We start from the raw sequence: 144,179 nt of genomic DNA, 5'->3' as shown, positions 1-144,179 counted from the left end.
TTTTAAAGTTACACAGGTTAGACTATTCATAATTATGAATCAATTATCTTTGATAATTGTGGAATTTGGATACATTTTTGGTTATTCTGTCTTACCTCTTTATCCGATTTTGCGCTTATTCAATCAGTTACCAATGTTGTTTCACTCCACACTGGCCATTGTGTGGGTTTCAAACACAAACTTGATCATACCAGAAGTTATGACTAAAGGAATTTAACAATGCCGCTCCCACAATCTATTGCTACAAGGTCCCCATGTTACCCCACGCCCACTATACAACTTAGTGCAAAGACCAGAATAATCAGGGTTTCAGGCCAATGACATCCGTCTGTACGAACACTAGTACACAGTAGTTTTAAAACTTACAGTAAATGGTATGAGTTAAGTTAACTTAACTTATCAGGTTTTACAAAGAGGGGGAGACAAGAAACCGATGTGAGTAATCTTGGTGAGGTGTGACTCTTCTGTTTCCAAACAGTGGGGTGGTCGTCTTGGAATTAAATGTTAACTCTTTGAGAAAGATTTCAGAGGATTTCAATGTTTTTAGAAAATGATTCCCTCTGAATTCAGCCATTTGATGCCAGTCTTAGTTATTCAACCTAAAATTCTAACATTTTAACAGGTTTAATGTTAGAATATTAGGTTGAATAATCAGTTTGGGTAAAGTTAAAATGTTAGAATATTAGGTTGAATAACCAGTTTGGGTAAAGTTAAAATGTTAGAATTTAAAGTTGAGTAACCAGTTTGGGTAAAGACACGATGATGCAGATTTCAAAGTCACTCAAAAACACTGATACCTGAATGTCATTACACATGGCTTCAAGCAACAAAATGAACCTCGAAACATGCAGCCTATACAGTAAGTTATACAACATACTTAAAAAACATTTGATAACATTTTAGGATGGAATTTAATAGAAAAATACACTTGATTTTTCAAAATGAATTTTATAGAACAATCTATTAGTTATTTTGCTGTCTTTTTTTGTATTTTCTTGAGATTTTATACGGTACATCAAAATATGTTAATTTTCGTATAGCATATTTAATGTCTCAGTCTTACCAATAGTTTTCATATCATTACTTTTCACGTTACTAATCAAAATGCTTGTCTTATTCTTGAAAAGTTGCGGATGTATTGTCATTGAATGTTTTCTTTATTATAACGTGTTTGTAATTCATTTGAAATATTGTAACACATCTAATTAATGAACACAATGTCAATGACAAATTTTCATTTCACAGTTTACATGACGAGGCGCTTAAAGTTGTTGTTTATTGGCCTGTGCCTTGGAATTACAGGATTCTTGGTAAGACTAGAAATAAGTAATTTGAATATCCGACTTTGGATATGAAAATCATGTCTGATCATGTACTGTAGGTGTATCTTTAATTCAGTCATTAGTTTCTATATATAACAAGCAATGCTCTGTAGCCTACTTTGCATCTTAATCACTGTATTCAGTTTATTCCCTTTTCATTTTTAAATTCGTTTTCATGATACTTTTAAGCAATATGATTATTAACCTTGTAGGTTGTATGGATTTACTTTGGAAGTAAAGAAGTGAAACAACCTCCAACCAGCATTTTGCTTCAGCACTTTGCCAAACTTTACAACTCCAGAAACTTCTCCACCCCTCCTGCTGATGTTCAGCTAGAAATCACTTCAGAAAACCCAGAGTCAAATTTAAGATCATTTTACTCTGGAATTGGAATCAGTTCAGAAAGTTACTCCAGTTTACAGCAGGAAATCTACTGGGCCGAACCGGACAGACCAATAACAGATGTGTCTATGAGTACAAGTGCAGCTCACTCCACTTTCATCATTCAGAACCTGAAAGACAGCTACCAAATAGGAGAGGAGCTTTTTGTTACTATCCATGCCAGGGACTTTAACAATGAATCTAAACGTTATGGAGGAGATTACTTTCAAGCAAAGCTTTTCTCATCCGAAAATCCCCCAAAGGTACTGTACCTCTTACATGTTTGCTGTATCAGTGATGTTTACTGAGTACTTATCTTTATCTGATTTAATGTTTTTCTGTCACAGGCCAGTGTGTTTGGGGAGGTGGAGGATTTGCTCAATGGCTCTTACTCTGTGCGTTTTCTTCTGCCGTGGGTTGGACAGGCACAGGTGGCTGTGCGTCTGATCCACTCCAGTGAAGGGGTGCAGGTCCTCAAGCATCACAGAGACACTGATTCTGACAGAATTTACTTTCTTGGATATTTTGAAGGTCCAGGACCAGATGGGAACAGGTATACAGAAACAGTGAAGTGTAATGTGAAGTGGGACAGGAATGGACTGGAGAGGATGGGGACTGGAGATTGCTGCTGTGATTATAAAGATCCTCGCAATGGAGAAGAATGGCGCTGTGAGAGACCCAATTCCTTGCCATGCAGCGCTCACATCTATCACTCTATGGGCGGGTATTACAATCGTGTGACAGACAAAGAAGCAATGTTTATGTAAGAATACATTTTCGCATTAAACATTTTTTAGTTTGAACACTGAAGGGAAAAACCAATCAGTTATGTTATTTTTGACAGGAGTGAAACCAACAAATACATCAATGGACAAACAACACCGATCAATATTCTTCCTTCCAATGAAACAGTGCGAATTGGTAAGGCAACCTTTTAGACCTGATGTGATAAATTTACACTGCCTGCAACATAAATCAGAAAGTCCACTTAAAGAATTGATCAATGGATTTCTATGCATTTGTGATTAGCTTTATTTAATAAATATTATTGTCTATATATGAAATTAAATATTGTGAAACTTAGCTAGCACTACAGTAAATAATTTTATTTTTCAAGGGTGGACATGTTTTTTTCATTCCTTCATACTGCATTTTCAGGTTTTAATTAACATAAAAACCCTGCAGCTAGAAAACAAGTTTTTTGTCAGCTTCAATAGCTTCACATTATCAGTTTCAACTGTGACTTGTAGAAATGCATTTCGTTTACTCAACCCATTTTTCAAACTTTAAGCTGGGCGTACACGGTGTGAATTCTGACGGTCGGAACGTCGTGAGCTCTCGCACACGACACGAGTGAGTTTATACGAAAATAATTCGGACGCAGTCACACACGACAAGATTTTACTGTACGACTTGACGAATTCTGACATAAGCATTTTCACACCTGTGAGGATGAAAGGGGTTCCTTTCGTTGTGGCAGAATGTACAAAAAAATAAAACAAAAAGAATAGGGTTAAGATATTGGCTTAGTATATAAAACAGCCTGGAATGTCTGTTCTTTTGTATTTCTATTTATGCATTCCGAAATTGCAATATAGGTCTAGTTCTGTGGCGGTGAAGGAATTTCTCTGGCAGTGATTGTTCGTGCTTGCGCATATGCGGTTTTACCGTCTTAATACATCATGTTTGTAATGCCTAGTAAATATATATATTGCTATTATTAATGTTACATATATTGTTGCTTTTTTATAAATATGACCGTTCAAAAAACACATTCAGTGGGCCTATTTATTTATTTGTAAATGCAGAATGAGGAGCAATGAGGTAAAACGCAAGCTAACGTTACACGTCTTTCCCTTTATAATTAAATTATTAAGACAACACATCTATAGCCAAATATTAATTTGTAAAACGAAAATAATTTAATTTAATATAAAGCACATTGTCTAGGCTTGTTATGTGCAAATGTTCGGTCAATGCGGTGTCTTGAAGTAAAAGTGAGACCGCAGCATTTATGCTGTAACTGCACAAAATAAATGCCATACAGAAGGCATTGCATATTAATATAGTGCATTTTCACAGTAGGCCTATATATGTAAATTAATACATAGCAATACAAATATAGTATGAAAACAAATTAATCATTATTTAAATAAAGTTTCAGAGATAGCCTACATTTTTAGTCATTTAAATGTTCTCATCATTTCAAAACAAGGCTACCATATAACTTACACTGGGCTATATCTTTTGTTCCTTTGGTCGAAAATATGTAGAAGAATATATATGTGGGTAAAAATACCGAACAAGCTCAGTTGTTAAAGCAGAAGCTCCATAATAAGATGGGAAACATCGTCTCCGCATATGATCATCATGTTTATGTACTCTCTCAATAAATGCACATCTTAGCCTATTAAACATGGACATTCCGTTGCTTTTTTCTGTCGCGACAGCCCTTTTAATATCCAATCATTTATGAAACTACAGCAACTTTGGCACAGCTTGGATTACACAAAAATTGCGACATTCTTTGTACATCCTGTACTATTTAAACCAGTGGTCTCTGCACGGAGTCTAATAATTTTTAAATGTATTTATTACATAATTTAGTTGGCTTATTTTATGTTTACATTGTAAATAATGATAAAACATTAACAAGTAAAGAAAAATCAACAAGTAAAACAAAAAACTTTTAATATCAAAAAGCCTCGTTTAATGCATTGTGGTAGCACTTATCAGAACAGCGGTATAGCCTAAAACAACTACACTCTCTCCTGTTTCCACACACATCCAAAGCTGTGACCCGACATCACAAAAACACATATGACAGGTTTTTTTCAGGCAAATAAGCTGATCAAGAGGTCGTCACTGAAAGGACCTGTACATATTTGTCATGATGTCCGGTCACCGGAGTGTGTATGTGCGCGAAACATAGCCAGCTATAGAGTAGTCATCAATATTTGAGGTAGCAGTGCTACATTTGTCTTTCTTCTTCTGCGTTTTGTACATTCTGATTGGTCAACTTCAAGTGCTTTGCCAGATCGTCTCGTACACCCGCAACACTACGAATTTATACCGACAGCTCCCAAACTTTTTTGACATGTTTAAAAATTATCGGGAGGTCGTAAGGTGCTCGTAACCTGCTCGGCTCGGCTCGTAATTCCTCTCATACGGTGCGAGCCGCGACCATACGAGCATGAACGATTTTCTCCCGAGGAAAAAAATCGCATGCGAGCCCCTACGACAGCAAAAATCGCACCGTGTTCGCCCGCCTTAAGTTAGTGTGTAATGTTGCTGTTAGAGCATAAATAATACCTGCAAAATTATAAAGCTCAAAGTTCATTACCAGGTGATATATATTCTCTTTAACAAAATTCCCCTTTCAAAGCCTACAGCAAACAGTAATATGAAGTCCCTCCTTCAGAAATACGTATAGAGTTCTGATTGTGTAGTTTGTTTAGTGTGTTGTGATTCGACAGCAGCTTAGCTTAGCAGAGCCGTTTGAGCTTAGCTGGCGACTGCTTCCTGTGGGCGGAGTTTAGTCAAAAACTCTTTTATTGAGGTCATTAAAGCAGGAAGTAAAGGGCTATAGAGATAAATAAATTGTGTAAAAAATTAAGCGTTTTTTTTTACACGTGAAACATGAACACATGTTATATTGCCCACTGTAAACACAATCAAAGACTCAAAAACACAGGAAGAAGAACGGGAGCTTTAATTTGGCATTGTGAAAGTACAATTTCAACTTTTGTCTGCAGATGTAACACAGAAATGTCGTCCTGGTTTGCGCTCACCAGTTCCAGCTGGGTTTTACCTGGATGATGTTTGGGAGTCCTTTGTGTGTAGCACCCGTCATTTTACTGCCGGAACAATAGCACAGTGCCTGAAAGACAAACACATCTACCTGATGGGAGACTCTTCTTTGAGACAGTGGTTTGACTTCTTGCTGGAAGCAGAACCAAGTGAGATTCTCTTAAATAACTATAAATTAAAAGCATTAAATGTTTACTGATTCAGTAAGATTTGAAGTTTTTTAGTGAATTTGGTCAGTGTAAGTTACTCAAAAAAAGTAATTAGTTACTAATTATATCTTCAATCATGTAATTAAATTACTTTACAAATTACTCTCTCCAAAAAGTATTTAATTACTTATTACTAATTACTTTCTAAATCCTATTTAATAAATCATACAAAGATAAGGTTTGAAATGACTCGAATAAATCATTTTAAAGTTGCCCAAAAGTATTTTTTGTGATTTTTTTCAAAAGTTTCACAAAATGCCTTCCAGGAAATCTTCTTTAAATATATAAACATTTAAATGTATCAAATTAAAGAAAAGACCCTCTGCTTTCAAACAAACAAACAAAATGGAAAAAAAATGTTTTAGCCTATATTCCAGGGCCGGGTAATTAAATAACTGGAAAAATAAGAGTAATCCCTTACTTTACTTTTTCTAGGGAAAAGTAATTACATTACATTAACTAATTTTTAGTAACTACATCCAACACTGTTCATGGTTTATATGTCGATACCAAATGACAAATACAAATTTGGGCATCATAATCATTCTTGGTGTTTTTCACTGCAGCTTTAAAGTGGATGAACAATCATGTTGAATATCAGGCAGGGCCTCTTATAGCAGTGGATGTGGAGAACAACATTGACTTACACTGGAGGTCTCACGGTCTTCCTCTACGCTTTGTTAAAACACAAGTGACTAATATCCACTACATCTGTAATCAGATTGATGATCTGACTGGAGGATCTCACACTTTTATTGTATTTAATCTGGGGCCACACTTCACAACATACCCTCTCGAGTACTTCACCCGAAGAGTGATGAGGGTCCGCAAAGCTGTGCTAGATATGTTACAACGGGCACCAGACACTACCTTTATAATCAAGACTGTCAACACCGGCTATAAGGTAAATTAGTTAATAATCAAACAAAATCTTTTACAGAGAAACTTGTATATGTGTATATTTAATCTAAGGTGTATTTCTGTCTTTGAATTAGGATGTGTTTGGCAGTGACTGGTATTCTCTGCAGTTGGACAGAATCATACGGTGGGCTTTTAAGGATGTTAATGTTTATATTTTGGATGTTTGGCAAATGACATCCTGTCACTACAATGAAGAGGACATTCATCCAGGTCCTGTCATTATCAAAAATGAGATAGACATTTTGCTTTCTTTCATTTGCCCTGAATGATTTTGTCAGTAGCAATGAGGAGGTAAAAGCAGCAGTCTTCAACTTTATTTTATATATATATATATAATGAATGTGTTAAACATGGTAATACACTATAAGTTTTTTTTACAATATAAGAAATAGTGGCAGAACATTAGTACTTGTTTATTGTCTTATTGCGCTTCTTTTTATAATTCTTTAACCTGTTTAAATCTTTTGAAATGGTCTCCTTGTTTGTTGCCATGGACATTCATTGATTCACCACTTCCTTCTTGTTTGTTGTCATGGTAATTTATTTCCTCTGCTCTGTCATTGGTTGTCATCATGTTTAAATACTCTGTCTGTTCATTGCCTGTTGGTCAGTCATTGGTAATGTGAATGTTTTATGTATGCTGTCATGTTCTTGACTGTGTTCCTGCCCATGTTTTGTACCGTGTTGGATTTGTTAATAAACTCTAAAAACTGCATTAGTATCCGCTACCATTGTCTTGCTTTCCTGTGATACTGGACAGCAAAGAAAGAATTTCATTTCAATTCAAAAGAGATATGTACATCCAAAACTTAATAGATGAACCATACCCCTGTAATGCCTTTTAACATGTATCAGCCCAGTTTTTTTCCACATTTTAAACTCTTTCATGTCGGGATGGTTACAATTTTGATACATTACTAATTGGGTGCACTGTAAATAAAATCTGTAGAAATTATAGTATTAGTGGTAGCTGTTTATTCAAAGTTAAATGAACATAAAACATTAATAAGTCTCTATCTTTACATAATAAATTGTATTTTATAGTTCTATTCTGTAAAGACAAAGATTTGTTATTGTTTATTTGTTCATTTAACTTTGAAAAAACTGTTGCCAGTAAATATCATACATTTAATATACACTCTAAAAAAGATTGGGTGGTTTTTAACCCCAGGCTGGGTAACTATAGGACAGAACACATTTCTGGGTCAAAGTGACCCAAATAATGGGTGGTTTTAACCCAGCTGCTGGGTTGTTTCAACATGGTTGATTAACAATAACCCAGCAGTTGGGTTAAAACCAACCATTATTTGGGTAATTTTAACCCAGAAATGTGTTCTGTCCTAGTTATCCAGCCCGGGGTTACATTTTTTTTAGAGTGTACAGTAAAAAAACTGTAATGTCCTTGAAGGTCACTAAAGGTCAATTTATAGACTATGCTCTGCTTTTAGTGGCGTCCCCTTTCACTAAAAATTTTTTTTGGGGGGGGGGGCAGTATGCAAGATGGCCGCTACTCCCGAACCAGTTCCCAAGGTGGGCGCCATGCCCGAACCAGTTCCTCAAGATGTCCGCCACGCCCGAAACAGTTTCTCAAGTTTTTCCTTTTTTTCAGCAGATAGACCTCAATTACTTTCTCAATTGTTCCTGAAGTTCTTTGGATCTCAACATGATGTGCAGCTTTTAAGGATTTTTGGTCTACTTCACTTTGTCAGGCAGGTCCTATTTAAGTGATTTCTTTATTGCTTTATCAGGTGTGATAAATCATAGTTATACTATGTTTAAAATGGGGGGATAAGGGGGTGGCGGGTTTAGAAAGAAATTTTTTTCAAAATTGGTAACAGCAAACCCTGCTCTGTTTTGGCATTGTTTGTGTCACGTTGTGCAGAGCCATTAACAAACAATGTCAAAATCATGGTGTATTGTTTGATCTTGAATTTTTGTAAGTCAAATGAAGTATCGTGATAGAGAACAAATCACCATGTGACTGTAAGTAGACAGATGTCATGAAACAATGATTTTCATGGACCATCTGTATGAAAAGCCGAAGCCGAATTTATACTAGGGCTGTACGCGCCCCATCCGCATAACGCCATTTTCATCTTCAGGAGGGTAGTCTGTGTACAACAGAGTATGCACGCGAAAATGTTAAGACAGGACACTGCACCATAACAATAACACAAAGGCAAGCATTGAAAGCTGCGCGGACGTGTGGGTGTGTCACAAGGTGACTTAGGGCGGAACCAAAAATAGAGAGGAGAGGTTCCGCCCTTCCTGGGTTTCCATGGCAGCGAAATCAAGCCAGATTCATTACAGGTGTGCAAAGGAGGCAGCGATTATTGACTGGGCGGGTGATATGATTAAGGCAGACTTAAAAGACGGGCTGAAGAAGCAGAAGGGGGTCGATTTCGGGCGAGTTAACTTCCGCCTTGGGCAACACAACAAAGACCAGCCTCCAAAGAGTCCGCAGGCTCCGCTGATCCGGCGACCGCTAGAAAGCGGGCGGAAAGAGTGCGGGGCTGGTCCGGGCGAAAGGACGGCGTGGTCGTGTGAAGGAAGTTGGCGTCTTGTGTTTGGGGTGATTGTTGGAGCTGCGGTGTTCGTGTGGTATATACTGTCAGGAATTCGGAATGAACAGAACCCAGATGCAGACAGGAAGTAACTCAAATGGATTTATTTAATAAAACAGAAAACAAAAACCCACAAGGGGGCAAAACAACATAAACAGGATGGGTAAAGTGAACACTAAACTAGACAAGATTATACTACAACACTAGACAGGATGACACTAAACAATAAACTTGACTAGACCCTAAATACACAATGAACTAGACTTGACCTGACTCAACTAAACTTTGCAGAATACTCACAGGAACAAACACCATGTAAACAGACGATCGAGCACAGGACAGCAAACAAAAGGGTATTAAATAAGGGAGCAAATCAAAGGGGAACAGGTGACATGAATCAAACAATAATGGGATGATTAACGAGGAAACAAGGGGGCAGGGTCAGGAGACAAGACAGAAAGCACATGGCAAGCCAGTGTTTTCACACAAAAGATGGGCATGTCATGATTCTGCCACAAGACTAGATTAAACAAGATAAGCTGGCAGAACCATGACATAACCCCCCCCCCTTAAGGAGCGTATACCAGACGCTCCCTAGGGGAACACTAAACACGAGACATGACAGACTGACTGATTGACAGACACCACGAAAACATGACAAACAAAATCAAGGGCAGACAAGAATACAATATATAGGGGTTTGGATGACATAATAAAAATAACAAACAAGGGAGGGGGGGTGGGGGAACAAAAAAGTTCATATGAGGAGGTCTAGGCAGTGTGGAAGAGGGCGGGGGAACAAAAAAGTTTGTAGGAGGTGGTCCAGGGCAAGGTTTGGGAGTCCAGACAGGGGGCACTGCACCCGGCAGCGGAGGCAAGACAGGGGTTGAAACAGAGGGCGCTGCAGCTGGCTGTGGCCGCGCAGACGGCAGGGGCTGCAGCGGCGGCTGCGCAGACGGCAGGGGCTGCAGCGGCGGCTGGGCTGGCTGCGTTGAAGGCAGCGGCGGCTGGGCTGGCTGCGTTGAGGGCAGCGGCGGCTGGGCTGGCTGCGTTGAGGGCAGCGGCGGCTTGGCTGGCTGCGTTGAGGGCAGCGGCAGCTGGGACTGTGGCTGAGGGTGCGCAGGCTGAGGCTGGGATGCCACAACCCCTTTCCTCCTCTTCTTTTTGCGCGGGCATGGCGCGGTGAGCGAGCCAGGTGGGATGAGCGCTGTGGTGGGAGTGGCAAGCTCAGTAGAGGACCCCTCGGATGCCGACTCCCAGGATGTTCTCCGCTCGCGCTTCCCTCGGATGTTGGCAGACTGCGCAGGGCTCTCCGGCGCTGGAGTGGTGACCACCGGGTCCTCAAACATCAGAACCCCTACTGCAAGACCCTCCAGAAAAGGAGGCAGGGGTGGAGGCGGTGCAGCCTTGGCCGAGACCCTGGACTTTGGCCGGTTTCCGACGAAGCGGATCATGTCCTCCAGTTCCAGGGGTTTCAGCATCCTCATCTCTCTCGGCTTAAGAGGCTCGTCGAGACATCGATTAAGGATGACCTTCAGCTCATCCTGGGTGAAGAGTGTGTCTTTCGCTGCCCGCCTGAAATCCTCCGCAAAGCTCAAGACATCGGCCTCCCTCTGGCGGAGACCGAATAAACGATGAGCCTGGCGGGCTCGCTCAGCTGGGTCCTTACTGTCTGCTGGGTTCTTAGTGGCTCGATCGTTCTGTCAGGAATTCGGAATGAACAGAACCCAGATGCAGACAGGAAGTAACTCAAATGGATTTATTTAATAAAACAGAAAACAAAAACCCACAAGGGGGCAAAACAACATAAACAGGATGGGTAAAGTGAACACTAAACTAGACAAGATTATATATATACAACACTAGACAGGATGACACTAAACAATAAACTTGACTAGACCCTAAATACACAATGAACTAGACTTGACCTGACTCAACTAAACTTTGCAGAATACTCACAGGAACAAACACCATGTAAACAGACGATCGAGCACAGGACAGCAAACAAAAGGGTATTAAATAAGGGAGCAAATCAAAGGGGAACAGGTGACATGAATCAAACAATAATGGGATGATTAACGAGGAAACAAGGGGGCGGGGTCAGGAGACAAGACAGAAAGCACATGGCAAGCCAGTGCTTTCACACAAAACATGGGGATGTCATGATTCTGCCACAAGACTAGATTAAACAAGATAAGCTGGCAGAACCATGACATATACAAGCCGATTCAGTGATAGAGAGAAAGGACCTGGGCACTGTCACGCTGGAAACAGTAAGAAGTCGTTTACTGGGAATAAAGCAGAGGAAGAACATAGAGCCAGCGGCTAAGTAAGTGATAACCCTGAAGAGTTGGATACGAATGGATTTATGTGCATTACTGTTGTGTTTTGAGCATTGAAGGGGAATGGCTTACCGCAAGTGTCGTTGATGAGGATCCGAGTGGTGTATTTACATACGGGAGAAGAGGATTCCATTGGTCTGTAGGAAAAAGAGACAAAGAAGGTCATCGTTAAACTATTGTGAGTACTCAGTGGTTGATACAGTGTGTACTGTGAAGCTGTTTTGCCCAACGTGTGTTGTGAGTTCGTAGTATTCAGGTTGACGGCCCTGCCACGGAGCAGAGTGGTGGGAGAGCCGGAGGATAACGGTCCTTAGAGAGAGATGGGGCGCCACAGCGACATCTATTTTGCTGGTCTTCACGTCCCACACCAACCAGTCTCAGGTGAAACCCGGGGAAGACGGGGTTGCGACCATCATGTGCACAAAGAATGCTGTGGGTGAGTTTGTGCTTTTGCTGTGAGAATACACTTTGAATTAGTGCAGTGGCGTGCTGTGTTTAAATTGTCTGTAGCCCCCCCTCTCTTCGTTGAATTCGCCGTGGGAGAACGGAAGGCTGTGGAGAAGGGTAAACCAACCCATTATATATGCTGTATGTGTGATCCTGTATTAAAGCTTCTGTTGTGTCGTCCATCCTGGTCATCTGTTGGATTCCGGCCTGGCTCAGTGAAACGGGGGTGAAGAACATCGACTTCTTGGACTGCTGTGAGTAAAATCCACAATAACAAGTGTTTGGGTGTATGAAGACATTCGTACTGTTATAGGAACGGTGGTGAAGATTAGACCTCACCTGTCACGGAGCCTCTTCAAAGGTGCGCCCCTGTCCAGTTCTCTGTAGTAGAAGTGGAAGAGAGGAGAGGGCAGCGTTCGGCTCGGCGTGACGGGGTTGGATTTCCCCTTGGCAGTACCAGAGGCCTGTGGGAAGGCGAGATCACGACGACTTACCTTCCTAAGGTTTGGAGTACAACTACACACCGTGAAGCACAGTCACCGTAAGTCCACTGTTCATGAGCCGTTTTCCAATGTTGCTAGTATCTGTTGAATGACCAGAGAGAGATACGAAGACTTTGAAGGAAGGGTGAAGAAATGCAGTAGCTAAAGCTAACTCGCCTCTGCTTACTATAAGGAGGTACCCGACTAACTAGTGTGAGCTCTTGGGTCTATAACCGAAATTCATTTTGTGCCGCAGCTGTGCGCTTGCAGAGAGAGAAAGAACCTGAATACCACACCTGTGAAGTACTTACCTGTACGTCGTCATAAGTCGACTAGGTGAGAGTTGAAGCCCCAGTGTCTGCTACCTAATACTTTGTGTTACAGCCACAAGCCTGCAGAAGAGAAAGAACCTGAATACCACACCTGTGAAATACTTACCTGCACGTCGTCATAAGTCGACTAGGTGAGAGTTGAAGCCCCAGTGTCTGCTACATAATTCCTCTGCGTTACAGCTACGAGCTCGCAGAAGAGAGAAAGAACCTGAATACCACACCTGTGAAGTACTTACCTGCACGTAGTCATAAGTCGACTAGGTGAGAGTTGGAACCCAGTGCCTGTTCCGAAATCCTCGGTGCTACAGCTTCAAACCTGCAGAGAGAGAGAGAGCCTGTATGTCATACCGGTGAGCTTAAGCCCGAAGGAGGAGAGAGCGCCTGAATACCATACCTGTGAGATACTTACCTGTATGTCGTTACAGTGAGAGTGAGAGCCCCAGTGTCTGTTACATAACCCTCTGTGTTTCAGCTATAAGTTCGCAGGAGGAGAGAAAATGCATATCATACCTGTGCGCTGAAGTCTGCAGGGGGAGAGAGAGTCTGGACACCATACCTGTGAGGTACTCACCTGCACGTCGTCACGGTGAGAGTGAAAGTCTCAGTGTGTGTTACGTATCCTCTGTGTTACAGTACAACTTGCAGAAGGAGGGAACCTGCACATTTTTACCTGTGGAGTACTTATTGAACACCCCCTTAGGAAAGCGTCAAGGGAATACCAGCCTGTCGCACACAAGACTCTCAGGGCACCGCACAATTGCACCATCACTTACCTTGTTTTAATCTGCCTCCAGGAGGAAAAGGAGGGCACCACGAGATCAAGGAGCCAAGGCGTGGGAGGCACGCCCTGCTGTCCCTCTTTGTCCCCCTTACTTCCCGGCTCACCTGGAGAGCAGAAGAAGAGACCCTTATTTTTAATTTACCCTTGCCCCTTTCCCTACTATTTTAATTAAATTAAATAAAGTGTCTTTTAAAATTATATTCACGCTTGTGTTGTCTGGTCATTGGGTTGACTTTGGGACCTCCTCGAGGTGGAAACTAGGAAGGGGCGCGGCTTTTTTAAATCTGTGGTCCGCCCGACCTGTGACACGTGCACAAGTCGGACGCAGAAAAAGTATACCCTTTAAATAGATTTGGAAGACCTAGAGTTGTGGACAAAAATATTGGTCCCCTTGGTAAATATGAGCAAAGAAAGCTGTGACAATAAATCTACATTTCTCCTTTTGAGCTTTAATTAAAAAAAATAATTTACAATGTTTTATTGAAGTAAAACAATTAAACGTAGGGGGATTACATTATGAGAATGTTTTTTTCTTTAATACACACTGGACACAATTATTCGTCCCCCTGGAGATTGCTGCTGTGATTATAAAGATTTTCGCAGTGGAGAAGAATGGCGCTGTGAAAGACCCAATTCCTTGCCATGCAGCGCTCGCGTGTATCATTCTATGGGCGGGTATTACAATTGTTTGACTGACAAAGAAGCAATGTTTATGTAAGAATACATTTTCGCATTAAAATTTTTTTTAGTTTGAACACTGAAGGGAAAAAACAATCAGTGATGTTATTTTTGGCAGGAGTGAAACCAATAAAGACATCAATGGACAAAGAACACCGATCAAGATTCTTCCTTCCAATGAAACAGTGCAAGTTGGTATGGCAACCTTTTAGACCTGATGTGATACATTTACACTGCCTGCAACATAAATCAGAAAGTCCACGTAAAGAATCGATCAATGGATTTCTATGCATATGTGATTAGCTTTATTTAATAAATATTATTGTCTATATATGAAATTAAATATTGTGAAACTTAGATAGCACTTCCATAAATAATTTGATTTTTCAAGGGTGGACATGTTTTTCATTCCTTCATACTGCATTTTCAGGTTTTAATTAACGTAAAAACCCTGCAGCTACAAAACAAGTTTTTTTTTGTCAGCTTCTATAGCTTTACATTATCAGTTTCAACTGTGACTTAACCCATTTATATAAAGGTCACCTTCTTCCTGATCCCATTTTTCAAACTTTAGTTAGTGTGTAATGTTGCTGTTGGAGCATAAATAATATCTGTACAATGATAAAGCTTGGGCTGAAGAAAAACGGAGCTAAGTGTTAAATCATTCCTTTTGAAGTATTTGTGCTGAGTTGTACTGTTTACCTTGAAGAGACCATGTACATTGAGAAGTCACCGGAAACGCATTGAGAAGAGGAAGGAATGGATAAATTGCTGTATTACTGGCCTTGGATACACCAAATATCTGGAAGAGTGAGGGAAGTATTAAAGCAACACTAAAGAGTTACAGTATTGCTCTTTGCTCCCCCTACAGCAGGGTTCCCCAAATCTTACCCTGGTGGGCCGGAGCAGTGCAGAGTTTAGATCCAACCCTGATCAAACACACCTGAGCAAGCTAATCAAGGTCTTCATGATCACTAGAAAATCACAGGTGGGTAAATTTGATTAGGGTTGGACCTAAACTCTTTAGTGCTCCGGCCCTCCAGGGTAAGATTTGGGGAACCCTTCCCTACAGGTTAGACGCGTAATTGTTCATTAGCACTGTCGTAAATACTGCAGCATAGCTGGCTCTGATTGGATTGTAGGTCTGCCGTAAAGCAAGTTTTTGTAGTTTTCACTCGAACTACAGGATCACTACCCGACGGTTGGAAACTTAGTGCGGTTTTGGCCGATAGAGGGCTGCAAAGCAAATGTGAAAGTGCCATTCACCCTGTTTTGAGTGGATGAACCACCGAAACTTTTTTGGAAACGTTATTTTAAGGTAAAAAAAAACTCTTTGGTGTTGCTTTAAGTGTCAAAGGAAACTGTGAGTTACTTGGAATTCGTCTTGTTGTTGTCTTGCCAGTGACACCCTTCCTAATACTGTTTCCCAGTGTATTCCCTGTGTGTCCGATCAGTGTGTGAGCGGCCCCACCCGCGTCAAGGATCGGTGGGTGAGCCGGAATCGGCCGAGAAGAGGAAGGAGTGGGCGTGAAGATCGTGGTCTCGACGTTCTCACATGGTCGTCCTCTACACCAGACTTTCGACTACCCAGGACAATAGCCCCGGCCCAACGTTGTGATTCTGAACTTAATTCACAGTGAGTGTGTGGAGTGCGGTGGGTGAGTCTTTAGACGTGTGTACACCTGAGAAATTGTAGTGTTGTGCTGTGTCAGTGTTGTCAGAGATCACTTCCTAGGCCGAAGAGAGAGCCCTGTCATAGAAGAGTGGAGTGGTGATGTTGGGCGGCTGCCATATATATTTACACCCGACTGCGAATCATTAACCTCCTTCCTCCGCCTGGTGGTGGCGTGGCAACTGTTGAAGTAAGGATTTGCTGTGATTATTGTGTGGAATATCGAAATAGGGAGAACGTGTAACTGCCTGCTGTGTGGAAGAAGTGTACTTGCTGTCTTTGTGTATCATTATATACCTGTTGAGTGCTTCCAGATGTCCACCCATGTCTAGAACCCTTGCCCTGCTGTTTGGAAGAGAGGAGAGTGGAATAGACTGGCCCCCCTCGGGCAGTACAGTACATGGTGTGGCGCCTTACCTCAACTTACCCACCTTTGTGGTACCATCCGTGGGCGTGCTAGGCCCAACATTGCAGCAGTCTCGACCTGTATCTCCATCTGTCCTTCTTCCCCGAAGCAAAGAGGTGTTGTATCTCCCCCTAAATGTTCACTGAATTATTATACTGTTAAAAGGAATCTGTGTGTTTGTCTGCTGCCAGTCTGCAGGTTCGAGCCAAGGGCTCTGTGTCGTCATGGGACTGTTCCACTACGTGTTGGGAAGTCAACGTGTTCTTTAGAAGTCTGTCCTAGTGAGGAAGGCTAGAAGTTTGCTGTGTTCATAAACGTCCTCTCCAGCTACCTGAGCCTCGAAGAGCTAAAGTCGACGTACGCCTATCCACATGCCTGTAAGTTGAATCCATTCCAGCAAAAAGCTTAGGATACTCACCTTTACGCCCAAAGCTCCAAGCCCAGTGTATTCCCCTGTATAATCACCCGTACGCCCAAAGCCAAGAGCCCAGTGTACCTACCTGTATACTCAACTGTACTCCCAAAGTCCCGAGCCCAGTGTACCTATCTGAACATTCACCTGTACGCCCAAAGCCAAGAGCCCAGTGTACCTACCTGTAAACTCAACTGTACGCCCAAAGTCCCGAGCCCAGTGTACCTATCTGAACATTCATCTGTACGCCCAAAGCCAAGAGCCCAGTGTATTCCCCTGTATATGCACCTGTACGCCTAAAGCCAAGAGCCCAGTGTACCTACCTCCACTTCTAAATTTGAAATATTAAATATATTTTTTTATAATGACCTTAATGCTGAGAAGTCAAGCAGCATAAGTTAAGTGACAATACTAGACCATTTTGGAGTGATCTAAGGCAAGACTCTTTACATGTCACTGTTTATTTTGAAGTTGGACTTAAATTCAAAGAAATACCATATAATTCTTTAAAAACGGTATTTATATATCATATCTACAAACAGCTGGCATCAATGATGCCATTGCCTAATGAACTGCCTCAGGTGACGCTGTGAAGCACTGTGGGTCCTCACAAAAACGTAGGCTCTTTTTGCGAGCGAACGCAAAAAGTTTCTCGGGGGAACACAAAAGTTTTGCGAGAGAACGCAAAGTTTCTCGGGGGAACGCAAAAGTTTTGCGAGAGAACGCAAAGTTTCTCGGGGAACCCAAAAGTTTTGCGAGGGAATGCAAAAAGTTCCTCGGGGGAACGCAAAAAGTTTCTCAGGGGAATGCAAAAGGTTTCTCGGGGGAACGCAAAAGTTTTGCTAGAGAACGCAAAGTTTCTCGGGGGAACGCAAAAGTTTTGCGAGAGGACGCAAAAAGCTTCTCGGGGGAACGCAAAAGCTGTTAATTTTTTTCTCTCATCCTAAATTTTGTCCACAATCATGTCCTCTAAAGGGCTCCATAGATTCCTGCTCTTTGTTATCTTGTCGTTTGTTCTAAACTTTGTTTGCAATGGTGGATCTGCTACTTTTCTTTATCTATCCAAAATTTTTAATGTACTGTAAATGTCGCGAATCAGTGCTGCCCTGATGGCCTGGTAGAGTAATAATTCAAACAAGAAATCATTGTATTGCATACATGTACGTGTTGAACACGGCCATCCACCTGTAGCCGTGGTGAAGCCCAAGTGAGTAGGCTATACTTTGAAAGCTGCACTGACATGTGTGTGCACAAGCCGGACGCAGAAAAAGTATTATACCCTTTAGATAGATTTGGAAGACCTAGAGTAGGTGTGGAAAAAAATATTGGTCCCCTTGGTAAATATGAGCAAAGAAAGCTGTGAAAATAAATCGTTTCTCCTTTTGAGCTTTAATAAAACAAAAACAAAATAAAAATGTTTTATTGAAGTAAAACAATTAAAAGTAGGTGGGAAGATTACATTATGAGAATGTATTTTTCTTTAATACACACTGGACACAATTATTGCCCCCCCCCCTTCATTTAATTCTCTTTGCTATCTCCATTTGCAAGGATAACAGTTCTGAGTCTTGTATTATAATGTCTGATGAGGTTAAATAATTGATCTTATATGAGTCATTTTGTTTTAAAGATGATTAAAATGATTGTGAATGACATTTGATCATGGTACAAAAGTGATACTTTGGGGATGCAGAATAAACATCTCTATTACATTTTATTTCAAATACACACTGCTTTTTTACAATGTGCATTGTTTTCTAGCAGCTTTGCAAAAATAAAAAAGTCACAGAAAACAAAAAACATTTTGTTTCTTACATGTGTGACTATTAGTGAGCTATAGTTAAACGTTAATAAAAAAATAATAACAATAAAACTTTATTTTTATTTGAAATAAATGCCACACAGTGACTTCTGGAAACTCATTTGATCTTGCTCCAAAGTTTGCAATAATTGTATTTTTTATTTCATTTTTCACAATAATGTTACATTTAAGCTTGCAAGGTCCAAGGTTACATTTCTTAATTATACATTAAACATTTTACAATACATAAATACAAATAATTTCTTTTAATTGAAAGTGAAAGTTACAATATTTTAAAATATTTTTTTAATATATTTTTTAATAATATTTTTTAGAGTGTACAAATACCCAATGATTTCCACAGTAGAAAAGACAAATAATATGGGAGTCAGTGTGCTTACAATCCTTTATCAAAATATTTGTGTGTTCAACAGAGTAAAGAAACTCATACGTGTTTAGAACAACATGAGCTTGAGTAAATTATGCAAAAATTTTAATTGTTGAGTAAACTATCGCTTTAAATTGGTCCAGGACAGCGGGGCTATCAAGAGCTGATCCCATTATAAACACCATTGTCACGCATCAGCTGTCTGAATGAATGACTCAATGCTTGAGACGGCCATATGTCGCCAGCTATAAATGTTATGTTTGAAAGAATCATTAAGTTACCACAAACAGTTCTTATTTGCATATTCAAAGTGTGTGTCAAGCTACTGGAGGAGGCACTTGGATAAAAAGAAATTGAAGCTTGACTGTGGTCTGACAGACTATTCAAACCTGTGTAGCTTTAACACTGACGTTGGCTGTTTATGTGAAATACAAATATTGTAGATTTCAAAAATGTAACAAAAATCCTTTGCCTCATAGGCCACCATCAGGGGGGGAAAGTTAGGACGATTCTAAGGGCCCATGAACTTTTAGGGCCCCAGCCAAGGACTGTGCCGCACAGGCAACCCCCTTAAGCAGAGCCCTATTAGCTCCGCCCCGTCTTTACTCTGCGTTTTAGTGCCTTCTTTAATCTAGTGATGGGCAGATTGAGGCTTTGTGAAGAAATGAAACAGTTGAACCAAATGGGCCATATTGTTTCATGTTGATGATGGGTCTGATGTTCACATTTCTGGCTCTGAATAAAAATGAAAACAGCAATTAGTCACAAATCCTAAACTGACGGCATATATGAAGTATATATTACATGATTCAGATTACCCAACATAACACAGACTTAAACTGCTCACCTGGATTTGTGTTTGAACGCATCAGCGAAGCACACTCCAGTGTGATGTGCTTTTCAGCTTCCTGGACGTTGGCAGCATTTCCAAATGCCACATTGGGTCCAGCAGTGTAGCCAGTGCCAAGGCTCTAAAACTCTCATAACCTCCACATCTTGAGTGAAGACCTTCTTGCAGATGTGAGCCTATGAGCCAAAACAGGAGAAAAACAGATTAATAATATGACAATAATATGACAGTTATGGCCAATTACATGGGTAGTATGGTCATTGTGGCCTACCTAATTGTATAGTTGATTCCTGCGTTGCATTTCCTTTTTCCTGTGCAAGCTTCAATTAGTGCACATCTATTAAAAGTATAGCCTTCTGGTTCATTATTTGGAGACCTTTCTAAACAAAGTTTATACTTATGAATGTTTATGCTCAGTGTGCAGAGAAAAATGTAATGGAATGTACAACTACAACAAATAGGACAACCAAAATGATGTTGTCACTGGCAGTATATTGGGTACTCATATGTAGACCTATAAAATGTATATTCTCACAATATTATAATATATTATATTCACATTGAAGCTATTTTTAACATGATTGGCAGTTGTGATTGGGACATTAGGTTGTAGGGCATAGGGCATAATTATATTTCAAACAATGCATACCTTGCTTAGATGGCCCAGCAGTGTCAATAGCAGGCCTAGGTACATTGGGAATGCCATCCTCTGCACCCTGCAAAATGGCAGGATGAGTACTCCTCAAATGCTGCATCATGGATGATGTATGTTGCAGTAGGTTAGATACCGATCACAATACACACATCTGACTTTATTTGGGGTTTCTAAATGGAAATGCTCCACCACAGATGTACGACATCTCTTCTGGGGAGCCTCCATTTTATCTATCTATCCAAATCCATCTATCTATCCATCTATCTATCTATCTATCTATCTATCTATCTATCTATCTATCTATCTATCTATCTATCTATACATCCATCCATCCATCCATCCATCCATCCATCTATCTATATGAATCTATCTATGTATCTATAATCTATGTATTTATATATGTATCTATAATCTATCTATATATGTATCTATCTATTAATCTATATATACTGTAGTCTATAGTCTATATATATTATATCTATGTATCTATTAATGTGTCACTATATGTATAATCTGTCTGTCTCTAGCCCATCAGTCAATGTGTTGTGTAAATTTAAATGTAAGCCTAAATTGCCTATAAATAATCAAATTGCAGTATATTAAACGGGAGCAGCCGATGGTTGTTGGTCAGACAAACTTTTTTGTTTTTATTAACTTAGAATGAGCAGTTTTTACCTACACCACTGGTCCTGGAAGTCGTTATCTAAACGGACAAGCTGTTGAGCACGTTTTCTCACTATGTTGGGAATGGCTCCAGCTAGCAAACTGCTCCCAATAAGTTACAAAATAACGCGAACATTTTCCTATTTATCTGTTGTGACTTGTATAGTCACACCGTGTACAAATAACAAGGTGATATAAGACACAGCGATCTTAACCATATACATACTGAGAACTATATGCTCAGAAGACGAAGCACTGCTACATGGGCGGAGTGATTTGCACAACTTTGACCGAACTCTCTGCTCCTCACCAGAGGCTTCTCGGGTGCTGCGAGCAAATCACTCCGCCCAAGTAGCAGTGCTTCGTCTTCTGAGAATATAGTTCCCAGTATGTATATTGTTAAAAGATCGCTGTGTCTCATATCACCTTGTTATTTGTACAGAAGTGATCTAGTACATCAGTAATGAGATTGATGATCTGTCTGGAGGACCTTAATCCACTTCACCTCACTCTTGATTACTTTACCAATAGAGTGCTGAAGATCCACAAAGTACAGTAATAATCAACACTGGCTATATGCTCCACCAGAGCACTATATGCACTTCCTCTTGGGCTTTCTGCCACATCAAACACTACCCATCTCCCACAACCATTTGCATGATCAATGTTAGCTAACAGTATATCCAGGAAACCATTGCCCAAATGCATAATAGAAATAGTTTTCTTTGCCTATGTATCACCCGTTCATTGCACAGTTGGGCAAAGAGTTCATGCAGGAAGCAATTATCCAAATGTAGGATCGTGTGGACGGCTGCTATCTGATTGTTTAAAAGGAGGCATATAAATCTACGTTTAATTTCAGTTCGCTTGGTGGACTTCGGCTGTGGCATCTCCGGGTTCAAGGTCAGATATTATATTTCATAAGGTCTAGTTTAAAAATAAGAATCGTGACACACCTACTGTTAAAGAAAATATACCACTTGGCATTGAACTTTGAGCTTTATCTTTTTGTAGTTATAACTTATGCTCTACCAGCAACATTACAAACTAACTAAAGTTTGAAAAATGCGATCACGAAGAATGTGACCTTTAAGTTTTAAAACACATGGTTTGAGGCAATTGGTTTCCTCAAATGGTTAACTTATCAGGTTTGACAGTGTAGGGAGAGGGGGAGACGAGAAACAGATGTGAGTAATCTTGGTGAGGTGTCTCCAAAAATTGGGGTGGTCATCTTGGAACACAAAGTTCCGTGGCATAGTCACAGAATTTTTTGCTCATTTTTCCGTAGCATTCTCACGGATCTCTGCATATTTCCGTGGCCCTGCCATGGACTTCCTTTTCCATGGCATCTTACGGATTAGTTACTCAACTGCTTTTTCCTATTTTCAAACCATTGTCGCTTCAGTTTAGGGTTAGATTTGGTGTTTGCATTAGTATGTCACTTTAACTATTGGTTTATATAATTTTTTCTGATTTATTCTTTTATATTTTCTAAACTTTAATCAATTGTCGCCTGGCATTGGGGTTAGTGTTGGGTTTGGGTAGGGATGTCATTTCATGTAAATCTAACTCTTAACTGAAGCGACAATTGTAAGAAAATAGGACAAAACAGTTGAGTAACCAATCCGTGAGAATGCAACGGAAAAGAAAGTCCGTGGCAGGGCCACGGAAATATGCGGAGATCCATGAGAATGCCATGGAAAAATTAGCAAAAAATTCCGTGACTATGCCACGGAAATTCGTGAGATCATGTTGAATTAGTTGTGAACTCTTTGACTCTGAAAAAAATTTCAGATGTTGATTCTCACAGGAATTTAATGTTTTTTAGATAATAGTTCCCTCTGGATTCAGCCATTTGGTGTCAGTCTTACAGCTTCAAGGGATGCTGTTAAAATGTTTCGATTGTTTGGATAAAGACACGATGACCCAGATTTCAATGTCACTTATAAACACTGATACATGAATGTCATTGAAGTTACACATGGCTTTAAGTAACAAAATGAACCTCAAAACATGCAGCCTACACAGTAAGTTATATAAAATACTTAAATAACATTAACTACATTTAATATGGAATTTAATAGAACAATCTATTAGCCTAAGTCATTTTAATGTCTTTTTTTATAAGATCACGAAGAACTAAGTTGTATAACTGCTAACCAGATGCAAATGATATTATTTTATTAACACATTTTATGTTGTACATTATATCTTTACATTATAAAGTATTGTCATCTGGTTTCATTTATGAAACAACTCGCTTTGGGGTCCTGTATGCATTTTTTTGTAATATTGAGATTTTAAAATATGTTAGTTTTCGTATAGCCTATTTAATCTCTTAATCTTACCAATAGTTTTCATAACATTACTTTTCAAACTCAAAATGCTATGGGCTTGTCTTATTCTTGAAAAGTTGCAGATTTATTACAGTATCATTGAATGTTTTTCTTTATTGTAACATATGTTATGATATTTCAAAAGAATTACAAACATCTAATTAATGAACACTATGTCAATGACAAATTTTTATTTCACAGTTCACAGGGAGAGATGTTTTAAGTTGTTGTTTACTGGCCTGTGCCTTGGAATTACAGGATTTTTGGTAAGACTAGAAATAAGTCTTTTGAATATTTGAAATTCATGTCTGATCATGTACTGTAGGTGTATCTTTAATTCAGTCATTAGTTTCTGTACATACCTTTGAGACCAAGCAAGGCTCTGTAGCCTTATTTGCATACATTTGTTTTCATGACACTTTTAAGAGCAGTATAGTATGAAGGTAATTTAGCGCCTAAAAGATTTGCATGCGCAGGATAAAATTTGTAATAATGTACTTAACATTGCAAGCGTAAAATAAATTTGTAAAGGTGTAAATCAAGTTGCAAGTGTAAGAAAACAAGTTTTGCAACATACTACTGTTAATCGTAAGTGTAATTCATGTCTTGTAAAACTGAAACTTCATATTAGCACTAAATAAGTATGAACTGTATGCATCTGACCTCAGTTTTTCCACGCTTACACTTCTGGCACGGTTTTTGCGCTGAAATACTGCCAAAAGCATTGCAAGTCTGCAAACAGTGGTGTGCAATGAAAAACACACGTTCATGAACGGCAAATATGAATTAATCGCACAGAATCTGTCTCTGTGTGTAAAATAAACCAGTTGTAAATGACTTGTTGCATACGGAGGAAAACTATTTCCTGAAATAACCCGACATCTACTGGTCCCTCTGCGCTTGCAGTTTTGTCACGATTCTCTCACTGATTTGAGTTTGCAGGCGCTGGTGGGAAGGCGGGGCTATGAAATGAGGCACCTGATGACTCATTGTTTTCTCTATTCTGATTGGTTCAATTTAACGCCAGTTTTCTTCTCAACCCTTGCTTTGCCTTGCTTACTAGGAGACTGCTGCTAGTTTTTACTTAGAACTTTATTTATACATTACAGTAAAACTGCTCACATTAATAAGGCTTCATTCATAACCGTAGCTATTTTGTTACTTCTGTTGTTGTTCCGTGAGAGTATCTTACAGTAACTTGTTTAGGAAATACGTTAACTAGAATATAGTTTGAATTTGGAATTATGCTACACTGTTCTACTAAAAATAATGAATACATCCACGTACTCCATCCTAGACCATAATAATATGGCCTCGTGGACGATACTGAGAGTACTCCTGGCGTTATATTGAACCAATCAGAATAGAGAAAACAATGAGTCATCAGGAGCCTAATTTCATAGCCCCGCCTTCCCACCAGCGCAGAGGGACCAGTAGATGTCGGGTTATTTCAGGAAATAGTTTTCCTCCGTATAGAAAAAGTCATTTAAAACTGGTTTATTTTACACACAGAGACAGATTCTGCGCGATTAATTCACATTTGCCGTTCATGAACGTGTGTTTTTCATTGCACACCACTGTTTGCAGACCTGCAATGCTTTTGGCAGTATTTCAGCGCAAAAACCGTGGCAAAAGTGTAAGCGTGGAAAAACTGAGGTCAGATGCATACAGTTCATACTTATTTAGTGTAAATATGAAGTTTCAGTTTTACAAGACATGAATTACACTTACTGTACGATTAACAGTACAATGATGCAAAACTTGTTTTTTTACGCTTGCAACTTGATCTACACCTTCACAAAATTGGTTTTGCGCATGCAAGTTTATTTTTTATGCTTGCAATGTCATGTACACTCTCACAAATATGATCCTGCGCATGCAAATCTTTTTGACGTTATTTTACCCTCATAAGTATAATTATTAACCTTGTAGGTTGTATGGACTTACGTTGGAAGTAAAGATGTAAAACAACCTCCAACAAGCATTTTTTTCAGCACTTTGCCAAACTTTACAACTCCAGAAACTTCTCCACCCCTCCTGCTGATGTTCTGATAGAAATCACTTCAGAAAACTCAGAGTCAAATTTAAGATCATTTTACTCTGAAATTGGAATCAGTTCAGAAAGTTACTCCAGTTTACAGCAGGAAATCTACTGGGCTGAACCGGACAGATCAATCACAGATGTGTCAATGAGTACAAGTGCGGCTCACTCCACTTTCATCATTCAGAACCTGAAAGACAGCTACCAAATAGGAGAGGAGCTTTTTGTTACTATCCATGCCAGAGACTTTAACAATGAATCTAAACGTTATGGAGGAGATTTCTTTCAAGCAAAGCTTTTCTCATCCGAAAATCCCCCAAAGGTACTGAAAATCCTCTTACATGTTTACTCTATCAGTGATGTTTACTGAGTACTTATCTTTATCTGATCTAATGTTTTTCTGTCACAGGCCAGTTTGTTTGGGGAGGTGGTGGATTTGCTCAATGGCTCTTACTCTGTGCGTTTTCTTCTGCCGTGGGTTGGACAGGCACAGGTGGCTGTGCGTCTGATCCACTCCAGTGAAGGGGTGCAGGTCCTCAAGCATCACAGAGACACAGATTCTGACAGAATTTACTTTCTTGGATATTTTGAAGGTCCAGGACCAGATGGGAACAGGTATACAGAAACAGTGAAGTGTAATGTGAAGTGGGACAGGAATGGACTGGAGAGGATGGGGACTGGAGATTGCTGCTGTGATTATAAAGATCCTCGCAATGGAGAAGAATGGCGCTGTGAGAGACCCAATTCCTTGCCATGCAGCGCTCACATCTATCACTCTATGGGCGGGTATTACAATCGTGTGACAGACAAAGAAACAATGTTTATGTAAGAATACATTTTCGCATTAAACATTTTTTAGTTTGAACACTGAAGGGAAAAACCAATCAGTTATGTTATTTTTGTCAGGAGTGAAACCAACAAAGAAATCAATGGACAAAGAACACCGATCAAGATTCTTCCTTCCGATGGAACAGTGGGAATTGGTAAGGCAACCTTTTAGACCTGATGTGATAAATTTACACTGCCTGCAACATAAATCAGAAAGTCAGAAAGTCCACGTAAAGAATTGATCAATGGATTTCTATGCATTTGTGATTAGCTTTATTTAATAAATATTATTGTCTTTATATGAAATTAAATATTGTGAAACTTAGCTAGCACTACAGAAAATAATTTTATTTTTCAAGGGTGGACATGTTTTTTCATTCCTTCATACTGCATTTTCAGGTTTTAATCAACGTAAAAACCCTGCAGCTAGAAAACAAGTTTTTTTGTCAGCTTCTATAGCTTCACATTATCAGTTTCAACTGTGACTTGTAGAAATGCATTTCGTTTACTTAACCCATTTATTTAAAGGTCACCTTCTTCCTGATCCCATTTTTCAAACTTTAGTTAGTGTGTAATGTTGCTGTTGGAGCTTAAATAACACCTGCAAAATGATAAAGCTCAAAGTTCACTGCCAGGCGATATATGTTTTCTTTAACAAAATTCCCCTTTCAAAATCTACAGCCTACAGTAATATGAAGTCCCTCCTTCAGAAATACGTATAGAGTTCTGATTGTGTAGTTTGTTTAGTGTGTTGTGATCAGGGGCGCCGCTAGCAATTTTGGGCCCTATGAAAAAATAGGGGGTCAGGCCCCCCCATACCCATTTCGTACCAAACATACAATCCAACCTACTGTAGCTATTCAAAATCTTTGTTTGTAATTTAATAATACAGAACTATTTATTTTGCTATTGTTTTGACCACAGTTATCAGTATTTATAGATACCTAAAATGTCTGCAGCTAAGATAATTTATTGTGCAATGCAAATTTAATTGAAAATACAGTACATGAAATCAAATATTCAGAGAAAATGCAACATTCTTAAAAATTAAAGATAAATGTGACCATGCCTGTGAAAACCCAGCTGAAGTATTTCTTTGTGATTTACTGTTTTCCACATAAAATCATCCCACATAATGTAAAGAACATTTGTGAAAATATAAACTTGATATCTTTAAAGAGTAACTAAACCCCAAACCAACTTTTTTTAGTTAATGATCTGTAAGAATGATGTTTTATTAGTGCTGTTTATTGATTTTAGAAATTTTTTGACATTTGGATATAAAGTGTTTCAATACTGCAATATATGGTGTAAAAACGTCTGAGTGCTGCCCTCTTCAGGTTGAACGGTGGCTACTGCAGTTGAATTTTCCCATTGGATGTTGGGTCCAAAAAATGACTCGTGACGTAAGCAGGTTCAAGCTCACCACGCCCTTGTTACGATCTCACCACACACTTGGTACGAGCTTAGTTCGTCCCCTCTATCTTCGTAGGGATTTGCCCACTTTTCTTGCATTTTTCAAATATTGCCAGTGGGTGGAGTCAGCCTCTGACCAGGGGTTTAGTTACTCTTTAATGTTGACTGAGTAATGTCATGTCAGCGATTGAAATCATAGTGAAATTAATGCTTGAAATTAAACTGTGATGCTTTTTATCTCACAATAAGATTTGAGGCTTTAGTCTGATTTTCAGAGACAGTCTTAGTGACATACACTTAGTTACACACACGACATTGTAACATTTAAAAATGGCGAACAACAACAATGCATCTTTTCTATGTACATTCTGCCTGAAAGCGGCGTGATGAGCTTGAACCTGCTTACATCACGAGGCATTTTTGGACCCAACATTCAATAGGAAAATTCAACTGCAGTAGCCACCGTTCAACCTGAAGAGGGCACCACTCAGACGTTTTTACACCATATATTGTAGTATTGAAACACTTTATATCCAAATGTCAAAAAACTTACTAAAATCAATGAACAGCACTAATAAAACCCCATTCTTACAGATCATTAACTAAAAAAAGTCGGTTTAGGGTTTAGTTACTCTTTAAGAAAACAGCTATACTGTTATTAAATGATTCTTCAGACTGTTTTTTAATCAACGGGGCTCTAAAATGAAATGAATGACAACTATAGCAGATTACGACATAGATTTCCATTGATTTCTTAACCCTGTTGCAAGTTGAGAAGCTTTAATATACATAATTTGACTAGTTTAGCCTTAGTTGCATTTCAGTTTGATCACAACCAACTCGATTTACGACTGCATAAAAATCCTTCCTTGGCATATTGCGTTACAAAACAAAACAGTGTGTAACCGATCGCATTTCTAGTTTATGTTAATTAGCTTATACGGGCTACGTTAATTAAAACAGCTTATAAGGGCTGACTTCGTGTTAGAATCATAACATAAAACAGGGAACGTAAATCCCCTTGTGTTTTTTTAAACTGGGGTGAACAGAGCGAAGACTTTACAGTGGAAAGAAAACTGCATTGTATTGCTCCAGCGTCACATTGTGTAAACTGAATTTATAGAAAGGAAGTGCACATATGCAGATATCATAGGAAATAGCAGTAAATACACACACCTTGTTCTCTTCTGAAGTTCACGCGCACTGTGAGACCGTGGATTGAAGACGGCGCTAAAACGCAGAGTAAAGACGGGGCGGAGCTAAGAGGGCTCAGCTTAAGGGGGTTGCGTGTGCGGCACAGTCCTTGGCTGGGGCCCTCAAAAGTTCATGGGCCCTTAGAATCGTCCTAACTTTGCCCCCCTTACGGCGCCCCTGGTTGTGATTCGACAGCAGCTTAGCTTAGCAGAGCCGTTTGAGCTTAGCTGGCGACTGACGTATTCCTGTGGGCGGAGTTTAATCAAAAACTCTTTTATTGAGGTCATTAAAGCAGGAAGTAAAGGGCTATAGAGATAAATAAATTGTGTAAAAAATTAAGCGTTTTTTTTACACGTGAAACATGAACACATGTTATATTGCGCACTGTAAACACAATCAAAGCTTCAAAAATACAGCAGAACGGGAGCTTTAATTTGGCATTGTGAAAGTACAATTTCAACTTTTGTCTGCAGATGTAACACAGAAATGTCGTCCTGGTTTGCACTCACCAGTTCCAGCTGGGTTTTATCTGGATGATGTTTGGGAGTCCTTTGTGTGTAGCACCCGTCATTTTACTGCCGGAACAATAGCACAGTGCCTGAAAGACAAACACATCTACCTGATGGGAGACTCTTCTTTGAGACAGTGGTTTGACTTCTTGCTGGAAGCAGAACCAAGTGAGATTCTCTTAAATAACTATAAATTAAAAGCATTAAATGTTTACTGATTCAGTAAGATTTGAAGTTTTTTAGTGAATTTGGTCAGTGTAAGTTACTCAAAAAAAGTAATTAGTTACTAATTATATCTTCAATCATGTAATTAAATTACTTTACAAATTACTCTCTCCAAAAAGTATTTAATTACTTATTACTTTCTAAATCCTATTTAATAAATCATACAACGATAAGGTTTGAAATGGCTCGAATAAATCATATTAACTCATTCCCCGCCAGCTTTTTTTTTTAAGTTTGCCCAACAGCATTTTTTTTTATTTTTTTCAAAAGTTTCACAAAATGCCTTCCAGGAAATCTTCTATAAATATATAAACATTTAAATATATCAAATGAAAAAAAGACCCTCTGCTTTCAAACAAACAAAACTGAAAAAAAATGTTTTAGCCTATATTCCAGGGCCGGGTAATTAAATAACTGGAAAAATAAGAGTAATCCCTTACTTTACTTTTTCAAGGGAAAAGTAATTAAATTACAGTAACTAATTATTTAGTAACTACATCCAACACTGTTCATGGTTTATATGTCGATACCATATGACAAATACAAATTTGGGCATCATAATCATTGTTGGTGTTTTTCACTGCAGCTTTAAAGCGGATGAACAATCATGTTGAATATCAGGCAGGGCCTCTTATAGCAGTGGATGTGGAGAACAACATTGACTTACACTGGAGGTCTCATGGTCTTCCTCTACGCTTTGTTAAAACACAAGTGACTAATATCCACTACATCTGTAATCAGATTGATGATCTGACTGGAGGACCTCACACTGTTATTGTATTTAATCTGGGGCCACACTTCACAACATACCCTCTCGAGTACTTCACCCGAAGAGTGATGAGGGTCCGCAAAGCTGTGCTAGATATGTTACAACGGGCACCAGACACTACCTTTATAATCAAGACTGTAAACACCGGCTATAAGGTAAGTTAGTTAATAATCAAACAAAATCGTTTACAGAGAAACTTGTATATATATGTATATTTAATCTAAGGTGTATTTCTGTCTTTGTAATAGGATGTGTTTGGCAGTGACTGGTATTCTCTGCAGTTGGACAGAATCATACGGTGGGCTTTTAAGGATGTTAATGTTTATATTTTGGATGTTTGGCAAATGACATCCTGTCACTACAGTGAAGAGGACATTCATCCAGGTCCTGTCATTATCAAAAATGAGATAGACATTTTGCTTTCTTTCATTTGCCCTGAATGATTTTGTCAGTAGCAATGAGGAGGTAAAAGCAGCAGTCTTTAACTTTATTTTATATATATATTGAATGTGTTAAACATGGTAATACACTATAAGTTTTTTTACAATATAAGAAATAGTGGCAGAACATTAGAACTTGTTTATTGTCTTATTGCGCTTCTTTTTATAATTCTTTAACCTGTTTAAATCTTTTGAAATGGTCTCCTTGTTTGTTGCCATGGACATTCATTGATTCACCACTTCCTTCTTGTTTGTTGTCATGGTAATTTATTGCCTCTGCTCTGTCATTGGTTGTCATCATGTTTAAATACTCTGTTCATTGCCTGTTGGTCGGTCATATCAAAAATGAGATAGACCTTTTGCTTTCTTTCATTTGCCCTGAATGATTTTTGTCAGGAGCAATGAGGAGGTAAAAGCAGCAGTCTTCAACTTTATTTTATATATATATATATATATATATATATATATATATATATTGAATGTGTTAAACATGGTAATACACTATAAGTTTCTTTTACAATATGGTCCCGTACACACTGCATAGTAATTCGGTTGTCACTTCACCTTTTAATGCTTAATCCTGTTCTGTACACACACACTTCAGTAATTTACGGGACATCATAAACATGACAGATCTCTCTTCTGAAAAAATAAATTCCTAGAAGGGGAAAAAAGTCTTCTGTAGGTGCGGTTCAGAAAATGACAGAGGCACGAGGTTTGGTGACTAGTGTTGCCAAATCTTGCACTAAAAAAACAGCGAACAAGTCCAATAATAAACCGAAATAAATCTAAATGCTTGACTTCAAAGATCAAAATATTGGGACCAGCACATTCACACTTTATTGACACCAAAACTTCATCGTTTCATGAGCCAAAAGCAGTAAACGGTTAAGCGCCAAAACGGTATTTACATACAAAAAAGCAGAGGACCTGGCAACACTGCAAGACCGCGCACTGTGAAGCAGCCTCACAAAAGAACCGTACAATACACAACGCCAGGACGGAGGTTTATTGCAAAACACAATCCTCCTGTTAGATTATTTTGGTCAAAGCTGTGATAAGCACGCGAGATGGCAGAACGTTGCAAATCATCACATTTTCGGGAGTGAGTCATTTAGGGGATTCACTCCTGCATTTAAATGCGGTTGTCACTCCCGAAAGTTTGCAGTGTGTACGAGACCTTTAAGAAATAGTGGCAAAAACTGCCGAGGGTGGCAGATAAATTACAAACTGTCAAACAAAATCTGGCACAAACAAACTAAAAAGGTGTTTCTTTTCACTTACATTGTTCCTACATTGCACATTGTTGTTACTTTGCAGGTTAATTTATGTAACCTAACTGTGTACATCACATAACAACCCTTAATTACTTGTTTATTGTCTTATTACTATTCTTTATATAATTCTTCTAATCTTTTGAAAATCCTTGTTTGTTGCCATGGACATTCATTGATTCACCACTTCCTTCTTGTTTGTTGTCATAGTAATGTATTGCCTCTGCTCTGTCATTGGTTGTCATCATGTTTAAATACTCTGTCTATTGCCTGTTGGTCAGTCATTGGTAATGTGAATGTTTAATGTTTGCTTTCATGTTCTTGACTGCATTCCTGCCTGTGTTGGATTTGTTAATAAACTCTAAAAACTGCATTAGTATCCGCTACCCTTGTCTTGCTTTCCTGTGACACTGGACAGCAAAGAAAGAATTTCATTTCAATTCAAAAGAGATATGTACATCCAAAACTTAATGGATAAACCATACAGATCCCTATAATGCCTTTTAACGTGTATCAGCCCAGTTATTTTCCACATTTAAACTCTTTCATGTCATTTCAGGGTTACTATTAAACATAAAACACTTACACAACATGTTGAAATAGTACGGTTTGTAAGGTATAAACAGTCTGGTTTAAAATGATATAACCTACAGAAAGTGTACCTTACATGGTTGTTATCTTTGAATTCTTTATCAAACTGATTTTAAAAAAACAAGTTTTGCAAAGGAATGCTATGCATACACAGTGAATTAGAGTAAAGTAGCTCACCATAAAAACACAGAGATCCATTTTAATAACACTGTTATTTAACCACCATTTTTACAACGTAGCTTCTCAAAGCAGGGTTAGGTACCAAGTTAAAGCTTTCATTTATGTGTGTTAATTATTTTCATCATAAAACGAATGAGGGGGTGCCAATACAAGCAGGTCTAAACTTTTCCACACATAAAATAGCAATGTTTGGGTTACCAGTATAAGCAAATGGAATGCCTATCAAAGTGTCAATTATTTATGTGATGTACTCTGTAATATTTACTAACCAAAAAGGAATTCAGCTTTGAAGAAAAAAAAAATTATAAACGAATGTGTGAAGATGCTTAACTAGATAAAAGTAGAGTAAAAATAACTAAACAGAGTAAATAACTATGGTTACAATTTTGATACATCATTGATTAAAATCTGTAGAAATTATAGTATTAGTGGTAGCTGTTTATTCCAAGTTAAATGACATTAAACATTAATAAGTCTCTCTCTTTACAGAATAAATTGTATTTTATAGTTTTATTTTGTAAAGACAAATATTTGTTATTTTTTAATGTTCATTTAACTTTGAACAAACTGTTGCCAGTAAATAACACAAATTTAAATACAGTAAAAAACCTGTAATGTCCTCCTTGAGGGTCACTAAAGGTAAATTTATGCTCTGCTTTTAGTGGCATCCCTTTCCACTGTGGGCGAGGCTGAGGAGGAGGGGGGCAGTATGCGAGATTGCCGCTACTCTTGAACCAGTTCCTCAAGATGGCCGCAACGCCCGAACCAGTTCCTCAAGTTTTTCCTTTTTTCCCAGCAGATAGACCTCAATTACTTCCTCAATTACAGTAACAGTAATAACGATAACACAAAGGCAAGCATTTGCACACACACCATCATCTATTTTATTTATTTTCAAAGAACAGAAAGCCGTGGAGCATTTTTGTCACTATTGTTTGATTCATGCTCTTTGTTTTCTTGTCGTTTGTTCTAAACTTTGTTTGCAATGGTGGATCTGTTACTTTTCTTCGTCTATCCAAAATTTTTTATGTACTGTAAATGTCGCGAATCAGTGCTGCCCTGATGCCTGGTAGAGTAATAATTCAAACAAGAAATCATTGTATTGCATACATGTACGTGTTGAACACGGCCATCCGCGTGTAAATGGAAAATGAATAAAACTTTATTTTTAATGTCAAATAAATGCCACACAGTGACTTCTAGAAACTCATTTGATCCTGAAATAATTGTATTTTTAATTTGCTGGGGCCTCATTATAAAGCGTGCGTACGCACAGATTTGATCATAAAGTTTGCGTACGCAAAAATCCACGGCAAAGTACATATTTATAAAAACTGTCTTTCACGTGGAAAAGTGCTTAGCGCCACGTCAGGGTCTGAGCAGACGTACGCACTTTTGCTTGTCTGATTGCTGCAGGTATTTGGAAATATAAGCCATTCTTGCTGTTTGAAATTGGGTTTAAACATTGACAAGCGCTTTTTATATGTCTATGACATTAATTACGCATCATTTAAAGGCGGAGATCTGAAACTGCTCGGCTGCGCACAAGTTCAAGTTCATTTGCGATTTATAGATTTGAAAGGGGTACGTGCGTTCTTTACGCGTACGTTCGGTTTATGAATCACACGTACGCATTTTTGATAAATGATCGTAAGATCAAATGTAGGATGGTTTTTACGCAGCATTTTATAAATGAGGCCCCAGATCCCATTATAAACACCATTGTCACGCATCAGCTGTCTGAATGAATGACTCAATGCTTGAGACGGCCATATGTCGCCACCTATTGGCGGTTTAATTTTATGTTTATGTACCACAAACATTTCTTGTTTGCATATTCAAAGTGTGTGTCAAACTACTGGAGGAGCCACTTGGATATAAAGAAATTGAAGCTTGACTGTGGTTATTTTTTTTCGGACCGATTTTAATTGTCTCTGACAGACTATTCAAACCTGTGTAGCTTTAACACTGCCGTTGGCTGTGTTTATATGAAATACAAATATTGTAGATTTCAAAAATGTAATAAAAAATCCTCATAGAACGCCATCAGGGGCGCCGTAAGGGGGGAAGTTAGGACGATTCTAAGGGCCCATGAACTTTAATCTAGTGATGGGCAGATTGAGGCTTTGTGAAGCAATGAAACAGTTGAACCGAATAGGCCATATTTTTTCAAGGCTTCGAATCAATCCGACCCGACACCCGTCTCAACGGTGACATCTAGTGGTCACTTGCAAGTGTTGATCTGAAACAACCTTGACGAGCCATAAAAAATTTGTTTTTCTTTTTTATTATTGTATTTTTCTATTATGTGAAGCTTGTAACCTATAGGCTCCTCACTGTGCATAATGTTATTTTGGTCATGAAAAATGAATATTAATAAAAGAAATCAAGCCACAATGTCTCACTTTTTTAGGGATTTTTATTATTTAAAAATATTAATTTCTCTGCTGTGGAAGGACTTAGCCTACTTTTTTTTTTTACAGATGATTTCTCCAGCCTTTAAAAAAAAAATTCTCACAATGGACACTTTTTGCTGGCATACAAAGATATTTTTTAGCAAGGACATACACATGAGGAAAGATTACTGCTCTCTCTTTCCAGTAAGTTAGTGGATCATGAGTTCTGGGCAAATTTCGCATCGTTGATGTATTTTTTCACTTCCACTGTGTGGCATCAGCTGTAGCATTGTGTATCATCTGGGTTTGATGGATACACTGTAAAAAGATTCTGTAGAATTTACAGTATTACTGGCAGCTGGATGCCAGTAACTTACTGTAGATTTAAATTTATGTTAATTACCTGCAACAGTTTGTTCAAAGTTAAATTAAAATTAAACATTAGCAAGTCTGTATCTTTACAGAATAAAACTAAAATAACAGCCTCAAGCAAAGCATTCTGGGAAACAAAATCTGAAGGAAAAACCCAGAAAAAGGTTGATGAGGATTTTTGGTTCCCAGAATGCTTTGCATGAGGCTGTTATTTTATATTTTTATTCTGTAAGACAAAGACTTGTTAATGTTTAATGTTCATTTAACTTTGACCAAACTGTTGTCAGTAAATAACATAAATTTAAATTTTTAAGCATCCAGCTGCCAGTAATACTGTAATTTCTACGGAATCTTTTTACAGTGTACGAGTATCAAAAAGTTCCCATAAACTGTCCTGTGTTTCTACTGGTGTTGATGTTGGGTCTGATGTTGACATTTCTGGCTCTGAATAAAAACAAAAACAGCAATTAGTCACAAATCCTAAACTGACGGCATATATGAAGTATATATTACATGTAATACTGGATGTTAAATAATCAACTTTAAGTTTATTTATGAAGAGACACTATAAAACAATTAAACCTCAGGTGGTGTTGCTAACCCAAATTTGACTGTTACAGACATGAAACTCTTGGTGCTCCTAATCTCTTCATCACAAAGGCTTTTGCACTGTTAGCCTTTAGGCTCATATCTGAGTTTCTGCTGAAATATATGATGTAACATGATTCAGATTACCCAACATAACACAGACTGAAACTGCTCACCTGGATTTGTGTTTGAACGCATCAGCGAAGCACACTCCAGTGTGATGTGCTTTTCAGCTTCCTGGACTTTGGCAGCATTTCCAAATGCCACATTTTTGACAGCCTGATCTCACTGTTAATACGTAGTATTTACACATACAGTAACTTTAAAAAAAAAAAAACGTATTTTTTGTACGTTTAAATAGATGCTAAAACGTACAATGTAGACGTATTTACAACATTTAAACGTAGCATTATTACGTGACAGCTAAACGTAATAGCATTTACGTATCTTTCATTCCATAAAGATTACTGTATAATTTGCTTTTAACCATTTTAGCGATATGTTCTTAACCCTACCCCAAACCTTACCCTAAACCCAAATCTTACCCTAAACCCAAACTCTTCTTATAGACCAGTTCAAATGATGTAAACAACACTGGTCCAGAAACACTTCCTGTTACAGTTTGTGACAGTTATTTTTTTATTTTACATATATTATTATCTTTAAGATGTTTGTTTAACTTCTGTTAATTCAGGTTAATATGTTTAATATTTTGATCTAGTGTTAAAAAACGGAAACAGGAAGTGCTTCTGGACCAGTGTTGTTTACATCTTTTGAACTGGTCTATACAAAATGTTTAAATACATAATGTATTATTTTTATATTATCCAGCGTAACGGACAGATATGTTTAGAAACATATTAGTAACAATATAGAATTCAATAGATATTTTAATGTGCTATACAGTCCTACGCAAAACAGTTTATTAAAATAATTTGTAATCACAACAACTTATTTATTGCGAATATTAAAATCAGTACCAAAAGTAGTTAAAATGACGATGTGCTGCAGCCGCGGTCCTCTCTGGAGTATATGAAGTAAAGTAAAGAGAAGAGAAGTATTAAAGTTAATAATCCAAGAGTTTGATCAGCATTGATCCCTCTGTCACGGCGCGCTTTTTTCTGCTGCGTCCGAAAACTCAAGGCAGTGACTTGTTGCCTCGCTGCCTCATGAGGAAATGACTTCGGAGGCATGAAGGTAGCTCAGAGAAAGACTTTCAGACACACTTCTAAGGCAGCGTGTTTGAAATTTAAACAGAGAGCGCCTTTGTGATAACTAATCACATATTTGAAAACTACAATACTAATTTCTCACTAGAAATGCAATTAAAAGGTGTGAAATGTGAAAATATACCTTTATTTACACTAAATTGGTGGTCCAGTCGCGTCCTTGGCCGCCATTTTATTTTTTCGAACTCGACCGGACTCGACCAATCACATTCTTAATGTACGTCCACGCATAGGTATCTCAGGAGACAGGAAGTAAACCAAACATTGAATTCGGACATGCCTTGATGCCTTGCTGCCTTGGAAAGCTGCCTCAGAAGGCAGCAATTTAGAGTTTTCGGACGCAGCCTTCATTTCAAACGTAAACCAACGGAAATGGAAATGACGCAAAAATGTCACGTGGCACTCAAAGAGCCAATGAGCTTTTGATATCACTGCCCTAAAGCAATAGGTGTGTCCGACTTCATGCTGCGCTGCGCAGACCGATCGGTGGCTGACTTGAAGCAGTGCATTCCGGTTAGTATTTTTGTCCGACTTCAGCTGGCACTGCAGGCACGTGACTGTGTCATATGGTTTTTAAGTACCGCGAGAGCGTTTCGAGAGTAGCCCGCTAGCTCAGCCGGTGCAGCCTCTCCAGAGCGGCTGCACGGAGTTGTGATGACGACACAGCTTTTCGTAATTGGTCGCCTCACTGATGACAACGATCACGTGCGTTTCAAGTTTAATCCACCTTTAGTTCCACTAATAAACATTATAAATTCATGTTTTAAAACAGGAAAAAACACTTTAATATGCATTAATATGTTAAGCTGAATATCATAATCATTTCATTAGGTAAATGGGTAAACTGTCTTAAATAAATAAGTCAGAAAATATGACTGAAAACATTTCATTGTTATGAGTAAGAAACGCCAATGCCCGCGATTTTAATATTTATATAGGGATAACTTACGTACAAATTTGTACGTTTGTAAAGCTGAAAATATGTAAATAATTTACGTATTAGTCCTGTCAAAAGGTCGATATACGTATTCTCGTGAGATCACGTTGTTTTTTAACCTTGGGTCCAGCAGTGAAGCCAGTGTCAAGGCTCTAAACCTCTCATAACCTCCACATCTGGATTGCAGACCTTATTGCAGACATGAGCCTATATGAGCCAAAACAGAGAAAAACAGATTAAAAATATGACAATAATATGACAGTTATGGCCAATTACATGGGTAGTATGGTCATTGTGGCCTACCTAATTGTATAGTTGATTCCTGCGTTGCATTTCCTTTTTCCCGTGCAAGCTTCAATTAGTGCACATCTATTAAAAGTATAGCCTTCTGGTTCATTATTTGGAGACCTTTCTAATCAAAGTTTATGCTTATGAATGTTTATGCTCAGTGTGCAGAGAAAAATGTAATGGAATGTACAACTACAACAAATAGGACAACCAAAATGATGTTGTCACTGGCAGTTATCTGTATTATAATCTGTAGGACATCAGTAATGAGATTGATGATCTGTCTGGAGGACCTCAATCCACTTCACCTCACTCTTGATAACTTCACCAATAGAGTGCTGAAGATCCACAAAGTACAGCAATAATCAACACTGGCTATATGCTCCACCAGAGGGCACTCCCTCTTGGGCTTTCTACCACATCATACACCCACAACCTTTTGCATGAACTCACTCCTGTGTCTCATTATCAATGTTAGCTCTGTCTATTTGTGACACCTGTTCATTGTATCCATCAGTGCTCAGTATTGAAGTTGTTTCCTGCAGTCAGTCTGCATGGTTTTTGTTCCTGTTTCTTCATTGTTTTCTTGTTTTGTCTATGGATTGAGTACCTGTGTATGACCTTCTGCCTGTGCATGGATTTTGATTGTGGATTACCCCTGCTAAGGTATTACTATTTATTTTTCAATAAAAAGTATGGCATTTGGATCTGCCACCTTGTCTTGCCTTGCTTCACCGTAACAACATACTGGCTAAGGTAAGAGGTTAAGTGTTAAAAAAAAGAGGCCACCCCCTGAAATTGATTTATGTTCCAGGTCGATATGATCCGACTCCTATATGTGTGTTTAATATGTTCCTCATAAAACAGTTGGTAAGAAATACTCAGATGGTTAACTGCTTGTGCTGAGATTTCAAAATGTGGATATAAGATTCATTTTCTGTCCATAAGACCATGGAGTGGTAAGGGTTTGCCAGATTTAAAATATACCAGAGTACTGTGAGCATTAATTTTCCCTTTTTCATTGTCATGAAAGCAAAGCTTATTGTTTTCTCAGTGCACGTATCACCCATTACCCCTGGGATTTAAGCAAACTGTATATCCAGGAAACCATTTTCCAAATGCATAATATAAATAGTTTTCTTTGCCTATGTATCACCCGTTCATTGCACAGTTGAGCAAACAGTTCATGCAGGAAGCAATTATCCAAATGTAGGATGGTTCATGTAGTAACTAATGTGCAATGAACCATGCATCACCTGTTCACTGAATGAAAACATACTGTGGATATGGTTTGTGATTACCAACAAAGGTTAATGTCTGAAGAAGTAGGCTATTTTGTCCACATTATAGAGTATCAGTAAACTAACCTTAAGAATAACACAAATTTTAATAATATTTTTATATTTTAACATTCTGATGCAAATGTCTAGCGTTGTTAGGTGCTTTTATTCTAATCAAACGATTGATGCCCTTTGTTTTTTTAGGGGTCATTTGTGACCCTGTCTGTGAAAACCCAGCATATTTATTTTAAAAATTACTGTTTTTTGACATGAAATCAGCCTAATCTAAAAACGTTTTGTGAAAATATAACCTTCATTTTTTAAATATTGAGTAGTGTCATGTCATAGATTGAAATTATAGTGAAATTAATGTCTGTGACAGGACCGGTTTTCATAACAAGTTTCATAACAACTTTTTTCAGTTTTGAAAACAGCATTTTTAAGGTGCAAAGTACTGACAGATGTTCATCTGACAGAAAGTTTCGTTTTATTAGGTAGGTGCGTGTACCATATTTTTCCACAGGCAGCACGACTAACATGGCAAGGCATCTCCAGGTTCAAGGTCAGATATTATATTTCATAAAAGTCTAGTCTAAAAATGGCATAGCAAAACTATGGGTGATCGGGCTTTTACTTGTGTGGCTCCTAAATTGTGGAATTCCTTGCCCTCAGAGATCAGGAATGCAGAATCCCTGGGTATTTTTAAATCCCACCTTAAAACATACTTTTTAGAGTAGCTTTTATGTGATTACTTTGTTTTTGTTAATTGGCTTTTACCTTTGTATGTTTAGTTTTAATACCTGTCATGTATGTGCTCTTTTTAATATCCTCTCTTTTTATGTGAAGCGCTTTGAGATGCTGCTTTTAAAGGCGCTATATAAAATAAAGTTATTATTATTATTATTATTATAGCAGCCTGTTCCTTAAAAAAAAGTAAAAATTGAGAATCAAATCGAACCGTGACCTTAGAATCGAAAATGTAACCGAATCGAGGATTTGGATAATCGTGACAACCCTACCGTTTAAGAAAATATACCGCTTGGCATTGAACTTTGAGTTTTATCATTTTGCAGTTATTACTTATGCTCTAACAGCAACATTACAAACTAACTAAAGTTTGAAAAATGCGATCATGAAAAACGTGACCTTTAAGTTTTAAAACACATGGTTTGAGGCAATTGGTTTTCTCAAATGGTTTGAGTTAAGTTAAAGGTGCAGTGTGTATATTTTAGCTGCATTTAGTGGTGAGGTTGCGACTTGCAACCCTCCCTTTCGAAGCATATAGAAAAGCTACAGTAGCCATCACAGGACTGTAAGGGATCTCAGGTTTCGGAAGGGGAACAAAACTGCAATCGTTCCCGGGTTTCTGACACAATATGTCTGCGTTGCTAGAGTACGAATATATTGTATTGCAATATGGAGCGTTTAAGTGTTAACACTAAATCAAAACTAAACAACAGATTTGTAAATGAAAAGGTTTAATTACAGTGAAATGGTTACACTATAAATGCATGAAATGTTAAATAATACAAAACAATTGACTGTTTCCAATGTATGTGAGATATTACCTGATAAGATAGAGAACAGAGAAAGAAAGAAAGTTTAGAAGAAGGAGATTCACACTTGAGAACTGGAACCCCGGAGCTCAGGGGAAGAAGAAAAGGGAAATGGCCAAGGCAAAATGCAAAAGCCCAGAGCTCATAAAAACCTTGACCTATATCCTCTATCACTTGACCATGTGACTATACCTAACTTGATACATTCAAATTGACCAATCAGAAGATCACCTTTAACCGCCAATGTACTTGACCAAACCCAACATAATACATTCAAACTGACCATCAGAAGACCACCTTTAACCCCCACTGTATTGGACAAACAGTTGTGACAATAGTCTTTGATCACTATCAGCACAGGGGGTTGTGACAAGTTGTGACCAAGTAATACATTCCTATATTTTTAATCTTACAGGACAAACATGTCATTGTCTGAGACAACGTAGTGACAAATGCTCTCTGAAGAGCAGTTTGTCCAATTAGGGCTACTGTGGAAATATGATGGCACAAAATGGTGGCTTCCATGTAAAGGGGACCCGTGGTGTATGTAGATAAAACGGCTCATTCTAATAAAAACAATACAGTTCATTTTATACAGTATTTTATACGGTCATCTTTACACACCACTCATAATATAGTTTTTGTATATAATTTTGCATTGATGTAAAAGGATCCTTCGAAAATTTGCACACTGCACCTTTAACTTTGACAGCTTTGACAGTGTAGGGCAGGGGTGTCAAACATACGTGGTGTCCAATCCGGCCCGCGTGATGATTTATACAGTTGTACTAAATATGAAATACATATTTTAAAAACCCTTTCAGGCGGGCGTCTAGTTCGTTTTTAATATGAGAGACTTGCGGAAAGCAGCAAAACGCGGAACATAGACTAAACACGGTCCCCCAAAAAATCTTGCTGTTTACTGCTCCGCTAAAGATCCACTGATTCCGGTAATCCACTTCGTGTTTTCCCGCCCGCTCCGAAGCATCTCTGTGTCCACTCTCTGCCTGGAGAGCGAGACAACAGTTTCCGAAGTTCGTTGCATTAACAGGTAGATTCATTACATTATATCAGTTGTTAAACAACAGAATTAGTAATTTGGAAGTTTGTTTATGTATTTCTTCCGGTAATGATTTACTATCGGTGTTCTAAAAGTGCTAACAACTTAGCAAGCAAACAACAACAAAATATCCACATTCTTAGTATTAAGGTTACAATGCTTGTCTAATCGATTTAATCTTCCCGATCAGATCTAAGTTAATAATAACACTAAACTTGCTGTTGTTGGCACACTTTGTAGACAAAAACACCAATGCCTTAACAAAATAAAGACAGAGAACGGAAAGGGAGGCTGCTAAAGGCAGTTCAACATTGCAAACATGGATTCAAAGCTCCATCAAGCCAGCAGGTAAATTATATTGAATATTTAGCAGATTGTCACACTTTAATTCTTGTTATATTTCCCATTATAATCACTTGTCTAAGTTGATGCTAGTAGTATAACACATTATATTTATAATACTTTATTAAAACCATAATAATAGTACCACCCCCCTTAGTGCCCTTTTTGGTTTGGGCCACTGCACCATCTAGCATTTTCATTTTCTAAATGACTGTTCTCATTACAAATATATTCCAAAGAAAAGTGAATGGTTTATAAATAATTTTGGCATTAAGGAAAAATGCAAAAGAAGTTAAATTAAGGCTTTTCAACCTAAGGCCAGTGGGTTTTGTTCAGATGTAAATTTGTGTAATAATATATACAGTATGAGTGTGACCTTATGAAATGGAGTTTTCACAGAGCTGTGTGTTTCTCTAGTTTTCTTGCTGAAAAACGAATTAATTGGTTTGTTTAGTTAATATTAACACAATTATCAGCACACTAAGGTTTAAAAAAATTATCCGGCCCTCACATCATGGCGTTATTTACAATCCGGCCCTCAGCCTAAAATGAGTTTGACACCCCTGGTGTAGGGAGAGGGGTGAGGTGTCTCCAAACAGTGGGGTGGTCATCTTGGAATTAGTTGTGAACTCTTTGAGAAAGATTTCAGATGTTGATTCTCACAGGAATTTAATTTTTTTTAGATAATAGTTCCCTCTGGATTCAGCCATTTGGTATCAGTCTTACAGCTTCAAGGGACGCTGTTAAAATGTTTCGATTGTTTGGATAAAGACACGATGACGCAGATTTCAATGTCACTTATAAACACTGATACATGAATGTCATTGAAGTTACACATGGCTTTAAGTAACAAAATGAACCTCAGCCTATACAGTAAGTTATATACAATACTTTAATAACGTTAAAGGGACTTTCCACTTTTTTTGAAAATATGCTCATTTTCCAGCTCCCATAGAGTTAAACATTTGGTTTAAACCGTTTTTTTGAAATCCATTCAGATGATCTCCAGGTTTGGCGCTATCACTTTTAGAATAGCTTAGCACAATCCATTGAATCTGGTAAAACCATTAGCATTGTGCTAAAAAATAACCAAAGAGTTTTGATATTTTTCCTATTTAAAACTTGACTCTTCTGTTGTGAACCAAGACTGACGGAAAATTAAAAGTTGTGACTTTCTAGGCAGATATGCTAGGAACTATACTCTCAAACTGGCATAATAATCAAGGACTTTGCTGCTGTAACATGGAAAGTACTATTGAAAGTAACCAAGGGGACTATTTTCGGGCAGTGCGTAATATCACTACGCCTCCTGCAGTCATGTTACAGCAGCAAAGTCCTTTATTATTACACCAGAATGAGAGTATAGTTCCTAGCCATATCTGACTAGAAAATCGCAACGTTTAATTTTCTGTCAGTCTTAGTACACGATGTAACTAAAGAAGAGTCAAGTTTTAAATAGTAAAAATATCAAAACTCTTTGGTTATTTTTTAGCGCGATGCTAATGGTCTAATCAGATTCAATGGATTGTGCTAAGCTATGCTAAAAGTGGTAGCGCCAGACCCGGAGATTAGCTGAATTGATTTCAAAATGGTAAGATTAAAATGTTTAACTCTAGGAGAGCTGGAAAATGGGCATTTTAGTACGATCTATTAGCCTAAGTCATTTTGCTGTCTTTTTTTTTAGATAAGCTCACAATGAAACAAGTCTAAATTGCTAACCAGATGCAAATTTATAAACATATTTTATTTTTGAAAGGCTACACAAAGTATTTTCTTAAATTCATCTGGTTTCATTCATGAAACAACTCGCTTTGGGATCCTTTATACGGTACATCAAAATTTGTTAATTTTCGTGTAGCCTATTTAATGTCTCAGTCTTACCAATAGTTTTCATAACATAACTTTTAAGAATCATATTTAAAATGCTATGGGCTTGTCTTATTCTTGAAAAGTTGCAGATTTATGATCATTGAATGTTTTCTTTATTTTAACATGTTTGTAATTCTTTTGAAATATTGTAACACATTTAATTAATGGACACTATGTCAATGACAAATTTTCATTTCACAGTTCACAGGGAGAGATGTTTAAAGTTGTTGTTTACTGGCCTGTGCCTTGGAATTACGGGATTTTTGGTAAGACTAGAAATAAGTCATTTGAATATTTGAAAATCATGTCTGATCATGTACTGTAGGTGTATCTTAAGGCTGTTTCACACGGTACGCGGCAAGCGGCAAAATCGCCGCGCGGCTTCAGCTTTTCTCTTGTATTGGAAGCGTTTTGTGCAGCATTTAGTGCAAATATGTTTATCTTCAACGGCGCCTGTCATGAAGTGCCATGTCCGGAGAAGGAATAGGATTTTGGGTGTACGAGCAAGGCGTGTGGACCAACTCCGCTTCACTTCTGTAACCGTCCCCGTTTTGCCGCTTTCCGCACGTCTCCTATTGAAAAAGAACTAAACACTCGCGGTTGCCGCGTACCGCGTGAAACGGCCTTTATTCAGTCATTAGTTTCTATATCTTTGGGACCAAGCAAGGCTCTGTAGCCTACTTTGCATACATTTAATAGCAGTATGATTATTAACCTTGTAGGTTGTATGGACTTATGTTGGAAGTAAAGATGCGAAAAAACCTCCAACCAGCATTTTGTTTCAGCACTTTGCCAAACTTTACAACTCCAGAAACTTCTCCACCCCTCCTGCTGATGTTCTGCTAGAAATCACTTCAGAAGACTCAGAGTCAAGTTCATTTTACTCTGAATTTGGAATCAGTTCAGAAAGTTACTCCAGTTTACAGCAGGAAGTCTACTGGGCTGGACCGGACAGATCAATCACAGATGTGTCTAGGAGTACAAGTGCAGCTCACTCCACTTTCATCATTCAGAACCTGAAAGACAGCTACCAAATAGGAGAGGAGCTTTTTGTTACTATCCATGCCAGAGACTTTAACAATGAATCTAAACGTTATGGAGGAGATTTCTTTCAAGCAAAGCTTTTCTCATCTGAAAATCCCCCAAAGGTACTGTACCTCTTACATGTTTGCTGTATCAGTGATGTTTACTGAGTACTTCTCTTTATCTGATCTAATGTTTTTCTGTCACAGGCCAGTGTGTTTGGGGAGGTGGTGGATTTGCTCAATGGCTCTTACTCGGTGCGTTTTCTTCTGCCGTGGGTTGGACAGGCACAGGTGGCTGTGCGTATGATCCACTCCAGTGAAGGGGTGCAGGTCCTCAAGCATCACAGAGACACGGATTCAGACAGAGTTTACTTTAGTGGATATTTTGAAGGACCAGGACCAAATGGGACCAGGTTGAGAGAAACAGTGAAGTGTAATGTGAAGTGGGACAGGAATGGACTGGAGAGGATGGGGACTGGAGATTGCTGCTGTGATTACAAAGATTCTGGCAGTGGAGAAGAATGGCGCTGTGAGAGACCCAAATCTCTGCCATGCAGCGCTCGCGTCTATCACTCTATGGGCGGGTATAACAAACGTGTGACTGACAAAGAAGCAATGTTTATGTAAGAATATTTTTTTGCATTAAAAGTACATCCTATTCAGTTTTTTTTTCATTTAGTTTGAACACTGAAGGGAAAAACCAATAAGTAATGTTATTTTTGACAGGAGTGAAACCAACAAAGACATCAATGGACAAAGAACACCAATCAAGATTCTCCCTTCTAGTGAAACAGTGGGAATTGGTAGCCTTTTAGACCTGATGTGATAAAAAAAGTCCACGTAAAGAATTGATCAATGGATTTCTATGCATTTGTGATTAGCTTTATTTAATAAATATTATTGTCTATATATAAAGTAAAATATTGTGAAACTTAGCTAGCACTACAGTAAATAATTTGATTTTTCAAGGGTGGACATGTTTTTCATTCCTTCATACTGCATTTTCAGGTTTTAATTAACATAAAAACCCTGCAGCTAGAAAACAAGTTTTATTGTTAGCTTCTATAGCTTCACATGATCAGTTTCAACTGTGACTTGTAGAAATGCATTTCGTTTACTTAACTGATTTAATTAAAGGTCACCTTCTTCCTGATCCCATTTTTCAAAATTTAGTTAATGTGTAATGTTGCTGTTAGAGAATAAATAATACCTGTAAAATGATAAAGCTCAAAGTTCACTGCCAGGCGATATATATTCTCTTTAACAAAATTCCCTTTTCAAAGCATAGTATGTACATAAGCCCTCTACTTCCTGGTTGAATGATGTCAATTTAAGAGTTTTTTACTAAACTCCACCCACAGGAATACGTCGGTCGCCAGCTTTGGCTCAAACGGCTCGGCTAAGCTAAGCTGCTGTCGAATCACAACACACTAAACAAACTACACAATCAGAACTCGTAACATATTTCTGGAGGAGGCACTTCATAGAACATGGAAGACATCAGACTGTTTTTAGGACAGTGAAAGCAGCTGTATAGAGATCAATAAATTGTGTGAAAAATGAACACATGTTATATTGCGCACTGTAAACACAATCAAAGATACAAAAATACAGGAAGAATTGGATCTTTAATTTGGCGTTGTGAAAATACAATTTCAACTTCTTTGTCTGCAGATGTAACACAGAAATGTCGTCCTGGTTTGCACTCACCAGTTCCAGCTGGGTTTTACCTGAATGATGTTTGGAAGTCCTCTGTGTGTAGCACCCGTCATTTTACTGCTGAAACAACAACACAATGCCTGAAAGACAAACACATCTACATGATGGGAGACTCTACTTTGAGACAGTGGTTTGACTTCTTGATAAAAGCAGTACCAAGTGAGATTCTCACTATAAATTAAGGGCATTGAATGTTATATACAGTACCAAATTTACCGTATTATAAATTGCACTTTTTTCAAAACTTGGCTGGTCCTGCGACTTATAGTCAGGTGCAACTTGTAAGTCAGTATGAATTAATTTTGACAAATATGAACCAAGAGACAACATTACCGTCTACAGACACGAGAGTCCGCTATATGCTGCTCTGGTATTTATGTAATTCAATGAATTCAGTGATGTGGATGACGAGCCTGCGAACTTGATGCGCATTGGCTCGGTGTGTTCATTTAGCCTATTCAGCCTTCCAGATATTTTCTGTATGCTATTGTGTATCATGTAAGTAACTGATAATGTTACGTTAACACACGGACATTCAGCCTTCTGTTCTGTGTGCCATTGTTAATTGAATAACTTGCCTTTCCAGATTAAATGTCTGTTCTTCGGCTTGAATTTTGGGAAATAATTTTCTAAATAAATGCATATAGTCCACTGCGACTTATATATGTTTTTTTTCATCTTCATGATGCATTTTTGATTGATGCGACTTATACTCTGAAGCGACTTATAGTCCGGAAAATGGGGTAATAGCATATACAGTATTTAATTTATTTACTTTAGAAGTACTGGAAAAATAAAAGCAGTCCCTTACTTAACTTTTTCAAGGAAAAAGTAATTAAGTTACAGTAAGTAATTACTTATAAACCATGACCAGTGTTGGGTGTAGTTACAATGTCGATACCAAATGACAAATAAAAATTTGTGTATCATCATTGTTGTTGTTTTTCACTACAGCTTTAAAGCGGATGAACCTGCATGTTGAATATGAGGCAGGGCCTCTTATAGCAGTGGATGTGGAGAACAACATTGACTTACACTGGAGGGCTCACGGTCTTCCTCTACGCTGTCTGAAAACAGAAGTTTCTAATCTGCACTACGTCAGTAATGAGATTGATGATCTGACTGGAGGACCTCACACTGTTATTGTATTTAATCTGGGGCCACACTTCACAACATACCCTCTCGAGTACTTCACCCACAGAGTGTTGAGGGTCCGCAAAGCTGTGCTAGATATGTTACAACGGGCACCAGACACTACCTTTATAATCAAGACTGTCAACACCGGCTATAAGGTAAGTTAGTTAATAATCAAACAAAATTGTTTACAGAGAAACTTGTATATGTGTATATTTAATCTAAGGTGTATTTCTGTCTTTGTAATAGGATGTGTTTGGCAGTGACTGGTATTCTCTGCAGTTGGACAGAATCATACGGTGGGCTTTTCATGATGTTGGTGTTTATATTTTGGATGTTTGGCAAATGACAGCCTGTCACTACAACGTAGAGAACATTCATCCAGGTCCTGTCATCATCAAAAATGAGATTGACATTTTACTTTCTTTCATTTGCCCTGAATGATTTTGTCAGTAGCAATGAGGAGATAAAAGCAGCAGTCTTTTTAAAGGCAGAGTGCACAATGTTTGAAAGCCAATGTTGACATTTGAAATCACCTAAACAATCACGGCCCTACCCCAATAGAATCTGGACCTTCTTTTGATAGACCCGTCCTACACATATGCAACCCAGGCAAGGATGTTGTTTAGTAGACAGGCACCTTACTGCTGATTGGCTACAAGTGTGTTTTGGTAGTCGACCAGACAAACATTGTGCACTTTGCCTTTAATTTAATTTTATATATATATTGAATGTGCTAAACATGGTAATACACTATCATGGCCGTAGCCAGGGTTTGAAAATTACTGAGGTCTAGGGTGGGGTGTTAAGAGTTAACAAATGCTATCCCAGATGAAAAAAGTGCACATGAATAAAAAACACTTTTTAAGTACACTTTTCGTGCACTCATTTTGTGGCTTATATATCACATTTGTTTTTGGTACTTCTTAAAATTAAGTTAAGAACATCTAAGTCTTATTTTGAGACATCTTAATAAGTTTATTTGTAGCATAACTTAACATAACTTACAAATGTACTTGCTAGTATTTAAGTGGTTTAAGTACATTGAAGCATACTTTATTTTTACCTAGGATCTAATATATTCTGTCTTAACCTTTTTACACTTTGGGTACACACTCTGTTTTGGGGATGGACTGGGACTGCTGGTTTATTTATTACTTTTTCATGCAACAATGTTTATTTTTGTAATCATTTTAATAAGCAATATAATATAACAAAAACGTTACAAGATTTTAAACAAGAAATTGTTTAGTGCTCTTATTGTTTTCAGCATGACTTTGTTGAAGGTTAACTTCTAAATTAAATGAAATTACAGAATTCTTAATGCTTATGTTTTGTTGAGATTAGCTTTACCGTTTTATGCTGCCGTGTTTTAATATATTTGGCATATTTTATTTAAACCCAGTTCTTCTACATCTTTGTACCAGAGTTATTTTCTGTTTTTCTTACAGACACAATTATGATGATTACTGCTTTTATCTAACGAATGTAGTATCAGCAATAACCTGCTCACGCTGAATGATGCATCTTATTTGATAACTTTCAGTTTTCATGTTGCCAGATATTAGTACGCAAAACAAGCAAAAATAATTGGCTTTAAAAAACAAATTTCGTCCAAACCTTGTATTTTAGAAATAAATCAGAGAAATCGCTAATAGTAACCTACACCTATCAATCACTTTATAGATAATGTCAAAGTGTCACATTAATTGCTAAAACACTACGTCTAAAGAGGATTTTTAACAATGGGATCTGGCAACACTGCAAATTCTGTACCCACGCCATCGCAGCTCTAGCCAATCTTCGTCATTTTACACTAAACTATACAGTAAACTGTCCAAACATAATTATATATGCGGATTCGTTTTGAACAACTAATTAGTCATTCAGAGAACTTCAAATTTTATTTTTTATATGAAAAATTTACAGAGGTCCGGACCTCGGTGACCTCATAGCTGGCTAACACTATCCTCCTGAGAAGCAGGAAAAAAGAGAAACAACCACATTTCAAAGAATATAAATAAATATTTTAAGTTTATGACATATCCACTCTAGCGGACAACGGGAATTTAATGTTCTAAATTACATCCATCTTGATTTATTGTTTTTGCAATTTCATTAAAAAGTTTTAAATTAGATATTTGATCCAAGATGATATAGCATTGTAGCATTTTTTTATTAAAAAAACATATATTAAATATATTTTCCTCATTTAAATACATTAAAAGTCATGAAACATTCAATGTAAATTTATTTTAAATAAAATTTCTCTTCTTCCCTTCATTGCCAAGACTCTTGAACGCGTGGTGTTTGACCAGCTTTCCTCTTTCTTTACACAAAATAACTTCCTGGATAGCAATCAGTCTGGTTTCAAGTGCTCACTTCCCTAAAACTGCGCTGCTCTCAGTCATTGAAGCCCTACGGCAGGCAAGCGCACTGTCGTCCCGTTTATGGGTGCATATTACTAATGAACCAGTGTTGTTTTTGTCAACGATGACGATAACGAAATGATTTTGTTGACGCACCTATTTGTTATGAGGCTAACGCAACGATGACTAGCTAAAAATGTCTCTAAGGTGAAGAAAACATGACGAGGCGCTTTCGAGTTTTCGTTGATGAGACGAGACGGAATGGGACGAAAATTATTATAAGTCTGACGTTGACAATGCATGTCATTTCTACCTATTTGCGTGAAATCTGTCTTTTTTTTTAGCTAAAAAGTATCAGCAATGCTGCCGCTTTCTATCCTCGTTTTGGGTCAACACAGTCTCACTCACACCCACCACCCGGCTGCTGCCATGCCGCGCACGTGCACCAGATTTCAAATAAAAGCAACAACACACCTGCGGCTGTGGCGAGTTCGAAGGACCGTAGCGGTGACGCCAATAAACGGAAACGAAAAGATGATTTATGGACATACTTTTCAGTATAATCCATCAGACAGAAAAACTGAATGGATATTGGGAGACGACAGTAAATGTGGCCACAAACTAGGTGGGAAGAATACCACCGACCTCAAGCGGCACCTGAAGGCTCATCACGCTGTTAACATACCATAAACATTCAATTTTACTCGACATTCGGATTGTGACACAATTTCATGGTAAGCTTAAGGTTTTACATGTATCTACTTGTCAAACCTAAGCCCATTTCCAATACTTTTTGTGGTGTATTTAAATAAGGCAAGGCACGCGTTTCTCAACTTTATAAGTGAAGTCTCAGCGTAACACACAAACTCAACAAGAGGGTATATCAGGCTCAACTTTTTTGTTATGACATGCGCAGAAGGTACACCGACTAAAACAACGGTAAGACCTCAGGGACAACCTTTTTACTAAAATTGACTTAAACTTGACTAAAACCTTTTTGCGTTTTCATCGACCAAAACTTGACTAAAACCTTTTTCTGTTTTTGTCGACTAAAACTTGACTAAAACTAACAATTTTATAAGTGACTAAAATGTGACTAAAACTAAAAGCATTTTCGTCCAAAAGACTAAGACTAAAACTAAAAGGGCTGCCAAAAACAACACTGGCCTGAACACACCTTGTTTTCAGACCAGAACGCCCATGGGCGCAAATGCATTTCAAACAACGTGGCGCAAAACGTGAAAATTATAACTGCGCGGGATTCGAACTGGAAATAACTAGCGGTCATTGCAAGCTCCTTTTCGGAAGCCTGTGGATGAATTTCATCTAACTTACAAATGGTAAGAGATTGTCCGACTGTATGACTGAGTAAATAACTAACTTAGGACAGATTATCTGAGCTCTTGCTCTCATTATATCCAAGCAAAGACAGCTTAAACGCACCACAACATTTTTTGCAGTCTATGCATTCAGACTTTAAAACAGTAAAAAGAGAAAACAATAAAAATCACGACTTAGTTTAGCATCCAGCTAGCCAACTCTGTGTGCCATAAGAAGTGGTGGAAGCACACAGACTGCAATCATTTGACTCTGTAATCCTTTATTTATTCTTCAACTAAACCCCTTGTAAAGGGGGGTTTGTAAGGATAAATCATCTCAAGATACATTTAACTTGCTTCTACTGATTAGCACTGTAGCTATCAGTTAAACGGCAATCTGGAATGCAGTTATGAGACTCATCAAATGATCCAATTACATGAGGTCAAAAACAAAAACAAACAATACTGATGCGCTTACAACATAATTAAGAGGGTTTGGGGCGCACAGTGCTGTGCCCCAAGGCGGATCTGAAGTAGCTTTCCCTTCTGGCCAACTTTAAGGTGGCGACAACAGCTAAGTAAAGTAAATTAATTATAATAAAATGTAACAATAATAAAAATCTCAATTGGACTTTCATCTTCATGTTATTTTACATTTTTAAAAACACCAAAAAATATTCATGTATGAAATAGTTCTAGGATAATATCACATGAATGCTCGTCTTTCAATTTGATCACACAAGTCAGTACTGGAAAATAAGTTGTTGCAAATGTCGGTTGAAATAGCAAAGCAATTACAGTCTAAAAATGTCACTTTGAACTCTGATTTACTCTGTATCTCTTTCTCTCTTTGTGGTGAGAGTTTGCAGCCTAGGTATAGAAAAAGAATGGAAAGTTAAGCCAGTTTCAGTCAGGAAACAGGAAACCAAGATGCTTCAGGGCAGCTGTGTCAGCCATGTAGTTTCTTGTGGAGATGAAATCAGGTTTGTTGGTGTGCACTGCACATTTGCAGCAATGGCTTTCGGTAAAAGTCCACTTAAAAAAATAATAATTGGTGCATTGCACTAAAAGCTCGTAATCATGGAGGAACCATTTTAGTGAAGAACCATAAGTGGGGATATACTTATGGTTCTACAGAGCACAATATGGTTCTACACAGGTGTGCACTTAAAACTTTTCCCCTTCTGAGCTTTTAGTGCAATGTACATGTAGCACCAGTTTTTTGTGTGTACTTTTACCCAAAGCCATTGCTGCACTGACTTTTTGTGTCGTTTTCAGTACAAATGTTAATCAATCAATTAATCAAGATACATTTTCTTGATGAGCAAAATTACCTAGAAAAATAAGTGTAGTTTTTAGACAAAAAAAAATCACATTTAAGTGTGCCTAAAAAAAGCAAACAAATCTGTCAGTGGGGTAGGAAAAATTTCCTTGAATTAAGTGTTTAAGAAAAAAGTTAACTTATTTCAAGATTTTTTTTCTTACCACATTGGAAGATTTTTTGCTTGTTTTAATCACAAATTCACTTAAATTTGATATTTGTGGTCTAAAAACTTATTTTCGTTGATTAAGCTCACCAAGAAAATGCTAAAAACTAGACAAAAATGCTAAATAAAATGTGTTTTTAAAAGCGCAGTGCACATTAACAAACTGAGGTAACACTTTATTTTACGACCCGCAAAGTACCGCATAATTAAACCGAATTTACAGCGTACCTATTTGTAACAACAGGGTACCTCTACAGCACGTACTTGTAGGTATAAGGGAATAATATTTTAAGTTTGGGGTAATACGGGGGTAAGAATATATGGAAAATTACTCTCTAAGTATTTCATAACTACAGGGTACCTATTGTAATATTACGTGGTAAGTATGACTTACGTCTATGTGTAATATGTTTTTTTTTTTCATATTTGCTTCTTACCTGATGAAGTGTTTTGTATAGCCTACAGTTGATGTCTACAAGCCACGTCGGCAAATCAAATAAAACAAGTGTGTGTTGCCATGCACACTTGCTGCATGCACGTGGGTTGGCACATTTCATGTTTTAATGGTTGTGTATGGTGTGGACTTTGATCGTTTCTGGAATGCCAGTGTGGAGGAGGATCTTTATTTATTTAACAAATAATTCAGTACATTGTAAGTGCATGTCATGTAAGAGTGTTAGCGTAAAACTGTTACTTTTAATCATGCTATTATTGTTAGTTAAAGTTTAAACAGTAACTTTAATCTAGAAGGCTATCACTGTTGGAAATAAGTCCGTCTATCATCTGCACAACCCTACTGATACCGCTCCTCAGTTTTTTTTTGGGGGGGGGGTGTCATAATTTACATTGTAAACAGATATTTTAAAACCATCTGTGTGTCATGGTGAAGCAGGCAAGATAAGGCAACGGATCCAAATGCAATGGTTTATTTTTTAAAAACCCAAAACAGGAACAAAGAACAAAGAACAGGAACGGAGACCAGACTACAGGACACAAAATACGTGATGGCAAACAATTCTTGAGAAAGGACAACTGTAACACAAGGACTAACGAGATATCAATAACGTGGCTTTATTTTCCGGCCTACGCGGCCTCTCACCTCTCAAGCCTAACGTGGCAGCCTTTCCCGGCTATCCTCTACTGTTGACATTGCGGTCGATAATGACGCACATGTTTATGACTATATCACTATGTTCTAGGAACTTCCAAGAAACATTCCAACTGGCGGGTATCCATCATTATCATCAATTCTTTGGGAATAGGCTCCACCCCTGCCTTCATCTTCAGGCAGGAACTGCATGAATCCAAAATCCCCGGATACAAATTACTGACGGAACACCAAATAACTATATGATTTCACCCTTAAGATTTTGCTGTTAATCACTGTTAAATAAATTGAAATTATCTCTTAATCTGTCTCTCGAGATTTTCTGGTAAAACAAAGAAATCTATCTATCTATCTATCTATCTATCTATCTATCTATCTATCTATCTATCTATCTATCTATCTATCTATCTATCTATCTATCTATCAGTTTACAATAAGGTTGTAGTTGTTAACTTTAGTAAATAGGCCTACATTAGCTAACATGAAGTAAGCAATAAAATTTTTCATCACTTATTAATCTTTGTTAATGCCAATACAGTTATTCATGTCAGTTCATGGTGCATTACCAAATGTTAACAAATACAACTTTTGATTTTAAAAATCTATTAGTAAATAATGAAATTAACATGATACATGAAATTAACAAGATGAACACACAAAGTAAAAAAATCCTGTAGTCTGTCGTGAAGACAACACGGAAGTAATTGCAATTCCCTTAGACCCAAATATTTTTAAAGCCGGTACAAAAAGTGTTTATAGCTAATTTTGCCCTTCATGACAACTGTGAGGGTTGAATTTTTTATTTACATTTATTTTATAATATTATTATTAATAAACCATCTTTTATATGTAAAATGCTTGTTCGGAGAGCACATGATAGTAGTAAAAAAACAATGCTAATGTCCAGCCCATTGCAAAGCTCAAGCTGACTCAATATGTAAAAAACCCAAAGCTGTAATGTAAAGTCACCGGGACAGCAAGTAGACTTTTGAATCTGAAATAATGAGTGTATTCAACTATTTTAATCTGCAAGAGAGGAACAGAAAAAGAGGCGCTTTTACTGCTTCTGCTCTATAAACAAAGCTACATTAACCATTATAACCACATTTATAATCTCTGACCCAGTGGCGGTTCTAGACAAATTTCACTGGGGGGCCAGCGTTTAACCAGTGGGGCACATTAAAAAAGGCCAACAAATGATATTTACAGACTATAGGGGTGGTTACAGGGATTAGTTTAGCCATAACTAGGCCTTAGTTTATTTAGGAAATATAACAAGTTTTAACAAACATGCCTTACTAAAAACATTACTTGTGTGCATTTTGAAGCAAAACAAAGAGCATTGATGTATTTTAAGATATGTCAGTGCAAGTTGTTTTCAGTTTGGACAGCTCTTACATTTATTTTAGTCTAGAATTAGAGTGAGTTTAGGTGCAAAAGAGGTAGGGCCATAAAAAATAAAAATACAGTACAGGGTACAACAATGTGCCATTTCCTATTTATGGAAGCCCAACTACTGTTGACAGTTGAGTCCACACTTAAGTATTTGAATTGGAACAACAATGCTGGATTAATTGCATTTGAATAACCGCAGGAAGGTTTTTATCAGTTTCAGTTTGGAGAAACTGCACTGTAAACCCCAATGTTGTCCTTACTAATTAAATCAAGTTATCACAACTTGATATTACATAAAATATCAAGTTTTAGCATCAAAACTTAAACAGATGTGTTAATTGTACTCATTTAGCAGCAAAATTCATTTGAATTAAAATGTTAAGTGCTATGAACTTAAAATATCAAGATATTAAAATTATTCACTGTTGCTGTGTAATATAATTGGTGGTGAAAATCCGCATTCAGCTGACGCGGCTGACGCAGCAGCAAGCCTGAATGAGGCACTGGCAGTGAGAACCAAAAGAAGATCCTGGAGTGACAGAGAATAAAACACATATATAAACTTTTCTTAACTTCTTTTACATGGTTTATTTTGATGTTATTTGCAATGTATAAACACCTTTACCGTTTTACGTCGGCAGCAGCACTAAAGGCAAGTCGTCGTAACGCAGTCAGTCAAGAGATTTGTTAAGAGACACAGTAATGTTACTGATACTGTAAATTATACTTGTGTAAATTATTCTTAGTTTTATTTTATAGTGCCACGTTATAAACAAGTTTAAGTTCTTACTTTCCGTTAGAACATTTGTATTTGCCGCTCAAGTTTAACTTTACGTTAAACGTTTCTTCCACAGCAGCACAAGCAGCCAGATTGGGATTCGGTGGAGAGACAGAGGAACGCTGGTAGGTTACTAAATAATACTCGTTTTAATGCTTTCACAGTGATTGGTAGGTTATAAACACACATAACTAATCTGAATTTCCCGCTCAAGTTCACGTTTTCCTCACACAGCGGCTCGAGCACGCAGGGATCTGGTGGAGAGGCATATTGGACAAACGCTGGTAGGTTACTATTAGTAAATAATACTCATGTAAATTCAGAGGTGTAAAGTACTTGAGTAATTTTACTTGATTACTGTACTTAAGTATTATTTTTGGGGATTTTTACATTACTTGAGTACAATTTAAAATCAGTACTTTTACTTTTACTTAATTACATTTTTTAAGAAAAAAAATGTACTTTTTACTCCATACAATTTTATTTACAGTCAAAAAGTACTTATTTTTTAGAGATCACTTTATTCTATTTTCCCTTACTCTTACCAAACCAATTGAATTGTGTTAACCGCCAGTTTAATTTAAATCTTATTTATTTTCCTTGGCCGAGATACAGCGTGCCACTCCCTGAAATTCATACGGTCGTAGCTCAGGCATCTTAAGTCCGGGGTGTTCGCCCTTTGGGTCCCTTATCCTACCCGAGAGGGCCTTTTCAACGAGCCAACCCCCGACTCTCTAACCCTTTTCTGTGGCCGACGGTCTCCTGAATTTCAAACGTCCGTGGCTCGGGCGCTTTAAGTCCTAGGCATTCGCCCTTGGCGTCCCTTATCCTACCTGAGAGGGCCTTTCCAACGAGCCAACCCTGACGCTCTAACCCTTTCCCCGGCTGAGATACAGCGGTCATTCCCCTGATTTTCCCACGACCGTAGCTTGGATGCCTTTGGGTCGCTTATACCCGAGGGGACTTAAGGTGCCCGAGCCACAGTCGTGGAAAATATCGCGGAAACGACCACCGTATCTCGGCCGGGGAAAGGGCTAGAGACTCGTGGGTGGCTTGTTGGAAAGGCCCTCTTGGGTAGGATAAGGGACCCGAAGGGCGAACGCCCTGGACTTAAGGTGCCTGAGCTAAGGCCGAGGAAAATTCCGGGAAGGGTTGACCATATCCTGTCCCGAGAAAGGTCTAGAAACTCGCGAGTGGGCTCGTCGGATGAAGATTTTTTCGCTTCTTTGAAACCGACAACACATTAAGCCAGCAAAGAGTTGGATGGATATCTGGCCTGAGTTTCAGACACCAGGAAGTCTCTGCTCACGTTCCCTGCTATTTGAAGCCTTTCTATCAAGACTAAGACCTTGTTCACGCTGTCAGTCCAAATCTGATTTTGTTGCATGTCTGACTGGACAGACTCACTGTCCACATTGTGTATCACAACTGTTTAGATCCGATTTGTGCGTCCTGTAGGGTTTTGCAATTTTCTGGATTATCTGCACTGTTTCTATGGCAATGAAGTCACACTGGCACAACAATCGTGTTTAGATTGTACATGACGCGACAGCATGACGTAACTGAAAAGCTACAAAAATACGATCAGAGCGGTCAGACTTAAATGTATTTCTGGAAATGTGATTTGAAAAGTATTTCAAACCACCTCTGGATATAGCTTGAAACAGTAATCAGATTTGGACTGACAGTGTGAACAAGAACTAATACAACCCTTTCTGCACTGGCTGTCTGTGAGATGCTTGATACTCAATTTTGAAAATCAGCTTCTGCTTTAGTTAAATTCGAGGTTTCACAACTTTGAGTAGCATGTTGCATACTGAAATTAGGTTGTTTTATAGTTTGATAATGAAATACAATTAAATACAAACAGTTGTAAAGCAGGATAAAACCCTGTATGTGGTGCATTCACTTCATGTTTTTAGAGATTAAAAGCTTAAACAAGAATCTCTAGTTTAAAATTTTCCTGTTACTTTTACTTTTTTAATACTCAAGTACAATTTTAATGTGATACTTTTTACTTTTACTCAAGTATGATTCTGGACAGATACTTTTACTTTTAATTGAGTAAAATTTACACTAAGTACTTGTACTTTCACTTGAGTAACATTTTTGAGTACTTTTTACACCTCTGTGTAAATTATACTCAACGTTAGTTGTCTTTTAAGGTGATAGGCAAGTTATAAACCCGCTTAAGTTCCCGCTCAAGTTCACGTTTTTTCCTCGCAGCCAGCTGTCAGGTGGGCTTGTAACAACATAAGAGCAAGTAAATGATGACAGAACTTTAATGTTTGGGTGAACTATCCCTTTTAATTCAGATAAGAAATGTCTTGTTGTTCATGTGTCTTTTGAAAATTTAACAAATATGAGCTTAACATTAAGAGCATTTTTTGTTATTGTAGACGACAAACATGTTTGTGTTGAATTCCAACATGTACAGCATTTCTATTCTCCATACAGATTCACATTTATGATGAGTGTATCTGTTGAAAATGTGACAAATATATGACTTTACTGTTATAGTGGCGGTTTTCCGGACAGTGCTTATCCTAGTCCCGGACTAAAATGCATGTTTGAGTGACTTCAATTTCAAAACATCTTGTACTGACATATTTTAACATCAGTGACATTGTTTTGTGTCAAGATGCACACCAGTGTAGTTCTTTGTAAGGTTTGTTAGTAAAAACATCTTAAATGTCCTAAAATTACAAAGACCTAGTCCTGGATTTATCTAAACCTTGTACGGGAAACCGCCTCATAGAGGCCTAAGCTACGTTGGATGACAAACATGTCTGTTGTTCCTTATGGAGTTCTTCTGTAATTCTTATAGAATTGTTATTAGGTTGTTTAATAAAAGTTATATTCTTGCATTTTATAATTGAATAATGTTAATATATGTTAATATACACAAATAAAATGTTAATATACACAAATAAAGCTGCTGAAGTGAAAACATCTTGTTTAAATGATTTTTTAAGTGTTAACTTTTAATATTGAAAAGTAATGAACGCAAAAAAAGGAAATTGTAACAAAAGTAACAGATATTATGACCAGTTACATGAGCTCAAATTTATTATACATTTTAAACCTGTATATATTCCTGTACAGTAATTTGATATTTTAAGTTTTAAAAAATGTTTATTTTTTTCCAGTACTGTATTTACTGTATGTTATATATGGGTCTTGAAGTGTACTAAACAGACTATCCTGCTTTGTTGCTACATAACTTTGCACTTTCTCTTTCTTAAGTGAATTAGTGGTGATAATTTTGAACTTGTGCGGCACTGTAAAGAAGTTCAATGAAAGTTTTTTTAACCTGGAAAACAAAGGTGAGTAAACGCATCAAATGGCACGTTTTTTCTCACCCCACTGAACTGTTGTTTATAAAGTTTTTGTTTTTAACACTATGTTCACATCTTACAATGACTGATGGTGCTTGTTTATTATGTTATGTACATTCACAGCTTCCAGGTAATGAAGAAATAAATTTTCCGGATGACTTACTGGGCCTGCTACATTTTATGCGCAACAAACTGGTGCATGAGTATAAGTGGCGGTTCTATACAAATTTCACTAGGGGTCCAAATATAACTAGTTTTAACAAACATGCCTTACTAAAAACATTACTTGTGTGCATTTTGAGGCAAAACAAAGGCCACTGATGTATTTTAAGATATGTTAGTGCAAGTTGTTTTCAGTTTGGACAGCTCTTACATTTATTTTAGTCTAGGAATAGTCTAATCCCTGTCCGGGAAACCACCCCTTAAACTTAATTTTACTTTACAGTCATATAAACATTTATTTTGTTCAAGAGTGAGTTCAGGTGCAAAAGAGGAAGGGCCATAAAAAATAAAAATACAGTACAGGGAACAGCAATGTGCCATTTCCTATTTATGGAAGCCCAACTACTGTTGACAGTTGAGTCCACACTTAAGTATTTGAATTGGCAAAACAATGCTGGATTAATTGTATTTGAATAACCAAAGGAAGGTTTTTACTGTATCAGTTTCAGTTTGGAGAAACTTAGTTATTCTGTAATTCTTATAGAATTGTTATTCTATGGCCAATTTCACATGTAAATGCCAAATTTCTAAAGAAATGTATTTGGTTGTTTAATGGAAGTAATATTCTTGCATTTTATAATTGAATGAAATGTTAATATATGGTTAAATGTTAATATACACAAATAAAGCTGCTAAAGTGAAAAACATCTTGTTTAAATGATTTTTAAGTGTTAACTTCTAAGAAAATGACTATACAAATGGGAAATGTAATTTAGCTGTACTCTAATGTTTAAGTTTATTAAATGAAAAAGAAAACACATTAGGGCAACTCAGTTAAAATGAGTTATTTTCCTCATTACTCAATAAACTGAGAGAATCACTTTCCTCAAATCATTTAAGTAGTCTTAACTTGTCGGGGTTTACAGTTTTACAGGGGTTTACAATCGGGGCATTTTCGCATTAATTATCGGGGACGATATGTATGCGATATGGCCCAGCTTGTCAGGGAACTACGGCTCTGTGCATTTAACGTCGCGCCATCTGAAAGCAGCTGTTGACTATTTAATACTAATCAAGGAACCGGCGTTACTGACGTGATGCGCGTTGTATCGCATGCGATTTATCATGCAGCCTTATATGATAATATAATTATTTATATTACTTCCTACCTTACCAAAATAACTTTTTTTGTTTTATATTAACTTAGAATGAGCCGTTTTACCTACATTCTATTGGTTTTATTGGGAATTTTATTGGTTCTAATGGAATATGGCCCAAAACATGCTACAGTGTACTGGTTTTAATGATAAAAGCTAATGGTTCCTATTGGTATTTTAATGGAAACCATTAGAATTGTCTGTAATGGTTTTATTGTTTTTTTTTTCATTACTCCATTACAACTTTCCATTAATTCAGTACTGTGAATGAGAATCATATATCTCCCATTTCCATACATAATTTAACATTGTGATTAATTTACAAAAAAAATCAAGAAAAACATATGTGTCTTTGTGCATAAAACATGTTTTTTGTCGTACATTTCATAGTGAAATTAGGTGAGCTCCGTGCCCACTCGTTTCCTACCAATGTTTGGCTTATATTTTAGAATAAAATTGGATAACGAAAGTGCCATTTTGATTCTCGCAATGTTTTTTGAATATTTGCAAAGGATTGTGGGTGATTTGAGGGCACAAAGGATCCAGTTCATACATCCTTTAAAAGTGTGGCATCAAACAGAGTCTTCGAAGCATCTTTCGGATTGAGATGCCCTTCGATAATGAGTGATGACGTGGCAGACGAGATATGTAGCCTTTCTAGGATGCACCCTCGCGTTTGAGAAACACTCATCGTCTCAGACAACGACATGTTTGTCCTGTGGCAGCTAAAGTAGCTTCACTATGCGGTTCGAAAGGAAGGGGTGATCCAAATCACATACTAAATGCCGTCCTGCCTAAACACAATTGGCTGGCTCCCACTACGTTATTTGCAGTGTTGGGCACTCGCGTCGCTACATTCGACCTTTCGCCGGCCCATCCCCCAAAACGGCCATTGCCCAATCACACATCACAGCAACCGTTACTAAGCGAGCACGTCCGACAAACATTCACGACTGCGGCATTTGTGAGCGGTGCATACAATGGATAAAACAGTGTGGACTGCCCCATACAATCGATAAAACAATGTGAACTGCCCCATCCAGTTAAATGTGTCGAACATTTATGAAGCATAAATACGTCTGCACAAAGGTAAGGCTTACAGCTAACTAGTTACAGTGTGGTCTAGATCTACTAACTAGAGGCAAGAACACAAATTGGACCAAAGTTATGATTACCATGAATATAATTGCCAAAATGTTAACCTACTCTCTAAGCTAAGTTTAATGAGTTATTTTGCCAACATTAGTTAACATGTTAGCTAACGCTAGCTACATTAGCTGCTGTTGTGTTGGGACTTTCAGCTCCCCAACTTTATTTTTCGTCAGTTTACGACAAAGTCGAACATAGCGACCTAACAATCAACTTTAAATAATTTGTTTTTATCTTTCATGTAGCATTTTATGAACGGAAAACCTACCCCTGAGTTTCTCAATCCCGTAAATGCTGTGCAATTTTATTATATTATGCATTTTATTTATTATATTATCTGTCCTGCAACTTTTAAGCCAAAGCAATTTCCTATTTGTGAATTCTGGTTATCAACAAAGAAAATAAAACATTATGATTCTCAAAATGGCTATCCTCAATACAACAGAAAAATGTTAGTTAGCTTTGAATGGCTTTGAAACACATGTAGGTTTAGCTAGCTAACATACCCTTGTATTTGCAATAGACATTAATAGACCATACCATATGAAAGAGAACTTACCCGGCAGTGCAAGAGCATGACTGGTCCACAAGGCTGTGCTGGTTGCATTTGAGTTACAGGTCATGTGGTTTCTCATTTTTTTGCTTGAGACCGGTAAGCATTAGCCTCGATAGTAGTCGTGTCTCCTTCATTGCGAATTGCGATGTAGCCTATATATTCATGTGATAATCTCAAGAGCGTATGCGCGTTTGTTCTAGGGGTTTCCCCACACATCAGGTTTCTGATCGTAAATATTAAACATGTTTAATTTATATGATTCGCGACCGGGGCGACTCTGACGTTCTTTTGTTCAGCTTCAAACACTCTTAACACACCTCACACCAAGGGAAAATCTGATAAAATAATCTGTAGAACCATCAAGATAATCCGGACATAGCTAGGATTGTCGGAAGGGGGGAAATGGGCCCAAAATCAGCCCGATTATCTTTGGTGTGTACCCAACATAACTGGTAGATTAGCTCAATACATTTTTTCAAGTAGTTTGCCCAACACTCTCATGTTAATCTAAACACTAAGGGGTGGTTTACCGGACAAGGATTAGACTAGTCCCAGACTAAAATGTAGTCATTCTGAAAACAACTTGCACTGACATATCTAAAAATACATCAATGATCTTTGTTTTGCCTCAAAAAGCACACAAGTAATGTTTTTATTAAGGCATGTTTGTTAAATCAAGTTAATTTAACTAAGGCCTAGTCCTGGTTTAAAATAATCCCTGTCCGGGAAACCCCCCTAAAACTTATTTTTTATACAATGAAAGTACAGTAATGTAAAGTGACATCCATTCAAAGGTGTGCAAATGATACCAGAGGGCACTCCCTCTTGGGCTTCTTACCACATCATACACCACCACATCTCCCACAACCTTTTGCATGAAGTCATTACCCATCATTGTTAACGCCTGTGTCTCATTATCAATGTTAGCTCTGTCTATTTGTGACACCTGTTCATTGTATCCATCAGTGCTCAGTATTGAAGTTGTTTCCTGCAGTCAGCCTGCATGGTTTTTGTTCCTGTTTCTTCGTTGTTTTCTTGTTTTGTCTATGGATTGAGTACCTGTGTATGACCTTCTGCCTGTTTATGGATTTTGATTGTGGATTACCCCTGTTAAGGTATTACTTTCAATAAAAAGGATTGCATTTGGATCCGCCACCTTGTCTTGCCTCACCGTAACAACATACTGGCTAAGGTAAGAGGTTAAGTGTTAAAAAAGGGGCCACCCCCTGCTATTGAATTACAGTATGTTAAAGGTTTATATCTTGCCTAAGGTGTATTTCTGTTTTGAAATAGGATGCGTTCTGAACTGAATGAAATTCTCAGCTGTTGGACAGAACTCTACGGTGGGTTTTTTTTAGGATGTTGGTGTTTATTTAATAAAAGATTGCTTGTTTCCCTATATTTCCATTTAGCAGACACTTTTATCCATAGCGACTTACAAAGATGAGGAAACAATCAAGCGATTTGTCATAAGGAAGTAATAACACAAGATTTGTTTATACACCAAGTTACAAAGTTTTAACAATTACGAAACAATACCTGTTGAGAGAGAAAGCGAGTTAGTTTTTTTATATATATATAAAAGATGTGTGTCCACAGTCAGTATCCTTTTAAGTATATTTGGATTTTTTATTTGTTTTTTGAATGTAGCAAGAGATGTGGCTGATCGGACTCTTATGTGTTAAATTCCTCATAAAACAGTTGGTAAGATCCATTTTCTGTCCCAAAAGACAGAAAAAGCACTGCTTCATGAGGCTTCGAAACATTAACAAATCTTTTGTTTCGAATCAGTGGTTCGGAGCGTGTTTCAAACTGGCTCAAGTCACGTGATTTTAGCTAACGAGGCTTCATTACGTCATAACTGTTTCGAAAATCCGATGGTTCACCACTAGGGAGAGTTGATCACAAATGACCAGTGTCTAATATGTTTAGGTGAACTCTGGTCAGTTTTATTATGCAAGTTCATAAAACATTTATCCGATCTGACTAATAACACTACCAGTTTGTCTACTTTTTGTTTATAGACAGATTTAATGGCAAAAATTTGCATAATTAAAAGGGTAGTTAGTTTTAATGATTTGTTTGCCCAAAATAAAACTAAAAACACATAATACACTTTTAACTATGTCTTAATTAAGTTACATTTTTTTTAACATTTTAATAAAAATCTTGCTATTATTTTGTAAAAAAAAAATTGTAAAATGTTTGGACATATCTGATTTAACACTCTTTTGACCAGCAGGGGTCACCAGCGTGTGTGGTGTTTCGAACTGCTTTGAAAAACTGAATCAATTTTCGAAGCAATTCGTTCAATTGATTTGAAGCTTCGAAAAGCTTAGTTTCTCCCATCACTATGCATACACGGACATCAAACGAAATATTATAAAGCTTTCAGTCTTTTCCATGGCACTATTTTGAGCCTTCCTGCCTTCATGCCTAAAGCCTCCAAAATAAAAGTGTTGACTAACTTTTATATCAAATATTATTCAATCGGAATAATGACATATTGGCATCATATTTACATCTGGAACGACATGTTTAGTTTATTTACGTTTTGTTTAATGACTTGTTTAATTGTGTCAATGCATTTTGCACAACAACTGCATAATCCTATACAATTAATGTAATTTAAAATCCATAAAGTTTATAAACAACAAAAAGTACATAAGCTATAGCCACGTGATTGAGTTTAATGTTCAATAATGATTCAAAAAATGTTCAGATAAAAATTATTAGGGGAACGGATTTTTGCATAACTTTACCTCATATGTGAGCATGTGTGATTCCGCGTCCCCGTGAACTCTGGCGAACTTTGGCGTTGTATCAAGAAGATGAATCTAGAAATCTCTACTAATATAACGTTGAGACGGTCACATTTTAAACAATAAATTTTCTACACAGAGGAGGTTAACTGCACATTACCGTACTGGGGTTTGGAAATGTTGTGAGCATTTCTTACACATTTTAATTCCTCAGATAGCCAAATGCAGCAGCAACAGCAAAGAGCTCGTGAGCGCGCTAAGACGTTGATGACGTCAGCGACTGCGCTGAATGCAGCGCCTGCTGCCAGAAGTAATGTAACACGATCAAAACACTATCAAAATGGCGAAAATATCCGAAAAGTGATGCATCACAGAATTAATAATATTGTGCATAGTAAACAGATTAAAAGACAAATAACAGATTAATGGGTGCTTCTTTGATTTTGAGGCTCAAAAAACCAAGGGGGCAACTGCCCCCTCAGCTTGAATGGGCATGACGCCTCTGCAAAAGACTATGGAGTGCTGGGGATTCTCCAGATTTTAAATATACCACAGTACTGTGAGCATATTGGCTCTTTTCCATTGTCATGGAAGCAAAGCTTATGGTTTTATTGGTTGCATTTATCACTTATTACCCCTGTTAATGATTACTTTAAATAAAAAGGATTTAAGCAAACAGTATATCCAGGAAACAATTTTCCAAAAGCATGACATAAATAGTTTTCTTTGTTCATTGAACAGTTGAGCAAACAATATATCTTCTTACTGTAGGTTCACACCAGCCGCGGAAGAGGCGGCAAAAACGCGTGAACCGCGTCCAGTTTGCCGCTTGAACATTTTGAGTTTACTCGCTTAATCCGCGCGTGAAATTCTAGTCATTCGAGAAATTCACGCGGAAATCCGCGTCATGGGAGGGGCTTCTGCGACTCCGCGGAGACTACACCACTCCGCTCGCTTCCTGTAATCACGTCACTACTACAGCAAGCTCCTGATTGGTTAACGCGGCGCGGAATTTCGCCAAAGTTCAGATTTTTGAACTCGCGCGTTTCCCGCGGCAACGCTCAATTCGCGCGGAACGCCCCACGCGTTCCGCGACATCCGCGCCGCGGCTACCGCGTGTACCGCACCACAGGATGCCTAATCGCGTGTTTGCATTGACTTAACATGTAAATCATCCGCGCTTGCCGCCTCTTCCGCGGCTGGTGTGAATCCAAGGTTACACTCTGAGGCTATTTTGGGCATTTTCGCCTGGATTTGGCCTACCCAATTTAAAAAGCTTCCCATTCCCACATGCAGAGGTGTACATACAAAAGTTTGGTATCATTTTACAGGAAAGCTTTTGAAATTTAAAAGTGCTAAACATGGTTGTATGTGTTGTCAGTCCTCTAATAAACACAAAAATAAATATGCACTTTTTAATGTTTTTTTTCTAAAGTCTGTATTTAAAAGTGTATAACTCTGGCCCTGAGTGGTAAAGAAACCTGCAGATAGTTTTGTTTGATTCCAGCTATTGCCAGATTACAGAGGAAAAATGATTTTTTTCTCTATCATAATAAATGCAAAAGTTATTTTACTCCAACTGAAGGGAGGAATAATACCCTTTTTGTATTTAATTTCCACCTAAAAATATTTGAAGTATCCCCATAACCACATACAGTGGAATAAATGCAATATCTTTATATGATTTTAAAGAAAACCCTTTGAAGTTACATAAAAAGCTGCTGTTTGTGACAAATATTGTTATTTATGTTGTTTTTCATATGATGAAACACCAAATTGTCTTTTTTTATGTTGTAAATACTGTCTTTGATAGTGTATAACTCTGGTTCTGGGTGCTCTAGCAGACTGCAGACAGTTCTGGTTGTTAGCAGCAGCAGACAGTAAACACCCAAAAAAAGAATGAACTCTTTATCAGGTCACATTCAAAAGATATTCTTATTTTACTGAAGCGTGTGAAAATAAATGTTTCATATAAATATTATTTTTTTGTTTTGCACATATAATAAATAGCAAGGGATTATATATGCACACAACCAAAGAAAATGCTGTGAATGGACTCATTGTTTAGAGTAGGACCTAAAATAAAAGATGGTGTATCATTTGTGGTTATCTGTGCTATCTGAGGCAGTTCACACTCAAGTTTCACATACGTTTACAAAAGTAAATTTTTTACATCATTATTCATTCGATGATTGTTAGATAGGTGATGATAATAAGACAAAAATAACGATGTAGCCTTATTCCTGAGAGTGAGAGCTTTCATTTGATATAAGGCTTGCCCATGTTTGTCATATTTGAAAAATATGAAATATGTGAATATTAAATGATATTAAAAAATATGTGGGGGGGTGATAGTGTAAATTAAGTGTAAATAACTTTCTTACAGTAAAACATATCTCAAAGTGATGCACATCTGCAGAAAGTAGAGAGTCTAAGCTTTCAAACAGTATCTCATATGTGGTACTGGGTCCATGACAGACCATTATAAAGAAAGATTTTATATTAAGTAATAATAAATAATTCTGGACCTGGTACAGGGTCCCAGAGTTAAAGAAGATATACAGGAAGCAATTTTCCAAATGCAATGGGAAAAAATGATTTATTCGATTTACTTAATTTTTAAGGAAAGTGGTCGCAATACCTTTAAACAAAAAAAATAATAAAAATTCAAAACAAAAAACTTTTGTTTAAATGTAGCTTAAATAAATTGATTGCAACCGCTTACCTTAAAAAATTTGAGTAAATTGAATGAATCATTTTTTCAGTGTGTACAATGGTGCGGACAGCTGCTACCTGATTGTTTAAAAGGAGGCATTTAAACCACTGTTTCGTTTCAGTTCGCTTGGTGGACTTTGGCTGTTGCATCTATCGAAAATTGAAATTGATCCAGCCATTTATTAACTAATGTGCAATGAACAGCTAATTTATGAACTATGCATCACCTGTTCACCCGAACGAAAACATACAGTACTGTGTAAACAGTTTGTGATTAGAAAAAAGGTCAATGTCTGAAGAAGTGCAAGTAGGTTATTTTATCCACATTATAGAGAAACAGTAAACTAACCTTAAGAATAACACACATGCAAACTTAAATCATAAAAATATTAAACTATAATTTCTACATTTTGACACAATTTTATAGTGTTAGGTGCTTTTATTCTAATAAAACGATTGATCCCCTTTGTTTTTAGGGATCAATTGTGATTTGATTGTCACAAACACATTTTACTATTTTATTTAGTTATTCATTTAGCTGATACTTTTATCCAAAGCGACTTACAATAGCTATATATGTCAGAGGTCTAGGGGAGGTCTAGAGCAACTAGGGGTTAAGTGTCTTGCTCAGGGACACAATTGTGTGTCACAGTGGATTCGAACCCGGATCTCTCACACCAAAGGCGTGTGTCTTATTCACTGCGCCATCACCACTATGAATTTGGAATTAGTTTAAAAAGTTACTCCAATTTACAGCAGACTCTTTACTGGACTGGGTCATATATATTATGTATTCTCTTCTGTGGTTTTTTGTAAGTATTATACAGTACATTAAATAAACAAAAAGTGTTGGATTAGTGCCAGTGTTCGAATTGAAGGGGGTCTGGGGGGGTCCCGGACCTCCTATAAGCCTTAAGGGACCCCCCATAAAGCACAAAAATATAAATTAGGGGGGTCCCCTGGTTTTTATTAAAATTAAAATAATACATGAATTTAAAATTCTCATGTTGCGTGTCACAAAGCGAAACTGTCTTTATTTGTCCCAATTTCGCAATAAACTAATTTAAATGACTTCTGTCTGAAATAAATAAACTCGCAAGTGCGCCTCATGCTGTTTTCTGGAGGAATTGACAGACAAACAGTGGCAAATCTATCCTCTCAGTCTGACGGCTGGTCCACCCAGTCACACAAAATATTTTATTGGGGAAGCAGAAGAAATCACGCTTAAATGATAATAAATGATAGTCTCAACTGCGTTTGTGAGCGGCATTGACAAGTACATAAACCCTGTGCATGTTTGCTGTGATTGTTTTTAATGATAGAGAACACGAACCATTTGATATTTCAGATGAAATAAAACTTATCACTAAGTTAAGCAGATCTTACTTGTGATTGTCATCTATGTGACGCAACAGTCGGCACTCAGCAGCACATCATCATTTCAAATCCGTTTACAAGATGAATTCTCTTGTTGTGTTAAATATGAAGTTTACATTGCGTTGTAAAAATGATGAAATTATCTTCATACATGCTTAATTCATAATGAGAACGTATTAATACAAGCTTTTTTATGCTGCTATATTATATAACAAAATAAACAATACATGTCATTTTATATACAAACTATAATTCTATCTTGACAAGAACATTATCTGCTTCATGTTGGTCCGGTTTAATTGCTTTGGTGTATTCATTTTCATTTTAAGCCTTTAAAAAGTAATTATTTTAGATGCAATTTTGTAATATTTATAGCTTAAATTATCTAATATAATTTTTAAAACATTTAAAATCATTTTGCAGAATTCCGCAGATTTTTCCAAAACATTTCCAGAGATAAAGTAAAAAAAGTCTGCATATTTCGTCTGGCCCGATTTATCGCTCAAATACGCATCATTCAGAAATAAATAACTATATTTATAGAAAGTATCTTTTGCATGTTTTTTTTAAACCTTGCAAATGTTAACATGCAAGCGATTTTAAACAATTTGAGCGGAAGATGTTAAAGTGGGCTGTTTTATGTGCGCAAAGACAAGGACGCGTCGCGCACACATACTTAAATGGACGCAACACTCATAAGCGGACGCACGGAGACGCGCGATTCCTAAAGCATGCAAACACAAAATTATTTGGAAATACCACAGTCTTGGCACCTATTCTCATAAAAACATTCAGTTATGTTTTAAAGTAAGTGCAATCAGTTCAGAAAGAAATCAGATGTTTGTGTTGGTCTGAAAGTAGCAGTTCTTATCTGCTTGTGTTTCTGTCATTTATATTAATTAAACAACAAAAAACACTTCTAAAAATTTCTATTAAAAAGGAAAATCACTTTTGTATCTAAAAACAGATTAATTATTCGATGAAGAAGACAGTGTTATTATTCATTTGATTCTATTTATGTACCTAAATATATCTTACTTTATTTGTAACTTTGTTCTTTTCTATTTTTTATGCTCATAATTTCTTAATTTGTTCTTATGTTATTTTCCCACCCCCAGTTTTGCTGATCTGAAAAGTATTCGATCTATGACTCAAAAAACGTAATGTAATCCATTTAACCACTACTATACTGTATAGTAAAATTATGTAATTTAAAAATAAGGTCCACCCTATTTCACCCCTATTCTGTGTAAAATTTCTGCCCTTGCCAGTGTTTCACACTAATTTGAGGGGTAAAAAATGTTTTAGAGTTTGAGTTAAGGGTAATTTGGGGTTTCTTTGATTAAAACCAGGATCAGATGATTACTGATCAAGGACGATCACATCTTACTTTGTGAAATCACAGCGACCCTATGATAAGGGGGTGGGGCTTGGCCAGGGGGTGGGGCTTGGCCAGGGGGTGGGGCTTAGCTAGGGGACCCCCCATAAGCTTTGACATAATTCGAACACTGATTAGTGCTGTAAGGAAAAAACATCTGTCGGCCCGATAATGGAAACCAATCGGCATGGCGAAGGATCCTTGCGGGTCCTATCTTTTTTTGGCACTTACTGATGACATTTTAAAGTTACACAGTTTAGATTATTTTATATGACTCGAAAGAGAATCTCATTAATCACAATTAGAAATCAATTATCGTTGATAATTGTGGAATTTGGATACATTTTTGGTTATTCTGCCTTAACTCTTTATACGATTTTGCGCTTATTTACTGTAATCAGTTACCAATGTTGTTTCACTCCACACTGGTCATTGTGCAGCTTTCGAACACAAACTTGATCATACCAGGGGTTATGGCTAAAGCAATTTAACAATGCCGCTCCCGCGATCCCTCTGCTAAAAGGTCCCCATGTAACCCCATGCAAACCCCATATACAACTTAGTGCAAAGCCCAGAATAATCAGGGGTTCAGGTCAGCGCCATCTGGCCGAATATAGCAAACAATATAACTACCTGTATATAACAATTTCATTAACAGTGCAGTGTTCGAATTATGTCAAAGCTTATGGGGGGGTACCCTAGCTAAGCCCCACCCCCCCAGACGATAATTTTGTGTTTGCATGCTTTAGAAACGCGCGTCTACGTGCGTCCGCTTATGAGTGTGCGTCCATTTGAGTATGTGTGCGTCTCATTGCCTGTGCGCACACGCAACAGCTCACTTTAACATCTTGCGCTCAAATTGTTTAAAATCGCTTGCATGTTAACATTTGCAAGGTTTAACAAACACATGCAAAAGATAAACTTCTATAAATAGTTAGGCTATTTATTTCTGAATGATACGTTTTTGAGCGATTAGTATTAAAGAGACTATCATTTATTATCATTAATGCATGATTTCTTCTGCTTTCCCAATAAGATACTTTGTGTTTCTTTTGACTTGGTGGACCAGCTGTCAATTTGAGTTTGTAGCCTCGCCACTGTTATGAAATAATAGTTTGAGAAAAAAACTAACCCTAAAGATTACTAAACATTCTTACCGTCACTGAGATGAAAATAATCCACACGCAGACAGAGACATTTACTCGTCTGTCAATTTGTCCAGAAAACAGCGGAAGGCGCAATTGCGAGTTTATATTTATTTCAGACAGAAATCATTTGAATTAGTTTGTTGCGAAATTGGGACAAATAACGGACAATAGTGACAGAGAAACATGAGAATTTTTAATTCATGTAGTATTTTAATTTTTCATAAAAACCAGGGGACCCCCCTAATTTATATTTTTGTGCTTTACGGGGGTCCCTCAAGGCTTATAGCAAGTCCGGGACCCCCTTCAATTTGAACACTGAGGGTATGCAGGAATCATAGAGATGAATTTACTACCATTAAATACCTTCTTACCACCTCCACAATATTTTTACTACCAACACAACATCAAGCAGCAGCCCTTTTTTCGTGGGTGTGGGAGGGATATGCAAAGCACTTACTATATAAAGTAAAAGTGTGACACTGTCACACCCATCATACATATTAGGTACACTAATGTATTTTATTTATTTATTTATTTTAAATCTCAGGGGCTGCCGCCACAGCAGCAAGCAGGCTCCTGATTAGTTATTGCGGCATGAAAAACCCGCCAAAGTTCTAATTTTTCAACTCAGGCGTCAGCCGCAAATTTGTGTCAAATGCAAAATGCACAAAAAGCACCATTCGTGACGCGCAAATGAGGCGGAAACGCGTCTTCCGCACTGTGCTAAACGCCTCATCCGCGCCGCGGGACCTCCAGACGCGCGACAACGCGTCTTCACATTGACTTAACATTGAAATCACTCGCGCTTGCCGCCTCTACTGCAGTTGGTGTAAACGCAGCATTACACATGCGTTTTCTCTGTTAGCTGTTTACTTTCTCTTAAGACCTAAATAGTCGTGTTTATGAGGATACTTGCAAAAGCCGGAAATTTTGACGCATGTGTATATTTAAGGCTAATACAGCAGCAAAAAATACTCACAAGGTCAATGAGAAGCAAATGCGCGGCTTGCACGCTCCTCTCAGACAGAAAGAGCGTGCACATGATATAGCACTGTTGTTTGTGTTTCAACGGCTTAAAATCACTTAATTTAAAACTGCTTTGCTTAAAGGGATAGTTTACCCAAGAATGAAAATAATCTCATTAATGACTCACCTTCATGTCGTTCCAAACTCGTAAGACATCCGTTCATCTTCAGAACACAGTTGAAGATGTTTTAGATTTAGTTTGAGAGCTTGTTGACCCTTCATTGAAAATCTACAACCCCAAATCAGAAAAAGTTGGGACACTGTAGAAATTGTGAGTAAAAAAGGAATGGAATAATTTACTAATCTCATAAACTTATATTTTACTCACAATAGAATATAAATAACATATCAAATGTAGAAAGTGATACATTTTGAAATGTCATGCGAAATATTGGCTCATTTTGGATTTCATGAGAGCTACACATTCCAAAAAAAGTTGGGACAGGTAGCAATAAGAGGCCAGAAAATGTTACAGGCTCATACCACCACCCACAGACCAATGTATTGCCAACTCAGGAAAAGATGTCAATTCTTTGAAAAATATTCCCAGATAGATTGTCTTCTTCGTCGGTTTTATTGGCGGTTGGCAAACCAGCATTACCGCCACCTACTGGACTGGAGTGTGAGCAGCAGATAAAAAAATAAATAAATAAATAAATAACTAATATAGTCTGTCAATTAATCCAGTACTTTTTAGGAATGTAATTACATAGTCTAGACTTTTATAAGTTGATTTCCCCAATAAGTACTCTATTGTCATGTTTTATTGTCCAACTTGATTTTCCAACTTCCTTCTAGCCTCCTCATATTTCTTACAGTGTATCAGAATGTGTTCTGCAGTCTCTTGAGCTTTACAATAGTCACAGAATCCAGTAGGATGCTTCCCTATTCTGTGCAATGACTGATTTAATCCAGTATGTCCAATTCTTAGTCTTGTAATTGCCATCTGTTCTTTTGGATTCCTGCCATGTCTCATAATAACACCTACTTGTTTTTGTATTTTGTAAAAGTGTCGCCCTGTGTCTGATATGTCCCAATACTCCTGCCATAGATTTAGTGTGTGACCTTTTATAATGGTTTTCAGATAGATTGTCACAGTCTTCTTCTTTATAGTTTATTGGCGGTTGGCAAACCAGCTTATTGGTGCATTTCCGCCACCTACTGGGATGGAGTGTGAATACCTAGGATGATGGAATGGATAAACTACTATATGTATATATATATATATAAAAAAAATAATAATAAAAAAAAATAAAAAAAAAAATAAAATAAAATAATAATACTGATAACACTTATATAAATGAAACAAATAATATTAAATAATACTAAACACTTCTTTTTGTAACACATTAAATCCTGTGCATTAACCGTGTATCTCTCAAATATTTAAATAATATAGGGTACACTTTTGACTGTACCTGTGCACTCTGAAATAAATCTTTTATTGTTAACTTTACTTTCAGTTTCTTTAGTCCATCTACAAGTTGAACTCGTTCATTATTATACCCTTGACAGTGAACAAGCACATGCTCCACTGTTTCTGCCACTCCACAGTGGATGCACCCATCTGTCTCACTTTTCCCTAACATGTGTAAATAATAATTTAACCTGGTGTGCCCAATGCGTAACCTCGAGATAATTGTATCCTCTCTTCTGGATCCATATTTTCTCCTATCATTCCCAACTGTATCCTGAATATTATATAAGTGTCTCCCTTTTAACTCCTTATTCCAGTTTTCTTGCCAGATATTTATAACAGATTTTCTTATAATACACTTAGCTTCAGCTTTACTTAAAGGGACACCATGAAACTTTTGGCCACTAGGGGGTGCTAGATACGTATTTTTCACTTCTAGCGCCCCTAGAGCCCACAAGCGCCGCAGCACTGTCGCAAAGGAAAGGAACTGGCCAACCTTAAAACTAAACTAAAAACTAAACATTTAAAATGCTAAACGATCAACATTTTGAGACAACAGGGAGAAACGCAGTCATGTTACAACTTTCTGATGAGGAACTCGTCGTGGCAGAAGCCATTTCTCAATCTGAAGGTTGCAGCCTCCGGATGTCGTATTTCTAATACGTCATCAAGACTGTCTTATTTCACAATATTAACAATTACAAAGTTGACTATTATACTTAGTTAATCGTAAATTGTTGCAGTATGCTTATGACTTGCGAATGTAATGCTCAGTTTACCTTAATAACCCAGGCTTGATGACGTGTGCAGCCTGCATATTTGACCTCCGGAGGCTGCAGCCTTCCAATTCAGAAACGACCAGACGTATTTCCTTGCCTTTTTCCAAACAAATATTGTTGCATCCTCTCTCTCTCCCTCGCCACCAGGATTTTCCGCAATGGCGCTCGTTATTCCTCTTTTTTTGTGTGAAAATCGCTCCAAATCCAAGTAAACCGATGCGTTTAGGTCTGCCGCTTTGTAATACGTCACGCGAGTGACAGCGGAACGCAGCAAATGAGGAAGAGAGAAGAGAGAAACGCTCGGATCTGATTGGTGAATGAATAGGGTTTGGTTTTACACTGTGAGCAAGTTTGAGTGCTATAGCATCCTGGATTGTAATGTAAATATCATAGACACAGTAAAAAGAAAGGTAAATACGTGAACACAGCATCTGAATACAGGGAACTATATGCAATATAATCGCCGTAATTTATAAAGAACATCGCATTTATGTATGAATCAACAGTTTATATAAAAGATGCCTTAAAGGGGAATCGAACCCGGGTCGCCCGTGTCATAGGTCCGTGACACCAAAGACTGTACCACAGAGTCACATATTAGAAACCGCTCTCTACACTCCTTAAGTAGCCTCCAGCAAAATTCACGTTAAAACAAATTGTGTGGAGGAAGTGACGTATGCCGTAAAGCAGTCGAATTTTGTAGTTTTTTTTTTGTGCTCTGGTTACTACCACAAACCCTAAGTTTTAAAATACGAGTAAAAGTGATACAGACCCCGTCAGGCTATGGTAGACATGTCATTCAACCTATTTAAAGTCGATGTACTATCACAAGGGTCTTGAAAATGTATTATGAAGGTTGAAAAATTACATGGTGTCACTTTAATGGAATCTTTATGTCAACTTCATCCTTATTTAATCCAGTCTTTGCCAGTTTATCCACGATCTCATTTCCCTCAACTCCAACATGAGCTGGTACCCATAGAAAAGTAATATTTTTGTCTATTTGATTTATCCTGTACAAAATTTGTAATATGTCATGTAAGATATCTTGTCTTGTATCTGACTTTCCACTTTTCAAGCTACACAAAGCTGAGAATGAATCAGAGCATATAACTGTATCCTTAACATTAGAGTCTTCCACCCATAAAATTGCTATGAATATTGCCATGAGTTCTGTTGTAAATACTGATATGTCATTCGACAGCCTCTTAACAGTACTCAGATCAATATGAGGTACATATATTGCTGCTGCTGTATACCCAGATTGAGGATTTTTAGACCCATCAGTGAATATCTGAACACTATTATTATAGTTTTGATTCAAATAATTTGCCACTGTTATATCCATAGGTACATACCTATCCTTTTCATTCTTTATAATGTTTAATTATAGATCCACTAATGGCATTCCATACAGCCAAGGGGGTAAAATTGGTAGACTTACTGTATGGCTCATAACTATACCCTCTATTCCAATATCTTTGGCAACTTGATCAGCCCTCCATCCAAAACTATTTAAACTTGAATACTCATGCTCCCAACATTCTTTTAATACATCTTTTACTGGATGAGCATCTGTATGTCCCTTTACGGAGCACCAATATGCCATTTCCAGCTTAATTTTCCTAATTTCTAATGGCATTTCTGCCATTTCAACCTGCAGAGCAGAAATTGGAGATGTTCTAAATGCCCCACATGCTATTCTCAGTGCCTGGGATTGTACTCCATTTATTTTCTTTAGCATGGAAGGCGCTGCTGAACTGTATACTATGCCACCATAATCAATAATTGGCCTTATCACTGCACAGTAAATTCTCTTTAAAGAATACCGAGTTGCCCCCCAGTCTACTCCTGCAAGACACCTGAGAACATTAACTCCCTTTTTACATTTTTCCACTACTTTCTTGATGTGTAATGCAAAAGTAAGTCTAGAATCCATCCATATCCCAAGGAACCTAATTTCTAAGACCTGTTCTAATGCCTTATCATACAACTTAAGTTTAGTGCTTGGTAATTTCTTTTTCTTAGAAAAACATATTACTTTTGTTTTTTCCACAGACATTCTAAAGCTCCAGCTATTAGCCCATTTTTCCACTTCTATGATGGCTTTCTGCATACATCTTTCCACATATGCCACATTTCTACCCCGTTTCCACAATGCACCGTCATCTGCATACAGAGATTTTCCAATACCCTGTCCAACTTTGGAAAAGATATCATTAATCATGATATTGAACAATACTGGACTACACACACTTCCTTGTGGTGTGCCATTATCAATTGACACAATCCTAGAGTAACTTGTCCCAACCCTTACTTGAATGGTCCTATTTAGCAGAAAATCCATTATCCAATTATATATTTTTCCTTTAATGCCCATCTTTTCTAATTTAATTAAAAGTCCCTCTCTCCATAACATGTCGTAAGCCTTTTCAACATCAAAAAATACTCCAATTAATACTTCTTTATTTACCATTGCCTTTCTGATTTCAGATTCTAAACATATGACTGAATCCATAGTACTACGTCCTTTTCTAAATCCGCTCTGATGTGGGCACAAAAGATTTCCCTTTTCTATAACATGATTTAATCTGCCTATTACCATTCTTTCCATTAACTTACACATATTTGATGTCAAAGCAATGGGTCTATAACTAGATGCTAACGAATGATTCTTCCCAGGTTTTGCAATTGGAATTATTACACCATGTTTCCATGAAGAGGGAAGTTTACCCATTTCCCATATCTTATTGAACAGTAGTAAAATAAAATTCAGGGACACATCTGAAAGATGTTTTATCATTTCATAACATACATCGTCCTTCCCTGGGGATGTATGCCTGACCCCTTGTAGTACCTGTTTTAACTCATATAAGGTAAACCCTTCGTCCATTACATCACCATCAGGCACTCTTTGAACCATTGTATTGGGATTTTCACTCATGATTTGCTCTCTATATATTCTCATATCATCTGATATGTTACTATCACTGTGAACCTTGACAAAAGCTTCTACTAATTCCTCTGCCTTTTCTTCATTAGATATAATATATTTATCATCTTTGATTAACACTGGGACACCTTTATGCATTTGGATCCCTCCCATCTTTCTTATCATATTCCACATTTCACTGATATCTGTACTCTCACCTATTTCATCACAAAAAGTCCTCCAATACCTCTTTTTATTCACCCTTATTACTCTTCTTACATCTGCCTGTGCTCTCTTATATGCTATTAAGTCATCAAATAAATATGTTTTTTTCACTTTTCTTAACGCTTTGTTACGAATTTTAATTACTTCACTACATTCATCTGTCCACCAAGGTACTGCCTTTTTAACCCTAATACCTTTATTTTTTCCTATAACCTCGTTAGCTGTATCACACAGAATATTATTTATTTTATTATTCATTTCCTCTATATCTCCTAAATTTACTTTCATAACTGCCATTTTACTTTCACATATTTCTTTGAACTCTTCCCAGTTAGCTTTTTTAAATCTCCACCTTTGAATATACTCCTCATGACACTCATCTACTTCCATCCCAATACTACATTTAATAGGATAATGATCACTACCCATACTATTCTGATCACATACTTCCCACTTACATTTCCTTGCTAAACCACTAGATACAATTGTTAAGTCTAATACCGAATGCCTTCCTCTGACTACATCCATCCTTGTAACGCTGCCATCATTCAGACATACAAGATCATTTTCATCTAAAATTTCTTCTACCACATTCCCGTTTGGATCATTATTTGTGCTTCCCCATAAGGTACTATGTGCATTAAAATCACCGCACCATACTATCTTACAATTCCCATCACCTCCTACATCTTTATACAACTCTTTATTTAGACTCTTACATGGATTATAAAAATTAATTATCCTAATATTTTGATTTTCAGCTTTCACTTCTACCACCACTGCCTCCAGTTCTTCAATAACATTTACCTCCCTAAAGACCACACCTTGCTTTATAAAAGTTATCACACCTCCACCAGTTCCTTTATTTCTATCTTTACGCACTATTGAATATCCCTGAACCACAAAAATCAAGTTAGGCTTTAACCATGTCTCCTGTACACATATTATATGAGGTTTCACATTAAAATCATCAACATGTTTTTTAAACTCCTGTCCATTAGATATAAGACTTCTTGCATTCCACTGCAAGACAGTCACTACCATTAAGACCCTCCACGCTCTGTCTGTGTATTAGTAGCACGCACACTTAATTTCTCATTTACCTGTTCTACCGTTACCCCATCAATACTTAGATACTTGTCTGCTGCTCTAATTATTATTTTAATTCTTTCAGTCCTACTTACTGTCTGAGCTGAACAATTTACCACTTCAGCAATGAAAGTTAGAAATGCCAGCCTGTCTTCAATTAACACACATTCCTTTTGCTTTTCCATTTTTGAACTCTCTTTCCTTATCTTTGGCAGAACTGCTATCTTTTCTGTTGCTTTTTCTGTATCCTTAACTCGTTTAATAGCCTCTGCATATGATACTCCTTCCGATACCTTGACATTCTGAATCATAGCAGCACTTTTTCTCACTTGACATCTTCCATATCCTGCACTGTGATCTCCCCCGCAGTTACAGCATTTAGGTTCTACACCGTCTTCACATTCCCCATATTCATGTTCCCCCCCACATCTCGCACAACGTTGCTTACCTCGACACACCGCTGCTACATGCCCATACTTTTGGCACTTAAAACATCTCAACGGAGGAGGAATATACGGTCTTACCACATAACTCATTGCTCCAAGGAATACTCTACTTGGCATTTTCTCCTCATCGAATCTTAGCATTACCGAAAGGCTATCCAGTCTCTCTTTATTCCGAGTGTATTTCAACCTCCTAGCTTCTAATACCGTTGCTCCTGAGATGTTTCTCTTTATTACATCCACTGAAATATCAGTGGGAATACCCGATATTACTCCTCGGGTCCATTTTTTCCCTTCCATAACACTGCACGTCACTTTTTGCCCATCAAGGGTTTTAATCCCTGCAGCAGCTTTCTGTTGTTTACTATCTTTACAAAACACTATCATTTTTCCATCTCGCAAAATTTTAGCACCTTCAATTACACCGATCGTTTCTTTCAGTGCCTTAGTAATTTTCAATGGATTAATTTGATTTACTGCCTCAGACATAAACTTCACCATAACCTTGTATTCCTCCTTACCTCTTTTACTTTGATTATCTCCTCCCTCGCTTTCAGTACCTGACGTTTGGCTCCAATCTTTCCTCCTTTTCCTCTTTTCCACTACTTTCCACTTACTATTTTTGCTTACTTCATTTCTCCCGCCATCAACCTCTTCCTCCATATCTAGATCACTTCCTGACACTCCACTTCCTTCCATCCTAGCTTCAGTCACAACCCAGTGTTGCCAACCGCCCCGATGAAGAGAACTGACTGCAGTCTCGTGCCCGATCCCTCTTCCGCCTTCTGTTACTTTTCTCAGCGGCAGCCCATGTCAATGATTGTATTTGTCGTCTGCCCTTGTAGTAAACGACTCATGCCGCGCTACAACCATGACTTATACAAAAACATCGATTGTCACAGTCTTGTGTGTGTATGTAAGTTGTGTCAGTCACTGATCATCGTCACCTGGACTCATTAGTTGATTACTTGCCTCGTGTCACCAGCTGTTACTCATCACACCCAATGTATAAATGCTTTGTCTTGGTTTTTGTCATTGGGTGATTGTTGTTTCATGTCACAGGTTGTTTGCTCTTGTTTTGCCATTTGTAGCACCCTCTGGATTGTTTGCTGTTTGTACCTGTGTGAGTTTTATATCATTTACATTAAACTGATTAATGTGCAACTCCTTCTCTTCATTTGTACCGTGACACTGATATCCCACATATAAATAGTTTAATAACAACTTAGTTAAAGGGTAGAACCTAATTAGCATGAACCTAACCTCGATCATAGATTTGTAGTAACAAAGGATACACCGCAATTTACAAAAAACAATAATTCAGAATAATGCAGAATAAATCAAAACATAACAAATTAGGCAGGTAAGGAAATCTTAAGATTAATATTGTAATAATAATAGGAACTTGGTAGTGATTGGGTCTTGTGGACCCAGGGGCTGCACCTCATGGGTGATTTGTTTACATGCCTGAGGTCTGGTGGGAGGTTTCTCTCAACATTGAATGAATTGACCGTAATTCTTTTGTTACACTTGATCATTGAATTCTGTTGTTATATCAGTGAGACCACTGTATCACTTTCACAGAGACTATTCTTAGCACTTTCATATAACACAATTCATGGGTGAGACTCTAACCCTATTCACACAGACCTTTGGTCCCAGAAAATACCCGTAACATTGCCAGACAAGCATCTGTAACCCTTTTCACACAGAAATTCCATAAAATACACGTAAAATGCATCCTGGATTTTTCCGGAATAGTTAGAGTTTTTGTTCGTTCACACTGCCAAGATTACAGGGCATCTGATGGTCCCGGAAAGGCACGTGACATGTTGAAAGTCCCGCCCTCTCTTCTACGCAGCGTCTGAAGTTTGCATATTATTTATTATTTCTCTCTCCAGAAACAACTCGCGTGCATTTTTGTTTATGATAAGACTACAAAGGAGCGCGTGAATGCACAGTTCTATTCTGGTGTGAATGATCTCAGCTTCAGAGTGGATATTTAACAAGCTCCCTGATTTCTGCTTTGATACAGTTTTCAGACATTTCTCATTGTGATTGTTTATATGCATTTAAAACCCGCATTTTGAGGAGCTGAACAATATATCTCGTTGGGATGACATGCGGGTATTTTCGTTTATTATAGCTCAAATGAGCACGTGACGCGATATTCTTTTATGCTGCTGAATGATCTCCGTTTCAACGCAGTAAGTAACGAGCTAACTTACCTGATATCCGCTTCAGTCTAGTATGCTGACATTTCTCGTAGTGAATGTTGTAAATCCCTGATTTTAAAGAGTTGAACCAACTTCATGTTGCCATGACACGCGCGTCCTCACTACGGCACGTGCGTCATTGTTTATGCGTCTCATATATCATTTCCTGATAACTGCTTCAATCTAGTTTGCAACATTTCTCGTGGTGAATGTTTATATACATGTTATCTCTCGTTGTAAGGAGCTGAACCATAACTTGTGTTGTGATGATGACGCGCGCGTCCTCACTTCGACACGCCCTTTATGGCATTCTTGTTCACACAGAGGGTTACCCGCGTATCTTACTAGGTCCTCTTTCCGGCAACGATCCCAGAAGATTAACGGAACGAGTTTTTGTTCACACAGACGCTTGTCTGGCAATTTTACGGGTATTTTCTGGGACCAGAGGTCTGTGTGAATGAGGTTTGTGTGAACACAAACTCGTCCCGTTAATCTGGGATCGTTGCCGGAAAGAGGACCTAGTCAGATACACGGAAAACCCTCTGTGTGAACAAGAAGCCGAAACAATTCCATAATGGGCGTGTCGTAGTGAGAACAAAAGAGCGCGTCATCACAACAAAAGTTATGGTTCAGCTCCTTAAAACGAGAGATAACATGCAAATAAACATTCACCACGAGAAATGTTGCAAACTAGATTGAAGCAGTTATCAGGAAATTATAAATGAGATGCATTAACTTGCCGTAGTGAGGACGCGCGTGTCATGGCAACATCTTTAAAATGAGGGATTTACAAGATTCACGATGAGAATTGTCAGCAAACTGGACTGAAGCAGATATCAGGTAAGTTAGCTCGTCATGTACTGCATTGAAACGGAGATCATTCAGCAGCATAAAAGAATATCACATCACGTGCTCATTTGAGCTATAAACAACGAAGATGCCCGCGCGTCATCCCAACAAGATATATCGTTCAGCTCCTCAAAATGCGGGTTTTAAATGCATATAAACAATCACGATGAGTAATGTCTGAAAACTGGATTAAAGCAGAGATCAGGGAGCTTGTCAAATATCCACTCTGAAGCTGAGATCATTCACCAGCATTAGAACAACGCGTCACACGCTCCTTTATAATCTTATCATAAACAAAAATGCATGGGAGTGGCTTCTGGAGAGAGAAATAATAAGTAATATGCAAACTTCAGATGCTGCGGGACTTTCAACAGGTCACGTGTCTTTCAAGGACCATCAGATGCCGGCTAATCATGGCAGTGTGAATGAACAAAAAATCTAACGATTCCGGACTTTTCCGTGTATTTTTAGGAATGTCTGTGTGAAAAGGGCTTTGGGGTAATACAATAGGGAGAGGGGAAGATGAAAAAACAGATCTTAATGAGGTGTGACTCTTCTGTCTCCAAACAGTGGGGTGGTCGTCTTGGAATTAGATATGAACTCTTTGAGGAAGATTTCAGATGTTGATGGAATTGAATGTTTTTAGAAAATGATTCCCTCTGAATTCAGCCATTTGGTGTCAGTCTTACATCTCCAAGGGACGCTGTTAAAAGTTTGAATTGCAGGTTGAATAACCAGTTTTGATAAAGACACGATGACGCAGATTTTAATGTCACTCATAAACACTGATACCTGAATGTCATTGTAGTTACACATGGCTTCAAGTAACAAAATGAACCTCGAAACATGCAGACTATACAGTAAGTTATACAAAATACTTATATAACATAACATTTTAGTATGGAATTTAATAGAAAAATACACTTGATTATTCAAAATACTTAAATAACATTAGTAGTGAAATAAATAAAACAATTTATTAGTATTTTAAAGAATTTTCTTAAATCCATCTGGTTTCCTTCATGAAACAACTCGCTTTGGGATCCTGTATGCATTTTTGGTAATATTAAGATTTCATACGGTACATCAAAATATGTTAATTTACGTAGCCTATTTAGTCTCTTAATCTTACCAATAGCTTTCATAACATTACTTTTCAAACATATAATCAAAATGCTATTGGGCTTGTCATATTCTTGAAAAGTTGCAGATTTATTATAATTGAATGTTTTCTTGATTTTAACCTGTTTGAAATTATTTTGAAATATTGTAACACATCTTATTAATGGACACTATGTCAATGACAAATTTTCATTTCACAGTTCACAGAGAGAGATGCCTAAAGTTGTTGTTTACTGGCCTGTGCCTTGGAATTACAGGATTCTTGGTAAGACTAGAAATCAGTCATTTGAATATTTGAAAATCATGTCTGATCATGTACTGTAGGTGTATCTTTAATTCAGTCATTAGTTTCTATAAATACCTTTGGGACCAAGCACGGCTCTGTAGCCTACTTTGCATCTCAATCAGTGCATTCAGTTCATTTCCTTTAAATTTTTACATTTGTTTTCATGACACTTTTAAGCAGTATGATTATTAACCTTGTAGGTTGTATGGACTTACGTTGGAAGTAAAGATGTGAAAAAACCTCCAACCAGCATTTTGTTTCAGCACTTTGCCAAACTTTACAACTCCAGAAACTTCTCCACCCCTCCTGCTGATGTTCTGCTCGAAATCACTTCAGAAGACTCAGAGTCAAGTTCATTTTACTCTGAATTTGGAATCAGTTCAGAAAGTTACTCCAGTTTACAGCAGGAAGTCTACTGGGCTGGACCGGACAGATCAATCACAGATGTGTCTATGAGTACAAGTGCAGCTCACTCCACTTTCATCATTCAGAACCTGAAAGACAGCTACCAAATAGGAGATGAGCTTTTTGTTACTATCCATGCCAGAGACTTTAACAATGAATCTAAACGTTACGGAGGAGATTTCTTTCAAGCAAAGCTTTTCTCATCTGAAAATCCCCCAAAGGTACTGTACCTCTTACATGTTTGCTGTATCAGTGATGTTTACTGAGTACTTATCTTTATCTGATCTAATGTTTTTCTGTCACAGGCCAGTGTGTTTGGGGAGGTGGTGGATTTGCTCAATGGCTCTTACTCTGTGCGTTTTCTTCTGCCGTGGGTTGGACAGGCACAGGTGGCTGTGCGTCTGATCCACTCCAGTGAAGGGGTGCAGGTCCTCAAGCATCACAGAGACACAGATTCTGACAGAATTTACTTTAACGGATATTTTGAAGGTCCAGGACCAAATGGGACCAGGTTGAGAGAAACAGTGAAGTGTAATGTGAAGTGGGACAGGAATGGACTGGAGAGGATGGGGACTGGAGATTGCTGCTGTGATTACAAAGATTCTGACAGTGGGGAAGAATGGCGCTGTGAGAGACCCAAATCTCTGCCATGCAGCGCTCGCGTCTATCACTCTATGGGCGGGTATAAAAAACGCGTGACCGCCAAAGAAGCAATGTTTATGTAAGAATACATTTTTGCATTCAAAGTGCATCCTATTTAGTATTTTTCAGTTATTAAGTAGTTTATTGTTTGAACACTGAAGGAAAAAAAAACAATCAGTAATGTTACTTTTGACAGGCGTGAAACCAACAAATACATAAATGGCCAAAGAACACCAATCAAGATTCTTCCTTCCAATGGAACAGTGGGAATTGGTATGGTAGCCTTTTAGACCTGATGTGATACTTTCCACTGCCTGCAACATAACTTAGGTGTTCCAAAATTTAATATGACATAAAATATTGTGAAACTTAGCTAGCACTACAGTAAATAACTCTTCCAGTATGTAAATATTTTTGATTCCTTCATACTGCATTTTCAGGTTTTAATTAACGTAAAAACACTGCACCTAAAAAACAAGTTTTATTGTTGGTTTCACATTATCAGTTTCGGTTGTGACTTGTAGAACTGCTTTTCATTTTTTTAACCCACTTATTGTTTTTGGCATTGTAAAAATACAATTTCAACTTAAAGTTTCACTTTTGCCTGCAGATGTAACACAGAAATGTCGTCCTGGTGTGCATTCACCAGTTCCAGCTGGGTTTTACCTAAATAATGTTTGGGAGTCCTTTGTGTGTAGCACCCGTCCTTTTACTACTGAAACCGCAACACAATGCCTGAAAGACAAACACATCTTCATGATGGGAGACTCTACTTTGAGACAGTGGTTTGACTTCTTGCTGAAAGCAGTACCAAGTGAGATTCTCACTATAAATTAAAAGTTCTGAATGTTTACTGGTTCAGTAAGATTTTAGTGTTGGGTAAGTTACTCAAAAAAGTAATTAGTTACGAATTACATCTTCAATCATGCAATTCGATTACTTTACAAATTACTCTCTACAAAAAGTATTTAATCACTTATTATCAGTGCTGGGGGTAGCGCAGGGACGGAGTGGGACCAAAAAATCTACCGGGAAATTTCGTAGACCAGCGGCCCTCCGTGGTCAAAAAATAATAATACTAAGGTCTCGTATTTGTAGTAAAACTAGGGTAATACAAATCGTAATCACTCTGCCAAAATGGCAAATTTTCCTAAATGAGTAACTATACAAAATGATACCTGCTTGAAAGATGGGGATGCGCACCTGTCAATCTATTACATAACAGAGCGAGGCCAGAGACGAACGTGCTCTTAAACAGGAAATAATAACAATATGTGCATCTTTGAATAACTGTAAGAATATTTCCTTTAAATATAATTTTTGTCAAAGTTTTGAGAGATAATAATGTTTTTCCACTTTTTTGCCTTGTTAGTGCAGTTAACAGCGTGTTTGACGCATTTACCTCAGAGTTTATTTCAGTAATATTGCTGTTTTTTTCCGGTAATAATATTACAATTTACATGTCAATCCTGCTTCCTTGTCTATTTATTAATTTCATTATGCTGTTATGTTAAGTTATCTGTGGATATTTATTGCTATATGAGACGTTCATTGCCGTTATATGAATACTTTCGTCTAATATTCAAATCATATGTGGAATAATGTGTGAATCTTTGAATTACTGTAAGAATACAGTTCCTTTGAAAATATTTTTTGTCAAAGTTTTAAGAAAAAATAATCTTGTGAGGATATTTATGCCATATTGCCGTTGAAAACTCTTGTCTATAATATGGAAATCACATATTAGGAAATATATAATGTGATACTACAAAGTTACCCTTCTAATTTTTATTAATGATATAGCCTATGTGGAGATAAATAAACCATCCATTCATGCCCTGACCACCAGGCTAGAGATTTTAAACATCCTTAATCCACACTTACTATCGCATAGTCTATCCGTGTGACGGATCCGACAGCATATGTTTTGCAATAAACAGGCGTTCAGCTGCTTTTTACATCAAATGCCGACAGGCTATGCCATTTGGGGTGGGTGCGCTCACTGTTCATTCCCCTATATAAAAAAAAAACCTAGACATGGTTGGACATGTCGAACGGGTTAAGCACTTTTATATACTGTACTGTGTTGAGAAGAGAGGATGCACAGTTTGACTAGCGGGAGGTAGCGGCCGCACATCAGGCCCCCAGACGGGGTTGCTATATAACTCGCAATGTATAACTATTATCAGACCATCCCTCGCGGCCTCAAAACACTACCGGCCCACCGGGAAAAGTCCCAACTCTCCCGATTGCCACTCCGCAACTGGGGTTATGCATTACAAGTAACGTGCATTACGTAATAATATTATTTTTCTGAAGTAATGAGTAAAGCAACGCATTACTTTATAAATGTACATATTAATATTTGAGTTACTTTAAAAAAAAAAAGTAATGCAGGTGACTTTTCAGTTTAATTATTTTATTTAAAAAAAAAAAAAGTAACGTATGTATTACTTTTCATGAAAAGTAACTAAGTAGCGGAATTAGTTACTTTTTTGGGGAGTAATTAAATACTGTAATGCACTACTTTATTATTTTGACATTTATGAGTCAAGAAACAACATTAGGGTCTACAGCTGCGAGAGTCCGCTATATGCTGCTCCTGTATTTATTAGGGCTGTGTATCATCAATAATTTCCCGATACAATACGTATCCCGATGCAAGGACATGCACTTTTCACATGCCGCTCTTTGTCGTGTTTCTCCTCAAATGCGTTAGTACTGTTTTATAAGAGAGTGGCCATTGCAGTGGTAAAGGTTAAGATATCTGCTTTTATACTGAACTCATTATTTGTAAAAACGTACGTGTGTGTGTGTGTGTGTGTGTGTGTGTGTGTGTGTGTGTGTGTGTGTGTGTGTGTGTGATTGAGAATACGTGGCATCCAAATCGATACAGAAGGTGCTGTATCATGACGTCGTATTGATATTTTGAACACAGCACAAGTATTTATGTAATTCAATGAATTCAGTGATGTGGAATGACGAGCCTGCGAACTCCTTGGCTTATGTTAATTCAGCCTATTCAGCTTTCCAGGTATGTTCTGTATGCTATTGTGTATCGTGTAATTAACTGTTTGTATTACGTACAGGCATCTATTCAGCCTGTTGTTCTGTGTGCTATTGTTTAGTTAAATAACTTGCCTTTCCAGATTAAATGTCTGTTCTTCGGCTTGGACTTTGTGAAATCATTTTCTAAATAAATGAGACGTATAGACCACTGTGACTTATAAATGTTTTTTCAACTTCATGATGACTTATACTCCGGAGCGACTTATAGTCTGGAAAATATGGTAATTGTTATAAAGTCCATACACAATATTTTGTTTATTTGCTGTAGAAGTACTGGAAAAATAAAAGCAGTCCCTTACTTTACTTTTTCAAGGAAAAAGTAATTAAAGGACAAGTTCGGTATTTTAGACTTAAAGCCCTGTTTTCAGATTGTTTATGGTGAAATAGAATGGTTTTGACTGAAATTTTGACATTTGCGGGAGCCCTGAGAATTTTCGCGTGTTTGTGTTTCAGCTCAGACCTCTACAATGGGTCTATAGGTGCACAGGAACAATCCTTCCTAAAATGCATTAAACTTTCGTTTACAAAGACGTGAAACTCACCGAGTGGTCAGGGGTGTTCACTGGTATGCTCACACAAAAATCGCTGCAAAAGATGCTTTCCAACAGCTGTTTTAGCATTCGTTGTTAACTTGTGGACCTATTTTTCCAAACGCCTCACACCCGTATATTCTTCCGCTTAGAGCTTGAATAATAGACACTCCAGCCCAGGTGGTGGCGCTAATCCGCCTTTGCCAATTGCAACCATGGAGCTGGTAAAAACTACGATAAAACCTGTTGGAATGCGTCTTTTGGAGCGATTTTTGTGTGAGCATACCAGTGAACACCCCTGACCACTCGGTGAGTTTCACGTTTTTGTAAACGAAAGTTTAATGCATTTTAGGAAGGATTGTTCCAGTGCACCATTAAACCCATTGTAGAGGTCTGAGCTGAAACACAAACACCCGCAAATGTCGAAATTTCAGTCAAAACCATTCTATTTCACCATAAACAATCTGAAAACAGGGCTTTAAGTCTAAAATACCGAACTTGTCCTTTAAGTTACAGTAACTAATTAGGCTACTTAGTAACTACACCCAACACTGTTCATGGTTTATATGTCGATATCAAATGACAAATAGAAATGTTGGCATCATAATCATTGTTGGTGTTTTTCACTGCAGCTTTAAAGCGGATGAACCTGCATGTTCAATATCAGGCAGGGCCTCTTATAGCAGTGGATGTGGAGAACAACATTGACTTACACTGGAGGGCTCACGGTCTTCCTCTACGCTGTCGGATAACAGAAGTTTCTAATCTGCACTACATCAGTAATGAGATTGACTATATGACTGGAGGACCTCACACTGTTATTGTATTTAATCTGGGGCCACACTTCACAACATACCCTCTCGAGTACTTCACACACAGAGTGTTGAGGGTCCGCAAAGCTGTGCTAGATATGTTACAACGGGCACCAGACACTACCGTTATAATCAAGACTGTAAACACCGGCTATAAGGTAAGTTAGTTAATAATATCAAACGAAATCGTTTACAGAGAAACTTGTATATGTGTATATTTAGCCTAAGGTGTATTTCTGTCTTTGTAATAGGATGTGTTTGGCAGTGACTGGTATTCTCTGCAGTTGGACAGAATCCTACGGTGGGCTTTTCAGGATGTTAATGTTTATATTTTGGATGTTTGGCAAATGACAGCCTGTCACTACAACAAAGAGAACATTCATCCAGGTCCTGTCATCATCAAAAATGAGATGGACATTTTCCTTTCTTTCATTTGCCCTGAATGATTTTATCAGGAGCTATCAGGAGATAAAAGCAACTGTCTTTTTTATATTATTTAATATATATTGAATGTGTTAAATAATAGATGTATAAGAGCTGTCCAAATTGAAAACAGCTTGCACTGACATATCTTAACCCTCAAAAGTTCCTCATTTTCTGTTTACACTTCTGGCCCTTGGGGTCTATATGGCCCCAAAATTGAAAGCATAATAGTAAGAAATACATTTTCAATAATACAAATAATACAGCATTTTTTTTAACTTCTCATACAATAAAGCTGTGTTTTGAGAGATTTGAAGTAATTTTGTACCTGCTTTGTACCTTTGTACTACACCATTGGCTTGCCTGAACAATATCAAATTTTTATGAAAATTCACATTAATTATTATCTAAATTTGATTTACATTGTTTTTTAGATATTGATATAGGTGTTAGGTGTTGAATTCAGCCATCGTTTTTTGGAAAAAAACCACAAAATAATTGCTGTTTGTTTAGTAATTAAATCATTTCGACGAGCAGATGCCCATAGAGACCCATTCATTTTACTGGATATGGACAACTGCTCAAATCACTACTTTAGTGATACATTTTGTGAATTTATGTTAATATAAGCATTAGATAGGACATTGAACATAAATTTTATTTCAAATAGTAATTCTTTTTTGTTTTTGATGCATTTTGAAATGTCTGTTTTTACAAAATGCTACAGAAATTTGAATGAATATAAGTGTGTGCATCTGTGCGTGTGTGTTTGTGAGTGTACATGTGCGTGCATTAGGTCACACCCCTTTATGTGTTATTTTCTGCATTTGTGACTGATTTTATTTGCCAAATTCCATACAAATGCTCTCTGTGGCAGTCATACCTGTGTGTGCTTGCGTGCGTGTGTGTGTGTGTTTGTATGTATGTATGTGTGCAAGCATGTGCTTTTTGCATTGCATTTGTGCACAAGTACAAGGCCTTCATTTCTGTGTCAAAATTTTCAGATTAATGCTGGATTTATTAATATTTATTTTTTGACAAATGGAATTTTATTTTTTTCCCATTCACTTTTATTTGGGGTCATATTGACCCCAAGGGACAGATTAATAAAAAAATTTTACATACCTTTAAAACAACCGAATCAAGCCCAGTTTTATTTGTGTGTATGTAAAGATAGATTATTTAGGAAAAGTTACAAAGTTTTTTATCTCTGAGATGAAGGGAACCTTTTTTTAGCTAATGTAATGTCGTTTGGGGTCATATAGACCCCAAGGACCGTTTAAGGGGTTAAAATACATCAGTGCCCTCAAAATGCACACAACTAATGTTTTTAGTTAGGCTTGTTTGTTAAAACCAAGTTAAATTTCCTAATCAAACTAAGGCCTAGTCCTGGTTTAAGCTATTCCATGTCTGGGAAACCACTCCTATAAGTTTTTTTTACAATATAATAAATAGTGGCAAAAACTGCTGAGGGTGGCAGATCTGTTGAACAAAATCGGCACAAACAAACTAAAAAGGTGTTTCTTTTCACTAGATGGACACTTACATTGTCCCTACATTGCACATACTTGGCAGGTTAATTTATATAACCTAACTGTGTAGATCACAAAGCTACCCTTAATTGTTGTCTTTTATCATTTATTACTTGTTTATTGTCTTATTACTATTTTTTATATAATAATCTAACTTATGCCATTCTAGTGTGGATGTCACAAGTCCTGTCCGTGTCTGACCTGTTTTAGTCTGTCTTGTTCCCTCTTGTTGCTCCGCCCATAGACATTATATACGTAGACCCTCATGACGTGCTGAAAAGTAATCCAGCTTCACCGCAATATTGGTTGGGTTTCCTCACTATACACTAGCACCAGAGTCAATCGAACTCAACGGAGAGCAAACAACTATGCCCGTTAGAGTAAAATAGCTCACCATAAAAACACAGAGATCCATTTTGGTAACACTGTTATTTAACCACCATTTTTACACTGTAGCTTCTCAAAGAAGGGTTAGGTACCTCTAAGTTAAAGCTTTCTTTTATGTGTGTTAATACTTGTCATTACAAAACAAATGAGGGAGTGCCAATAAAAGCAGGTCTAAACTTTTTTCACTATAGAATAAAATCGCAAGGTGTGAGTTACCAGTATAAGCAAATGGAATGCATGGGAAGGTGTCAATTATTAACGTGGCATACTCGTATATTTAAGGAATTCAGCTATGAACAAAAGAAAAAAAACGTATAAACAAATGTGTTAAGAGCTACACCCGAACACCGCTATGCCCGAACCAGTTCACAAGATGATCGCCACGCCCCGAGTCAGTTCCCAAGATGCCCACAGCATCCGAGTCAGTTCCCAAGATGCCCACTATGCCCGAACCAGTTCCCAAGATAGCTGCCGCACTCCGAGCCTGTTCCTATGATGGCCGCCACACCGAGCCTGTTCACAAGATAGTCACTTCACAAGCGTTAATGAACAAGATGGCAACATAAAGGCACAGGACTTTGGTCTCTAGCCTGGTGAATACTCCTCTGGCATCTGTAGGGTTGGCGTCCCTAGTCTGATGGTCTCTAAATATCGCGTTATTTACTCACAATTCCCACGTGTAGATCCAGTAAGGTGTTTTCTATGGAACTCCAAAGCTGACAAAATTATAAAAAGTATATGTGGGAATGTAAAAATAAAATAAAATACATAAATAAAAAATATACACAAAGAAATGTAAAAAACTAAAATGTATACCTGTATTTTCTTATTTATGTATAATTGTATTTTTCCACATTTATTTATTTATGGAGTTATGCACTATTAATCACATTTAATATAAATGCACTGGGTGGGGCTGATCAGCGTAGAGGTCTTCACGAGTCCACTTAGATCCGAAAACCCGAGGTCCGACCCGAGACCCGATCGGGTCTAAAAGTTTCACATGTGCCTCGGACACGGGTCGGGTACAATAATAGCGGCATCGGGTCTCGGGTAATTTAAAAATGAATGTGTTTTTTCTGAACGGACCCGAGAAGACCCGAACTCTCTCGCCTGTGTGCGTCAATGTCCTTTTCAAACCTCTCATCTGTTTGCCAAGAGCGCTTGCGACATTGTGTGGTTGTCGAAAGGTTCATTTTCGTTGAGACAAACATGTCAGTCAATTATAAATGTACATTTTATCGGTTACGTTAGTCGTTGGTGTCGTCATCAGATAACAAAGTAAAACGAATGGAGCAGCTCGCCAAATTGGTTGCAAGGCCACCGGAGTTTCTTTCTGTCTGACTGCTGCGCGTGGGTCTGCAGAATGCACACACGTCAGTGCCGTTTACATTCGGTTCCAGACGGGTTCGGGTCGGACTCGGGTCTAATTTTCTCGGGTTTGTCTCGGGTCGGGTCTTTCTTTAATTTTTTTTTATTTATGCACGTCGGGGTTCGGGTATGAATGGATTCGGGTCGGGTATATTTCTTTGGACCCGAGAAGACCTCTAGATCAGCGCTTGAGGTTTGCCCACCAGCAGCCCAGAACACCGAGAGAAACCAGCGCACGCAGGCATATTGATCAGTGCCTTGTTTGAAACGTAACATACCCATATAGTAAAACATAAATAAATGTGAAAATAAGTAGAAGTATAAATAATTTAATCCATTAATAAAAGAATGGAAAATATACAATTATACACAAAGAAGGAAATACAGGTATCAATTTTTTTTACATTTCTTTTTGTGTATATTTATTTATGTATTTTTTATTTATAATTTTGTGTTGCTTTTGAAACATTTGATAAAACTGAAATTTAAAATGAAAATGTAATTTCATTATTTTTAACAAAGATAAATTACAAAATATGTTTGCAGTTACATTTTAACAAGGTCATAGTCATGAATACTTAATAAAAACAAATGTAACACAAAAATCTATCTTGTTTAGTGTTACTTTTTGTTCACCTGTGTGTTACTTTCTTCCCTGCAGGTGGGGTCAAAAGTAACAATTCACTAATTATGTTAAAAGTGAAATGAAACTGAAGTAATTTTACATTTTTACAAATTACCACCTGGTATTAATAGACCACACTTGTGAGTTATTGACTACAGCAAAAATATATCTCAGTCTGTAACATTATCTTTTAAAATGATGTTTTTCTGAAAAATGGTACTTTCACCCCTGCTCTCACTTAATTCGAAAATAAAATGGGTTTACATGTTGTTTTAATATGCAATATAGGAATAAATGTTTCTACTATTTGTTAAATGATGTTTTCCACCTACACATGATTAAAGTGTCTTCCACTGCAACTTTTCTTTCTGCTTTCTTGCTCAGATTCGTTCTTTTCTGTCCATTTCTGTGCATGGCTTTTTTCCAAACATGAGATAAAGCACAGGGTCTATGTGCAGAAGGATGATTTGATACAAATAAACATGAACAAGAATCCGTGGCATGGCATGACAAAACAAGAAACAAGACATGGCTACTACACTTAACAACGACCTCATTACATTCAAAAACCGACCCCAGACAATAGAGAAAAGAGGACTTATAAAGGGGAAGTGGACCAATGGGAACATGACATACAGTATATAAGGGAACCAATGAGAACTAACAAGATACAAACATGGCAATGACTGATATCATCAAGACATGAACTTAAAACTTCTAAATAAAAGACATGAGCATAACAATACAGAAACACATGACAAAAATCCTGACACCTAACTAATACTTAGTTACACATATAGAAAAAGCAGACATACATACCGTTTACATCTCACATTTGACTTGCAAAATTTGGGGTTTATATACCCACATGCAGGGTTGGGCAAAGATACATCAAAATGTATTTTAAAATAAAATACCAAATACCTTAGTTTTAAGTGTATGAAAATAAACTACTTTTGTATTTTTATAATACTAAAAATACTTTTACAAGGGAGCATGAAATTTCTTTCAAACCTTCAATTCGTTGGACTATTTGATCTATTGCTATACCATTACATTGACTCTGATTGAGTCATGCAAAAATCTGACATATGCAACCGGTAACAAAAGGCCTACTTTGCATATTAGCAACATTGACAAACAAGTCATTCATAAGATGACAACTGATGGCACGTGTATTTATAGCAACTAGTTTCTAACTAATTAAAGGTCCCCTTCCTCTGTCATTTTTATTGTTTTAAATTGTTGTCTGAGGTCTACTCATGACGTCCGCGTGGTTTTTACATCCAAAACCATCAAAAGCAATAAGTAATAGGCCATTTTGTACCCTGGTTTTGAGGCTGGCTTGAGAAATGATGCGTTTTGGTGGGCCAGCCGCATTGACGACTTGGATGTAGACGCCCACTGCTATGATTGGATAACAGTTTTTCTTAGGCAAACTAACCAGCCTGATCTAACAAAATATGTGAAATAGTCACGCATTATTTTGTTCAGTTTTGCGTGACATGGTCACGTATTTCCACCATTTTACGTGCCCCCGCCACGACTTTCTTTTCCGTCACGTATTGGTTACTCAACTGTTTTTCCTATTTTCTTACAATTGTCGCTTTAGTTTGGGGTTAGAACAACTTTGTTACATAAAATGACATCCTTCCCCAAACCTAACTCTAACACTTACTGTACGTCAGGCGACAATGGTTTAAAAAGCACATGAAAAATAGTATAAACCAATACTTTAAGTGACATCCTAACGCAAACAGCAAACCCCAAACCGAAGCAACAATTGTTTAAAAACAAGAAAAACAGTTGAGTTACCAATACGTGAAACTGACGCGGAAAAGAAAGTCGTGGCAGGGGCACGTAAAATGGTGGAAATACGTGACAATGTCACGCAAAACTGAGCAAATCAATGCGTGACTATTTCACAGAAATATGTGAGATCAGGGGCCTCATTTATAAAATGCTGCGTAAAAACCATCCTAAATTTGATCTTACGATCATTTAACAAAAATGCGTACGTGTGATTCATAAACCGAACGTACGCGCAGAAAACGCGCGTACCCCTTTCAAATCTATAAATCAGAAATGAACTTGAACTTGTGCGCGCAGCCGAGCAGTTTCAGATCTCCGCCTTTAAACGATGCGTAATTAATGTCAGACATATAAAAAGCGCTTGTCAATGTTTAAACCCAGTTTCAAACAGCAAGAATGGCTTATATTTCCAAAAACCTGCAGCAATCAGACAAGCAAAAGTGCGAACGTCTGCTCAGACCCTGACGTGGCGCTAAGCAGTTTTCCACGTCAAAGACGGTTTTTATAAATATGGACTTTGCCGTGGATTTTCGCCTACGCACACTTTACGATCAAATCTGTGCGTACGCACGCTTTATAAATGAGGCCCCAGGTTGCATCAATACTCATTTAATCTCATGTGTAATCAGTTTACTGTTAAGTGAGTGTCTTAAGACACAGTGTCTTTCTTACACACATACATTTTATCATAAACCCTTTCGACGTGCACACACACGTCTTTTATCGTACACCCTTTCGACACGTGTGCAGCATGAATTCGCGTCCCTCGGAAGAGAAGTCACCGGTGTAGAAGCTGATCATGTTCCCCTGGGAATGTCTGTTCCCCTTCTCGCTTTTTGTACACCTAGTGTTTTTTTATTATTATTTATTTTATAGTTTTAATTGTTGTAAGGTGTTTTAGTTTGTACAAACTCTGTACATATGTTATAACTAAAACATTAAATTAAATAAAAATCACGCAGATATTCTTAGGTGCCTGCGCATTCGCGGTTTGCAGAACAGACATTCTGTGGGGAACGAAATCGGCTGCCACACCGGTCGCCACTGATAGTGACACATAATACTATAGTGTTTTACTCACATAAGCCGTGCCATTCTGTCCAGATCCAATATTGATGGAGTAGCATTGCTTTTTAATCGCAGTCTCTCTTCAAATCCAGCGTTCTTCTGAACATCCAAACACAGAGCAAATGTTACGCTTCCCTCATTTGATAGGAATGATGTCTCGATGAAAAAATGGCGCGAGTACGGTATGGTTGACGTTCAGCCATCCTCGCTGTAACTTGTTAGGAAAACTCACTACACTACACGTATTATGTGGTCTCAAGTTGGAGAGCTCATGAATATTAATGAGCTTGATCAATTCCACATCACACTGATCAGCTTTTCTAACTGACCTGATTTCTCCGCTTATTTCTTTTCAGTGGCTACAGCTGACAGAGAAGGTAGAAGTTAATTTTCACATTCACGACAAGCATAACGCAAACATAAACCCCATTCACACAGACCTACGAAAGTTCGAAGCCGAAGGTATATTAGGGCCGTCCGTGTACGCGCTCCATCCGCATAACGCCATTTTTGCCAGTAATACTGTCATTTCTACAGTAGGGCTAAAGAGATGGCAAAAATGAAATGTGGTGAGTATGAGTTTTTTGTTTTCTATTCTGATGAACACACAAAAAAGATATTTTGATAAATGGTAAGCACACAACTGCCCACAGCCATTTACTTTAATAAATTAGAGTATTGTGATAAATTATAAAGATATTTTTTTAAAATGATGGTAGGAACACATTTGACGGTACCCAATTTCCACAGTAGAAAAGACAAATACGATGGCAGTCAATAAGTAGGCTACTGTCAACTGTGTGATTACAATCATTTATCAAAATATTTGTGTGTTCAACAGAGTAAAGAAACTCATACGTGTTTAGAACAACATGAGCGTGAGTAAATTATGCTAAAATTTTCATTTTTGAGTAAACGATCCCTTTAAATTGGTCCAGGGTAGCGGAGCTATCAAGAGCTGATCCCATTAAAAACGCATCAGCTGTTTGAATGAATGACTCAATGCTTAAGACAGCCATGTGTCGCCACCTATTGGCGGTTTAATTTCATGTTTGAAAGAATCATTAAGTTACCACAAACATTTCTTATTTGCATATTCAACGTGTGTCAAGCTAATTATTTAAACTAGAGGAGCTCCTTGAAAATAAAGAAATTGAAGCTTGACTGTGGTTATTTTCGTTTCTGACAGATTTTATTTGTTTCTGACAGACTATTCAAACCTGTGTAGCTTTAAAACTGACGATGGCTGTGTTTATGTCAAATAAAAATATTGTAGATTTCAAAAATGTAATAAAAATCCTTTGCCTCATAGGCCGCCACTATTGTCACTGTCAACATGACCCTGAGAGGAATCATCCATGCCTTGTTTTACTAAGAGTTATAGGGGGACCACCCCTTGGCCAAAATGTGGGCAAACCAATCGGCATGATGTAGAATACTTGCACGTTTGGTCACTTACTGATGACGTTTTGGCTTTATGTAATTTAGGTACAGTAGTTTTATCTAACTTTATTACACGGCTCTCTGGAATGCTTGATTCTGATTGGTCAGTTGAGACATTTGCAGGTTCGTTCTTTTCGAATAATAACCGCTCCAAATTAATAACGCATAGCCGGTACTACTTTTACAGTAAGATCGCTCCGCGCCAATTAAGATCAATAAAGATTACTGTCTGTTTGGCGCCATCTTGTGACAAACACTGGACAACCACGAAAAGACACAGAGAGCTTACTGAGACTGAACTTGACAAAATAGAGCATGACAGCTACGAAGCCAACACACAAAAAAATACACAAATGGGCATTAAAACTTCTCAAAGACTGGCTAAAAGAGAAAAAATGGAGACAGACAAGTATGAAGCAGAGGATCTTAATAAGGTATTACGATCATTTTATGCATCTGTGCAAAGTTTCGCGGAAGGATAAAAATGTTAATTTAAAACAAATATGCCAATAAAATGTTTCAAATTCATATTCATGTCCGGTTTTTTTCTTATGTGACAAGTAGCCGTGTAATAAGCGGGATAATGTAGAGGCAGCCGGTAGTTATCGGGAAATAAGCCCCTTCAGTGTGATACAAGACCCTCCGCTTCGCGTCGGGTCCTGATCACACTGTCGGGGCTTATTTCCCAATAACTACCGGCTGCCTCTACATTATCCCTTACTTAACAGATAAAATGTCACTGTTTTTAGAAAATGGTTCCCTCTGGATTCAGCCATTTGGAAGCTGTTTAAATGCTACCTTTAGTTAGGATTTGACACCATCCTTACACTTCCAGTGGATGAATTGCAGTTTAAGTCACATCCGTGGTGGCTTCACGATAGAGACCAGAAGGTTGTTTAGCACCTTTGAATGACTGAGGTTTTGTGTTTCTTAACAGCTTTCAAAGATAAAGAAAGACATTAACAAAAAAGCTATGAAGCATGCGTAAGTTAACAATGGAGGTTGGTACCTGAATTTGATCTCATATCTGTTATTTAGTCATTTCTGTCGTTAAAGGTCATTTAAAGCTTGCAAATATTAATTTATTTAGAATTGTGAGAAATGTATAATGTTGTGATATAAAATGTATATGCAACTATGAAGCATACACACATCCCTCAGTATATTACATATTAATTTTTAGAGATATGATCACTGTAATACTTCAGTTTTAAGGTGCCATTAATTTTTCCCCTATGTTTGCCTCACAGACGAGATGAATTTAATGGGAAGAACATGCTCATTCATTTTTTTGATTTCTTCATAAGTTTGTATGGGCGGGCAAAAGACTTTAATTCTAGGATATTTTAATAGTCATGCTTCAGTAAAGTGAAATACAGAATCATAAACTTGTTTAGGATGAGCTCCAGCAGATGGTGCTCTTGACTTACAGCGTATGTGACATCACACAAAAAGAGGAGGAGCATCTTTTCTGAGCATTGAACTAGAGAATAAAGCTGTTTGTCATTTTAGCAGAACCAGAAAGACAGACTGCACTGAAACTTAACAGGTACTCTGATAATTACTCATTTATAGACAAAGATTTAAATATTTACTGTATTTTTTTTATATTTGCTCTCTTAAAAAGAGAAATTTGAAAATGTGACTACAGTTTTTAAAGCTATCAAAATATAATAATGTTTTTTTACTTTTACCTTTTTCAGCTAAGAGCTACAATGGAAGAATTGAGAATTGTTCTGTTGGGTAAGCAAGGAGCAGGAAAGAGTGCATCAGGAAACACTCTTCTAGGTCGTAACCAATTTCGAACGGGAGCCCACACAATTTGTGTAACCAAGATCTGTTCAGCCCAAACATCCACTATAGGCAGGCAAAGGATCACAGTGGTTGATACACCTGGATGGCCTGATTCTTCATCTGAGACTGAAATCAAGCAGGAGATCATGAAATGCATTGACATGTGCAGTCCTGGACCTCATGTGTTTCTCCTGGTGTTGCCCCTCGGAAGATTTACTTACGAAGAGATAAAAACATTAATCGATATTATGACTGAATTTGGTCCTGAAGCTTACAAACACATGCTACTGCTGTTCACCAGAGGAGATGATCTGGAGGGGAAGACCATTGAAGACTACCTTAAAAATACACAAGAAGACCTAAAGAAAATACTTGAGATGTGTTCTGGATATCATGTGTTCAACAACAGAGACAAAAGCAAAAACATTCAAAGTCAAGTTTCTTCTATTTTACAGAAGATCAATCGTATGGTTGAAAACAATGCTAAAAATTGTTACACAAAGACTATGTATCAAAATAAAGATCAACAAAGAAAACAAGAGGCATGGCAGACACATGAAGAGAATTTGGCAGCAAGCAAATATACTACTAAACATAAAAATACAGAAACAAAGATGGGGAAATACAGTGAAATGAATGAGAAAAGAGAAAAACAAAGCCAAATAAGAGAAGTGAGGAAACAGATTGGTAAAGAAGAGAAAGACACAGAAATAGTGATGCCCATGAATAAAATATCTAGCAATGATAGTAGGGGAGCACAGAGACAAGATTATAATAGAATGGAGCGAACATCTGTTGATAGAAGGGACATTGAGTTGATGTTAGAATTACAGAGAACCAATACAGAAAAACTTGAAAAAATGACAGGCCGTCTAGACCAAGTGGAAAGAACTCTACAAGAAATAAAAACTATGCTTGATGAAAGATTGAATCAAGAGAATACAAAAAAACTGAACCGAGGACCTACTGCTCAAGGCAATTCAGGTTTTATATCTAAGCTGTTTAGAAGCCGTTAGTTGTAAACGGATTTGTATGATGCTTAGTTTATATCAGGAAAATGCTCCTCAGTGCATGCATGATGTTCAGGGAGGGCACAACATGATCAATGGGCCCACTAAACCTAAACCATCTGCAATCTATGATCTTTACTTCTTTCAGCTTATCACACAATTTATTTTTCCACTTTTACCCTTTACTTATTAAAATCAACCCCTTCTTCAAATTCTGATTATATTGCAATTTACCGTATACTGTAATAATATTCATAGTTATATTCATTTAGCAATACTGGACTCTGATTGACCAGTTGTTACATTCTGTAAACAAATATTTTGTAAAATGAATGCTAAAAATAAATACATACGTTTGTACACGTATACCTGTTTTTCTATGACTGCAAGTGCCTGCAATAAAAACAACTTGTTTACATGCCAATGTTTTGATCACACATTTTTCCAAACACCTTTTTACAATTTCAAATTTTTTTCATATAAGTAATATATTATTGTTGTTAATGATGGCTGGAGGTGTGCAAAATAATTAGGCACGCTTCTTTTATGAGTAAAAGGGGCCAAAAAAGGTTTAACACACACCATGAGAAAAACACAATACTATATAAATTGCAAAATTGAGGTGTGACCAATAGACTAGAAATGTTAACTGGGGCAGCAGGGTCACAGGATGAAATGATATATACAAAATGAATGGTAGTTATTAAGAGTTCTGTGGTTTTTAATTGGTAAAGATGTGCAGAAAAAATTGTGATCAAAATATTAACATACCTAATAATAATTCTGCACACAATGTAATCCAAAGGAAATGCACCTGTTTATAAATGTATAATATTTAAATGAATCTGAAATAGATTATTTATGTTCATTAAATGAATGCCAATTGGGTTCAGGACACCAGCATAAATTTCACTTTTTAATCCAAGTTACTTTATTTTTATTATATGCAAAAGATGGAAAATATAAATTTCTCCGAAGAAAAAAAATGTGTCTATTTATAAATATATCTAATATTTTAATTGACTAGAAACGGACAATTTAAAGTCATCAAATCGGGTTTAGGCGCAAACTCAAATTTTACTTATTCATCCAAGTTCCTTCACAATCATTACAGTGAACAATGTGGAAACTTTACATTTTTTAAAAATAAATGTTTATAAATGTATACAAGTATATAAATTAAACTTGGCATAAAATTAAGTAGAAATCTATTAATGTAGCAGAACTTAAATATACCTTACCATCTAATTGAATTTATCTGTCTTTAATTTATTTGTCTTTCCAATACAGCTACCAGGTTAAGGTCAATTACACATTTTACAGACCAATATAAAAATGTGCGCCCCAGTGAATAAACCAAATATGTAAATAATTTCGTGAATCCATGAGAATGATGCTCACCAGTTTTGCCACCCCCTTACCACCTCATAAATAATTTTCTAGATCTGCCCCTGTTTGAATGTTTCTTCTATTGTGTTTAATTGTGCTTTGTTAAAAAAAACCTGGCTTGCGTACAGTGTTAAATTTGATGAGACTAGTTCTAATGCACTTATGTATTGCAGTTCTTGTTTTGCTCTAATTGCTCCTATTGTTTACCTCATTTGTAAGTCACTTTGGACAAAAAGCGTCTGCTAAATGACTAAATGTAAATGTAATTTGTTTACTTTAAATTACTGTTAATATATATTTTTTAACAATATTTGACATTTATATAGTTAGGCTAATAGTTATTGTCATTTCTTTTTTAGTGCTGGGCAAAGATTAATTGCGATTAATCGCATACAAAATAAAAGTGATTTTTAGCATAATATATGAGTGTGTGCTGTGTGTAATTATGTATATATAAATACACACACATTTATGTATGTATTTAAAAAACATTTACATGTGTATATATTTTTATATATTCTATATTACATATATAAATTTTAAACATTAATTTATAAATAAAAAATCTGAAATGAATCTATGTATGTGTGTGTGTGTGTGTGTGTGGTTAAACATACATAATAATTACACACAGTACACAAACAAATTATGCAAAAAAATATTATTTTGTATGTGATTAATCGCGATTAATCTTTGCCCAGCACTCATTTTTATTTTAAGAATACATGGTTCAAAAACTATTAAAATAACTATGCCTATTATTTATTACATTGAAAGTTTTTTTTTATCTTATAAGGACACAAAGAGAAGTTGTAAAACCTGTTTAGGGAAAGATGCAGTTCAGTGTTATGCTCTAATGGGGGCCATATGTCAGTGTGATGTGCTTGCAGTATCTTAGTTTTCTGTTTTAGATCGCAAGGAACAAGCCCAGCCTTTATAAACTCACTCCTCTCTGGTTCTTTGTCATACGGAGTGAACATGGATCCACAATCTGAAGGTTTGTAGCAGAAATAAATGAACAATAAGAATACATTATTAAAAACTATATGTTAATGTTAATTTTTGTTCCCTAGGAAATAAGGTGCGTATTATCCTGGTTGGGAAAACGGGGAGTGGGAAGAGTGCCACAGGAAATACCATCCTTGGAAAAGATGCTTTTCACAAAGAATCAAGCTCCAAGTCAGTGACCAGGGAGTGCACGAAGGTTACTGAAGTTGTTGGTGATAAAGAAATCACAGTGGTGGACACTCCTGGATGGTGTGATACGGAGCTATCTGACAAAAAGTTGACAGCGGAAACAGTCAAGTGCATTGACCTGTCCTACCCTGGACCTCACGTCTTTCTACTTGTGTTAAGAATTGGTCGTTTCACAGATGAAGAGAAAAAAACAGTCCAGAAAATAAGGGATGTCTTTGGTGAAGATTCCATTAAATACACAATGATTCTGTTCACGAGAGGAGACGATCTGGAGGAGGACAAATGTATCATTGACTATGTAAGAGAGGCTGCAAAAGATCTTAAAGCTTTAGTTGATGAGTGTGGGGGCAGATATCATGTTTTCAACAATAGAGATGAAAACCGTAACCAAGTAACAACACTCCTAAAGAAGATCCAAGATATGGTGAAAAGCAACAATGGCCAGTGCTTTTCTAACACGACATACCAACTATTACAAAAATACAAAACAAGAGAAGCTGAGTTAAAGGAGCAAATCCAAGCTGCTGAGAGGGAGAAGCGAGCCAAAAAAGCAGAGTTCAAAAAACTGGTGGAGGAGAATAAACACTACAAGAAGAGAGAGGAAGAGCTAGAGCAACAAGTAAAACAACAACAACAAGAAATACAAAAACAACAACATGAACAAAAAGTCAAAAAATTGATTGATCAGTTTTCAGTGATAACTGCAAATAAGCAAAAGGACGAAGAAAGCAGAAAAGTAGCTGAACTAAAACAGCAGCTGGAAAAAGAAATGGCTGACAAGGAAGCAATGTTAAAACGTCTACAAGAAAAGTCGAAATGCTGTATTTCATGAAAGCCTTGTTAATCTAGAGGTTTTCAGAATTACTCATTGATGTATCTCAATGGTAAAATGATTTTGGATTTGAAAAACAGACACTTACTATCAAATCAATTTATGCTTTTAAAAACACATCATTTATATTGTCTCTTAATTTCTGCTTGCTGCATGATTTAAAACATTCAAAAAAATCTGTATAACGGTTTAGTAAATCAGACAAAATTGTGTTTCTAAAATTGCATCATAAATTCAGTGTAATTTTTTGTATTAAAGAAACAAAATTGTTTGTTGTAGCGACTTTCATCATTGCTCATTCTCACTTAAGTGCGAAGGACTCAGCTTTTCAAACTTTTTAAATGTGAAAAATATATATTTATATTTTCTTGATACAATCACATGTGCAAGCCAATGATTTGTGACATCAAACCTAATGCAAAACTTGACCTATTTTTTATGGTTTAGTGATAATGAATATATATTTGGTGGAGGAAAATAATAATAATTGATTACAATGATTGTGGATAATTTTTAAATACAACACAAGAGTGAAATGTAAGTGGTGCAGAATAAAATTCAATATATTAAAAGTTATTTACATGGGTGGTTCATTTATTGATTCTTTGTTCATGTAATCCAGAAAATATATTCAAGTATATAAAAAGTGTATTTGCTGTAATTGATAGTAAATCTTTTTAATATTTGACTGTTAGTGAACTACTGTATGTGAACTACCTAAACTATAAATGAACAAGCTGAATAAATAAGCACTATAGTATTTATATATTTTAATGAAAAACTATAAAAACGACTTCTGAAAACCCAAGTGAGTGGTGACTAATGCACTGATAGTATTATAAAACAAACCACTAAAAAGTTAGATTTAGTCATTTTTAGGCAACATTTTTATTCAAACAATGAGATCTACTGTAGTAAGGATTTTTATACTATATTTATACTACAATTTTGAAATAACAGCTGTATTAATCCCTATTATCCATAAAGTGGATAGCACAGCCCTGTTGTCCACCACGTATAAAATATATAAATAAAAATAAGTGTGCAAATTCAGATAACATATACGTTCTGCATCGAAAAGAGGTTTGATCATACATAATTGTATTTTTATTGGTCATAAGTCAATCATCCTATTCTTTGATACTAATAGACCGAAATTAGGCTGGTGAAATTTAGACAGATGTATACATGTGGTGGTTATATAATTAGAATATCATCAAAAAGTTGATTTATTTCACGAATTCCATTCAAAAAGTGAAACTTGTATATTATATTTATTCATTACACGAATACTGATATATTTCAATTGTTTATTTCTTTTAACTTGGATGATATAACCAGGGGTTAAAGCAAAAAAAAAAAAAATCAACAGACACGTTGTTAAAAACATTGTTGAAACTTAAAAATCTTTGGTTGCATACATGTATGGTAATAATATGGCACACAAATGAGATTCACCACTGGTCAAAACATGTTTAATGTTTATAGAATAATTAGTGGTTTTAGCATTTAATACAGATTTATTATTGCAACCTTTGCACCCTAAATTTGAAGTGGATACTGTAAAGTTTTTCATTTTTTCATTTCATTCATTTCTCTTTTATTCTTTTCATGAAAATGCATTATTTATACAAAGCACATACAATTCATTTGAATTTTCCTTTACATTTCCACGATCAGAAAGGAGCAGATGGAAGAATAATATTCTTATATTTTTCTGCCCCCTTTATAAACATTAATAGTAGATGGCTTAAACATTGTTCCCTCCACCATCACCCATAATTTATTAACATAAATAGTAGATGACATAAATATCACCAGAAATATATTAACTTAAATAGTAGATGTCACAGCTGTATTCCCTCCACCATCACCCAAACTAGCCTGGCTCCGCCCTCCTACGTGCTTCCGCTTATTTTTCATTTCGCTTCAGCAGTACGTCTGGGATTTCTCTATAGAGTTTCGTTTTCTCCTGCAAAAATCTGCAGGACCAAATTGAGCGAACAGATGGGGGTGGCTAAGAACGATGACGTTGAGGTCGTGCGTCAGTTTGAGTTGTAGTTCAGTAATGGCAGCGGAGAAAGACGTGAGAAAATCTATTCGGTCCGTTGTTGCAAAACTGCCGAATATACAGAAGTTAAAGCCGGAGCAAGAACCAGGTTTGCTAACTTTTGTTTGTCTGATTATTCTGACTTGTTGTTTCCGGCCGGTTTCGGTGCATGATATACGTCACGACCACACGTTAGCGATTGGCTTTGGCAGATCCTGAGTAACTCTGGGCAGATCCAATAGTTTTAAACTTCAACAATGGACCCTCCTTAACGGAAGTAACGCTTTGCTATGGAGCGTGGCCAGACTCTCTGTACAAATGAAATGAATGTACGAGAGTCTGGTTATACCAGGCTACACCCAAACTGCAACATATCTAATATTTATTTAAACGTTTTCAATAATCACATACAGTCCTATTCAAATTTCAATTTGATATAATTCAAGTTGTTTCTTTCTGTAGCTCCTTTTAAATTCTAAAAATATTTTTACAACTTTTTAAATCTTTCCTTAGAAATTTCCACGCTTTTACTCCAGCAACAGACCAACACATTTGTTTCAGGGTTGTTCGTGCTGTTAGATGTTTAAAGTCATACGGCCGTCTATGATTTCCATCTTCAGAAGTGAGAACAAATAACTTTTGTAAATCATATGGAAGAGCTTTGCTTCTAGCTTTAAACATCACTAATAAAATGTGTAATTCTACAATGTCTTTAAATTTTAATAATCCTGATCTAATAAAGAGTGGATTTGTATGATCTCTATATCCTGCTTGGAAAATAATACGAATAGCTCTTTTCTGTAAAATAAATAAAGGCATAGGGTTACTATAATATGTATTTCCCCATATTTCTACACAATAGTTTAAATAAGGCAAAATCATTGAACAATATAACATTTTCATTGTATTATACGTTAAACTGTATTTAACCTTATTCAAAATAGGCTTTTTGCCATCTTATTTTTTACATGCATTATATGACTTTTCCACGTCAATTTCTCATCTAAGGTAACTCCTAAAAATCTAATTTCAGACACCTTCTCAATATTTACATTGTTTATAGATAAGCTGACTTCCTCCTTTCTTTTATTGCTAAATATCATAAACTTTGTCTTATTCAAATTTAAAGATAATTTATTTACATCAAACCACAATTTTAGTTTAACCATTTCATCTTCAATATTATTAGCTAAAGTTTTCAAATCATTTCCTGAACTATATAAATTTGTGTCATCTGCAAATAATACATAGTGTAATTTTTTTGAAACCTCACAAATCTCATTTATATACAAAATAAAAAGTTTGGGTCCTAATATTGAACCTTGTGGAAGTCCACATTCAATATTCAGACATTCTGACCTATAACCGTCAAACTCAACATATTGTTGTCGTTGTTGTAAATAGCTAGTTAACCAGTTCAGTACAACTCCTCTAATTCCATAAGTATATAATTTAGAAATAAGAATATGATGATCTATAGTGTCAAATGCCTTCTTTAAATCAATGAACACCCCTATTGTATATTTATTTCTGTCTATTGCAGTTGTAATATCTTCAATAATTTTCATAATAGCCAAGCTTGTAGACCTATTTGACCTAAATCCATATTGATTTTCGTTTAATAACTCATGTTTTTCAATAAAGTTGTCTAATTTATTAACAAAGAGTTTTTCAAACACTTTGGAAAATTGAGGTAGGAGAGATACTGGTCTATAGTTATTGAAAATATGTTTATCTCCAGTTTTAAAAAAAGGTATTACCTTAGCTATTTTCATACTATCTGGAAAAAACTCCTTCTGCAAAAGAACAATTAATTATATAATGTAATGGTTTAATAATGCAGTCAATTGTGTTTTTTATTATTTTCATGTCAATACCATCACTATCCGTTGAAGTCTTATTTTTTAACTTATAAACCACAGATAATATTTCATTTTCAGTCACCTCACCAGATACATTGACTGCATGATACTTTTTTCCCTTTTCCGGACTCCCCCTAGCTGATTACTAGATATTGGTATTTCTTTTGCTAAGCTAGGTCCTACATTTACAAAGAATTGATTTAATTCATGGACCATTTCTTCTTTATTTTCAATCAACTTATTGTCCTTTTTAAAATATTTAGGTAATTCTGTTCGTCCAGTCTTATTCCCAATTACATTGTTCAGAATATTCCATGTAGCCTTTATATTATTTTTATTTTCGTGCAACATTCTATTATAATAGTCCTTTTTTGCTTGTCTCAATATGCCAGTCAACTTATTTTTGTATTTCCTATAGCGTTTTTCTGCATTCTCTGTCCTTGATTTAATAAACTCCTTATGAAGTCTATTTTTCTTCTTAGAGGCATTTTTTAATCCGTTTGTTATCCAAGGTTTACTATTTTTTTAAAGTTACATCATTCAAATTATGTTGTTACTTTGCTTTTCAGACACCTAGGAATTTATTCAAGTGCAATTGTCTTTTGCATTGTTCTTTTGGCAAAGCGTAACAGTCAAGAGGCTCCGTCTTTCACACACACATGCAGGCAAACCAGATCTACGTGCGTGTCTGTGTGTGTGTGTGTCTGTGTGTGTCTGTGTGTGTCTGTGTCTGTGTGTGTCTGTGTCTGTGTGTGTCTGTCTGTGTGTGTGTGTGTGTGTGTGTGTGTGTGTACCTGGTATTTATCACATTGTGGGGACCAAATGTCAGCTGTGTGCATGAGTATGTGAGAGAGAGTGAATAATAAAGTAAAATATTATCCATATATTGTGGCCAATAGCAACACATTGTACTGCAATGTGTGTGGACCATAGATGGACACAGTATATGTGTATAAAACACAGCTACACAGTAAAAATGTGCTTATTATGTGTTGTGTTGGCTGGCAAGAACAGGTTATGTGTTCAGTGTAATTTCTTATGATACGGCATATGTTCAGTTGGGGCCTGTGCTGTGTAGACTGACACAAATGTGTACAATTTCAAAAAGTTCAAAGAATTAAACATCAACAGTGATAAAAAACTTTGTTTCATTTATACTTATTTAAGATAAACATGTTTTCCCCCCAATATCTGGATCAGAATAGAATTGTCTTCTTTTGTTTCATATTACCACAAAAAACGAATGGCACTTTAGTTTATAAATAGTCCTCTACCAGTGGTAAATGACAAATATTAACCATAAATTCTGTCTATGTTACTTGCAATGAGGCTAAAGTAAACATCTGTAAACAATTATTACATAAATTTGTATGACTGCATTGATTTAAGATACTAATAATGCTCTGGGTCCACTAGACCCACAAACATTGTCTAAGTAACAAAAATATGAACACCACACAAGGGTTAAGTTATTTTTAGGTTATTTTAAAAATAACCACCCTGCAACGTTATGGGAACGTTATTTTATGGTTGCAAAAAATAAAACCTAAAAAGAACGTTCCCAGAACGTTATTATTTGGTTCCCAAAAAATAACCAAAATATAACCAAAAACTAACGTTAGGGGAACGTTCTGTGTTTGCTGGGTTTTCATATTAACAAAAGATAAATGTCTACATAATGCTTGGAATGTCAGCTTTTAAATGATGTAAGTGAAATCGAAAACATATATTGTCATTCGGTGTAAACTGTATGAGAAGTAGGAGAGGGACCGTCTCTCTAATGTTACCTGATTATCTGTAATGAGAAGAGATGGCCACACCCCCGCGCCATTGAAGTGAATGAGCAGAGATATCCATATGCATAGCTTGAGCCTCCTGCAGTCAATGGATACGCAATCCACAACCCAGTCTCTCTATTCCTTGTTGTTTCATCCGATTGCACCAAAGCATGACATCTAAATCCTTATTTACTTGCGTATGTGTGTCTGTATCTCCAGACGCGAGTGTTTCTTTGTTCTTCCATCAAACATTTAACGCGAGGGGAACGCACATACACAAACACACGAGTCAGGAATCTCGACGCGCTTTTTGGTATTCTTATAAAATACGCGATTGCAAACAGTACAATCCTTATTTACTTGCGTATGTGTGTCACTATCTCCAGACGCGAGTGTTTTCTTTGTCTTCCGTCAAACAGTTCACGCGATGGGAAACGCACATACACAAACACACGAGTCAGGAAATCGACGCAGTTTTTGATATTCTTATAAAATACGCGACTGCAAACAGTACAATCCTTATTTAGTTGCGTCTAAGCGCATATCTCCGCACAGCAAGTTTATTAAACACAGGATCACTCGCATGTGCACACATTTACGTTATGATCAACACGTGAGGTAATGGCGGCGGCTGTAAACAAACATTGATAAGTTTATCACGCGTGTCCCTTGTTGTGTTTCTACTATAATGATTACAAAAACACAAATAAAAGTCCAAACAACGATAGGCATTTGTTCTTTTGAGCTTTTTACTGCACAAAAGTAAACCTCTCGCTGGCCAACCAAACACAAACCCTGGGTTCACTTTACAATGGCCAAACAGTACCTTTACCATGATTAGGCTACTATGGTTTTTAAAAGGTAACTTATACTTGTGAAATTAATATATCAATAGAAATATATATATAATGTGTGTGTATTTACATTATATTGAAAAGTAAACCTTATCATGGTTTTACTACAGAGAAAGTTACATTCCTGTTGAACATCCCCACAAGGCTCATTATGTGGCTCATTATGCAACCCTTTTGTCTCTCAGCTGTCAATCACTGTCTATTCAGGAGCTTTCCCGCCTCCACGCATACAGCCTTTCCCAAGCAAAAGTGTCTTAGAAATTGTAAATCAATATCTTGCTTTATGTGAATGAGTAGGCCGAATGATTTTCACATCATTTTGAAGAAAAAACTCTAGACTACTAGATCCTGTTTTGAAAAGTCTTGGGAAAACATGTTTAGAATGAGTTTTGTGGACTTATATCAGTGAATAAAAATGTTTGCTTTTTCAAAAACCACGCATAAACATTTTTCTCTCAAAAATACACACATGTACATACATGTTGATTATATGATATTGTAGCCCAGTTTGTGATGAACGCAGTGTTATGAGACTTTTGCCATTAATATGTTTTTAAGCAACTGAAAAAGCACAAATGTCAGTGCATGTCAAAACTTCCCCAGGGCCCTTAAACCCCTTAGACCCCAGAGGGTTAAGAGCAATGTCTTTGTGCTATGATGCTGACGGAAACCAGATTGAAAATTGTCCAGATTTTTTTTTAGGCATTTGAGTAAGGTTGCTAGTGACTCGGCTGATCTTGTGGCAAGAGGCAGAACAGTCCAGAAGAAGATGTGCGACCATTTGCTTGCAGAGCGCAGACATCTGAAGGGCACGTTTGACCGAATTAGGGAGTGTAGGTATAGAGGTGCGGAGTCAGTGGGCGTCTTGTAGGCTAGCATCAATGGTTTGAACTTGATGCGGGCAGCTACAGGGAGCCAATGTAAATTGATAAGGAGGGGTGTGACATGTGGTCTCTTCGGTTCATTAAAGACCACTTTGCCTGCCACATTCTGGATAATCTGTAGAGGTCTGACTGTGGAGGCTAAAAGGCCAGCCAGGAGAGCATTACAGTAGTCCAGTCTGCTCAAGGATTTGTATGCTCGGACAGAAATTATCTGATTTTCCTGATGTTGTAAAGGAAAAATTCACAGGATTGTGCAGTGGTAGCAATGTAATCAGTGAAGCTCAGCTGGTCGTCAATGATCACTCCAAGATTACTGGCTGTCTGGACATGGATATGGTAGGTGAGCCCAACTGAATAAGGTTGTGTTGTATTGTCGGGTCTGCCGAGGTCACAAGCAGTTCTGTCTTTGTACTGTAAGGTTCAGCTGCAATATCACTCAGGGAGGCAGAAATCTGAGTGGAAACTGTGGGATCGTTTGGTTGAAATAAGAGATGGAGTTGCGTGTCATCAGCACAGCAATGGTAAGAAAAGCCATGTTTCAGAATGACATCCTAAGGATGCCATGTAAAAAAAGAAGAGCCGTGGCCCAAGAACTGAGCCCTAAGGCACCCCTGAAGTAAGATTATGAGACTCAGAGATCCAAAAGGGGGCAGAGTTGGACTCAAGTCCTTAACGGTCCAAGTCTAAACGAGTCCACAAATTATAAATGTACTGTTGAATTATAATCAAAACTGTTACATTATTATTATTTTAACCCTTATTAAAGGAACATGCCAAGATTTGGGGAATTTAGCTTATTCACCGTATCCCCCAGAGTTAGATAAGTCCCCCGCTAGCTTAGCTTATCACAAAGACTGCAAGTGAATGGCTCCAGCTAGCAAACTGCTCCCAATTAGGGCTGGGTTTCGATTCAAATTTCAAGAATCGGTTCGATTCCGATTCTCAAGATCTTGAATCGATTATTATTGTTGGATTCGATTCGATCTGATCCGATCTTCGAGATTAAGATAAGTGTTTTTGAAAAAAAGCCCGAAATGGTGCCAGATAGGGGTGGGCGGAATTACCAAAAATCTATTCCACAGAATGAGTCATTTTATTTTACGGTAACGGTATATTTCATGGTATACATGTTTTTCAGTTTATATTGTTATTATAAAAATGTGCAGTTATTTGCCACTCACTATAGCTTTTAACTGCTCACCACAGTTTTAAAATATGGACAATTTAAAGTAAATAATGTAAAAGTGAAAATGCCCAGAGGATAACAACAGATTAAGTCTTGATAGACAGAATCTTGTTTTTAATTGAGTTAATTTTAATTTTTCAATAGTCATTAATTTTAATGACTATTCAATTCAATTCAATTCAATTCAATTTTATTTATATAGCGTTTTTCACAATTTGGTAATTGATGTACATAATAGATGTAGTGAAAAGCACAGAAAATCGACAGATGGCATAACATAATACACGATAGCACAAGCAGCTAAATTTGCTGCGGCTATAAATCAACATTATAAGCAAATGTATTACTAATGTAACGTATAGAAGTTAAGCCCAAAAAAGCTGCCTCCCCGGGTTGAAAAACCCCCTTGGAGAAAAAAAACCCGGAATTTTAGCCGGGGAAGTAAAAAAAAGTCCTAGGAGGAAAAAACCCTTGGGAGATATATATATATATACACATTGAAACGGAAGGAGATTAAGCGGAGATTAAGCAGAGATTAAGCGGGTTCTGCCGGTGGTCTTTGGTCAGGCATCAGCTGGACATCATGTTGAAGAACAGCCAGTAGATCAGAGGTGTGCCGACTTTCACATTTACCGGAGCTGGATCTGGATCTGTTTGTCTTATTGTCCTCGAGATTGAGGACGAGACAGGGAGAGAGAAACAAAATCTTATTAGCGTAGGGGCCGTTCACATAAAAAGCAAGTGTCACAAAGTAATGTGGTTTTAGTCAGCTCGGTTCCGGGCAGGCTAACTATTGCTGGTTAAGTGTATTACATATAGTTGATGATTTTAGAAACAGAAACAGAACTCGTTTGACTAAGGCCAGAGGCCCCACTGCCGTCGTTAATACTAACGTACAGTGGCAAGCGGTTCTGTATGACATACTATTTTTAAGGCCAGGGGAAAAGGCCAAAAATTGCAAACCGACCATATTTGGCAATTAAGACTCAATCGACAACCAATGCAAAGTTTCAGCATATTACTAAAGAGTATTAATGTCATTTACCATGTTTTGGAATGTTGACGAAAAAAAGATTTTAGTTTATTCATTAATTTATTTATTTATTAGGTTGTACAAGCTAGCTATTGGGAAATAAGTGTATTACATATAGTTGATGATTTTAGAAACAGAAACAGAACTCGTTTGACTAAGGCCAGAGGCCCCACTGCCGTCGTTAATACTAACGTACAGTGGCAAACAGTTCTGTATGACATACTATTTTTAAGGCCATGGGAAAAAGGCCAAAATTGCAAACCGACCATATTTGGCAATTAAGACTCAATCGACAACCAATTCAAAGTTTCAGCATATTACTAAAGTGTATTAATGACATTTACCATGCTTTGGAGTGTTGACGAAAAAAAGGTTTTACTTTATTCATTAATTTATTTATTTATTAGGTTGTACAAGCTAGCTATTGGGAGATAAGTACTATTGCTAAAACAAACTATGCGAATGCCTTGTTAAAGAGAAAAGTTTTAAGTCTAGATTTAAAGTTATCTACTGTCTCTGATTTTCGGACGTCGGTTGGTAAATCATTCCATAGCTTAGGGGCTAAGTAGGAAAAGGATCTGCCACCTTTAGACACTTTTGATATTTTAGGGATTATTAAGAGGCCAGAATTTTGTGACCGCAATGCACGTGATGGATTGTATTCTGATAATAATTCTCTAAGATATGAGGGTGCTAGGCCATTTAAGGCTTTTTAGGTGATTAGTAATATTTTAAATTGTATACGATATTTAACTGGTAACCAGTGTAAAGATGCCAGAATTGGGCTTATGCGGTCATACTTCTTAGATCGAGTAAGAACTCTCGCAGAAGCGTTTTGAACTAGCTGAAGCTTGTTTACCTGATTTGCATGGCATCCTCCGAGTAACGAGTTACAATAGTCTATTCTAGAGGTCATAAAAGCGTGGATAAGCTTCTCTGCATCTGATGCAGACAACATATGGCGTATTTTTGAGATATTTCTAAGGTGGAAGAATGCTGTGCAGCAGACATTGGAGATATGGCTGTTGAAGGATAAATTTCTGTCGAACATCACACCTAAATTCTTAACCGTGGAGGTTGGCAACACAGTGCAGCCATCTATGGGCAACTTGTAGTCTGTAATATTATATTTGTAGCGATTCGGTTCGATAACAAGTATCTCTGTCTTATTGGAGTTTAGCATAAGAAAGTTATGTGCCATCCAGTCACTTATATCGCTGATGCAGTCTGATAGCTTAGAAAATTGTGTGTTTCGCTAGGATGTGAGGAGATGTAAAGCTGTGTGTCATCGGCGTAGCAGTGAAACTGTATGTTATGATTCCTGATAATATCTCCCAGAGGTAACATATATAACGAGAACAGGATAGGACCTAAAACTGATCCCTGCGGTACGCCGTATTTACCCAGGGAGTGATGTGACTCCTCCTCATTTACATAAACAAAGTGATAGCGTTTGGTTAGATACGATCTGAACCAGGCTAGCGCTTGACCACTGATGCCAACATAGTTTTCTAGCCTATTAAGTAAGATTGTGTGATCTATTGTGTCAAAGGCTGCACTAAGGTCTAATAATATAAGGAGTGATATTTCGCCACGATCGGATGTTAGGAGAAGGTCATTTGTAACTCTAAGCAGCGCTGTCTCTGTGCTATGGTGGGGCCTGAATCCTGATTGGAACTTTTCATATGTACTATTATTTGCTAAGAATGTACGTAGCTGGCTTGCCACTACTTTTTCTAATATTTTGGAAAGAAAAGGGAGATTTGAGATTGGTCTAAAGTTATTTAGATCTCCCTGGTCAAGGTTTGGTTTTTTAATGAGCTGTCTAATAACTGCTAGTTTGAAAGCTGTTGGAACGTAGCCTAATTCTAGTGATGAGTTAAATACATTTAGTACTGGGTTAGACACTACAGGGAATACCTCTTTGAGTAATTTTGTGGGAACAGGGTCCAATATACAGGATGATGATTTGGATGACACTACTAATTTAGATAGCTCTTCTATTGTAGTAGGTTTAAATGACTCAAGATGTTCGTATGGTAAGCTAGCGTTAAATATATTACTGGGTAGAGTGGTGGCTGCTTGGGTACCTACAATGTTTTCCCTAATAATCATAATTTTCTTAGTAAAGAAGTTCATGAAGTCGTTACTATTGTGTGGGAGTTTATTAGTGGGTTCTGTTTGTTCTTTATTTCTAGTCAGTTTCGCAACTGTGCTAAAGAGGAAGCGAGGGTTATTATGATTTTCTTTAATAAGATTGCTGAGATACGTAGATCTGGCAATTTTATAGCCTGTCTGTAGTGTTTAACACTCTCTTTCCATGCTGCACGCCATACTTCTAACTTTGTGCTTCTATAGTTTCTTTCCATTTTTCTAGCAGCCTTTTTAAGGGATGCGGTATGATGGTCGTACCATGGAGCTGGCGTTTTTTCTTTGATTCTCTTTTTTCGAATTGGAGCTACGGCATCCAATGTGTTAGAACAAATACTGTTCAGGTTTTCTATTACAATATCTAGATCTTCAGGATTATCTGCTACATGTTTCATTTGGGACAGGTCTGGAAGAGTGCTAATAAAGTTATCTTTAGTGGTTGAAATTATTGTTCTGGCTAGTCGGTAGCATATTGTGGATCGAGTGATCCTATCTAGAAGTACCGTGTATGAGACAAGGCAATGGTCTGAAACTGCATCGCTCTGAGGTGATATCTCGATTTCTTTAATATTGAGCCCGAGTGACAGAATTAAGTCTAATGTGTGCCTACGAGTATGCGTTGGCCCTGTTACGTTTTGTCTAATATCGAGAGAATTTAGAATATCTATAAACGCTAATCCTAATGTATCTGTTGGGTTATCAACGTGTATATTAAAGTCACCAACGATAAGAGCTTTATCTACAGTGACTACGAGGTCAGACAGGAAATTTGATATTTCTTTAAGAAAATCTGCATGATGGCCCGGAGGTCTATAGATTGTAGCAAGGACAAAAGAGAGCTGTTTATGGTTACGATCAGTTATTTCCATATTTAATAGCATTATTTCAAATGAATTAGTTCAGATTTTTGGTTAACTTTAAAAATGTTGTTGTATATTGTAGCTACACCACCCCCTCTCCCCTTTAATCGCGGTTCATGTTTGTAATAGTAGTCTTGTGGGGTGGATTCGTTTAAACTAATGTAATCGTCTGCTTTAAGCCAGGTTTCTGTTAAAGAGAGTGCATCTAAGTTTTGGTCAGTAATTATTTCATTGACAATGGGTTCCTTATTGGTAAGCGATCTAATGTTAAGAAGGCCGAATTTTAACATTCGAGGTTCATCTGTAAACGTATTGTTTTCTAATTTTATGTTAGTAAGATTTGTACGAGACGAGGTAAACGGTGCTCTGTATTCGTTTGTTCGAGGAACGCACACAGTTGAAATGTGTTGATACTCTGGTAAGATAGACTCTAAGTTCTGGGATATATGTGATCTTGACATGTCAGAGCAGCTGACAGATGGACGGGTAGGCCGATCTATCAGTTTCCTCACCTGGGCCCTGGGTAGTCAGACTGTATTAGAATTAAGAGTATTGGTCAGATTTCTAGAGAGTATAGCATTTCCTTCCGATGACGGATGAAGGCTTTAGCAGGTCAGGTCTCCCCCTGAAGTGCTTCCAATTGTCTATAAACCCTACGTTATGCTGAGGGCACCATTTTGACATCCAGTGGTGAAGAGACACTAATCTGCTATAAGTTTCATCACCCCGGTAGGCGGGGAGGGGACCAGAGCATATTACATTATCTGACATTGTTTTTGCAATTTCACACACCTCTTTAATAGTATCTTTGGTGATCTCCGACTGGCGGAGTCTGGTGTCATTTGCGCCGGCATGAATAACAATTTTTGAAAACTTACGCTTAGCATTAGCCAGCATTTTAAGTTTGGATCTAATGTCTGACGATCTGGCTCCCGGTATACAGTCAACTATGGTGGCTGGTGCCTCAATGTTCACATTCTTAAGTATCGAGTCTCCAATAACAAGGGCACCTTTAACAGATGTCTCAGCCGGTGTATTGCTTAGGATGTCGAATCTGTTAGAAATTACTAGGGGGGACTTCGATGGGCATCGAATATGACTACGCCGCCTGATAGTCACCCAGTTAGTCGGCCGTGTTAACTCAGTTGCCGAAACCGAGCTATGTGTACTACGCGTTACCGTAGGCGCACCTGAAACAGTGTTTGAAACATTAACATTAGCGGTTTTACTGTCCTCAACGAGCGTTCGGATGTGCGCTTCTAGTTCTGCAACCTTCTCCGTTAGCCTTATTACTTCAATACATTTAACACATGTAAACCCCTCTGTGCTGACGGAAGAAGCTAAACTGTACATGTGGCAAGTAGTGCAGGTTACAATGACAAGCGGAGTCTTACCGTTTTCATGCTGTGCGATAGCGTCTCCGTTCGCCCGAACGCGGTCCGTGAAGCTGCATCGAGATGGGTGCTCGCTCGTTGCATGCCTCGGTCGTCTCCGGGTTCCTGGAGCCAGGGTGATGTGGGGCACGCTGTACCGCCTGGTGCGAATGCCGGGCAACAACTCCTCCACAGCTTCCCGCTCTGGTGAGGAAAGGTCTGAAAAACATACATCGGATGTGTCCGCCATTAGATCGAAAAGGAAGGCAGATTTACAGTAAACAGACAGTGAGCAAGTGCTAGCGGGCTATATGCTAACACTAGGTGTTTACTAGTGATAGATCGTTTTACTTATTAATACTGTTCAATAATCGTCACGGTAAAGTATTCCTAAGATAAATTTGTACGTTATATTATATAGATAGGAACGAGATAGTAAGAAAATAGGATTTAGATGATGAACTCGACGGAGCTCCAATGCACGGAGCAGCGTTTCCCGGTTTGTTTACGCTAGTGTGCTATATGCTAATACTGGGTATTTATCAGCGATAAATCGTTTCAGTTACTGATACTGTTGAATAATCGTCACGGTAAGGTATTCCTAAGATGAACTAGTGAGTTATATTATATAGATAGGAACAAGATAGTAGAAAAATAGGATTTAGATGATGATCTCGATGATGAGCAACAAGATGATGAACATTAATGTTGATACTAAATATTTTTTCTCATTACAGCTTGTGTATTTAGTTAATGGTTGAGTAGAGGAATGATAACAGCAAGAAAAATTATTGATTATTAATATTTGTTTAATTAAATTCTTCATCTTTACCCAGCATTGTATGAAATTATTTGATTCTCAGTTTGACATTTTTCTTTAAAAACAACAAAAACAAAAATATTCAACCAAAAAGGCTTTGATGCAAAGACTGAAATATCAACAATGTCTTACATCCCATATCAACATCAAAATATTACTAGAAAGTACAAGAAAATACATTCATAACAACAAAACTTGGTTTAACACCAATGACACAATGTAACGCCAATGACACAATGTAACGCCAAAACACAATGTAACGCCAATGACACAATCTAACACCAATGACACAATGTAACACCAATGACAAAATCAGAATATAAAAAGTTTTTCATTAGAGAAGTAACACTAATGATGGTAACACCAATGGACAATTTACAGAAAAAAACTAATATTTTAACAAAATGGCTGCCATTAGCCATGTGCTATTTCATCAGAGATGTAACAATCACATAATTCAGTATAATTTATTTTTATGTAAAGATCTTAACACTCCCAGCTATAAAAAAAAAAGAGTAACACTAATGACATCCAAAAAAAAATCGTATCTCAAAATTCTTAGATTATCATTATATTTTAGACAAAATAAGGTAAGACATCTCACAAACCTTTTGTCTTCCTCCACTGCACTTCTTCTTCTTCTTTCAATTTTCATGGCGGGTTACACCTACTGGTGCATACCGCCACCCACAGGTCAATGCATTGCAATGCAGGTTAAGACGTCCATCCCTTACGAAAAAGAAGTATACTTCAAGTTCATTATATTAAGTATACTTAAGTAATGTTGGAGTATAGTTTTAAGTATACTTTATGTAGTAAGTGTACTAACATTTATGTTCTAGTAGTAAACTTGTAAGTGTACTGCTTGAATACCGCTTGGGACTAAATTGGCCCACTTTTAGTATATAAAAGTATACTTCTAAGTGTACTATAAGTGTAAGAGTAGTCAACTTTAAGTGTACAACTAGTGCACAATTAGTTCTTCATTTGTACTGCAAGTGAACTCATGAGTATACTAGTAGTTTTCTAGACTTATACTTCAAGTGTACATGCAAATGTTCTGTTAGATTACTCTTAGTAAACTAGTAGGTTACTAATTTTGTGCTGCAGGTATACTTCCAAGTGTTTTTTTTATATACTTTTAGTTAACTAGTAGTTTAATAGTCATATACTGAAAGTGTACATGCAAGTGTTCTGTTAGTGTACTCTTAGTAAAATAGTAGGTTACTTATTGTGTGCTGCAGGTATACTTCCAAGTGTTTTTTTTAATATACTTTTAGTTAACTAGTAGTTTACTAGTCATATACTGAAAGTGTACATGCAAGTGTTCTGTTAGTGTACTCTTAGTAAACTAGTAGGTTACTTATTGTATACTGCTTGTGTGACAAAGCACTTTGACACTGAGGATCCATCTGCAAGTTTTTATTAAACACACTCATATTCCAACAGGAAAGGTCAAACAACAGCAAACACAGCAATGTAGGGCAGGCAAATCTCGTAGTCATGAAACAGGCAAAAGGGTCAGCAATGACAGCCAGTACAAATCAAGACTTTGCACTGACTGAATGTTTCCAGAGAGTTTATATAGGCTGTCCAATGAGTTTCAGGTGGCAGACCAATCAGTCCAGGCATGCGGGATTATGGGAAATGGAGTCCAGAACGAAAGTTAATATTCAGGGGGTTCAGCCATATATATAGATATATATACAACCTCAAATCAGAAACAGTTGGGACACTGTAGAAATTGTGAGTAAAACAGGAATGGAATAATTTACAAATCTCATAAACTTATATTTTATTCACAATAGAATATAAATAACATATCAAATGTTGAAAGTGAGACATTTTGAAATGTCATGCCAAATATTGGCTCAATTTGGATTTTATGAGAGCTACACATTCCCAAAAAGTTGGGACAGGTAGCAATAAGAGTATAAAAGTTAAATGTACATATAAGGAACAACTAAAGGACCAATTTGCAACTTAATTGGCAACATGATTGGGTATAAAAAGTGTGGCAGTGTCTCTCAGAAGTCAAGATGGGCAGAGATAGCCTATATTCTATTGTGAATAAAATATAAGTTTATGAGATTTGTAAATTATTCCATTCCTTTTTTACAATTTCTACAGTAGCTCACTGATAGCATACGAAAGATTTAGCTTCAAATTGAAAGTACAATTAAAAGGTACAAGTAAAAAAATTAATACACATTGTATTGTACTTTAAGTGCAATATATTAATATTTATAGTATGATGTTAAGTTCACTTAAAGTAAAGTTGAGTAGTAAACTACTAGTTAACTAAAAGTATAGTAAAAGAAAACTTGCAAGTATACCTGCAGCACACAATTAGTAACTTACTAGTTTACTAAGAGTACACTAACAGAACACTTGCATGTATACTTTCAGTATGAGTACACTAGTTAACTAAAAGTATAGTAAAAGAATACTTGCAAGTATACCTGCAGCACAAAATTAATAACTTACTAGTTTACTAACACTAAAGATTCTCCATAAAGATAATATACATTTGTACACTACATATACTTTCAAAATTTACTTAAAATATACTGTTTCTAAAGGATGCTAAATAATGTATTTTATAAATATGCTGTCAGTGCATTATTATAATGATAACTTTAACAGACAAAGTAAACCTAAAATAAACTTAAAATAAGTTCAAATTAGTATACTTTAAAAATTGCACAGAACTTTAACTCCAAGTATATTTTTTTAAAGTATACTTTTAGAAAATATACTAAATTATAATTATTTTGAAATATGTTAAAAGTTTAATTGTAAGCAAATATGTTGTAAGCATAGCACTTTCAATATATTCAAATATGGTACATTTCTTTCTAAGTATATTTGTAATGTACTATTGCAAAGTTAAATATACTTGAAATACAATAAAGTATATGTATTTTTCACCAGGGCTATTCATATGGCTTTTTGCAGCTTTCTTGATGTAGCTTTCGTTGTTGCATTTTTACTTTATACTTTTAAGTATATGTCAGTAAACAAGTATAGGCCAAATATACTTAGACATTTCGGTCAGTATAGGTCAAGTATACTTTAGTACAATTTAAGTATATTTCTAAGAAGTACCTAAAGTACATTTTAGAGAAGTACATAAAAAGTAAACTGAAAGTATACTTTCTTATTTTAAGTTTAAAAGAAGAATACTTATAGCACACTTCAATAAACTTCTTTTTCGTAAGGGATTCTTTGAAATATTTCCAAGTATTTAAAGGGGAAATATTCACACACACACATATACATACTGGGGAAAAAAAATAAAAATAAAAAAACTCATATTCTCACATACAACCCTGCACTCTTAAGGAATCTAATCAGTTCCCCTGACTTTACTCCAGGTCCCAGAACTGCAGCCAAACTAAAATCTGAGCATCCTGCTCTTTGTAATTGATCTTTCCACTGCTCCCTGTGACTCTGATATTTAGGACAAACAAGCAATACATGCTTCACCGTCTCCTCTTGATCTGGACACCACATGCAATATCCTGTCTCTACTCTACCAACCCTACACTGAGTGCTATTCAGCAGTGTATGCCCAATTCTAAGCCTAGCAATAACAACTTCATCCCTTCTGCATCCTCCCACTTTAGCTTCTCTCCCAACCTCTGTGTGGATATTATACATGTGCCTCCCTTTGGAACTTAAACTCCACTGGGTCTGCCACTTCTTCATCAGGGCTCTTCTAATAAAAACTTTTACCTCCCCCCTCCCAAACTTAATACTGACCTGTTGGTCTGGTCTCTCTAGAGCGTTTTTGGCTAGACCATCTGCCTTTTCATTGCCCCATATCCCCACATGAGCTGGAATCCACATGAAACATACAGATATATACACCTCTCTGCTCCAGCCTATATAAACATATATACAATTCATTCTTTAGATCCATTCTACAGGATCTATATGACTGTATACTGCTCAGCACTGCTGCGGAGTCAGTGCAAATTAGCACCGTCTCTTGTCCTGTCTCTTCAATCCACTCTAGTGCTTTTATGATGGCAATAATCTCAGTGGTGTACACAGACACCTCATCTGTTAACCTCCAGGAGGCACTAACATCCATACCCTTCACCAACATGGCAGCTGCAGTTTTCCCCGATACAGGATCCTTTGATCCATCTGTATAAACCTGGACATGTCTTGCATATGTACTCAAAATATATTCTATTGCAAACCTACCCACATACTGCTTTTCTTGTTCTTCCTGTGCATACTCTAATATATTCATGTCCACTAATGGCAGGGTAAATAACCAAGGTGGTACTGGTGATAAAGCTACTGTTGGGCTAACCATTCCCTCTTTCAATCCCACTTCCTGTACCCATTTCCTCACCCTCCACCCAAATCCCTTGCCTTTCTTGGTCTCATACTCCCAGCAGGGCTCCATCACCTTTTTAGCAGGATTCCGTTGATTATGGCCCTCCAGATTTGACCAGTAAGCTAATGATAGTTTTTCCCTTCTTAATGCCAATGGCATTTCTCCCAGCTCCACATGTAAACTCTCTATTGGGGAGGATTGAAGTGCTCCACAACAAAGCCTCAGCGCTCGTGACTGTATTCTCTCCAGCTTCATGAGTCGAGAGTCAGACGCAGATCCATAGACAAAGCAACCATAATCCATTGCTGACCGCAACAGAGCATAGTATAATGTCATTAAGGAGGATCGACTTGCCACCCACTCTATCCCTGTCAGACACCTAATAACATTTAATATTCTCTTGCATTTTGTCTCTAATTTATCAATATGCACTTTCCATGTAAGCTTTCTGTCAAACCAAAGCCCCAAGTACCTGGCAACCTCTACCCTTTCAAGTGGCTCCCCATACATGTATAATTTAACATTATCAGCAATTTTCCTATTTGTAAAAAATTCACAGTATGTTTTTGCTACTGAGAATCTAAATCCCCAGTCCCCAGCCCATCCCACAACTGCCTCAATTGCTTGTTGGATCTTATTCACCACAAAATTTATGTTCCTTCCCCTCCTCCACAATGCCCCATCATCTGCATATAATGAGACCTCTATGTCTGGGCTTACACTCTTAAATACCTCATTTACCATGATATTAAACAACACAGGGCTAATAACACTACCCTGGGGTGTACCGTTCTCCACCTCAATCACGGTAGATATTTCTGCCCCCACCCTCACCTGGATTGTACGCCCAAATAGAAAGCTCAGTATCCAGTTAAATAGCTTCCCTCCCAACCCAAGCTTCTTCAGCTGTATCATGAGGCCCTCCTTCCATAGCATGTCATAAGCCTTCTCGATGTCAAAAAAGACAGCCACCAGCACCTCTTTCATTGCTAAGGCTTTCTTAATGTCTGTCTCAAGTCTAATCATGGCGTCCAGAGTAGACCTCCCCTTCCTAAACCCACTCTGGTATCCTGCAAACAGCCCCCTACTTTCCATAAAGTATGTTAACCTATTTACCAACACTCTCTCCATCAATTTTATGACCTCTCTCCACGCTTTTATGACCTCTAGAATAGACTATTGTAACTCGTTACTCGGAGGATGCCATGCAAATCAGGTAAACAAGCTTCAGCTAGTTCAAAACGCTTCTGCGAGAGTTCTTACTCAATCTAAGAAGTATGACCGCATAAGCCCAATTCTGGCATCTTTACACTGGCTACCAGTTAAATATCGTATACAATTTAAAATATCACTAATCACCTACAAAGCCTTAAATGGCCTAGCACCCTCATATCTTAGAGAATTATTATCAGAATACAATCCATCACGTGCATTGCGGTCACAAAATTCTGGCCTCTTAATAATCCCTAAAATATCAAAAGTGTCTAAAGGTGGCAGATCCTTTTCCTACTTAGCCCCTAAGCTATGGAATGATTTACCAACCGACGTCCGAAAATCAGAGACAGTAGATAACTTTAAATCTAGACTTAAAACTTTTCTCTTTAACAAGGCATTTGCATAATAAATAAAAAAATTAATGAATAAATTAAAACCTTTTTTTCGTCAACACTCCAAAGCATGGTAAATGTCATTAATACTCTTTAGTAATATGCTGAAACTTTGAATTGGTTGTCGATTGAGTCTTAATTGCCAAATATGGTCGGTTTGCAATTTTTGGCCTTTTCCCCTGGCCTTAAAAATAGTATGTCATACAGAACCGCTTGCCACTGTACGTTAGTCTTAACGACGGCAGTGGGGCCTCTGGCCTTAGTCAAACGAGTTCTGTTTCTGTTTCTAAAAATCATCAACTATATGTAATACACTTAACCAGCAATAGTTAGCTGGTACATCCTAATAAATAAATAAATTAATGAATAAACTAAAACCTTTTTTTTTCGTCAACATTCCAAAACATGGTAAATGTCATTAATACTCTTCAGTAATATGCTGAAACTTTGCATTGGTTGTCGATTGAGTCTTAATTGCCAAATATGGTCGGTTTGCAATTTTTGGCCTTTTCCCCTGGCCTTAAAAATAGTATGTCATACAGAACCGCTTGCCACTGTACGTTAGTATTAACGACGGCAGTGGGGCCTCTGGCCTTAGTCAAACGAGTTCTGTTTCTGTTTCTAAAAATCATCAACTATATGTAATACACTTAACCAGCAATAGTTAGCCTGCCCGGAACTGAGCTGACTAAAACCACATTACTGTGTGACACTTGCTTTTTATGTGAACGGCCCCTACGCTAATAAGATTTTGTTTCTCTCTCCCTGTCTTGTCCTCAATCCCGAGGACAATAAGACAAACAGATCCAGATCCAGTTCCGGTACGTGTGAAAGTCGGCACACCTCTGATCTACTGGCTGTTCTTCAACGTGATGCCTAGCTGATGCCTGACCAAAGACCACCGGCAGAACCCGCTTAATCTCCGCTTAATCTCCTTCCGTTTCAATGTGTATATATATACCCAGGTCAAAAAGACGTAGTATTTAATGTATTAAAAATATACTTAAAATACAAATAGTGTGTTTATAATACATTTGTATTTCCAACATAATTATTTGAAGTGTATTAAAAATACGTTAAATTGCATTTAAACATATTTTTTAAAGTATACTAGAAGTACACTTGTAATAAATATATACTTAAGTACATTTTTAAGAAATATGCTAAACTTAAGAATATTTTAAATGTATTTATATTAAGTGTACTAGAAGTACATTGGTAATAAATATATACTTAATTACACTTTTAAGAAATATGCTAAACACAAATGTACTTCTAGTGAAGTTTTAGTATATTTGGATAAAACATACTTTTTTCAAAACATGATTCATTAATTGTAATAAGCTAACATTGAACTTTCCTCAAACATTTCAACATTATATCATTCCGATTGCATAATAAACTATTTTTTCAAAGATTTGCTTAAAATCTTACGTTTGCTAGTGTTTATGTTCAAACAACACACGTGACACACGTGACTAAACCTGATTGGTTGTTGTCATAGTAACACGTCACGGTGCTATTTGAAGCTTGTTAAGTTCAGTTCCGTTGTTCACGAGGTGCATCCCAGCTAGCATGTATAATCGGCCCGAGCTCGGCTGCCCTGCGGCAGGTGCGGCTCAGACTCGGCATCGGCGTGTGTTAACCGAGCCGATTGTGCCCCACAGCTCGCTCTGGCACATTCATTTTTGTTCTGGCTGTAAGCACTGGGCCGATTCATGTTCACCGTAACTGGTAACCCAGCTCTGGCTGTATGATCTGGACCACTTTTGGAAATGACTCGGCTTATGTTAAATCAAGGATGGTTTTAATGGATGCCATTCAATGTAGGCGACTTTCTTTAACACAAATGTAGATTTTTAACTCCAACCGTTTTAGTCTGTCCATAACAAAAGACAGTAAAAAACAAAACATGCACAGACAAATCCAAATTAAACCCTGCTGCTCGTTGATGTCCTAAGACACGAAACGATCGGTTTCTGTGAGAAACCGAACTGTATTATATAATTTATACCTCTAATACGGCGCCTTCTTCTTCTTTTGAGTTTTAATGGCGGGTTGCGAAGTAACGTCATAGTTGCATACTGCCATCTACTGTATCGGATGCACGGCTTGAGGGCTATACAGGGACACCCGAAACCGTAGGTGGCGGTATGCACCTATGAAGTTGCTTCGCAACCCGCCATTAAAACTCTAAAGAAGAAGGTGCTGTGCACGGGCTCATTTGACTACGCATAGTACTGTATTAGAGGTAAAAAAATTATATAAATACTGTTCGGCTTCTCGCACAAACCGATCGTTTCGTTTCTTAGGATATCAATGTGTCGTCACGAGCGGCAGGGTTTAATTTGGATTTGTCTGTGCATGTTTTAACTGTCTGAGATTTTGTTACTATTCACATGCATACAGACTGAAACGGTTGGAGTTTCTACATTTGTGTTGTACTGAAGAAACAAAATCACATACATCTTGGATGACCTCGGGGTAAGCTGATAAATATAAAAAATTCATTTTAAGATGAATCCCGTACGTTGGCGGCTGTTTTAAACTGGGTGCTCGGCTCAGACCCTTTTGCCAGTATGAAGCCGATTTCAACGGTAACTGCAGAAAGCGTCAGCACGCTCAGCTCATCACTGGAGTAACGTCTGTACAACGGGTGAGATAAAACTCAACGCCTGACTGAATCATCCATTCCCTTTTCGATCCTACGCCATACGTTAAACTTGAGGTAAGTCTTGTGTTCAGTTTCCTTAAAAAGCATCAACATTCACGCTAAGCATAGTTTCAATCGAGTTCCCGTCACATCATATATTAACTCTATTTCGAACTGTTGCTGATTACATGTTGGTTATTATTGATTCGTTCATGTTCCTTTGACATGTTCATGTACTTTTTTCCAGATGAAACAAACATAAAGAATTCATAATTCATTTAAGAATTATTAATTAGGACAACATCAAATTATTTATCATGTCTGAGAAAAGTAGTGCAAATTTTGGATAATATGAAAGTGGCTCCAACTTTTATGGCGCGAACGAAGCTAGCATTGACTAGCTGGGATGTTAAATAATGGAACGCAATTTTTATTAAATGCAATTTACGTGATTAATATTTACAAGCATAGTGTTCTTTGGAACAAAATTAAGTGGAACAAAATGTTAGCTGGTAGTGCTGTGACAAATCGCAGTTGATCCGAACCACGGTTCGGCTCGGATGTGATTCGCGGATTAATATATACCAGTGTATGGAATGTCACAATTATAGATTTGTGTGTAAACTTAAACATGTCTTGATGGACCCTAATTTATGCACTGTGCAGTTATGCTGGTAGTTGGGTAATGTCATAATGGTTATTGGGTTGGGCTTGGACTAAAAAAGGGAAATTGTAATGGTTTAGTATAATAAGACATTATGTATGGTTTTGTACAATGCTAATCTTTTTTTCTTTTTTCCTCAGGTAATCTTGCTTTTGCTGTTCTAAAATAAACACTGCTCTTAGGTAAGAATGGCTGATCAAATGCATTATTTTAAATCTAATTTGAGACACAAAGCAGTTAAATCGTTGTCTAATTTTCTGCAAGGTATTAAGAACGACAGTAAGCTTGTTGACGATGATCTGACTGATGACTGATATGTGTTATGAGATTAAAACTAGGGCTGTGCAAAAAAATAATAGTGTATCGATATTTCGATCTCTACTGTCTACTGTCTCTACTGTCTAACATCACAGCGCTTAGTCCACCATCGTGGTCTCCAATCTCCATTACCAACAGCCTGAGTGCTACACCTACAGACACCCCAACCCATGCAGCAGCTGGCAGAAGTCAGACATCAGGCCAAACTGGATTTCAAGTAAGAAGGGCGAGATAGCCCATGGAGAGAAAAAAATCACTTTGGTATTAGGGCTGGGTATTGTTTCAGATGTCTCAAATCGATTCAGATACATTAGATCTCAAATTGATTGGATTGCGATTTTCGATTCAATGATTACATTTTCACTGGCCCCACCACAAAAAAAGTAATAAATGAATGAAATAGTTTTTGTAGTTTTTACCCATTTATTCTTGTAATAAGGTTATGACACCCAATATTTTAAATACCAGTGAAAATTAACAATTATCAATTCTATTTTTGATACTACAGCTAAAACTACTAATATCAATTTCTTAGATTAAAGACAAGTTAATAGTTGTTAATAAAAATTAAATGCAAGCAACGCAATATAAGTACAATAGAACAAAGATACAAATGAAGAAATCTGTGCATTTCAGGTAGGTCTAACAGTATTTTTCAGATACAGAAATTGAAAAAAGTAATCAAATTTAAAATAACACGGCATATCTTCACTAATTAGGATTAATCTTTATTTAATATGCACAAAGTTACAAATCGTAATTCAGTGAAAAGCAGGGAGTGACTTCCTCTTTTGTAGTTTGATTAACATTTAAAAACACAGACAGGTGAAGGTTACTACCACTTTAAGACTAATGCACGGATCAAATTATGATAGGCAATGAATGCATTCTTTTTCTACTTCTTCTCATAACCGTCTGTTTACTCGCAAAGGCCGGCATTTTTTTTAAAAATGTGTGAATTTGCAAGGAGAGAACTAGAATTAATTTCGTAATTTGCACGCTGTCACGCAGCTGTAAGCGCTTCCAGTGTGTGCTCTTCTCACATAGCGCATGCAAGTTCTCTTTCGCTTGAATGCTTAAATTGACAAGGCTTAAAAATGCGTGCAAAATGTAAACTTTTATGATCATGCAGCACTGGCCCAATCGGGACATTGACAGTTCCTTCAACCGGAATGCTTTTCAGATATAATGTAATGAAAATAAATACAGAAAAACGATGAGAATTGATATTGAATTGACCACATTTAATTTTTTTTTTTCACTTTTTTTTGCCTATTCCTATTTGGTATATGTGAGGAGATTAAAACATATTTTTCTTTTCTTTTAGCACACCCCACCCTTACATGGCACACAAGTATATGACACACAACACGGGTCTTCTCAGGAGGCTGTGCCTACAGGTAGGAATTATACAAAGTGATCTCTCTCGGTTTACTCTGACATATCTACGTACAATGTTTTGCTAGTAATCTGCTATGCCTGCTTTTTCTTGTGTTCTACAGCAATAGGCTTTACGCCCAGCTGCACTACTTCCTGAACTTCAGCCAGCTCCTTGTTTCCTGTCTGCCATTATTGGCAAACTGATTAATCCAGGTGTGCCTGAGCTTAGTAGTCACAACAACAATAATCAGACACACCTGGATTTATCAGTTTGTCCAGTAATGGCAGACAGGAAACAAGGAGCTGGCTGAAATTCAGGAAGTAGTGCAGCTGGGCATAAAGCCTATTGCTAAGGAGATCCTCATCCAGCTCGATTTTATTAGAGAGCAGCAGTTGCAGACTTCACCCCAGACCCAACACATTTTGGGCTCCCACTTTCAACTATTGAGGAGCTACAATGTTTGTAGGAGACATTAAATAATCCAGATGAGAAGAAGAATTTGGTGAGGTAAATTATGGTTTAATCAGATCATTCCTAAAAGTCAGTCCTCATTTTCACTCATGCTATATTCCTTAAATAACTAATAAGGTACATGTCTTTTTGTTTCAGACTGTTTTTCCTGGAATGGTCGGAGACAAGACTCTTAAAGACACCGTGGGGTGGGTCCTGAAAAAAACAATGAACTCTTCGTGGCGAGACTCATCAATTGAAGTGGGGTCAACTGAAAGCCTGCATTCAAAGGGCTCACTTTGAAAAGTGTGGTTTTGGGTGAGTGTCAGTGCTGGAAACGGCACTGTAGTGACATCCCAGGGCTCTACAGTGCGACTGACTCGATCAGTGGCTGGTTGCATAAACCTTTAAGACTAGTCTTAAAAGTTAGTCATTTTTTTTTCTTCAAGACTGATCATAATTGTATTTCTATACTCAAACTCTATTTAAAACATTAACATCATAACATTATCATAAATTGAAATGCATTAATGCTACTTCTGAGCCTCATTAAACAGTCTGTAAATATAACTAAATCCCACATTTCTGTTATATGCCACCTCTGCAGTGCAAAGATGAATTGTGTTGCTACTGATTTCATTTGATTGGTAACTTATTCTTCCTGATTGCCTCTTATTATTCTAACTCAATTTATGAATTTGAAATTTAATAAGGTTAAAATTTTATAGTCAAATATCTCCTTATAATGGGAAGGTTATTTTGTCATTGATCAGAATGTGCTCCTAAATTTTTGAATGTGCTCCTAAACTAAAAAGAAATGTAAGCGTAGAGCCCTGCATCCAAAATAAGTTTTGGTGGTTTTATGAGTAACATCACATGGTCATGCTGACCTCTTCGTTTTTTTTTTTCAGATGCAGTCCGCCGGAATGCCCTGACCAAAGATAACACAGAAAAGGAGATAGAGCTCCTCATCACCAGGTGGTCGGTGCTAGCATATGACAGGGATGGTGGCCGAATCCAGACAATAGACAGACAATGAATTAAAATGTTTTAAATTTAAAAATTTTGATTTTTGGAAAATTCGTATTTGAACTGATTGTGTGTGTGTGTGTGTGTGTGTGTGCACCTGGTAATTATCACGTTGTGTCCCCACAAAGATAGGAATACCAGTATTTTTGTGACCTTGTGTCCCCATGAGGAAACAAGCTTATAAATCAAACAAAATGATGTTTCTTGTAAATGTGAAGTAGGAGAAGGGTTTCTGTGATGGTTGGGTTTAGGGAATGGGGTAGGTAAGGGGAATAAAATATACAGTTTGTATGGTATAAAATGCATTACGTCTATGGAATGTCCCAACAAAACATGGAAACCTGTTTGTGTGTACGAGAGAGAGAGAATGTGTGTTCAAGTGAATAAAAAATGCATTAAACGTGAAATCCTTGTTCTTCCTTGTGTGTTTTATTTTCAGTTAATGTTGCATAATGGTTGCTTAGCAATTTTAGTATTAACCAATCAATAAAATCAATCAATTAAACAAGCCCAAATAAGGAACAGGATTGGAGGGGAGCTTACGTCCTCTCACTCGGGGTTCCGCAATCGGGCCGCGTTAAAAGTGAGTGCTCGGCCGTGTCTTCGGGGCGCGTGAAAACCGAGCGCTCGCAGAGCAATCGGACCTAGATTCATGCCGAGGATCGGCCGAGTGTTCCAGCATTAATCGTTCCGCTTTCGGCCCGCGCAATTTTTGCTAGCTGGGATGCGGTTGCTTGCAGTAAACGTATAAACTGTTTAATTAGATGGCGACTCTGCATTAAACGTATTTATTTAATTAATCGGCGATCGTATTTCACCAGAGGACTAAGATAAAACAACTCGATTTAAAATGTGAGCAGTTTTAGTGGATCTGACGTCGAGGGAAAAAGTATTTTTGTTTGGAGATGAACGAGACAACACGAGGGTAAGTGATGACAGATTTTCGCATTTCTTTATTAAGTTAACTATTAAATAAGTAAACATTACATTACATTTAACCCAGCTTTTTTATGTAACGTTATGTCTGTGTTGCGTGTTGGAACATCTTTATTTTCTGACTAACGTTAGGCATTTCTCTTAAGCATTTCAGAAATCATTAAAACCTTTCATTTTTTTTAGCACAGCGACATAAATATGACCAACCAGATCCCAAGTAGACAGGAACAAATGAAGATATAGCGCATAGAAAGACTTATTCTTGGTGGTAAGTTTGTTGTTGCTATTTGTTTTCACGTTTAAGTTTTTCTAATGTTTCTCTTGCAACGCTAACGTTAGTTTAAAATGAATGTTTGAGCTGTCTTACCTGAAAATACCATGATATGACCATATGGTTATTATAACTCCAGTAATGTTCAATGGCTAATGTTTATATCAGTTCAATCTTGACAACCATTGTCTTTTTGTATATTTTTAAATGTATTTCTAATTACATATGGACACAAAAATGACATTGTAAGAAGGGATACTTTTATGAGAGATTGTAAAACTGCCGAGGCTGGGTTTGATTATATTATATTGTCTTAAATATATTGTACTCGGGGTAAGTAATTCATCATTTACCTGCCTGTTGTTTTTCAGATCAACTGCTATTGACATTTTTGAATCGGGACAAATGTGGAGTGATTCGGAAGAAAAACGTTTGCAACACATCCATTCCAGGTGGCTAATTTCTGTCCTTTTGAATTATTCTTGTAAAAACCGTTTTTTTTTTTATTGTAAAGCTGTAAGGGACTTGGCCTAGTCATCCTTGCATATACCATTTGGCAGGGCACCAGACTAACTTTTTTTACTAGCACAGTGGCCCCCAACTGAAAATTTTAGGGGCGCAACCAGAAAATTTAGGGGCACACACGGTAAAACAACATGCTAACCAAATATTCACATGTCTACTAATTTATACTGTATTACTAATAAAAACTTTAATTATAGATTCAGAAACTACAATGTGCTGTTTCAAATTCAGTGTCATATCACAAAAAAAAAGTCAAATTTGCTGGTCGCACATGTGCGACCGGATGTAAAATTCAGTGGCACACTATCAAATTTAGGTGGCAAAATGCCACCATTTGATAGCAGTCTGGAGCCTTGTTTGGCATCATTTCTGATTTCCTTAAATCTCCTTAAACAGAGGTGAACCTTAAGTTTGCAAGACCACAATAGACGAACAATGGAAAATGATCTAGGTTCAAATAAAACACAATTATCAATGTAAAACATATCCTGTAATACACACAGGTTGTTTTATTTCATGAGCCTGTTCTAATCCTATCTTCATTCCCACTTGTAGAGTGCTGTGACAAATAAAACTGACACGCTTGATGAGGACACAGTCAAAGCTTTAAAAGGTAAACTGAGAAGTTAACAAAACTTCCATACATGCATATCTATGCCAATTTATTTTAAACATGGATAGCCAAATGTTCATTCATTATTGGTTAATTGGTATATTCTGTTTCCTTTTCACAGACCGTGTGATACAGCAGTCTTCAATTACTACGGTGTCTGAATTGCAAGAAGAAATTACCATCCACTTAAACATGTGACATCTAAACTGTTTTGTGTTTTAGTTCAGCTTTTTATAGGTTTATCTTAAGTTGGTTAAAGGCGGAGTGCACTATTTTTGAAAGCCAATGTTAACATTTGAAATTACCTAAACAAACATGCCTCTACCCCAATAGAATCTGGACCTTCTTTTGATAGAGTCACCACACACATACGCAACCCCGGCAAGGATGTCAGTTAGTAGACACGCCCCTTACTGCTGGTTGGCTACAAGTGTGTTTTGGTAGTCGGCCCAATTTCCTTTTCCAAAGCGTTTTTCAAACATTGTGCACTCCGTCTTTAAATTGCACTTAAACATTTTTTTTTCATTAACTTTTTATGCAGAGAATTACATTATGATTATTATATAATCATTGCTTATGAATATTTAGTGATTGCATATTCATAGTGTACTTTTCATGAATACATTTATTGTTAATGTTGTACAATTTGATAGAAGTAGCTCTGAAATTGCATTTCTCTGATATTTGTTTTATATGTTTCTCTTTGGTCAAGAGATTATGTATGTCTCTGTGCTTGCTTGATTAATTTACTTTAGATATTTTTGTAATGTACACAACACAATATGAAGTATATTAAATTGTTCTGTATTCAAAATCTGTGTATGTGTCTTAATATTTAATGATTTTAATATAACATTTTAAATATTACAAACAGCTTTATAATAAAATAGTAGTGTAATGCTAATACATTTCTATTAATGTAATGCTAGTATATTTCTAATATGCTGAAGTACTATTAAAGTGTTCTTAAAGCACAGTTAAATTAAGCTTTAAATGTATTCTAACTGTATTTTTAAGTGTATGAGAAGTGCATTTCAAATGAATTTTAAAGAAGTACACTTAAATTGCACTAAATATATTTGAAGTTGTTCCAATTTAACACAATTTCAATATATTAAATATAATGCAAATAGATTAAAATTGACTTTAAATATATCTTGAAATGCATTTAATATATTTGAAGTGGGTTCAATATAATACATTTAATATGCATTTAGTATAGTAGCTTTTAAATATATTAAGTATGTCCCAAAAAATACTATTTAAATATATTTCTTTTTCACCTGGGTATATATATATATATATCTCCCAAGGGTTTTTTCCTCCTAGGACTTTTTTTTACTTCCCCGGCAAAAATTCCGGGGGTTTTTTTCTCCTAGGGGGTTTTTCAACCCGGGGAGCCAGCCTTTTTGGGCTTAACTTCTATACGTTACATTAGTAATACGTTTGCTTATAATGTTGGTTTATAGCCGCAGCAAATTTAGCTGCTTGTGCTATCGTGTATTATGTTATGCTATCTGTCGATTTTCTGTGCTTTTCACTACATCTATTATGTAAAGCTGCTTTGATACAATTACCAAATTGTGAAAAGCGCTATATAAATAAAATTTACACATATTAGACGTAAGCGCAATAGGCCTACTGTATAGCTGGTTGCTTTTGAAGGATCCTTCCCTGGCTTAGCTATTGGAATAACCAGAGAATGCTTCCACGCAGCTGGCACCTTTCCTTCTGACCATATTCTATTGAATATTTCCACTACCTTATTAAGCACTACATCAGATACATGTTTCAACATTATATAGCATACTTCATCCTGACCTGGTGCAGTATTGGAGGTATTAATAAGGGCCCTTTTAAGCTCAAATAATGTAATATCACTATCCATAATCCCGCAACACTCTGTTTGCCTTTCACATACATTTTCCCACTCTCTCAAGGATTTTGTCTCCATTCCATCCACTGTTCACCTAAATTGCTTGAGCTATGAGCCTTGGCAAATGCAGTTTTCAACAGCTCCGCCTTATCCTTTGCAGAACTTGCAACATTATTTCCCTCAACTAAAACAGGAATTGATCTCCCTTTAAATACCCCCATCATCTTTTTAGCCATACCCCACACCTGTTCTATCTGAACATACGTTCCAAGTTCACTACAGTACTCCCTCCAACATTTCTTTTTTGCATCCTTAATTATCTTTCTTGCCTTTGCTCTTGCACTCTGATATTGCACCACTTTCTCAGGGGTGAGCGTCCTTCGCAAAACCCTAAATGCTTTATTACGTGCCTTAATTGCCTCAGTACATTCCTTAGTCCACCATGGTACTATCTTCCTCCTACCTTTCCCTTGGGATCTAGGAACGGCAGCTGCAGATGCATCTAAAAACATATCAGACAGGCTCTTTGCCATATCATCGACCTCTCCTATGATCTGTACCTGACCCACTCTGGCTTCACAAACTTCATTGAACAATTCCCAATTTGCCTCTCTCCACTGCCACTTTCCTGGACACCAATTCACCTCTCTACTTATTTAACAGCTATTTTACAAATTAAAGGAAAATGATCACTTCCTATGGTGGTATGCTCCAATATATCCCACTCACTTAACCCAGCTAGTGTACTAGACACACATGTGAGATCCAGTGCTGATAATGCTCCAGTTCTAACATTCACTCTAGTGCCTCGCCCATCATTTAGGCATATAAGTGTCTCATTGTCCATGAACTCCTCTACCACTTCACCATTCCTATTTGTGATGTCACAACCCCATAGAGAGTTATGTGCGTTAAAATCCCCACACCACACCACCCTTTTACCTTCTCTCGGCACCACTCTTTCCAGATATTCCACTGTTAGGTCATTACAGGGATTGTAAAAATTAACTATTATAATACTACCCCCTCTTATCCACATTTCCACAGCCACACATTCACTATCCTCACTCACTATTAATTCCCTATATGGCAAACCCTCTTTCACAAATGGCGCTTTTCCATTGCATAGTACCCCAAGGTTTAGTTTAGTTTGGGTCGGGTCAGCTTACTTTTGGGAGCTTTTCCATTGGGTGCAATACGTAGTACCCGATACTTTTTTTCGTACCACTTCGGTTGGGGTTCCAAGCAACCCGAGCTGATACCAAACGTGACGCGAAAACACTGTAGATCACTGATTGGTTTGACAGACTCGTCACTACAGCGTCATCGCTATAATGTAAATATTAGCTTTACCTTAGTGCTAGCTTGCTGTCTCGAGGAAACATGTTGTCTTCTGTGCTTTGCTCAGTTCCCAAACTCCCTTTTAGCGATAAAAAAACATCCACAGGTTGAGAATCAGGGACACCATAACTGTTTTTTTCCATTCTTGCAGTTTGTGGCGGAACATTAGCGATGGGCACGTTCGCATGCTTAAATGCAACTTCAATGAGGCTCAACGGAGCGCCGTCGAATGACGCCACCGGTGTTTGAACAGAAATTGTCATTTGAGACCGAGGTAGTGATAAACGCGATGAGCAAACATCTATTTGTGGTGGCCAATTTTAATTTTGTGGCGGACTGATAAATAAATGAATGTATGGGAATGTACAACGGCGCTCTCACTTGTATGATGTCTCAGCATTATGCAGCGCAAATATAACGACATGCCTATAATCCCTCCCACTACGAAGTGATACTAAACTCGATGGAAAAGCTAACCACGCCAAAGTGAGGTGAGCTGACCCGACCCAAACTAAACTAAACCGTGGGGTACTATGCAATGGAAAAGCGCCAAAAGGTACAACATCTACCCCCATACCCTTTTTCCCTATCTTTCCGTACTGATGTAAAACCAGGAACTACAAACTGTAATTGAGGGACTAACCATGTCTCCTGTATACATAAAACATCAGGTAAAACCGGTAATTCATATACAAATTTCTTTAATTCCTGCCCGTTCGCCACCAAACTTCTAGCATTCTACTGTAATATAGTTAATGGGATTCCTGCCATCCTTCAGGCTGGGATGGTTCACCACTTCCTTCTGCTAGCTTTTTCATCACCTCATCCACAGGTATATTAGCCATATCCAAATGTGCCTTTGCAGCTTGTATTATTATCTTAATACGATCTGTACGAGAATTTACTTGGGCAGAGCAATTAATGACTTTAATTATAAAAGCTAGAAAATCTATCTTATCCACCTGCATTATGAGCCTATCCTCTTTTACTAAGGGGTCATCCCTACCCTGTCCTCCACCCTGCATTAAATCCTCTTCCTGACCCGCCCTTTGTTTAATTGCAGAGTCCTTAACTTTGACCTGTTTAACAGCCTCTGCATATGACACCTGGTTAACTACCCTGTATTTTTGTACCTCCTGTTCCTCCTGCTGTTTAACACAACCTTGAAATGCTGCACTATGAGCTTCACCACAATTGCAACATCTAGGCTGCACTCCCTCCCCACACTGGCCATAGTCATGATCTCCTCAGCATCTACAACATCTCCTTGCCCCTTTACAAATTGCCGCAACGTGCCCCAACCTCTGGCACTTAAAGCACCTCAGAGGTGCTGGCACATATAACCTGACTGGATAGCAAACATATCCAATCATTACCCGTTTAGGAAGCTGCACTTCATTAAAAATCAGCATGACTGTTGTACTTGGAACCTTCTTCCCTTCCTTGGTAGTGTAAAACCGAGTTGCCTTTACTATTTTCCCTCCTTTCATGCAACTTTTCATTACCTCTTCAGAAACATCCATGGGGACACCAGAAATGACTCCCTTTATTCCATCTCTTACCCCCACTTCCACACATTCCACATTATCCTTCCCTAATTTACTCAAACGTAAAGCCTTCTGTTTTTGCTGGTTAGACTTGCAAAACACTATGACCTTATTGTTACTGATATACCTTGCTGATTCCACTTCTCCAATAGCTTCTCTAATCAACTTAGTTAGACGCATTGGATTGGCGATATCAAGTTTAGAAATATCCGAATTAAATTTCATCACCACTTTAAACTCATCTTCCTCAATCCTTCTACCTTTACTCTCTGGGCTTTTGCCACCACCATTGCCACTCCCCCTTCTCTTTCTTGCCCCTACGCGCCCACTTAGATCCTGAGATTCCTCCTCCATATCACTCTCAATATTTCCTATAAATTCCGGCATATTGCAATCATATGAAAGAAATAAGAAAAGCAAAAGTGCCGACCAGCCGACGGCCGTCGGACCGACACCCTCGCTCTACCAAAACAAACAAAAAGCTTGCAAAATAAACTGAAAAACGCTGCCTACCAAACCTCAGACATTCCACAGCAAAGGTTTAGCACTTAACAGCGTATATACACCCTTACAAAAAGAAGTATACTTCAAGTTAATTTTATTAAGTATACTTAAGTAATGTTGGAGTATAGTTTTAAGTATACTTTATGTAGTAAGTGTACTAACATTTATGTTCTAGTAGTATACTGGTAAGTGTACTGCTTGAATACAGTTTGGGACTAAATTGGCCCACTTTTAGTATACTTCTAAGTGTACTATAAGTCTAAGAGTAGTCAACTTTAAGTGTACAACTAGTGCACAATTAGTTCTTCATTTGTACTGCAAGTGAACTCATGAGTATACTAGTAGTTTTCTAGACTTATACTTCAAGTGTACATGCAAATGTTTTGTTAGTGTACTCTTAGTAAACTAGTAGGTTACTAATTTTGTGCTGCAGGTATACTTCCAAGTGTTCTTTTAATATACTTTTAGTTAACTAGTAGTTTACTAGTCATATACTGAAAGTGTACACGCAAGTGTTCTGTTAGTGTACTCTTAGTAGACTAGTAGGTTACTTATTGTGTGCTGCAGGTATACTTCCAAGTGTTCTTTTAATATACTTTTAGTTAACTAGTAGTTAACTAGTCATATACTGAAAGTGTACATGCAAGTGTTCTGTTAGTGTACTCTTAGCAAACACAGCAATGTAGGGCAGGCAAATCTCGTAGTCATGAAACAGGCAAAAGGGTCAGGGCAGGCAACAAACATACTCATAAACCGGTTAAAACAGAAAAATATCAATAAATAGAGATAGATATGCAGGCAGGCAAACCGCTCAGCAATGACAACCGGTACAAATCAAGACTTTGCACTGACTGAATGTTTCCAGAGAGTTTATATAGGCTGTCCAATAAGTTTCAGGTGGCAGAGTAATCAGTACAGGTATGCGGGATTATGGGAAATGGAGTCCATATATATATATATATATATATATATATATATATATATATATAAGTTGGGACACTGTAGAAATTGTGAGTAAAAAAGGAATGGAATAATTTACAAATCTCATAAACTTATATTTTATTCACAATAGAATATAGATAACATATCAAATATTGAAAGTGAGTATATAATATATATTTATCATTTTTTATTTATTATTTTTGTTTGATTAGCAAATTTAGCTTCAAATTGATTGAAGCTACATTGAAATTAGTAATTTACTAGTTTACTTAGATTACACTAACAGAACACTTGCATGTACACTTTCAGTATGAGTACACTAGTTAACTAAAAGTATAGTAAAAGAATACTTGCAAGTATACCTGCAGCATAAAATTAATAACCTACCTTTACTAACACTAAAGATTCTCCATAAAGATAATATACATTTGTACACTACATATACTTTCAAAATTTACTTAAAATATACTGTTTCTAAAAGATGCTAAATAATGTATTTTATAAATATGCTGTCAGTGCCTTACTATAATGATAACTTTAACAGATAAAGTATACCTAAAATAAACTTTAAAATAAGTTCAAATTAGTATACTTTAAAAATTGCACAGAACTTTAACTCCAAGTATATTTTTTAAAGTATACTTTTAGAAAATATACTAAATTATAATAATTTTGAAATATGTTAAAAGTTTAATTGTAAGCAAATATGTTGTAAGCATACTTTCAATATATTCAAAGATGGTACATTTCTTTCTAAGTACAGTATATTTGTAATGTACTATTGCAAAGTTAAATATACTTGAAATACAATAAAGTATATTTATTTTTCACCAGAGCTATTCATGTGGCTTTCTGTAGCTTTCTTGATGTAGCTTTCGTTGTTGCATTTTTACTTTATACTTTTAAGTATATGTCAGTAAACAAGTATAGGCCAAATATACTTAGACATTTTGGTCAGTATAGGTCAAGTACCTAAAGTACATTTTAGAGAAGTACATAAATGTAAACTGAAAGTATACTTTCTTATTTTAAGTTTAAAAGAAGTACACTTATAGCACACTTTAATAAACTTATTTTTCGTAAGGGCAGTACGAACTTCTCCCTCCACTGCACTTCTTCACTGACCTCTTGACCCATGAAAAACTTCAAAGAGCTGATGAATTGTTTCAAAATAAAAGTGCTTTGTGTAGGGTAACACCAATGACATAAATTTCGGGGACAAATCTTTATGTGATATTATTCATATTAATAGTGTATTTTAACCATTTCAGTGTTGTAGTAAATTCATACACGGTTAAAGATAAATGTAAATTAGATTTGTTTTATAAAAACATGGTTTTAAATAATAAGTACACAGTTCAACTTACATGTATAATCAAAGGGACAGGGCAATTTTCAGGACCAGACATTTAAAAAAGTTTGAAAAAAAAGAAAAAAAAAGAAAATTAAATAAATAAACTCTCTCATCATTTTAAGGACAGTCTATATTTATTAAATATATATCATTATTGGGATTATTGGGTCAAATTAAATGATTAAGGGGTCTGAAAAAGCAAGGGACAAGCATTTCCACCTTTTTTGTAGAATGACCCATTTGCTGAAATTTATTTTTGCTTCAAGTTTGCTACTGTTTAGTACTGTTCACTTGAATGCTTCCTTTTTAATCATAAGGACCTTTTTGTTTGGTTTTTAACATCAACATTAACCTATGAATCATATTCATATGTTGTAGGGGGAGCTAGAACAATCTAAGACTTTCCCAAACACATTTTTATAGGTTCAAAAATAATGCCTGTTGTAGTGGCCGGCGCAGGATCCAGGTATGAACTTTTGTCAATATCGCACACCCCTAGGCTGCATAAATGCGCAATGAGTGCAATCTATAAAATGACATTAATTACATTTTCTGCGTGTCCCTTATTTAGTAATAAAATATTCGTTAATAACTCTGTGTCTCCGTGTGACTTGCTCACAGATGATCTTTTAATTACTTCAAGTTAAAGCAAGCTTCACTTCATCTAGGTGAATATAAAATAAATAAGTACTGTAAATAGATAAGATAAAAAGATAAATAGATAAAAATAGATAAAAAAATAAGTGCTCTGTTACATTTTAAAAGCAAAATTTAAACTGAAGATTACTATGACATGAATTGCAATTAACATAAAATAATGTAAGTAAATAACAACTGAAACATTTGAATTAAATCTTTCTAATTACCTTATTGTTTAAAATCATGTTGCTTGTTTTGAACTGATTAAGTCAAAACTGATTTTTAAATAAAAGAGCATACTGTTATTTGACATTTTAAACGAATATCTGATTATTTATTAATTTAGATGAAGATTAATGAGAACGTTTTTTTTTAAAACAATGTTCTGTTCGCGCAAACGATGTATGGACAGCTGTATGGATAATAATGAGCTCAGCAAATTATTTGTTGTAATGCCAATTATGCTTTCGTAAATTCTTGTCAAAACAGTTTTTTTTTTAACTATTCTGTCAGTGCTTGTACTTGCGTGTCTGTGCGTTGCGTTTCGGATCTGTCAGTCAGCGCGAGTCTTGTCGATCTTAATAACTTTTTAACATAAATCAGTCCCGAATTTATCTCTCTTAATAACTCTTTAAAGCTCAAGCACGTCCTGCATTTTATTTTCAAATTTCTGCATGTGTTTAAACC

The 144,179-nt window shown here is 37.0% G+C and overlaps 4 protein-coding genes, 3 long non-coding RNA genes and 1 pseudogene across 11 annotated transcripts; all 8 read left to right on the top strand.

The window, feature by feature from the left end:
• The first annotated feature begins 766 nt into the window (after nt 1-766).
• Nucleotides 767-7,356, top strand: LOC135734160 (NXPE family member 3-like). The gene is made up of 8 exons (XM_065253052.2): nt 767-859; nt 1,246-1,310; nt 1,535-1,966; nt 2,051-2,466; nt 2,548-2,624; nt 5,459-5,662; nt 6,289-6,626; nt 6,718-7,356. Exons 1-8 carry the CDS (start codon nt 802-804, stop codon nt 6,910-6,912), a joined length of 1,785 nt encoding a protein of 594 aa, XP_065109124.1. The 5' UTR covers nt 767-801; the 3' UTR covers nt 6,913-7,356.
• A 14,223-nt stretch (nt 7,357-21,579) lies between these two features.
• Nucleotides 21,580-31,332, top strand: LOC135733758 (NXPE family member 3-like; annotated as a pseudogene).
• A 7,872-nt stretch (nt 31,333-39,204) lies between these two features.
• On the top strand, nt 39,205-50,782 carry LOC135768724 (NXPE family member 3-like). 2 transcript variants are annotated; one of them, XM_073813758.1, is made up of 9 exons: nt 39,205-39,485; nt 43,651-43,840; nt 45,038-45,102; nt 45,559-45,984; nt 46,069-46,484; nt 46,588-46,664; nt 47,536-47,739; nt 48,535-48,872; nt 48,964-50,782. In XM_073813758.1, the coding sequence occupies exons 2-9, from the start codon at nt 43,786-43,788 to the stop codon at nt 49,156-49,158; spliced, it is 1,776 nt and encodes a 591-aa protein (XP_073669859.1). In that variant the 5' UTR covers nt 39,205-39,485; nt 43,651-43,785; the 3' UTR covers nt 49,159-50,782. The 2 variants fall into 2 exon arrangements, with proteins under 2 accessions (XP_073669859.1, XP_073669860.1); XM_073813759.1 differs by lacking the exons at nt 39,205-39,485; nt 43,651-43,840 and adding an exon at nt 40,062-40,571.
• Nucleotides 50,783-64,595: 13,813 nt separating this feature from the next.
• On the top strand, nt 64,596-92,263 carry LOC135734162 (NXPE family member 3-like). Of its 2 annotated transcripts, XM_065253057.2 has the most exons (9): nt 64,596-64,724; nt 64,826-64,875; nt 85,211-85,275; nt 85,497-85,922; nt 86,007-86,422; nt 86,540-86,616; nt 86,954-87,157; nt 90,575-90,912; nt 91,006-92,263. In XM_065253057.2, exons 2-9 carry the CDS (start codon nt 64,827-64,829, stop codon nt 91,198-91,200), a joined length of 1,770 nt encoding a protein of 589 aa, XP_065109129.1. In that variant the 5' UTR covers nt 64,596-64,724; nt 64,826; the 3' UTR covers nt 91,201-92,263. The 2 variants fall into 2 exon arrangements, with proteins under 2 accessions (XP_065109129.1, XP_065109130.1); XM_065253058.2 differs by lacking the exons at nt 64,596-64,724; nt 64,826-64,875 and adding an exon at nt 84,496-84,748 and having other exon boundaries at nt 91,006-92,260.
• Nucleotides 92,264-101,126: 8,863 nt separating this feature from the next.
• LOC135769198 (GTPase IMAP family member 8-like) lies at nt 101,127-105,810 on the top strand. Its single transcript, XM_073813750.1, has 4 exons — nt 101,127-102,220; nt 103,510-103,516; nt 104,520-104,605; nt 104,682-105,810. Exons 1-4 carry the CDS (start codon nt 101,131-101,133, stop codon nt 105,635-105,637), a joined length of 2,139 nt encoding a protein of 712 aa, XP_073669851.1. The 5' UTR covers nt 101,127-101,130; the 3' UTR covers nt 105,638-105,810.
• A 22,818-nt stretch (nt 105,811-128,628) lies between these two features.
• On the top strand, nt 128,629-131,615 carry LOC135733829 (uncharacterized). Of its 3 annotated transcripts, XR_010527028.2 has the most exons (4): nt 128,629-128,700; nt 128,967-129,177; nt 129,907-129,948; nt 131,412-131,615. It is a non-coding gene; the product is annotated as an uncharacterized lncRNA (long non-coding RNA). The 3 variants fall into 3 exon arrangements; XR_010527027.2 differs by lacking the exon at nt 128,629-128,700 and having other exon boundaries at nt 128,940-129,177; XR_012336426.1 differs by lacking the exons at nt 128,629-128,700; nt 131,412-131,615 and adding an exon at nt 130,180-130,584 and having other exon boundaries at nt 128,940-129,177.
• A 154-nt stretch (nt 131,616-131,769) lies between these two features.
• Nucleotides 131,770-133,298, top strand: LOC135733828 (uncharacterized). Its single transcript, XR_010527026.2, has 3 exons — nt 131,770-131,972; nt 132,075-132,233; nt 132,827-133,298. It is a non-coding gene; the product is annotated as an uncharacterized lncRNA (long non-coding RNA).
• Nucleotides 133,299-133,748: 450 nt separating this feature from the next.
• On the top strand, nt 133,749-134,640 carry LOC135733827 (uncharacterized). The gene is made up of 3 exons (XR_010527025.1): nt 133,749-133,869; nt 134,064-134,148; nt 134,523-134,640. It is a non-coding gene; the product is annotated as an uncharacterized lncRNA (long non-coding RNA).
• The last annotated feature ends 9,539 nt before the right edge of the window (nt 134,641-144,179 follow it).

Source organism: Paramisgurnus dabryanus, chromosome 3 (assembly GCF_030506205.2).
Source record: "Paramisgurnus dabryanus chromosome 3, PD_genome_1.1, whole genome shotgun sequence".
Lineage (NCBI taxonomy): Eukaryota > Metazoa > Chordata > Actinopteri > Cypriniformes > Cobitidae > Paramisgurnus > Paramisgurnus dabryanus.
Note: the sequence above shows the minus strand (reverse complement) of the source record. Positions and strands in the feature narration are given on the sequence as shown.

Excerpts from the sequence above, each read along its gene's own strand:
- LOC135734160 (XM_065253052.2), top strand. The coding sequence starts at position 802 with ATGTCATTACACATGGCTTCAAGCAACAAAATGAACCTCGAAACATGC. Across the intron at positions 860-1,245 it reads CGAAACATGCAGCCTATACA|TTTACATGACGAGGCGCTTA; the intron begins GTAAGTTATACA and ends TTCATTTCACAG. Across the intron at positions 2,467-2,547 it reads GACAAAGAAGCAATGTTTAT|GAGTGAAACCAACAAATACA; the intron begins GTAAGAATACAT and ends TATTTTTGACAG.
- LOC135768724 (XM_073813758.1), top strand. The coding sequence starts at position 43,786 with ATGTCATTGAAGTTACACATGGCTTTAAGTAACAAAATGAACCTCAGC. Across the intron at positions 43,841-45,037 it reads AATGAACCTCAGCCTATACA|TTCACAGGGAGAGATGTTTA; the intron begins GTAAGTTATATA and ends TTCATTTCACAG. Across the intron at positions 47,740-48,534 it reads CTTGATAAAAGCAGTACCAA|CTTTAAAGCGGATGAACCTG; the intron begins GTGAGATTCTCA and ends TTTTCACTACAG.
- LOC135734162 (XM_065253057.2), top strand. The coding sequence starts at position 64,827 with ATGCGTTCTGAACTGAATGAAATTCTCAGCTGTTGGACAGAACTCTAC. Across the intron at positions 85,923-86,006 it reads CATCTGAAAATCCCCCAAAG|GCCAGTGTGTTTGGGGAGGT; the intron begins GTACTGTACCTC and ends TTTCTGTCACAG. Across the intron at positions 90,913-91,005 it reads CTGTAAACACCGGCTATAAG|GATGTGTTTGGCAGTGACTG; the intron begins GTAAGTTAGTTA and ends TCTTTGTAATAG.
- LOC135769198 (XM_073813750.1), top strand. The coding sequence starts at position 101,131 with ATGGAAGAATTGAGAATTGTTCTGTTGGGTAAGCAAGGAGCAGGAAAG. Across the intron at positions 104,606-104,681 it reads CATGGATCCACAATCTGAAG|GAAATAAGGTGCGTATTATC; the intron begins GTTTGTAGCAGA and ends TTTGTTCCCTAG.